Source organism: Saccoglossus kowalevskii, chromosome 1 (genome assembly GCF_978046115.1).
Source record: "Saccoglossus kowalevskii chromosome 1, keSacKowa6.1, whole genome shotgun sequence".
In the NCBI taxonomy this organism is placed as follows: domain Eukaryota; kingdom Metazoa; phylum Hemichordata; class Enteropneusta; family Harrimaniidae; genus Saccoglossus; species Saccoglossus kowalevskii.
The window spans coordinates 9,013,252-9,135,147 of NC_140641.1; the positions used below are offsets into that span (position 1 = coordinate 9,013,252).

Consider the following 121,896-nt stretch of genomic DNA (forward strand, 5'->3'; position numbering starts at 1 on the left):
ACAAAGTAATTGCAAATATGGTAGATGTATTTGTATATATCACCTATGTTGTTGCCATATAGAAAAGCCCAGTTGTAAAGTCGACAAATTTAAATAAAACCAGTTGAAAGCAGCCTATAGATGTTCACTTGAGCTGACAGAACTGATCGAAAACAACGTGCAAAGTTGCAAAAACGAAGGAAATATTGGCGGCGTTGATTGTATATTTAACCTAAGTGATTATCATGATAACCCCGCAGTCAAATTTCGGAAACATGAATTAATGTTCCGAGAATTCCTCATATATAAACAGATTATCACAACAGTCAACCGAAAAATCGAACACAAACTGCTTACAAAGTTGTGAAAAGCGATTGCAAAGTTGATAGTTTGATCCGGGATTGTTACCTGTGACATTATGTTAACAAGTCCCGCAGTTCAAAATTCGAAAATGTGAATAAATATTTCGTAAATTGCTGTTAAATTACCGTAATGTTACTCCAAGTATGTGGAGGTCATAGGTCAATCTAGAATGTACATGTGCAAGCGATATCAATTTTAAACATTCTAAAACATAAAATAGCCGTAAATACGTTTTTATTTCAAATAATCCATGCAGCTGTGTGGTTCGGTTCCCGATAAATGTTGAAAGTAAAGCGCAATCGGGCGTGGTTAGTTGTTGCATGGGAGATCCCCTGAGCAAATGACCTGTTAATTTTTTGTTTGTTACATCACACACATAGAAAAGATATAAGGCAACGATCCTGCATTTTTTCTTTCTGTGAAGTCAATCATTAATGGAGGAAAATCGTGGCATATTTGTAACATTTTTATTAATTAATGGAAAGTTTCAAATTCCTTCTTATTGTCGCGAACAAGTTGTTAATTCTGTCGGCACGTAGTGAGTTTTACGCTATTATCGCACAATGCAAAGTTATTCAAAGTGATTGCAAAGTTGTGCAAAGTAATTGCAAAGATGGTAGATGTATTTGTATATATGACCTAAGTTGTTGCCATATAGAAAAGCCCAGTTGTAAAGTCGACAAATTTAATAAAAGCCAGTTGAAAGAAGCCTATAGATGTTCATTTGAGCTGACGGAAATGATCGAAAACAACGTGCAAAGTTGCAAAAACGAAGGAAATATTGGCGGAGTTGATTGTATAATTAACCTACGTGATTATCATGACAACCTCGCAGTCAAATTTCGGAAACATTAAGTAATGTTCCGAGAATTCATAATATATAAACAGATTATCACAACAGTCAACCGAAAAATCGAACACAAACTGCTTACAAAGTTGTGAAAAGCGATTGCAAAGTTGATAGTTTGATCCGGGATTGTTACCTGTGACATTATGTTAACAAGTCCCGCAGTTCAAAATTCCAAAATGTGAATAAATATTTCGTAAATTGCTGTTAAATTACCGTAATGTTACTCTAAGTATGTGGAGGTCATAGGTCAATCTAGAATGTACTTGTGCAAGCGATATCAATTTCAAACATTCAAAAACATAAAATAGCCGTAAATTCGGTTTAATTTCAAATAATCCATGCTGCTGTGTGGTTAGGTTCCCGACAAATGTTTAAAGTAAAGCACAATCGGGCGTGGTTAGTAGTTGCATACGAGACTCCCTGAGCAATTGACCTGTTGAATTCTTTTGTTATATCACACACATAGAAAAGATATAAGGCAACGTTCCTGCATTTTTACTTTCTCTGAATTCAATCATTAATGGAGGAAAATCGTGGCATATTTGTAACATTTTTATTAATTAATGGAAAGTTTCAAATTCCTTCTTATTTTCGCGAACAAGTTGTTAATTCTGTCGGCACGTAGTGAGTTTTACGCTATTATCGCACAATGCAAATGTGTTCAAAGTGATTGCAAAGTTGCGCAAAGTAATTGCAAATATGGTAGATGTATTTGTATATATAACCTAAGTTGTTGGCATACAGAAAAGCCCAGTTGTAAAGTCGACAAATTTAATAAAAGCCAGTTGAAAGCAGCCTATAGATGTTCACTTGAGCTGAGAGAAATGATCGAAAACAACGTGCAAAGTTGGAAAAACGAAGGAAGTATTGGCGGAGTTGATTGTATATTTAACCTAAGTGATTATCAGGACAACCTCGCAGTCAAATTTCGGAAACATTAAGTAATGTTCCGAGAATTCATCATATATAAACAGATTATCACAACAGTCAACCGAAAATTCGAACACAAACTGCTTACAAAGTTGTGAAAAGCGATTGCAAAGTTGATAGTTTGATCCGGGATTGTTACCTATGACATTATGTTAACAAGTCCCGCAGTTTAAAATTCGAAAATGTGAATAAATATTTCGTAAATTGCTGTTAAATTACCGTAATGTTACTCCAAGTATGTGGAGGTCATAGGTCAGTCTAGAATGTACTTATGCAAGCGATATCAATTTCAAACATTCAAAATCATAAAATAGCCGTAAATTCGGTTTAATTTCAAATAATCCATGCTGCTGTGTGGTTAGGTTCCCGACAAATGTTGAAAGTTAGCACAATCGGGCGTGGTTAGTTGTTGCATGGGGGACCCCCTGATCAAATGTCCTGTTAATTTTTTTTTGTTTACATCACACACATAGAAAATATATAAGGCAACGTTCCTGCATTTGTTCTTTCTGTGAAGTCAATCATTAATAGAGTAAAATCGTGGCATATTTGTAACATTTTTATTAATTAATGGAAAGTTTCAAATTCCTTCTTATTTTCGCGAACAAGTTGTTAATTCTGTCGGCACGTAGTGAGTTTTACGCTATTATCGCAGAATGCAAAGTTGTTCAAAGTGATTACAAAGTTGTACAAAGTAATTGCAAATATGGTAGATGTATTTGTATATATGACCTAAGTTGTTGGCATATAGAAAAGCCCAGTTGTAAAGTCGACAAATTTAATAAATTCCAGTTGAGAGCAGCCTATAGATGTTCACTTGAGCTGACAGTAAAATGATCGAAAACAACGTGCAAAGTTGGAAAAACGAAGGAAATATTGGCGGAGTTGATTGTATATTTAACCTAAGTCATTATCATGACAACCCCACAGAGAATGCCTCATATATAAACAGATTATCACAACAGTCAACCGAAAAATCGAACACAAACTGCTTACAAAGTTGTGAAAAGCGATTGTAAAGTTGATAGTTTGATCCGGGATTGTTACCTGTGACATTATGTTAACAAGTCCCGCAGTTCGAAATTCGAAAATGTGAATAAATATTTCGTAAATTGCTCTTAAATTACCGTAATGTTACTCCAAGTATGTGGAGGTCATAGATCAATCTAGAATGTACTTGTGCAAGCGATATCAATTTCAACCATTCAAAAACATAATATAGCCGTAAATTCGATTTAATATCAAATAATCCATGCAGCTGTGTGGTTAGGTACCCGACAAATGTTGAAAGTAAAGCACAATCGGGCGTGGTTAGTTGTTGCATGGGAGTCCCCCTGAGCAAATGACCTGTGGAATTTTGTTTGTTACATCACACACATAGAAAAGATATAAGGCAACGATCCTGCATTTTTTTCTTTCTGTGAAGTCAATCATTAATGGAGGAAAATCGTGGCATATTTGTAACATTTTTATTAATTAATGGAAAGTTTCAAATTCCTTCTTATTGTCGCGAACAAGTTGTTAATTCTGTCGGCACGTAGTGAGTTTTACGCTATTATCGCACAAGGCAAAGTTGTTCAAAGTGATTGCAAAGTTGTGCAAAGTAATTGCAAATATGGTAGATGTATTTGTATATATCACCTATGTTGTTGCCATATAGAAAAGACCAGTTGTAAAGTCGACAAATTTAAATAAAACCAGTTGAAAGCAGCCTATAGATGTTCACTTGAGCTGACAGAAATGATCGAAAACAACGTGCAAAGTTGCAAAAACGAAGGAAATATTGGCGGCGTTGATTGTATATTTAACCTAAGTGATTATCATGATAACCCCGCAGTCAAATTTCGGAAACATGAATTAATGTTCCGAGAATTCATCATATATAAACAGATTATCACAACAGTCAACCGAAAAATCGAACACAAACTGCTTACAAAGTTGTGAAAAGCGATTGCAAAGTTGATAGTTTGATCCTGGATTGTTACCTGTGACATTATGTTAACAAGTCCCGCAGTTCAAAATTCGAAAATGTGAATAAATATTTCGTAAATTGCTGTTAAATTACCGTAATGTTACTCCAAGTATGTGGCGGTCATAGGTCAATCTAGAATGTCCATGTGCAAGCGATATCAATTTCAAACATTCAAAAACATAAAATAGCCGTAAATACAGTTTAATTTCAAATAATCCATGCAGCTGTGTGGTTCGGTTCCCGACAAATGTTGAAAGTAAAGCACAATCGGGCGTGGTTAGTTGTTGCATGGGAGATTACCTGAGCAAATGACCTGTTAATTTTCTGTTTGTTACATCACACACATAGAAAAGATATAAGGCAACGATCCTGCATTTTTTCTTTCTGTGAAGTCAATCATTAATGGAGGAAAATCGTGGCATATTTGTAACATTTTTATTAATTAATGGAAAGTTTCAAATTCCTTCTTATTGTCGCGAACAAGTTGTTAATTCTGTCGGCGCGTAGTGAGTTTTACGCTATTATCGCACAATGCAAAGTTGTTCAAAGTGATTGCAAAGTTGTGCAAAGTAATTGCAAAGATGGTAGATGTATTTGTATATATGACCTAAGTTGTTGCCATATAGAAAAGCCCAGTTGTAAAGTCGACAAATTTAATAAAAGCCAGTTGAAAGCAGCCTATAGATGTTCATTTGAACTGACGGAAATGATCGAAAACAACGTGCAAAGTTGCAAAAACGAAGGAAATATTGGCGGAGTTGATTGTATAATTAACCTACGTGATTATCATGACAACCTCGCAGTCAAATTTCGGAAACTTTAAGTAATGTTCCGAGAATTCATAATATATAAACAGATTATCACAACAGTCAACCGAAAAATCGAACACAAACTGCTTACAAAGTTGTGAAAAGCGATTGCAAAGTTGGTAGTTTGATCCGGGATTGTTACCTGTGACATTATGTTAACAAGTCCCGCTGTTGAAAATTCGAAAATGTGAATAAATATTTCGGAAATTGCTGTTAAATTACCGTAATGTTACTCCAAGTATGTGGAGGTCATAGGTCAATCTAGAATGTACTTGTGCAAGCGATATCAATTTCAAACATTCAAAAACATAAAATAGCTGTAAATTCGGTTTAATTTCAAATAATCCATGCTGCTGTGTGGTTAGGTTCCCGACAAATGTTTAAAGTAAAGCACAATCGGGCGTGGTTAGTAGTTGCATACGAGACTCCCTGAGCAAATGACCTGTTGAATTCTTTTGTTATATCACACACATAGAAAAGATATAAGGCAACGTTCCTGCATTTTTACTTTCTCTGAAGGCAATCATTAATGGAGGAAAATCGTGGCATATTTGTAACATTTTTATTAATTAATGGAAAGTTTCAAATTCCTTCTTATTTTCGCGAACAAGTTGTTAATTCTGTCGGCACGTAGTGAGTTTTACGCTATTATCGCACAATGCAAATGTGTTCAAAGTGATTGCAAAGTTGCGCAAAGTAATTGCAAATATGGTAGATGTATTTGTATATATAACCTAAGTTGTTGGCATACAGAAAAGCCCAGTTGTAAAGTCGACAAATTTAGTAAAAGCCAGTAGAAAGCAGCCTACAGATGTTCACTTGAGCTGAGAGAAATGATCGAAAACAACGTGCAAAGTTGGAAAAACGAAGGAAATATTGGCGGAGTTGATTGTATATTTAACCTAAGTGATTATCAGGACAACCTCGCAGTCAAATTTCGGAAACATTAAGTAATGTTCCGAGAATTCATCATATATTAACAGATTATCACAACAGTCAACCGAAAAATCGAACACAAACTGCTTACAAAGTTGTGAAAAGCGATTGCAAAGTTGATAGTTTGATCCGGGATTGTTACCTGTGACATTATGTTAACAAGTCCCGCTGTTGAAAATTCGAAAATGTGAATAAATATTTCGGAAATTGCTGTTAAATTACCGTAATGTTACTCCAAGTATGTGGAGGTCATAGGTCAATCTAGAATGTACTTGTGCAAGCGATATCAATTTCAAACATTCAAAAACATAAAATAGCTGTAAATTCGGTTTAATTTCAAATAATCCATGCTGCTGTGTGGTTAGGTTCCCGACAAATGTTTAAAGTAAAGCACAATCGGGCGTGGTTAGTAGTTGCATACGAGACTCCCTGAGCAAATGACCTGTTGAATTCTTTTGTTATATCACACACATAGAAAAGATATAAGGCAACGTTCCTGCATTTTTACTTTCTCTGAAGGCAATCATTAATGGAGGAAAATCGTGGCATATTTGTAACATTTTTATTAATTAATGGAAAGTTTCAAATTCCTTCTTATTTTCGCGAACAAGTTGTTAATTCTGTCGGCACGTAGTGAGTTTTACGCTATTATCGCACAATGCAAATGTGTTCAAAGTGATTGCAAAGTTGCGCAAAGTAATTGCAAATATGGTAGATGTATTTGTATATATAACCTAAGTTGTTGGCATACAGAAAAGCCCAGTTGTAAAGTCGACAAATTTAGTAAAAGCCAGTAGAAAGCAGCCTACAGATGTTCACTTGAGCTGAGAGAAATGATCGAAAACAACGTGCAAAGTTGGAAAAACGAAGGAAATATTGGCGGAGTTGATTGTATATTTAACCTAAGTGATTATCAGGACAACCTCGCAGTCAAATTTCGGAAACATTAAGTAATGTTCCGAGAATTCATCATATATTAACAGATTATCACAACAGTCAACCGAAAAATCGAACACAAACTGCTTACAAAGTTGTGAAAAGCGATTGCAAAGTTGATAGTTTGATCCGGGATTGTTACCTATGACATTATGTTAACAAGTCCCGCAGTTTAAAATTCGAAAATGTGAATAAATATTTCGTAAATTGCTGTTAAATTACCGTAATGTTACTCCAAGTATGTGGAGGTCATAGGTCAGTCTAGAATGTACTTATGCAAGCGATATCAATTTCAAACATTCAAAATCATAAAATAGCCGTAAATTCGGTTTAATTTCAAATAATCCATGCTGCTGTGTGGTTAGGTTCCCGACAAATGTTGAAAGTTAGCACAATCGGGCGTGGTTAGTTGTTGCATGGGGGACCCCCTGATCAAATGTCCTGTTAATTTTTTTTTTTTACATCACACACATAGAAAATATATAAGGCAACGTTCCTGCATTTGTTCTTTCTGTGAAGTCAATCATTAATAGAGTAAAATCGTGGCATATTTGTAACATTTTTATTAATTAATGGAAAGTTTCAAATTCCTTCTTATTTTCGCGAACAAGTTGTTAATTCTGTCGGCACGTAAGTGAGTTTTACGCTATTATCGCAGAATGCAAAGTTGTTCAAAGTGATTAAAAAGTTGTACAAAGTAATTGCAAATATGGTAGATGTATTTGTATATATGACCTAAGTTGTTGGCATATAGAAAAGCCCAGTTGTAAAGTCGACAAATTTAATAAATTCCAGTTGAGAGCAGCCTATAGATGTTCACTTGAGCTGACAGTAAAATGATCGAAAACAACGTGCAAAGTTGGAAAAACGAAGGAAATATTGGCGGAGTTGATTGTATATTTAACCTAAGTCATTATCATGACAACCCCACAGAGAATGCCTCATATATAAACAGTTTATCACAACAGTCAACCGAAAAATCGAACACAAACTGCTTACAAAGTTGTGAAAAGCGATTTCAAAGTTGATAGTCTGATCCGGGATTGTTACCTGTGACATTATGTTAACAAGTCCCGCAGTTCAAAATTCGAAAATGTAAATAAATATTTCGTTAATTGCTTTTAAATTACCGTAATGTTACTCCAAGTATGTGGAGGTCATAGGTCAATCTAGAATGTACTTGTGCAAGCGATATCAATTTCAAACATTCAAAAGCATAAAATAGCCGTCAATTCGGTTCAATTTCAAATAATCCATGCAGCTATGTGGTTAGGTTCCCGACAAATGTTTAAAGTAAAGCACAATCGGGCGTGGTTAGTAGTTGCATAGGAGGCTCCCTAAGCAAATGACCTGTTGAATTCTTTTGTTATATCACACACATAAAAAAGATATAAGGCAACGTTCCTGCATTTTTTCTTTCTGCGAAGTCAATCATTAATAGTGGAAAATAGTGGCATTTTATGTAACATTTTTATTGATTATTGGAAAGTTTCAAATTCCTTCTAATTTTCGCGAACAAATTGTTAATTCTGTCGGCACGTAGTGAGTCTCATGCTGTTATCGCACCGTGCAATGTTGTTCAAAGTGATTGCAAAGTGGTGCAAAGTATTTGCAAAGATGGTAGATGTATTTGTACATATGACCTAAGTTGTTGCCATATAGAAACGCTCAGTTATAAAGTCGACAAATTTGATAAAAGCCAGTTGAAAGCAACCTATAGATGTTCACTTGAGCTGACAGTAAATGATCGAAAACAACGTGCAAAGTTCGAAAAACGAAGGAAATATTGGCGGAGTTGATTGTATATTTAACCTAAGTCATTACCATGACAACCCCACAGAGAATGCCTCATATATAAACAGATTATCACAACAGTCAACCGAAAAATCGAACACAAACTGCTTACAAAGTTGTGAAAAGCGATTGCAAAGTTAATAGTTTGATCCGGGATTGTTACCTGTGACATTATGTTAACAAGTCCCGCAGTTGAAAATTCCAAAATGTGAATAAATATTTCGTAAATTGCTGTTAAATTTCCGTAATGTTACTCCAAGTATGTGGAGGTCATATGTCAATCTAGAATGTACTTGTGCAAGCGATATCAATTTCAAACATTCAAAAACATAAAATAGCCGTAGATTTGGTTAAATTTCAAATAATCCATGCAGCTATGTGGTTAGGTACCCGACCGATGTTGAAAGTAAAGCACAATCTGGTGTTGTTAGTAGTTGCATGGGAAACCCCCTGAGCAAATGACCTGTTGAATTTTATTTGTTACATCACACACATGGAAAAGATATAAGGCAACGTTTCTGCATTTTTTTTACTGTGAAGTCAATCATTAACAGTGAAAATTGGTGGCATTTTTGTATCATTTTTTTAATTAATGGAAAGTTTCCAATTCCTTCTAATTTTCGCGTACAAGTAGTTTATTCTGTTGGCACGTAGAGGGTTTTACGCTGTTATCGCACCGTGCAAAGTTGTTCAAAGTGATTGCAAAGTTGTGAAAAGTAATTGCAAAGATGGTAGATGTATTTGTATATATGACCTAATTTGTTGGCATATAGAAACGCTCAGTTGTAAAGTCGACAAATGTAGTAAAATTCAGTTGAAAGCAGTCTATAGATGTTCACTTGAGCTGACAGTAAAATGTTCGAAAACAACGTGCAAAGTTGGAAAAAACGAAGGAAATGTTGGCGGAGTTGATTGTATATTTAACCTAAGTCATTTTCATGACAACCCCGCAGTTAAATTTCGGAAACATTAAGTAATGTTCCGAGAATGCCTCATATATAAACAGATTATCACAACAGTCAACAAAAAAATCGAACACAAACTTTTTACAAAGTTGTGAAAAGCGATTGCAAAGTTGGTAGTTTTATTCGTCATTGTTACCTGTGATATTATGTTCGCAAGTCCCGCAGTTGAAAATTTGAAAATGTGAATAAATATTTCGTAAATTGCTGTTAAATTACCGTAATGTCTCATTGATTTAAGTTGTTTAACTGATCAATCACAAGACCTTTTCAGCACACCCGTGTCACAAAATAAAACCGCTGATGATATGGAGGAAAATCATTAAAAAAACAGCAAATCAAAACGGGTTAACTTCATCGCTGATTTTCAATCCGCTTTTTATTGTGGCAAACACAATAACATGCACAACATACAATGTCATGGTTGCCGGGACGCCTTCAAACGGTACAGCGTTTGCAATTATCTCAAGCGTGACCATCCCTGTAATATTTATATGTTACATGAAACACGCTCTCTTGTCTCCAATGAAAATATTTGGAAACATGTGTGGCATGGCCTTGGTATTTTGTCTATAGGCACCTTGCGGGTGTAATAGTTTTGTTCTCTCCAGCAGCAACTGTGAATATTTTATCACAATGTGAAATCATGTCTTGATACGTGGTGCACACTCATGTTCAAATTATTGAAAATCTTCTCCACAATATTAATGTCTATGCACCCATTAATGGCGCTGAGCGTGTGGAATGCTTTACTAAAATTGAACAATTCATCAGTTCTCTAAATAATGGCCCAGTAATCATGGGAGGCGATTTTAATTGTACTACTGAACCTGACATTGACCGTAATAGAGGGACTGAACCGAACATGCGCACTGCAAAGCTCCTCAAAACTGTCCTGAATCATCACAAACTGTTTGATGCATAGCGCCAATAACACGGGAACACATTAAACTTGGGGGCGTGGTGGTACGCTTGTGCGCCTTGATAGGTCGTATGTCAGCAAATGTATGCGTGGAAAAATTAAGCACATCAACATAAGCAATGGTGCATTAGCCTTTTCTGACCATTGACATTAGTGACAGTGTGGTGTATGAATACAGAAATTCTGCGCGATGAATGTATGTGGCTAGTTTAACTGAATTTTGGGCGAAGTGGCAAACACTTTGAAACAAGTATGTAAATATGGTGGGATATTGGCAAGAATAAAATAAAATTACTCATACAATAGTATTGCATACTCAAACAAGATAAATACAAAACCGAAAAACAAGCATTGGAAATAGAAATTATTAAAAACATCGAACGTTGCACTGCACACGATGCACCGCTCGTAAATAGCTACACTGAAAGAAAAAAAAACTTCTCGCACGCCTTGTTCAACGCGAACACAAAGACAGTGCTACGCGTGCGCGACATAAGTTTTTAAATGGAAGTGATGTTTGCAATTCCTTCTTTTTCCAGTTAGAGACAAGAAGGGCAAAAAAAGGCGATCTTTCAGCTGAGGCACCAGGATAACACTCTTACTGAAAATCAAACTAAAAGACGCAAAATCATACACACCTTTTACAATAACCTGTATACACCTGATAACATTGACATTGAAGCTCAAAATAGCCTCCTTGAAGGGCTACCGAAACTAAATGAAAGGGATCGTGATGACCTTGACAAACTAAACACGAACTGGGTGCCACTGTCAAGCTACTTCCCCATGGGCGTACTCACGGTATCGACGGAATACCAAACGGATTCTACCAAAAGTTTTGGCATATCATTGGAGGTGATCTGTGCAAACGAAAATGTGCTCCCCCTATCCTGCACAAGGGCTGTTGTAACCCTCTAAAAAAGGTGACGTTACCAACGTAAAACACTGGAGACCTGTGAGTCTGTTATGTAGCGATTACAAAATGTTCACTAAATCGCTTGCATTGCGTTTGCGCGGTGTTTTAGGCAGCATTATTCATCCAGACCAAACTTGCAGCATACCAAACAGGCATAGACAATATAAATCTACTTCGTGACAGTATTGACTATGCCAACTTAACTAACTCACCCCTGGCTATTGTTGCCATTGACCAGGGAAAAGATACATCACGGATACCTCTTTAATACGCTTCGTGCCTTTGGTTTTGTTGACCGTTTCCTTTTTTACATTCGCCTCATGTATACCAATGTCCAGTCCCTAGTCCGCGTTAATTGCGCCCTCACTACACCCATCACAATGACTCGGGCATTAGACAAGGATGTTCAATGTCCACTGGCCTCTACGTCATTGCCATTGAACCACTACTTCATAAAATCAGGAATGATGAAAACATTGAATGTTTGGCTATACCCCACAGCAAAAATCAACATTCTAAACTCACCGCTTACGCTGACGACGTGGAATTGTTCATAACTCGCAAGCAGGATTTCAACTCACTGAGTCGCTAGTTATGTCTATGAGCTTGCGTCAAACTCTAAAATCGATCTCCAAAAATCAGAAGGGTTATGGGTAAGTAGCTGGCGCAACATCACCTACTCCCCTCTCAATATTAAATGTAACAGCGAGGGGTTAAACCGTTTGGGTGTTTAATCTTGGGAATAATCTCATACGATTATACGATAATCTTATAATCTTATACTTATACGAATCAGAACTGGGCTGAACTTGTTGCAAAAGTAAATAATAAGATCAACTTCTGGAATCACTTTGTTCACAGCATGTCTTACAGAGCGCGCACTCTTATTATTAATAATCTGATTTCATCGCAGTTATTGTACCGCTTTAATAGCCTTGTGCCGCCATCGGACGTAGTTCTGAAGGTACAGAAAATGCTGCTCGATTTCTTTTGGCAAGGGCGACATTGGGTATCTGCCGCAACACTGCACCTCCCCTTGGAAAGGGGTGGACAAAATGTTACACATCTTCCAACACGCATAAGTACCATGCGACTTTCCTATATTCAAAGATATCTATATAATAATCATGACCACCCCTGTTTTAAGTTCACAGACTACTTTTTTATGCAAGCGAGCAATATGTCATATGCAAGTCAACTACGATGCACCACTGTCAAAGCACCTTTACATAGATTGCCATTATTTTATTGTGAACTCCTCCAGTGTTGGAAATCTGTAGATAAAGTGCGTAAGTTCAATGATAATAACGTAACTGATATTCTTAATGAGCCACTGTTTAACAACCCACTCATCATACATCCCATAAGAAATAAGCCTTTTGCGCTCAGATATTTTGTTGACGCGGGAATAACCAAAGTATGTGATTTGGTATCAGAAACGAATAAAACTTAGTTGGAGACCGCTGATATGTCGGATAAAATTAAAATCCATTCGGAGCGTATTCTCCATCTCAGTATCAAGGTCATTCACGATTCTATTCCTACCAAATGGAAAGATACTATCAACACTTACTTCAAAGGAAATGGGAAGTGTAATCAACCTTATTCACATCATAGCTTTCAACTGCACGTTTCTGATGAACTAAATTTGCCACTATATAAGTTTGACAAAGGCGCAATCTATAAATATCTAATACGTGTCCTGTCAATAACACAACACCCACACAAACTTGACACTGTTTGGCTGGACATCCTTAGTCTGCCTGAAAATGCTAAACCCAACTTCAAATATTGCTATAAAACACCAGTCATTAACAAATATGGGGATCTACAGTGGCGTATTGCCCATGGTGCCTTTCCAACGGGGAGATTTCTGTTCAAAGCTCGTTTGAACAATTCAGATAAATGTCATTTTTGTAATAAAGTTGACACACTTCAACACATTTTTTATGATTGTCCATCAAATAGCGCATTACTCCATTATTTTAATAACATCGCGTCGCGACTGCTTCAACCAGATTTTCGCATTCCGATTTGGTGGTTCACTATTTTACCACCCCATCGCTCAAAACACTTTATGTCGAGCAAGGCACAAGGTTTATTTTGTTTCTTAGCGTGCATGACTAAGGTTGCAATTCATGTCAGCCGTCGTAATAAAAGGCAAAACAAAGGATCGAGTGAGCCTCTGGACATTTTTATTCAAAGTATTAAGTCGAGGCTTGACACAGAATATGAATGTTCCCGGATCATGAACCAACTGCCTGAATTTGAGATTATGTGGACGGTAGAGGATGCACTATGTAAAATCGAGGATAACACACTTCGCATTCTACTGTAATTGTGGCAGGTATGATCTATTTAAAACAGGAAGTTGCTTTGTCTTGTTGTTAAACATCGATACAAACGAACATCATTGTATTAGCAAACTTAGCACACGCACAGGAGCCAAGAGTTTTGTCCTCTTGGTGGGCTATCATTGCACACACTTACAGCAGCGCATATCTGTTTTATGTTACTTGTTCTGTGTTTTAAATGTTTTGATTTTCCCTTGGAATTTGGCAGGGGGGTTGGTACCCCCTTAAGTGCGAACCGGTGTCACCGGCCTGCCTACGGGGTTCCAAGGTGTTTTTGTACTGTTACGTGATCGTCTTTTATTTTATTTTACCCGTGAACCAAAAAGCATAATATAATATAATATAATACAATCGGGTGAACGCGGTGCTTTTCAGCGCTCCCCGATTTTCTGCCTGTTTTGCGTTTTTGCGCTCGTTGTGCGCCCGTGTTTCTACACAGCTGTATATATAGTGTGTCTACCCTTTACGTGAGTAATTTATAGTTGTTGTTTTCGTTATTATTGTGGGTTTTGGAGTGTTTTTGCCTTTGCCTTGGCAAGGTGGTCGGCAAGCAAGATGGCTGCCGCTCACACAAGGCCACCGTCAACACCAACAGGTCACCTTACTAGAAACCATGCGGTACGGTGTGAAAACATTGATGGCATTCCTGTTGAAACTTATGTGGAGTCGGTTGCAGATTTAGTTGGGGCCAGTAATATTGTGGCTGCATCCCGTATGAACCGATCGGTTATTGTCTTTTTAAATAAGGTTACATGGGTCGACATGGTTTCTGCCGCTGGCCTTGACATTGGAGACCTCCATGTTTCTGTTGAACCTCTTGTCCGGCCCTCTACAAAAATTGTGCTATCAAATGTTCCCCCTTTTTTACCTGACAATTTTATTACAGATGCCTTAGCTAAATATGGGCGTGTCATGAGCGCGGTGCGAGCGATCCCACTCGGGTGCAAAAGACCAGCACTGACACATGTAAAGTCTTTTCGCCGCCAAGTTTATGTATATTTAAAATATCTCAATATCAACGGTTTATTACCTATTACTTTTCAAGGTCAGACATATAATATTTACGTTTCGTCTGACGAATTGACGTGCTTTTCATGTAACATGAAGGGACATACACGTAAAACTTGCCCAAACTCTCAAACAACGAATATGCAAATGATGAATGATGAAAACAATAGTGCCCAAAATAGCACTCAAACAGACTCTCAACAGGTGAATGTAATAACTAATTTAAATTCCCCTGACACATTGCACGACAAAGACGATGACATAACTGATATAATTAACACCCAAGCATCAGATACTGAGATAAACAATCATGAGACCGATGGTACAACAGATAACATTGAAATTGAAACTGAAATGAATACAGTCAGATTCATCCAAATATATGAGCAAAAAGCGCACGCGCTCTAGATCACCAGTTCATAGAGAAGAACAAAACAATGACCAGTTAAATGACGAAAATAAATGTGAACCAAGTTCTAAAAAGCGTAACGATGAAAATGCAATCGAAATTGTTGAACAAAATTGTCCGATTGATGAAGAGAGGGTACGAACCCCTCCTTCTCCTTCCATTGCACCACCATCGCCTCCCCCACCCCCTCCACCCCACAAACCCTTTCCCCACGTATATGCCAATGTAACAGTGTGCACTCCAAAGCCACAGCCCGAGCTTACGGAGTCGGCCCCATTTCCATCATCTCCCTCACTTGAGTTCACAGTTGAATCCCCGCGCGATTCGCCGCTATCCGAACTCCCCATTGATTTAAGTGGTTTAACTGATCAATCACAAGACCTTTTCAGCACACCTATGTCACAAAATAAAACCGCTGATGATATGGAGGAAACTGCCAGCGAATGTAGTGAGAATGAGGGGTCTATCATTTCAAATGTTTCAACATGTACTGATAACAGCGAATCAACAATATCAAACGCTAATATCAAAACCTTTTTAGTGTCTACACTTCACTCACGTAGATTTATAGACAAGTGTTTTGAATTTTGCCCCAATCTTAAAATATTGGTTCGACATCTGATAAACTACCGCAATACCACGCAGTTGAACACATCTGATAAATCTCGCATGCACAGACTCATTAACAAAATTAAACAGCAAATCAAAACGGGTAACTTTATCGCTGATTTTTAATTTCCCTTGTTATGATGGCAAACACAATTACATGCGCAACTTACAATGTCAATGGTTGCCGGGACGCCCTCAAACGGTACAGTGTTTTCAATTATCTCAAGCGTGACCATCCCTGTAATATTTATATGCTACAAGAAACACACTCTCTTGTCTCCGATGAAAATATTTGGAAACTTGTGTGGCGTGGCCTTGGTATTTTTTCTCATGGCACTGTTAATCGTGCGGGTGTGGCTACTTTGTTTTCGCCAGGAGCAACTGTGAATATTTTATCACAATCTGAGATCATGCCTGGGTACGTGTTGCACGCTCATGTTCAAATTAATGAAAATCTTGTTCACATAATTAATGTCTATGTACCTATTAATGGCGCTGAGCGTGTGGAATGCTTCACTAAAATTGAACAATTCATCAGTTCTCTAAATAATGACCCAGTAATCATGGGAGGCGATTTTAATTGTACTACTGAACCTGACATTGACCGTAATAGAGGGACTGAACCGAACATGCGCACTGCAAAGCTCCTCAAATCTGTCCTGAATCATCACAAACTGTTTGATGCATGGCGCCAATACCACGGAAACACATTAAACTTTACTTGGGGGCGTGGTGGTACGCTTGTGCGCCTTGATAGGTTTTATGTCAGCAAATGTATGCGTGGGAAAAGTAAGAATATTGACATAAGCAATGGCGCATTAGCTTTTTCTGACCATTCCCTTGTCTGCATCAACATCGCCATTGGTGACAGTAAAAACAAAAGTCCAGTGTGGTGTATGAATACAGAAATTCTGCGCGATGAAGTGTATGTGGCAATCTTAACTGATTTTTGAGCGAAGTGGCAAACACTTCGAAATAATTATGTAAATATACAGACATGGTGGGATATTGGCAAAAATAAAATAAAGTTACTCACACAACAGTATTGCACACTCAAACAAAATAAATACAAAACCGAAAAACAAGCATTGGAAATGGAAATTAAAACCATCGAACGTTGTACTGCACACGATGCACCGCTCTTAAACAGTTACACTGAAAAGAAAAAACTTCTCGCACGCCTTGCTCAACGTGAACACAAAGGCAGTGCTACGCGTGCGCGACATCAGTTTTTAAATGAAAGTGATGTTTGCAATTCCTTCTTTTTCCAGTTAGAGAAAAAGAAGGGAACCAAAAAGGCGATCTTTCAGTTGAGGCACCAGGATAATACTCTTACTGAAAATCAAACTGAAATACGGAAAATCATACACACCTTTTACAATAACCTGTATACACCTGATAACATTGACATTGAAGCTCAAAATAGCCTCCTTGAAGGGCTACCTCAACTAAATGAAACAGATCGTGATGACCTTGACAAACCAATCACGTTTGACGAACTGAGTGCCACGGTCAAACTACTTCCCCATGGGCGTACTCCCGGTATCGACGGAATATCAAACGAATTTTACCAAACTTTTTGGCATATCATTGGAAGTGATCTGTGCGATGTATTTACTGCTGCCACAAACGAAAATGTGCTCCCCCTATCCTGCACAAGGGCCGTGGTCACTCTTCTCCCTAAAGAAGGTGACGTTACCAACGTAAAACACTGGCGACCCGTGAGTCTGTTATGTAGCGATTACAAAATGTTCACTAAATCGCTTGCATTGCGTTTGCGCGGTGTTTTAGGCAGCATTATTCATCCAGAACAAACTTGCAGCATACCAAACAGGCATATTCACGACAATATAAATCTACTTCGTGACAGTATTGACTATGCCAACTTAACTAACTCGCCCCTGGCTATTGTTGCCATTGACCAGGAAAAGGCATTTGATAGGATACATCACGGATACCTCTTTAATACGCTTCGTGCCTTTGGTTTTGCTAACCGTTTCCTTTCTTACATTCGCCTCATGTATACCAATGCCCAGTCCCTGGTCCGCGTTAACTGCGCCCTTACTACACCCATCACAGTGGCCCGTGGCATTAGGCAAGGGTGTTCAATGTCCACTGCCCTCTACGTCATTGCCATTGAACCACTACTTCATAAAATTAGGAATGATGAAAACATTGAAGGGTTGGTTATACCTCACAGCAAAAACCAACGTTCTAAACTCACCGCTTACGCCGACGATGTGGAATTTTTCATAACTCGCAAGCAGGATTTCAACTTACTAAGTCACTGGTTACATGTCTACGAGCTTGCGTCAAACTCTAAAATCAATCTCGAAAAATCAGAAGGGTTATGGGTAGGTAGCTGGCGCAACATCACCTACTCCCCTCTCAATATAAAATGGAACAGCGAGGGGTTGAAACTGTTGGGTGTTTATCTTGGGAATAATCTAACTTATACGAATCAGAACTGGGCTGAACTTGTTGCAAAAGTAAATAATAAGATCAACTTCTGGAATCATTTTGTTTACAGCATGTCTTACAGAACGCGCGCTCTTATCATTAATAATCTGATTTCATCGCAGTTAATGTATCGCTTTAATAGCCTTGTGCCGCCATCGGACGTAGTTCTGAAGGTACAGAAAATGCTGCTCGACTTCTTTTAGCAAGGGCGACATTGGGTATCTGCTGCAACACTGTACCTCCCCTTAGAAAGAGGTGGACAAAATGTTACACATCTTCCAACACGCATAAGTACTATGCGACTTTCCTATATTCAAAGATATTTATATAATAACCATGACCACCCCTGTTTTAAGTTCACAGACTACTTTTTTATGCAAGCGAGCAATATGTCATATGCAAGTCAACTTCTATGCACCACTATCAAAGCACCTTTACAAAGATTGCCATTATTTTATTATGAGCTCCTCCAGTGTTGGAAATCTGTAGAGAAGGTGCGTAAGTTCAATGATAATAACGTAACTGATATTCTTAATGAGCCACTGTTTAACAACCCACTCATCATACATCCCATACGAAATGAGCCTTTTGCGCTCAGACATTTTGTTGACGCGGGAATAACCAAAGTATGTGATTTGGTATCAGAAACGAATAAAACTTGGTTGGAGACCGCTGATATGTCGGATAAAATTAAAATCCATTCCGAGCGTATTCTCCATCTCAGTATCAAGGTCATTCACGATTCTATTCCTACCAAATGGAAAGATACTATCAACACCTACTTTAAAGGGAATGGGAAGTGTAATCAACCTCTTTCACATCATAGCTTTGAACTGCACTTTTCTGATGAACTAAATTTGCCACTATATAAGTTTGAAAAAGGCGCAATCTATAAATATCTAATACGTGTCCAGTCAATAACACAACACTTACAAAAACTTGACACTGTTTGGCGGGACATCCTTAGTCTGCCTGAAAGTGCTAAACCCAACTTCAAGGATTGCTATGAAACACCAGTCATTAACAAATATGGGGATCTGCAGTGGCGTATTGTCCATGGTGCCTTTCCAACGGGGAGATTTCTGTTCAAAGCTCGTTTGAACAATTCAGATAAATGTCCCTTTTGTGATGAAGTTGACACACTTCAACACATTTTTTATGATTGTCCATCAAATAGCGCCTTACTCCATTATTTTAATAACATCGCGTCGCGACTGCTTCAACCAGATTTTCGCATTCCGATTTGGTGGTTCACTATTTTACCACCCCATCGCTCAAAACACTTTATGTCGAGCAAGGCACAAGGTTTATTTTGTTTCTTAGCGTGCATGGCTAAGGTTGCAATTCATGTCAGCCGTCGTAATAAAAGGCAAAACAAAGGATCGAGTGAGCCTCTGGATATTTTTATTCAAAGTATTAAGTCGAGGCTTGAAACAGAATATGAATGTTTCCGGATCATGAACCAACTGCCTGAATTTGAGATTATGTGGACGGTAGAGGATGCACTATGTAAAATCGAGGATAACACACTTCGCATTCTACTGTAAACATGGCAGGTACGATCTATTTAAAGCAGGAAGTTGCTTTGTCTTGTTGTTAAACATCGATACAAACGAACATCATTGTATTTACAAACTTAGCACACGCACAGGAGCCAAGAGTTTTGTCCTCTTGGTGGGCTATCATTGCACACACTTACAGCAGCGCATATATGTTTTATGTTACTTGTTCTGTGTTTTAAATGTTTTGATTTTCCCTTGGAATTTGGCAGGGGGGTTGGTACCCCCTTAAGTGCGAACCGGTGTCACCGGCCTGCCTACGGGGTTCCAAGGTGTTGTTGTACTGTTACGTGATCGTCTTTTATTTTATTTTACCCGTGAACCAAAAAGCATAATATAATATAATATAATATAATATAATATAATATAATATAATATAATATAATATAATATAATGGAAATAACAAACAGTTTGCCTTCTATAACAATATCGAAATATCGAATATGGCAATTCATGTCTCCATTACCTCAAATAAAGGAGTAGCATACGAAATATAGTAACAAAGGTTGTGATCTCGCGTAAGGCAAGTTATTTGGTATAACTACATAATTACATTACATTACATTATTATTTTCTCTCATTTTAATAAATACAAATATAATACTGTACGACTCATTGTTTAGTCGGTACCACTACCACGGCACAAGGCAATGGCTGGCGCTAGGATATAGCTGACCACGAAACACGGACAATTACAGTTCCCCCCCTCTCCATAGGACGTCGTTAGCAATGGCCCTCATGTTTGTAGTCAGCCACATCCCCGTGGCGACACCACGACAATGGCACCAAGAAAACAGTCTGATGCCACACAATAAAATATCAATATAATAAAATTAATTTTAGAATATACACAATGCAATTATATTCATATATTTTTTTTATAATATTTAGAACACAAATACTCCAAAATAACCACACCCATGTGTGCACTCTATTTTTACATTGTTACTCTTTTATATACATTTAATAATTTCTTTTAAAACTTGATATTTTTGAATATTCCTTTGTTTAATTATTCGTGCATTGTATATTGCAAAAGCAGCTACTTATATTATAAGATTAAATAGATCCCATGCCAACCTTTTTTTCAAATCCAAGAATAATATGTCTAAACTCTATGGTACATTTTACTTTAATTCTAAGATTGAATACGAAAAACGTTTTACTAAGTTACAATCAAAAATAAAATGTTTACAATTATCTGCTTCACCACAGTAAACGCATATTGCTGTACTAGAGATTTTTCACTTTCACAGGTTATGGGAATGTGGATTCTTGTTGTACAGCAACATGTAATTACAGTTTGCAATTTTTTTGCATGGCATCTATTTTACTTTTATATTCCAAGTTCTTGGCCAGTTTGTACTAAATATCCAATGTTTCACCCAGATTGCAGGAGCATTGGATTTCTCAGCGTATATGTTCACAAAACACCAATAAAAATCATTGTCAGCATTCTTTATTTTATGTTTTTGTCATGTTACCTCAAACCCTGCAAATAGAATTGAAACGGTGTGCAATGCTGTGTGATAACTGTCATAAAGGTGATTGACAGGTCATACACGTTTTCAACTCTGGAAGGATAGTTGGAATCCACCAGGTGTGCTTGTGATTTACATTACAAAGGGTGTTTACAACTTTGGAAGGGTGTTTGGAAGGGTGTTTACAACTTTGTTTAGGATCTACTGAGTTGCCTACGTGACACAGCTGCTAGTAAGATCAAATTCTGAGTGGCTCATGTGGGAACCCAGGTGGTGTCACTGAATCTGGGCCGTTTATGCCTATAAATTGCACAGAGTGAGGACAGGTGGGGTCCATCATTTCTACTGTGTATCCTGTGTGTAGCTACTGCAATATTGTGAGACAAGTGACACAGGCTTCAACCATCATTCTGCGAGACTAGTATAATCTGCTCTGCGATCTCCTGCTTTCAGTGGTGCCCTCCAGAATAACAGCGTTCCTCTGAGAGCAAGACTGCTGTATTCTTTCGTGGTTGTGCTGCAGAAGCCGTTGACTCTCATCCATTTCTACATCCTGGTACTGAAAGCTATTACCAATGCACACTTCCCTAAGCAATCCCCTATTTTAGTGAATTTATTCATTGTATTTTTCTGTGCTTTGTTTCGTGTAATTATTTTAAGAGGTATTAAAAGAGCTTTAACTTGATATTTGTTGTTTTGTCTACCCCATTCTAGCAGTGAAAGAACCCCCTGTCCACTGTGAGTTCTGTGGGTGGCCCTCTCAATTGCGATAAGCAGGCCTTACACTGTGACAATCATTAGTATTTAATTTGTGTTTTTTTGTTGTTGCTTGCCTTTTTATTTGCTTTCATAATGTCAGACCATCGCAATGGAATTTCACCTTTTAATTCCCTGTATTGTGTAATCCATTCCTTTTTATTTGCAATTTTATTTAATAGGGACACTTGTATAACGTCACCATATTGAAATACCTCATCAATACAAATTAGTCCAGAACTGATCCACACTTTATAAAATAACGATTTCCCCTTACTTTTTACCTATTTATTACCTGTACAGTATTTGTTTGCTGATCGTTTCAATGCTTTGTTTTAAATGTTCATTTTTCTCAGTTAATTCATACCAACTATTCAATATTTCCCGATAAAATTGTGGTAGAGTTCGTGTTATGTAATTCAGACCCGTCCTGTCTAAATCGTATTTGAAAACCAGATTAGAAATAGCAGTCAGCAATAGTAGTCCATGTTTCGTTTCTCCCTTAATTAAACCTATCTATCCAGGTGTAATGCACTGCCTTTATCGCTGCCACTGCCTGTTTTTATTTCTTCTTTTCCCACCTCACATGAATTCATAACATAAATGTTGAACTTTTCTGAAATGTGTTTGGGCGTAACTATGCATTGATGCAGTATATGTAATAAATGAAACTTTTTAGCACTGTAATTTTACCAAAGACTGTCAAAAAACGTTTTTTTTTCCAACAATTTCTTTTCTTTATTTTTTTCTAATTTTGATTACCAATTAATTTTTTCTGTTTGTCGCATACGACCTATTTACCACTTCCGTGCCACTGAGAATGTTCTAGAACCGTACTGTGTCTGGGTGGAATATTCTAGATTTTTTTTAGAAACTGGTTGAATAGGTAATAGAACACTGTAGGAGGCAATAGAAGGTAATGGAACATTCTAGAAATTTATAGTAAATTCCAGACTCATTATGTATGCTGATGTAATGGTCTATTTATAGACAGTGTGGATATATATAGGGGAGTTGTTCAGCACTGAGTTCAGATCGGAGATCTCGTTGAATTGTATTGGAGTTTAAGTATATAGTTATTGGAGTAGTGGAGTTTTACCGCGTTATTGTACTTGATGTTTGCAGAGTATAATAATACCAGTACCAGTTGAAACCTCATCTGTTGGCTCCGTGTTCGTATTTTATCATCGCCGCCAGGGAAGTCTTTCTGTTACTGTTGCCATTTTGGTATTTGAACCATCACACCTGTACTATACCAATTACGGTAATATTACGTTGCGTGTGACACTGTTTCTTTCTTGTCGTGTCCAAAGTAAATTCCCAGGGTTTTAATAGCTTTATTTTCCACCAACCCAGTTTTCAATTTTCTGTTTTTTCTTGTTGAGTCTAAGTCCCGAATATTTGCCATATTCATCAATTAAATTCAGTACTCGAGCTAAATCTTCAATATTACTTACGTATGTTTGGGTGTTATCTGCAAACTGACTAATCTTTATAGCACGCTCCTTCTTGCCAATTTAATTTTTAAACCTTTAAAAGGGGGATAGTTCTTATGATTTGTCAAAGGACCTCACCAGCAACTGAAAATAATAATGGTGAAAGTGGACAGCCTCGTCGAATTCCTCTTTTTATTTCAAAATGTGTTGAGACCCAACCTTTATTAATAATACTGCTCTTGCATTTATAATGCTTCCAGATACTATCAGTCTCGTTTCGTATCAGGAAACACAGCAAATTGAGCGAATATGCAGGAAACTGCTTGGAAGTAATTACTGTACATATTCCACAGTCTTCCACATAAAACCAGACCAGATATGCCCCACCCCATAGGTTACAGTATGATCATGGTAAACCCGAAAATATTTTACAGTTTTCAATTGATAATCATCATTCGGTCCACTACGTCACTTGCTGCTACAGTTAATAATTATGTCACATGACACTAGCTTAGCAAAATATGAATATGCGATGAAAGGGACAAGCTGGTCTAATGAGTGCACATTTTTTAATATACAATGTATTAATCTCTGCTCTCAGATCGATTAAAAAACATATATTTGCTTCCACTAGAACATGTGTATATACTATATTTATATGTCACTAGGCCAGTTATCTGTTAAACCATCCATAGTTACACTGGTATAGTTTTTACGATTTTGGATTCATAAAGATAAAAACATGAAAATGAAAAAAAAATAAAATAAACTACAATTGTTGGATTACCTGGTCGTTGAATACTAGAATCCTCGCTCTCCTCATTGCTAGATTTAACAATCATTCATTTTGTGCCTGTCGTTTATAATGTAACCTTATTGTAGTATATTCGATGATACTATTATTGACACGGTCATACACCTATCAATGTAATAAACATGCACATATTATCAATTCATGTTGGGTGCCGCTTGCTCCAAATATGTAAAAAAAATCACTACAATAATAAATATTTTACAGTTTAAATTATTAGTACCATTAATTAGGATAATATTCACATACGCATGCGTTGTAGTTGCTCTTCCTCGCACCAGCTCACGGAAGCATCTAGTTTCAAACTCGGAAACAGTTACTATGGAAACGTGCCCGCCGGTGAAACGAATGCCATAGACGTGTTTGACAAGGTAACGGGTAAATTAGACATTTCATAATTCATGTATACAACCGGGTACAGTTGGTGGATGGGATGAAGCATGCTGTCACATCGAACACTTGGATATATTGTATACACTGACAGTAATGTGGTAAGTATCCATTATATGTGTAGTTGCTGCTACTCACACTAAAAACCACTAAAATATTTATTCAATATATTTATAAATATATAGATATGTATTATCTGTGCATGGCGCTCCATCATTAGTCTCTTTCGGGATTTGCCGTCAAGTAAATACAGACAGTATGCTGGGCGCGTCATCATTTACTTCATTGCGTGTATACAGGCAAGTCTCATTACTAAAACGAACCCGAGATGAAGACGGTTGTCATAGTAACGAGCTGCCGAGTTTAAAGGAGATATCGTCGAGCGGATTTTCACTGTACGAAAATATCACCGTATTCTCTCTGTTGGCACAGGCAGTAGAGACGTGACAGTTGTCCTTGGTTGTTCATTACTTGTGATCGACATAGCAAATACTAATAACAAACTAATAGTGCGTTACATGGCTGTGACCTAGCTCTTACCAACAGTAGGTACCATTAACATCATGAATCATTTACAGTGTGTAGTATCCATTTTTTATCTAACTGCTTTTTGTCTTTTTCTTCAAGGCCGGATAATCAGCAGTAGACAATGAGACCTGATTTTTCATATCGGCGTTTTGATGAGTGCTATTGTCAAGGACACAATGGGTAACATCGACGTTATAATTGTAAAATAAAAGCTTCTCGACTGTGATTAGATTATTAAACCAGGATTTTCTAGAAATGATGTGTAATATGTTACAAGACAATCACATCGTATCGTCTCGTCGTCTTGGTATTCAGTGATCATAAAATCATGGGGTGTGGTTCCAGTAGCTCACAGAAAATACGCACAGCTAAAAGAACTTATCGTGAGCAAATTGAATTTGACACCTGTTCTTCGGAGATATCCAGGGAAAGAGGAGAACCTGACGGCAAGGAGAGACCTCCACCAGGTAAACTGTTTTGATAACACACAGCGGAACCCTTACTGCATACATGTTACAATATAACTATGACAGTTATTAACATTTAAATTAAAAGCTATATTGAATTTTCTCCGACTTCAAGTGTGCATAGATACAAAGACCGTGTCATCCCGTATGCCTTAGCAATGTGCGTATGTATTTGCATAGTATAAACCATACATATAGCCTGGGCAATAACATGGTATACGCCATACATATAGCCTGGGCAATAACATGGTATAAACCATACATATAGCCTAGGCAATAACATGGTATAAACCATACATATAGCCTAGGCAATAACATGGTATAAGCCATACATATAGCCTAGACAATAACATAGTATAAGCCATACATATAGCCTAGACAATAACATAGTATAAGCCATACATATAGCCTAGGCAATAACATAGTATAAGCCATACATATAGCCTAGACAATAACATAGTATAAGCCATACATATAGCCTAGGCAATAACATAGTATAAGCCATACATATAGCCCAGGCAATAACATAGTATAAGCCATACATATAGCCTAGACAATAACATAGTATAAGCCATACATAAAGCCTAGGCAATAACATAGTATAAGCCATACATATAGCCTAGGCAATAACATAGTATAAGCCATACATATAGCCTAGGCATTATAACAGAATGTTGCCTAGGTCGTAACTTATATCAGTTGCCACGTGTATAAAAACAGCATATATGCATTTCAAATAGTAAATAGCCTTACCAAACCTTCGCCTTAACATATAGCAAGTGTCTTAACATAGCTTAGACAGTGCAGTAATTTCCAATATCACGCCCTGTCCTGTATGACCATATTTGGAAAACGATATATTTAGAAATGAGGGTCGTCTTTTTCGCTTTGGTGCGCGTATATTGAGTGGGTGTATATTATTTTGTTTCTATCATAAAAACAGTTGCACTGAAATGAGCATGTGTTAATTAAATGGACAATAATACATGGAATTGTAATTTACAATTAATCATTACACTTATAAAGTTAACATAAATCCCAAGTCGCTTGATAGAGGGTTCACTGAATTAAATGTGAAATGCTAAATTAAACACATCCATTGTCGAATCAGAAACAGAAACAAACAATGTGAAATTAGAATGATGTATGGTCTATATTTAAAATACTTTATATTTTTCCTGAAACTCAATCTCTGAATCGTGTATAGGGTTCTTTGCCTTTTGTCTATTTCTCTTCCTGTTAAATATTTGATTTGGAGAGCGCATTTCAGGTTCACCTACAAATTCAACAGTAGCTTAATTAGGTCACCAAGATTACTAGTGTATCAAATGCTTTTTGTTCTAAGTTGAGTGTTGAAAGAGATGAGTGTCGAAAAAGAAACGACGTGAGTATTGAGGAAGGGGGGAGAGGTGAGTGTTGAGTGAGGGAAATTGTGAGGTACAAAGTCTTTCGCATGTATTTACGAATCTATGTAAATGCATAATTTCATGGAAAATAAAATCCCCAGAATCTTCCAATAATTTGTGTCATCTTATAATGATATAACATTTCTTTACTTTTTGTCATCAAACCGATAATTTTACATATTGGATAGGTAATTTCCCGATTTTATAGTTTTTTAGTAATTTTTTTTGCGAAAAGTAGTTCCGTAGTCATATGATTTTACGTGAGTTTTTGTGAACAACAACAAATAAAACCAGAATGTAAAATTCATGGATACTCGTTATAATACCCGCTAATGACATATCCTACAATTATTCGATGCCAAATAATTTCCCAATAAAAGTAATTGTACATAAAGACGTTGTTATGTGGCAAAAGACGTAGTGTGGTTTCAATCCTAGTATGTTACTCATTATATACAGTAAACGGGTATATATATATATACATACTGTTTAGTGTTGTTCTAAAGTCCTGGCTTTCTAATTATTAAGTTCAAAACCATTATATTGTCTAAAGACTATGTCGAGAAATCCTTACATATCGACCCAAATCTGGTATGTTGAGCAATCTATCTTATAGGTAGGCTGTAACATACGTGGAGGTCGTCAGGCGAAATAGAGTTATACATTGACTTCACCCCTCGAAATAAAGTTATACAATGAGTTCATCTCTCGAAGTAGAGTTATACATGGAGCTCACCTTTCGATATAGAGTGGTACATGGAGTTCATCCGTCAAGTTTATATCAATTACAGTTGTCAGATTGATTTTTCATTATCGGGTTGCCATGGCAACAAATGTACGGTGAAGGAAGACTGCCATTGTTTAATACCTTAATTTATTTATAATTCCTTTATCATACAACTATTATTGACAGCACAAGGTTTATTATTAATATATTAATTTAATTTGATTTCAACAACAAAACCCCTTTCTGAAGAGACAATATAATACGATGTATGAGTGATTATTTATAACTTACTCAACATAAAAAGGCCATTCTATAAATTTTAGTATGATGGTCATTTTGATTTTAAATCAAACATTTTCTGGAATGCAATGATCGGTTTATATTACCAAGGCGATTTTGCTCAAATTTTGTGTGGTGATAAAGAAATAGGTTATATATATTTAATTTTCTTTATTTTGATGATTAAAACAAATATGACTGACTGGTGGCCATTATTTTATTGCTTTCATACAGATTTTCCTAAATTTGTGTAGTCTTATAATATATTGAAAGATGTTGTCACGTGTTTTTAGTTCCAATTTACAATCGTTTTGGGGAAAGAGTTAACAATATATTCCGAGACTATGCCTCTTGTATTGCTTGTTAAATGTGTCAATCCCTGTTGGTTTGTGTTGTCCACAGAGATATGAATAAATATTATACCCGGCTGTCCTGATCATTATATCAAACATTACAGTCTGTTTAGAATGCATCAGCTCGTTTTATTTGTAAAGCCAGGAATTCATCTCACATCACACACCGTTGAAATCACAACATTCATGTTAAATCATATGCCAATACGAAGATATTCGGTAACCGGGCGTTCATTTATTACGACTCCTAATATTTAGAATGAGTTACTTTTTGACATCAACAATTCAAAGTGTTCACTAAGACGCATATTTTTAAACATCTATATTGCAGTTAATATTTAACTTATTAAATGATTGTGAATACTATTTTTCGTAATTTATCCTATTTTGTTGTTTACTCTGGTCATATTATACTTTTTACTATATCTGAGAATAGCTGCAATAGAGAAATAACACCAACAATATTATTAATAACCTTGAGAGTATTTTTTTGTCGAACGTCATTTAGATGTAAAAGTGGCTTTCCGTTATTTTACTGGTTCTTTAATTTTATTTACAGTGTGTACTAATCAGGACTACATCGTGAACATGGTCCCCAATTATGGAATGTCCTCTGGCTTTGAACTGGCAACCTATATAGTTAAATTCCTGATTCATATAATTTTAAAATCTATTTTTTCACAGTGCCTGGAGATGTTCAAATAAACTATGACCTTTATTTTTGGCAATGAATGATAGCTATGACCCGGAATTATTACTGCACCACCATTTAACATTTTAATAATACTTTCTGCTGTACACTTTTTCCATCTGTCTTACTGGTATAAAAATACTTGTCTGCTTGGTAAACTGAGTGCCTGTCTAACAAGCAAACCGATTGATGTGGTTTCTGACAGGTTGCGACGAATCCAACAATCGCTAAGTAAACTGCAATGAATCACATCATCGCATCCTAACAGGTGGAGAAACATCGGCCACAAATCGGCGAAAATATTAGCGAAACATCGCAGTTTACCAGTAGTGCTTGTAAAGATGCAATGGTACACTAGCACACTAACTCGAAGAAGCAATAGGGGGAAATTACAAATGCTCCATACAATTCAAAAATGTAGAAAGTCATTCCATTTATATGTTTTCAGGTTATATATGCAGACTAGTAATTCCATCATACGGTATTTGTCATACACACCAGCATACAATTCTTGCCATTTACACCAGCGTACGGTAGTTACCATACACTCCGGCGTACGGTATTTGCCATACACACCAGCACACGGTAGTTACCATACACTCCGGCATACGGTATTTGCCATACACACCAGCACACGGTAGTTACCATACACTCCGGCATACGGTATTTGCCATACACACCAGCACACGGTATTTGCCATACACACCAGCACACAATTCTTGCCATTTACACCAGCATACGGTAGTTACCATACACTCCGGCGTACAATTGTTGTCATACAACGGCCGGCATATGATAGTTGCCACACCCAATAGCACATGGTATTTGCCATACACACCAGCACACGATAGTCGCCATACGCAACATCATACGGTGTTTGCCATACACACCAGCACACGGTATTTGCCATACACACCAGCACACGATATAGTCGCCATACGCAACATCATACGGTGTTTGCCATACACACCAGCACACGGTATTTGCCATACACACCAGCACACGATAGTCGCCATACAACCCGGCATATGATAGTTGCATACGTACTTTCACGTAGGTTTCAATGCACATATTGTACTCACATAAACAATACATGTCTAATAAATGCTATTTCTCAATTTGTTACACAGATATCACTAGTGATTATTTAAATCGCACTTCTTTAGAGGTCCCATCACTGACAAGTGGTAGAAGGAGTAAAGTCAAGGATAAGAATGAGGCGGACAAACGAGTAAGCCTTGAGATAAATGACTTTGACAAGATACAGGACGAATCACTGCTTTCCGATAGCATTCTGGATGCAAGCGAGACTACTGAATAAGACTTATTAGTATATCTACATTTGAATTTAGACGTCGAGTGCGACATTTATGTGACAAGGTCGTAAGTGGCACTGTCAACTCCAGCGTAGATCATTCCTCGTTGATGATCAAGTCGGTATAAACGTACCGGAACAGTTACGCAACAAGCCGGACATCCCACTTTTATATACATGTTGATGACAACCTTTATATTTTTCACCTACACGGCATTAGACTATATATGAATGAAAGAAGCACTGACATACTCATCTATTAATTGAAATCAATAGTTGTATATGGTAGGGAGGACGTACAACGTAAATGTGATACTGTATAAAATAATGAACTGTTTCGAAGGGAAAAAGAATGTGTTTTCGGTCAAATAACTTTTCGACATGTAGAAACACTGAATGTTTGGGATTGCTTTGTCGAGAAGTAGTTCACAATGAATCGTGTTTTTATTTTCCGATTTTATTCAGTTACTGTTATTATGATCATCTATACGATACCATGATCCCTCCCTCGCAGTGGTAGTGGGTAAAAGGTAAAATGATTTAGGGACAGATTCAACCAGTATTCACGGTTACCACTGCTCGTGATAAAGTTTTGTCGGGATTGGTTTGAGCTCATATAAATTATAATTTTCTGTGTTTTATTTCTACAAGGCATTTTAGTATAAACTCACAATAATCAATGTTTATTCAGTAATTTGAATTTTAAGGGGTGAAATACGATGATACGTGATTTTAGCGTGTTTTACAGTGTCATAGAATAGAATACTTATTTAACACAAAATTAAATATGCGCATTACAGTAAAAGGCAAAAAGCCCTGATCGTTAAGCACTTTTTTATTATAAATATATATTTATTTTTAAATCAATTCATAAATGTTACGTGGTCGTTAATTCTTATTAATATTCATGAGATAGTTCCCATCAGTATGAGATAGTTTCCATTAGCAAGCGTCTCATTTTAATTGTGTGGGCGGTCGCAGTTGCTATGTCATATTTATTAGCAAATTCCTAGCTTTGTGCCCTACTGTATAACAACCAAGGCCAATTACATACAAAACAATGTAAACAGGGGCAATGTACAACATTTCATTCACTAATTTAACAAGACTATTTATAATGAAGCTAACATTAGAAATTATATTAGTTTGTTTGTTTCAAATTTAACATGTACTTGTTGTCTATGAATGTTATGATATTGTGCCAAATAAGTCAACATTGCATAGTTGTTTTAGCTACAAAGCTACTTGTACATTACCAACGTCAGTGTCGGGCTATAATTAATTGAATTTGTAAAATATTTGCAGAAGTTGTTGATTTACACTGAATTCAAAAAAGACATGTATGCTATGAATTATTTATAAATTCGTGTAGTGTCGGTTTTAGTCGGCCTGGTGCTCGAGCGCTTCGTAGAGTGAAGGGGTGCTTCTCTATCCAATCAAATCATTTCGATTTGATTGAAGCAGACAATATAAAATAATGATATCATTTGTAAACTGACAATATGTGTGGCGCGCACCGTGTTTTGTTTCATTTCGTCATGTTAATATGTTGCTACACAGTCACTCGAGTAGAAATAAACATAAAGTATAATTTACTTGAAAGTATATTCCACCTAAGTATCACATGTGCACGTGCACGTGCATGTGATTATATTTCTATTTCTATGATTAGAAAGAATAGTACGAGTCATGTAGTGTATGACATTTTTCGAAGCACTCACATTTAAGGTGTATGCTTTTTCTTAGGGTGAATTCTGAAGTTAAACGTTTAAAGAGCCTAGTCGCAAGTTTGCATAAATTAAAAGGTGATTTTATGCACCTTAACCCTCTGGTAATAACACTTTCTTGTAGTATTCACTTACACGTTGAGTAGAACACGTGAGCAGTTTGACCCTTAGTAACTACGCATTTAAGTGGGTGACGTGTGCAAACAATAGTATTGCACAGCATAGACAGAAATAAAAGCGTGTTTAATTTAGTCTACTCGGGTTCAAGACAGGTTTTGTATTATGTCCATTACACCTTGAATAAGTGCAAGCAATCACGTATAAACAAAACATCCGTACGATTTAACGTTAGGCGTATCTTGTTCCGATCGCTAATGGCATACTTCCCCTTTAGTGCTTCATCGAATTTGAATAATTTATAATATAAATGACTGAAGCCAGTAGTCATGACGACACATTATTCTTACAGTAATGATTCATTTGTGAGGACAACATTTCCGTTTAACATATTTTATATGGAAAAATTATATTTTTCTAATCAACGTCGACTTAATTAATACTAAAGGCAGCCTAATGCGAGCACTCAATGGGGTGTTCAATTTACTTATTTTTATGTGTATTTCACATGCACTACATTATTTATATTAAATGTAAATAAATACTGATATTACTATTGTGTTTTTGTCATCACTACACACTGTATATCACACACACTAAATGTACAGGTGAATAAATACTGATATTACTATTGTGTTTTTGTCATCACTACACACTGTATATCACATACACTAAATGTACAGGTGAATAAATACTCATATTACTATTGTGTATTTGTCATCACAACACACTATATATCACATACACTAAATGTACAGGTGAAGAAATACTGATATCACTATTGTGTTTTTGTCATCACTACACACTGTATATCACACACACTAAATGCACAGGTGAATAAATACTCATATTACTATTGTGTTTTTGTCATCACTACACACTGTATATCACACACAATAAATGTACAGGTGAATAAATACTGATATCACTATTGTGTTTTTGTCATCACTACACCCTGTATATCACATACACTAAATATACAGGTGAATAAATACTCATATTACTATTGTGTTTTTGTCATCACTATACACTGTATATCACACACACTAAATGTACAGGTGAATAAATACTGATATCACTATTGTGTTTTTGTCATCACTACACACTGTATATCACACACACTAAATGTACAGGTGAATAAATACTGATATTACTATTGTGTTTTTGTCATCACTACACACTGTATATCACATACATTAAATGTACAGGTGAATAAATACTGATATCACTATTGTGTTTTTGTCATCACTACACACTGTATATCACATACACTAAATATATAGGTGAATAAATACTGATATCACTATTGTGTTTTTGTCATCACTACACCCTGTATATCACATACACTAAATATACAGGTGAATAAATACCGGTACTCATATTACTATTGTGTTTTTGTCATCACTACACACTGTATATCACATACACTAAATGTACAGGTGAATAAATACTCATATTACTATTGTGTTTGTGTCATCACTATACACTGTATATCACACACACTAAATGTACAGGTGAATAAATACTGATAATACTATTGTGTTTTTGTCATCACTACACACTGTATATCACATACACTAAATGTACAGGTGAAGAAATACTCATATTACTATTGTGTTTTTGTCATCACTACACACTGTATATCACATACACTAAATGTACAGGTGAATACTCATATTACTATTGTGTTTTTGTCATCACTATACACTGTATATCACATACACTAAATGTACAGGTGAAGAAATACTGATATCACTATTGTGTTTTTGTCATCACTATACACTGTATATCACATACACTAAATGTACAGGTGAAGAAATACTGATATCACTATTGTGTTTTTGTCATCACTACACCCTGTATATCATATACACTAAATATACAGGTGAATAAATACTCATATTACTATTGTGTTTTTGTCATCACTATACACTGTATATCACATACACTAAATATACAGGTGAAGAAATACTGATATCACTATTGTGTTTTTGTTATCACTACACACTGTATATCACATACACTAAATATACAGGTGAATAAATACTCATCTTACTATTGTGTTTTTGTCATCACTACACACTGTATATCACATACACTAAATGTACAGGTGAATACTCATATTACTATTGTGTTTTTGTCATCACTACACACTGTATATCACATACACTAAATGTACAGGTGAATACTCATATTACTATTGTGTTTTTGTCATCACTACACACTGTATATCACACACACTAAATATACAGGTGAAGAAATACTGATATCACTATTGTGTTTTTGTCATCACTACACACTGTATATCACATACACTAAATATACAGGTGAATAAATACTGATATCACTATTGTGTTTTTGTCATCACTACACCCTGTATATCACATACACTAAATATACAGGTGAATAAATACTCATATTACTATTGTGTTTTTGTCATCACTATACACTGTATATCACACACACTAAATGTACAGGTGAATAAATACTGATATTACTATTGTGTTTTTGTCATCACTACACCCTGTATATCACATACACTAAATATACAGGTGAATAAATACTCATATTACTATTGTGTTTTTGTCATCACTACACCCTGTATATCACATACACTAAATATACAGGTGAATAAATACTCATATTACTATTGTGTTTTTGTCATCACTACACACTGTATATCACATACACTAAATATACAGGTGAATAAATACTCATATTACTATTGTGTTTTTGTCATCACTACACACTGTATATCACATACACTAAATGTACAGGTGAATACTCATATTACTATTGTGTTTTTGTCATCACTACACACTGTATATCACATACACTAAATGTACAGGTGAATAAATACTGATATCACTATTGTGTTTTTGTCATCACTACACACTGTATATCACATACACTAAATATACAGGTGAATAAATACTGATATCACTATTGTGTTTTTGTCATCACTACACCCTGTATATCACATACACTAAATATACAGGTGAATAAATACTCATATTACTATTGTGTTTTTGTCATCACTACACACTGTATATCACATACACTAAATATACAGGTGAATAAATACTCATATTACTATTGTGTTTTTGTCATCACTACACACTGTATATCACATACACTAAATATACAGGTGAATAAATACTCATATTACTATTGTGTTTTTGTCATCACTACACACTGTATATCACATACACTAAATATACAGGTGAATAAATACTGATATCACTATTGTGTTTTTGTCATCACTACACCCTGTATATCACATACACTAAATATACAGGTGAATAAATACTCATATTACTATTGTGTTTTTGTCATCACTACACACTGAATATCACATACACTAAATATACAGGTGAATACATACTCATATTACTATTGTGTTTTTGTCATCACTACACACTGTATATCACATACACTAAATATACAGGTGAATAAATACTCATATTACTATTGTGTTTTTGTCATCACTACACACTGTATATCACATACACTAAATATACAGGTGAATAAATACTCATATTACTATTGTGTTTTTGTCATCACTACACACTGTATATCACATACACTAAATATATAGGTGAATAAATACTGATATCACTATTGTGTTTTTGTCATCACTACACCCTGTATATCACATACACTAAATATACAGGTGAATAAATACTCATATTACTATTGTGTTTTTGTCATCACTATACACTGTATATCACATACACTAAATGTACAGGTGAAGAAATACTGATATCACTATTGTGTTTTTGTCATCACTACACACTGTATATCACATGCACTAAATATATAGGTGAATAAATACTGATATCACTATTGTGTTTTTGTCATCACTACACCCTGTATATCACATACACTAAATATACAAGTGAACAAATACTCATATTACTATTGTGTTTTTGTCATCACTACACACTGTATATCACATACACTAAATATACAGGTGAATAAATACTCATATTACTATTGTGTTTTTGTCATCACTACACACTGTATATCACATACACTAAATATATAGGTGAATAAATACTGATATCACTATTGTGTTTTTGTCATCACTACACACTGTATATCACATACACTAAATGTACAGGTGAATACTCATATTACTATTGTGTTTTTGTCATCACTATACACTGTATATCACATACACTAAATGTACAGGTGAAGAAATACTGATATCACTATTGTGTTTTTGTCATCACTATACACTGTATATCACATACACTAAATGTACAGGTGAAGAAATACTGATATCACTATTGTGTTTTTGTCATCACTACACCCTGTATATCATATACACTAAATATACAGGTGAATAAATACTCATATTACTATTGTGTTTTTGTCATCACTATACACTGTATATCACATACACTAAATATACAGGTGAAGAAATACTGATATCACTATTGTGTTTTTGTCATCACTACACACTGTATATCACATACACTAAATATACAGGTGAATAAATACTCATCTTACTATTGTGTTTTTGTCATCACTACACACTGTATATCACATACACTAAATGTACAGGTGAATACTCATATTACTATTGTGTTTTTGTCATCACTACACACTGTATATCACATACACTAAATGTACAGGTGAATACTCATATTACTATTGTGTTTTTGTCATCACTACACACTGTATATCACACACACTAAATATACAGGTGAAGAAATACTGATATCACTATTGTGTTTTTGTCATCACTACACACTGTATATCACATACACTAAATATACAGGTGAATAAATACTGATATCACTATTGTGTTTTTGTCATCACTACACCCTGTATATCACATACACTAAATATACAGGTGAATAAATACTCATATTACTATTGTGTTTTTGTCATCACTATACACTGTATATCACACACACTAAATGTACAGGTGAATAAATACTGATATTACTATTGTGTTTTTGTCATCACTACACCCTGTATATCACATACACTAAATATACAGGTGAATAAATACTCATATTACTATTGTGTTTTTGTCATCACTACACCCTGTATATCACATACACTAAATATACAGGTGAATAAATACTCATATTACTATTGTGTTTTTGTCATCACTACACACTGTATATCACATACACTAAATATACAGGTGAATAAATACTCATATTACTATTGTGTTTTTGTCATCACTACACACTGTATATCACATACACTAAATGTACAGGTGAATAAATACTGATATCACTATTGTGTTTTTGTCATCACTACACACTGTATATCACATACACTAAATATACAGGTGAATAAATACTGATATCACTATTGTGTTTTTGTCATCACTACACCCTGTATATCACATACACTAAATATACAGGTGAATAAATACTCATATTACTATTGTGTTTTTGTCATCACTACACACTGTATATCACATACACTAAATATACAGGTGAATAAATACTCATATTACTATTGTGTTTTTGTCATCACTACACACTGTATATCACATACACTAAATATACAGGTGAATAAATACTCATATTACTATTGTGTTTTTGTCATCACTACACACTGTATATCACATACACTAAATATACAGGTGAATAAATACTGATATCACTATTGTGTTTTTGTCATCACTACACCCTGTATATCACATACACTAAATATACAGGTGAATAAATACTCATATTACTATTGTGTTTTTGTCATCACTACACACTGAATATCACATACACTAAATATACAGGTGAATACATACTCATATTACTATTGTGTTTTTGTCATCACTACACACTGTATATCACATACACTAAATATACAGGTGAATAAATACTCATATTACTATTGTGTTTTTGTCATCACTACACACTGTATATCACATACACTAAATATACAGGTGAATAAATACTCATATTACTATTGTGTTTTTGTCATCACTACACACTGTATATCACATACACTAAATATATAGGTGAATAAATACTGATATCACTATTGTGTTTTTGTCATCACTACACCCTGTATATCACATACACTAAATATACAGGTGAATAAATACTCATATTACTATTGTGTTTTTGTCATCACTATACACTGTATATCACATACACTAAATGTACAGGTGAAGAAATACTGATATCACTATTGTGTTTTTGTCATCACTACACACTGTATATCACATGCACTAAATATATAGGTGAATAAATACTGATATCACTATTGTGTTTTTGTCATCACTACACCCTGTATATCACATACACTAAATATACAAGTGAACAAATACTCATATTACTATTGTGTTTTTGTCATCACTACACACTGTATATCACATACACTAAATGTACAGGTGAAGAAATACTGATATCACTATTGTGTTTTTGTCATCACTACACACTGTATATCACATACACTAAATGTACAGGTGAAGAAATACTGATATCACTATTGTGTTTTTGTCATCACTACACACTGTATATCACATACACTAAATGTACAGGTGAAGAAATACTGATATCACTATTGTGTTTTTGTCATCACTACACCCTGTATATCACATACACTAAATATACAAGTGAACAAATACTCATATTACTATTGTGTTTTTGTCATCACTACACACTGTATATCACATACACTTTGTAAAGACACACCGCACACAGAAGATATAAATTGAATTACATTTAATAAAAAAGCACATACAAAATCAACACATACAAACCAAAAAACTTACTAATTATGCAATAATAAAAAACAGTTAACTCTACAAAAAACAAAAAATCATATTTCTAATAAAACTATAAATTGGGCAAGGGGTCCCTTCAGTCTAACTTACCAGGCCAAGGGCATAAGTGAGATCAACGTCAAGGCCACGAAGTGACCTTGTAGCTGAAGGTCACTATGCTGCCCAGGGGATGAAGGTCACCGTGCCACCAAGGTCGTGCGTGACCGTGAAGGTGACCGATCAAGTGAGGGGTAGCCTGGAGAGTGGCTACTGAGAAACTGAATGGGGGGCAGGATGAAATCCCTGGCCCAGTAAGTCAGAATGAAGGGGCCAAAAGGCGGAAGATGGGGATGGTGGTGGGATTGACGATAATGCACTGTGCACTGTAGCGTGATAAAAAAAAAAAAAAACTGAATGAATGAGTGGTAACAAAGAGACAAAAGAAATTTAGGTGACGCTAAGTGTCGTGTGCAAGTGAGAACTGATTGGCTGCCAAATTAAATTAAGCGCTTAATTAAACAGGGTTGCAAAGACTATCTAAGGGGTGCTAAGCAAATCCTCCTAGCAGTGAGCTAAGTGTCCCTACAAAATATATCTGTGACAACACAGATCTCACTTTGTAAAGACACACCGCACACAGAAGATATAAATTGAATTACATTTAATAAAAAAGCACATACAAAATCAACACATACAAACCAAAAAACTTACTAATTATGCAATAATAAAAAACAGTTAACTCTACAAAAAACAAAAAATCATATTTCTAATAAAACTATAAATTGGGCAAGGGGTCCCTTCAGTCTAACTTACCAGGCCAAGGGCATAAGTGAGATCAACGTCAAGGCCACGAAGTGACCTTGTAGCTGAAGGTCACTATGCTGCCCAGGGGATGAAGGTCACCGTGCCACCAAGGTCGTGCGTGACCGTGAAGGTGACCGATCAAGTGAGGGGTAGCCTGGAGAGTGGCTACTGAGAAACTGAATGGGGGGCAGGATGAAATCCCTGGCCCAGACTGAGGGAATGGCAAGTATGTCATGACTGAAGTGACCCCCATGAAATAAGGATTGGGTAGAGGGTTGAGTTAGTTGATGGAAGGATGCTCTGGCCCAAGGGGCATATGAAATATGCGCGGCTTGGGGAGCAGGATCCTGGGTGACATGTGCGCATGTGCGACCCAGGTGGATATGGCAGGGTACTCCAGCCCAAGGGGCAAATGAAATATGCACGGCTTGGGGAGTAGGCACCAGGGTTCCATATGAGCGTGCATAACCCATATGGAAATTAGTATATGGCAGGATGCTCCAGCCCAAGGGGCATATGAAATATGCGCGGCTTGGGGAGCAGGATCCTGGGTGACGTGTGTGCATGTGCATGCCAGGTGTATATGGTAGGTTACTCCAGCCCAAGGGGCATATGAAATATGCACGGCTTGGGGAGTAAGCTTGAGGTTACATTGAACAAGTACGACCCAGGTGGTGATGAGTAATGCTAGGGTGCTCCAGCCCAAGGGGCATATGATATATGCACGGCTTGGGGAGCGGGGTCCTGGGTGACATGTGCGCATGAACGACCCAGGTGGATGTGGTTAGATGTAGGAATGACAAAAAGAAGCAATTACAAAAATAAGCGAACAGACTGGAAATTACAAATTGACTCCTCCGATACCCTGTAAATGTCGGATGCTGTACATGATGCAATAGTATAGTTCTGAAAACTGCAGATATTGGATGCGGTAACATGATGCAATAGGAAGGTTCCGACAGATGCTGAACAAGAGGAAATAGAAAAGTACTGAATACTGTAAATATTGGATGCTGTAAATGAAGAAATAGAAAAGTACTGAATACTGTAAATGTCGGATGCTGTACATGATTTAATAACAATGTTCTGAATACTGTGAATATTGGATGCAGTGAAAGTTCTTAATACTGTAAATGTCAGATGCTATTTACGATGTTGCCATTTTTTGAAAGGCATGTTGTAGAAGACTCTCTGGTGTTCTGATGTAGGTGCGATAACAGTTGCTGGACCATCTGCCTAATGTTTGGATGAGGTGATCAGGAACGTGAGCACTTGCTGCGGTGGTAGCTGCTCCGATGCGGAAGGAGTGTCCTGCAAACAAATGCGGTTGTAGTCCAATCCTTGCGAGCAATATACGAAGAGACTCTGTGAAGATACGACGATTAAGGGGTGTTCGTTCGGGAAGCAGAAACAGTGGTTCGGTTGCAAGGGGAAACATCTTATGCCGCACGGATAAAAATTGCTGCAGCATTGTAACTGGACAAAAAGGCGTGCCTGTTGGGAAAAGCCGCAAGTCGAAACCTTTCCGGAATTGATCTGTTTTGGATGCCTTGATATGAATAGTTATATGGGCTGCATGATCTGGTACACTGATATCAGCCAAGCATAAATTGTACTGCATATTGAAAGTTGAAGTGGGGCAAGTAAACTCGCTGCAGCGGAGGAAACCATAAAAGGCTAACAAAAATACTGATTCCAGCATGAGATCGAAATAGGGACCAAATACCCCCTGACGGAGTAGGTTGCACAAACGTTGTAGTATATCTACCGTTATGGGCAAACGTGGTCGGGTTTCATTTCCTTGGAGACGTAGAATTCCCCGGAGTACATAATTAAGGCGAAGAGGTGACTGACCTTGTAGAGTAAGCAGTGGATTAGGGTAGCCACCTAATATGTAGTAATTCCGTATGCCTGCCAGATATACCTTAATAGTGGTGTATTTAAGATGCAAGTTCGTAGCGCAATGCGTCACAAAATATATCAGGATGTCTTCTGAGATACGGGGATGCGAAGTTGACTGCCCTGGGATTTCTGACAAAGCTGTGAAACGTAACCATGCGCGTACTCCTGTTGAATATGATCCAATTGTACGTGCACTGAGAGCCGCTCTTTGGAAGGTGACCAGCGCTTGGTTCAGCTGAACATTACTTCGGAGGGAATCAGGCACGGGGATTTGTCTGCGAGTGGAGCCACTTCCCGAAAACGTTGTATCTGGAAACGAGACAAAGAATCAGCAATTGTGTTAAGCTTCCCAGGGATATGTTGAGCTTGAAACATGAAACTGTGGGATGCTGCCATGATTACTAGTCGTCGCATTAGCTTCATAATGACAGGTGACTTAGAGCGGCCTTTATTGATAATGTGAACGGTCGCCATGTTGTCACAATTGAACATAATTCGCCTGCGTCCCCAAAAATGACCCCATAACACTGATGCTACCACGATTGGGTACAGTTCTTGGAATGCGATGGACAGTGCTGGATCAGAGTCAAGGGTAAGTCCGTGCTGCCAGCGTTCGTTAAACCAATGACCGCGAAAATAGCCGCCATGCCCTATGCCGCTGGCATCTGTGAATAGCTGCATATCCGACGCTAGGGTTGTTTCGGCCTCCAGAAACATAGAAACACCATTCCAATTAGAGAGGAGTTGGTGCCACATCAGCAGGTCTTGTTTACTTTCTTGCGATAATGTCACATGGTAGTTTAAACTCTTCACTCCCTTGGAAATTTCAATTAAGCGTGAAATAAATGTCCGGCCTGGAGTGACCACCCTGCATGCGAAATTCAGGTGTCCCAGGAGGCTTAGTAATTCTCGCTTTGTGCAGGATTTACGGGCAAGGAATGAAGCAACCAAACTAAGCATCCTATTAAGTTTATTCTCTGGTAGGCGTGCCTCCATAGCAAGAGTATCAAGTTCAATCCCCAGATATTCTAAACATGTGGTTGGACCCACTGTTTTATGTGGTGCCAATAGGTGAAGAAATACTGATATCACTATTGTGTTTTTGTCATCACTACACACTGTATATCACATACACTAAATGTACAGGTGAAGAAATACTGATATCACTATTGTGTTTTTGTCATCACTACACACTGTATATCACATACACTAAATGTACAGGTGAATAAATACTCATATTACTATTGTGTTTTTGTCATCACTATACACTGTATATCACATACACTAAATATACAGGTGAATAAATACTCATATTACTATTGTGTTTTTGTCATCACTACACACTGTATATCACATACACTAAATGTACAGGTGAATACTCATATTACTATTGTGTTTTTGTCATCACTACACACTGTATATCACATACACTAAATATATAGGTGAAGAAATACTGATATCACTATTGTGTTTTTGTCATCACTACACACTGTATATCACATACACTAAATGTACAGGTGAAGAAATACTCATATTACTATTGTGTTTTTGTCATCACTACACACTGTATATCACATACACTAAATGTACAGGTGAATACTCATATTACTATTGTGTTTTTGTCATCACTATACACTGTATATCACATACACTAAATGTACAGGTGAAGAAATACTGATATCACTATTGTGTTTTTGTCATCACTACACACTGTATATCACATACACTAAATGTACAGGTGAAGAAATACTCATATTACTATTGTGTTTTTGTCATCACTACACACTGTATATCACATACACTAAATGTACAGGTGAATACTCATATTACTATTGTGTTTTTGTCATCACTATACACTGTATATCACATACACTAAATGTACAGGTGAAGAAATACTGATATCACTATTGTGTTTTTGTCATCACTATACACTGTATATCACATACACTAAATGTACAGGTGAAGAAATACTGATATCACTATTGTGTTTTTGTCATCACTACACACTGTATATCACATACACTAAATGTACAGGTGAATACTCATATTACTATTGTGTTTTTGTCATCACTACACACTGTATATCACATACACTAAATGTACAGGTGAATACTCATATTACTATTGTGTTTTTGTCATCACTACACACTGTATATCACACACACTAAATATACAGGTGAAGAAATACTGATATCACTATTGTGTTTTTGTCATCACTACACACTGTATATCACATACACTAAATATACAGGTGAATAAATACTGATATCACTATTGTGTTTTTGTCATCACTACACACTGTATATCACATACACTAAATGTACAGGTGAATACTCATATTACTATTGTGTTTTTGTCATCACTACACACTGTATATCACATACACTAAATGTACAGGTGAATACTCATATTACTATTGTGTTTTTGTCATCACTACACACTGTATATCACACACACTAAATATACAGGTGAAGAAATACTGATATCACTATTGTGTTTTTGTCATCACTACACACTGTATATCACATACACTAAATATACAGGTGAATAAATACTGATATCACTATTGTGTTTTTGTCATCACTACACCCTGTATATCACATACACTAAATATACAGGTGAATAAATACTCATATTACTATTGTGTTTTTGTCATCACTATACACTGTATATCACACACACTAAATGTACAGGTGAATAAATACTGATATTACTATTGTGTTTTTGTCATCACTACACCCTGTATATCACATACACTAAATATACAGGTGAATAAATACTCATATTACTATTGTGTTTTTGTCATCACTACACACTGTATATCACATACACTAAATGTACAGGTGAATAAATACTCATATTACTATTGTGTTTTTGTCATCACTACACCCTGTATATCACATACACTAAATATACAGGTGAATAAATACTCATATTACTATTGTGTTTTTGTCATCACTACACACTGTTTATCACATACACTAAATATATAGGTGAATAAATACTGATATCACTATTGTGTTTTTGTCATCACTACACCCTGTATATCACATACACTAAATATACAGGTGAATAAATACTCATATTACTATTGTGTTTTTGTCATCACTATACACTGTATATCACATACACTAAATGTACAGGTGAAGAAATACTGATATCACTATTGTGTTTTTGTCATCACTACACACTGTATATCACATGCACTAAATATATAGGTGAATAAATACTGATATCACTATTGTGTTTTTGTCATCACTACACCCTGTATATCACATACACTAAATATACAAGTGAACAAATACTCATATTACTATTGTGTTTTTGTCATCACTACACACTGTATATCACATACACTAAATGTACAGGTGAATAAATACTCATCTTACTATTGTGTTTTTGTCATCACTACACACTGTATATCACATACACTAAATGTACAGGTGAATACTCATATTACTACTGTGTTTTTGTCATCACTACACACTGTATATCACATACACTAAATGTACAGGTGAAGAAATACTGATATCACTATTGTGTTTTTGTCATCACTACACACTGTATATCACATACACTAAATGTACAGGTGAAGAAATACTGATATCACTATTGTGTTTTTGTCATCACTACACCCTGTATATCACATACACTAAATATACAAGTGAACAAATACTCATATTACTATTGTGTTTTTGTCATCACTACACACTGTATATCACATACACTAAATGTACAGGTGAAGAAATACTGATATCACTATTGTGTTTTTGTCATCACTACACACTGTATATCACATACACTAAATGTACAGGTGAAGAAATACTGATATCACTATTGTGTTTTTGTCATCACTACACACTGTATATCACATACACTAAATGTACAGGTGAATAAATACTCATATTACTATTGTGTTTTTGTCATCACTATACACTGTATATCACATACACTAAATATACAGGTGAATAAATACTCATATTACTATTGTGTTTTTGTCATCACTACACACTGTATATCACATACACTAAATGTACAGGTGAATACTCATATTACTATTGTGTTTTTGTCATCACTACACACTGTATATCACATACACTAAATATATAGGTGAAGAAATACTGATATCACTATTGTGTTTTTGTCATCACTACACACTGTATATCACATACACTAAATGTACAGGTGAAGAAATACTCATATTACTATTGTGTTTTTGTCATCACTACACACTGTATATCACATACACTAAATGTACAGGTGAATACTCATATTACTATTGTGTTTTTGTCATCACTATACACTGTATATCACATACACTAAATGTACAGGTGAAGAAATACTGATATCACTATTGTGTTTTTGTCATCACTACACACTGTATATCACATACACTAAATGTACAGGTGAAGAAATACTCATATTACTATTGTGTTTTTGTCATCACTACACACTGTATATCACATACACTAAATGTACAGGTGAATACTCATATTACTATTGTGTTTTTGTCATCACTATACACTGTATATCACATACACTAAATGTACAGGTAAAGAAATACTGATATCACTATTGTGTTTTTGTCATCACTATACACTGTATATCACATACACTAAATGTACAGGTGAAGAAATACTGATATCACTATTGTGTTTTTGTCATCACTACACACTGTATATCACATACACTAAATGTACAGGTGAATACTCATATTACTATTGTGTTTTTGTCATCACTACACACTGTATATCACATACACTAAATGTACAGGTGAATACTCATATTACTATTGTGTTTTTGTCATCACTACACACTGTATATCACACACACTAAATGTACAGGTGAATAAATACTGATATTACTATTGTGTTTTTGTCATCACTACACCCTGTATATCACATACACTAAATATACAGGTGAATAAATACTCATATTACTATTGTGTTTTTGTCATCACTACACACTGTATATCACATACACTAAATGTACAGGTGAATAAATACTCATATTACTATTGTGTTTTTGTCATCACTACACCCTGTATATCACATACACTAAATATACAGGTGAATAAATACTCATATTACTATTGTGTTTTTGTCATCACTACACACTGTATATCACACACACTAAATATACAGGTGAAGAAATACTGATATCACTATTGTGTTTTTGTCATCACTACACACTGTATATCACATACACTAAATATACAGGTGAATAAATACTCATCTTACTATTGTGTTTTTTGTCATCACTACACACTGTATATCACATACACTAAATGTACAGGTGAATACTCATATTACTATTGTGTTTTTGTCATCACTACACACTGTATATCACATACACTAAATGTACAGGTGAATACTCATATTACTATTGTGTTTTTGTCATCACTACACACTGTATATCACACACACTAAATATACAGGTGAAGAAATACTGATATCACTATTGTGTTTTTGTCATCACTACACACTGTATATCACATACACTAAATATACAGGTGAATAAATACTGATATCACTATTGTGTTTTTGTCATCACTACACCCTGTATATCACATACACTAAATATACAGGTGAATAAATACTCATATTACTATTGTGTTTTTGTCATCACTATACACTGTATATCACACACACTAAATGTACAGGTGAATAAATACTGATATTACTATTGTGTTTTTGTCATCACTACACCCTGTATATCACATACACTAAATATACAGGTGAATAAATACTCATATTACTATTGTGTTTTTGTCATCACTACACACTGTATATCACATACACTAAATATACAGGTGAATAAATACTCATCTTACTATTGTGTTTTTTGTCATCACTACACACTGTATATCACATACACTAAATGTACAGGTGAATACTCATATTACTATTGTGTTTTTGTCATCACTACACACTGTATATCACATACACTAAATGTACAGGTGAATACTCATATTACTATTGTGTTTTTGTCATCACTACACACTGTATATCACACACACTAAATATACAGGTGAAGAAATACTGATATCACTATTGTGTTTTTGTCATCACTACACACTGTATATCACATACACTAAATGTACAGGTGAATACTCATATTACTATTGTGTTTTTGTCATCACTACACACTGTATATCACATACACTAAATGTACAGGTGAATACTCATATTACTATTGTGTTTTTGTCATCACTACACACTGTATATCACACACACTAAATGTACAGGTGAATAAATACTGATATTACTATTGTGTTTTTGTCATCACTATACACTGTATATCACATACACTAAATGTACAGGTGAAGAAATACTGATATCACTATTGTGTTTTTGTCATCACTACACACTGTATATCACATACACTAAATGTACAGGTGAAGAAATACTGATATTACTATTGTGTTTTTGTCATCACTACACACTGTATATCACATACACTAAATGTACAGGTGAATACTCATATTACTATTGTGTTTTTGTCATCACTATACACTGTATATCACATACACTAAATGTACAGGTAAAGAAATACTGATATCACTATTGTGTTTTTGTCATCACTATACACTGTATATCACATACACTAAATGTACAGGTGAAGAAATACTGATATCACTATTGTGTTTTTGTCATCACTACACACTGTATATCACATACACTAAATGTACAGGTGAATACTCATATTACTATTGTGTTTTTGTCATCACTACACACTGTATATCACATACACTAAATGTACAGGTGAATACTCATATTACTATTGTGTTTTTGTCATCACTACACACTGTATATCACACACACTAAATGTACAGGTGAATAAATACTGATATTACTATTGTGTTTTTGTCATCACTACACCCTGTATATCACATACACTAAATATACAGGTGAATAAATACTCATATTACTATTGTGTTTTTGTCATCACTACACACTGTATATCACATACACTAAATGTACAGGTGAATAAATACTCATATTACTATTGTGTTTTTGTCATCACTACACCCTGTATATCACATACACTAAATATACAGGTGAATAAATACTCATATTACTATTGTGTTTTTGTCATCACTACACACTGTATATCACACACACTAAATATACAGGTGAAGAAATACTGATATCACTATTGTGTTTTTGTCATCACTACACACTGTATATCACATACACTAAATATACAGGTGAATAAATACTCATCTTACTATTGTGTTTTTTGTCATCACTACACACTGTATATCACATACACTAAATGTACAGGTGAATACTCATATTACTATTGTGTTTTTGTCATCACTACACACTGTATATCACATACACTAAATGTACAGGTGAATACTCATATTACTATTGTGTTTTTGTCATCACTACACACTGTATATCACACACACTAATTATACAGGTGAAGAAATACTGATATCACTATTGTGTTTTTGTCATCACTACACACTGTATATCACATACACTAAATATACAGGTGAATAAATACTGATATCACTATTGTGTTTTTGTCATCACTACACCCTGTATATCACATACACTAAATATACAGGTGAATAAATACTCATATTACTATTGTGTTTTTGTCATCACTATACACTGTATATCACACACACTAAATGTACAGGTGAATAAATACTGATATTACTATTGTGTTTTTGTCATCACTACACCCTGTATATCACATACACTAAATATACAGGTGAATAAATACTCATATTACTATTGTGTTTTTGTCATCACTACACACTGTATATCACATACACTAAATGTACAGGTGAATAAATACTCATATTACTATTGTGTTTTTGTCATCACTACACCCTGTATATCACATACACTAAATATACAGGTGAATAAATACTCATATTACTATTGTGTTTTTGTCATCACTATACACTGTATATCACACACACTAAATGTACAGGTGAATAAATACTGATATTACTATTGTGTTTTTGTCATCACTACACCCTGTATATCACATACACTAAATATACAGGTGAATAAATACTCATATTACTATTGTGTTTTTGTCATCACTACACACTGTATATCACATACACTAAATGTACAGGTGAATAAATACTCATATTACTATTGTGTTTTTGTCATCACTACACCCTGTATATCACATACACTAAATATACAGGTGAATAAATACTCATATTACTATTGTGTTTTTGTCATCACTACACACTGTATATCACACACACTAAATATACAGGTGAAGAAATACTGATATCACTATTGTGTTTTTGTCATCACTACACACTGTATATCACATACACTAAATATACAGGTGAATAAATACTCATCTTACTATTGTGTTTTTGTCATCACTACACACTGTATATCACATACACTAAATGTACAGGTGAATACTCATATTACTATTGTGTTTTTGTCATCACTACACACTGTATATCACATACACTAAATGTACAGGTGAATACTCATATTACTATTGTGTTTTTGTCATCACTACACACTGTATATCACACACACTAAATATACAGGTGAAGAAATACTGATATCACTATTGTGTTTTTGTCATCACTACACACTGTATATCACATACACTAAATATACAGGTGAATAAATACTGATATCACTATTGTGTTTTTGTCATCACTACACCCTGTATATCACATACACTAAATATACAGGTGAATAAATACTCATATTACTATTGTGTTGTTGTCATCACTATACACTGTATATCACACACACTAAATGTACAGGTGAATAAATACTGATATTACTATTGTGTTTTTGTCATCACTACACCCTGTATATCACATACACTAAATATACAGGTGAATAAATACTCATATTACTATTGTGTTTTTGTCATCACTACACACTGTATATCACATACACTAAATGTACAGGTGAATAAATACTCATATTACTATTGTGTTTTTGTCATCACTACACCCTGTATATCACATACACTAAATATACAGGTGAATAAATACTCATATTACTATTGTGTTTTTGTCATCACTACACACTGTATATCACATACACTAAATATATAGGTGAATAAATACTGATATCACTATTGTGTTTTTGTCATCACTACACCCTGTATATCACATACACTAAATATACAGGTGAATAAATACTCATATTACTATTGTGTTTTTGTCATCACTATACACTGTATATCACATACACTAAATGTACAGGTGAAGAAATACTGATATCACTATTGTGTTTTTGTCACCACTACATACTGTATATCACATGCACTAAATATATAGGTGAATAAATACTGATATCACTATTGTGTTTTTGTCATCACTACACCCTGTATATCACATACACTAAATATACAAGTGAACAAATACTCATATTACTATTGTGTTTTTGTCATCACTACACACTGTATATCACATACACTAAATGTACAGGTGAAGAAATACTGATATCACTATTGTGTTTTTGTCATCACTACACACTGTATATCACATACACTAAATGTACAGGTGAAGAAATACTGATATCACTATTGTGTTTTTGTCATCACTACACACTGTATATCACATACACTAAATGTACAGGTGAAGAAATACTGATATCACTATTGTGTTTTTGTCATCACTACACCCTGTATATCACATACACTAAATATACAAGTGAACAAATACTCATATTACTATTGTGTTTTTGTCATCACTACACACTGTATATCACATACACTAAATGTACAGGTGAAGAAATACTGATATCACTATTGTGTTTTTGTCATCACTACACACTGTATATCACATACACTAAATGTACAGGTGAAGAAATACTGATATCGCTATTGTGTTTTTGTCATCACTACACACTGTATATCACATACACTAAATGTACAGGTGAATAAATACTCATATTACTATTGTGTTTTTGTCATCACTATACACTGTATATCACATACACTAAATATACAGGTGAATAAATACTCATATTACTATTGTGTTTTTGTCATCACTACACACTGTATATCACATACACTAAATGTACAGGTGAATACTCATATTACTATTGTGTTTTTGTCATCACTACACACTGTATATCACATACACTAAATATATAGGTGAAGAAATACTGATATCACTATTGTGTTTTTGTCATCACTACACACTGTATATCACATACACTAAATGTACAGGTGAAGAAATACTCATATTACTATTGTGTTTTTGTCATCACTACACACTGTATATCACATACACTAAATGTACAGGTGAATACTCATATTACTATTGTGTTTTTGTCATCACTATACACTGTATATCACATACACTAAATGTACAGGTGAAGAAATACTGATATCACTATTGTGTTTTTGTCATCACTACACACTGTATATCACATACACTAAATGTACAGGTGAAGAAATACTCATATTACTATTGTGTTTTTGTCATCACTACACACTGTATATCACATACACTAAATGTACAGGTGAATACTCATATTAGTATTGTGTTTTTGTCATCACTATACACTGTATATCACATACACTAAATGTACAGGTGAAGAAATACTGATATCACTATTGTGTTTTTGTCATCACTATACACTGTATATCACATACACTAAATGTACAGGTGAAGAAATACTGATATCACTATTGTGTTTTTGTCATCACTACACACTGTATATCACATACACTAAATGTACAGGTGAATACTCATATTACTATTGTGTTTTTGTCATCACTACACACTGTATATCACATACACTAAATGTACAGGTGAATACTCATATTACTATTGTGTTTTTGTCATCACTACACACTGTATATCACACACACTAAATATACAGGTGAAGAAATACTGATATCACTATTGTGTTTTTGTCATCACTACACACTGTATATCACATACACTAAATATACAGGTGAATAAATACTGATATCACTATTGTGTTTTTGTCATCACTACACCCTGTATATCACATACACTAAATATACAGGTGAATAAATACTCATATTACTATTGTGTTTTTGTCATCACTATACACTGTATATCACACACACTAAATGTACAGGTGAATAAATACTGATATTACTATTGTGTTTTTGTCATCACTACACCCTGTATATCACATACACTAAATATACAGGTGAATAAATACTCATATTACTATTGTGTTTTTGTCATCACTACACACTGTATATCACATACACTAAATGTACAGGTGAATAAATACTCATATTACTATTGTGTTTTTGTCATCACTACACCCTGTATATCACATACACTAAATATACAGGTGAATAAATACTCATATTACTATTGTGTTTTTGTCATCACTATACACTGTATATCACACACACTAAATGTACAGGTGAATAAATACTGATATTACTATTGTGTTTTTGTCATCACTACACCCTGTATATCACATACACTAAATATACAGGTGAATAAATACTCATATTACTATTGTGTTTTTGTCATCACTACACACTGTATATCACATACACTAAATGTACAGGTGAATAAATACTCATATTACTATTGTGTTTTTGTCATCACTACACCCTGTATATCACATACACTAAATATACAGGTGAATAAATACTCATATTACTATTGTGTTTTTGTCATCACTACACACTGTATATCACACACACTAAATATACAGGTGAAGAAATACTGATATCACTATTGTGTTTTTGTCATCACTACACACTGTATATCACATACACTAAATATACAGGTGAATAAATACTCATCTTACTATTGTGTTTTTGTCATCACTACACACTGTATATCACATACACTAAATGTACAGGTGAATACTCATATTACTATTGTGTTTTTGTCATCACTACACACTGTATATCACATACACTAAATGTACAGGTGAATACTCATATTACTATTGTGTTTTTGTCATCACTACACACTGTATATCACACACACTAAATATACAGGTGAAGAAATACTGATATCACTATTGTGTTTTTGTCATCACTACACACTGTATATCACATACACTAAATATACAGGTGAATAAATACTCATATTACTATTGTGTTTTTGTCATCACTACACACTGTATATCACACACACTAAATATACAGGTGAAGAAATACTGATATCACTATTGTGTTTTTGTCATCACTACACACTGTATATCACATACACTAAATATACAGGTGAATAAATACTCATCTTACTATTGTGTTTTTGTCATCACTACACACTGTATATCACATACACTAAATGTACAGGTGAATACTCATATTACTATTGTGTTTTTGTCATCACTACACACTGTATATCACATACACTAAATGTACAGGTGAATACTCATATTACTATTGTGTTTTTGTCATCACTACACACTGTATATCACACACACTAAATATACAGGTGAAGAAATACTGATATCACTATTGTGTTTTTGTCATCACTACACACTGTATATCACATACACTAAATATACAGGTGAATAAATACTGATATCACTATTGTGTTTTTGTCATCACTACACCCTGTATATCACATACACTAAATATACAGGTGAATAAATACTCATATTACTATTGTGTTTTTGTCATCACTATACACTGTATATCACACACACTAAATGTACAGGTGAATAAATACTGATATTACTATTGTGTTTTTGTCATCACTACACCCTGTATATCACATACACTAAATATACAGGTGAATAAATACTCATATTACTATTGTGTTTTTGTCATCACTACACACTGTATATCACATACACTAAATGTACAGGTGAATAAATACTCATATTACTATTGTGTTTTTGTCATCACTACACCCTGTATATCACATACTCTAAATATACAGGTGAATAAATACTCATATTACTATTGTGTTTTTGTCATCACTACACACTGTATATCACATACACATACTCATATTACTATTGTGTTTTTGTCATCACTACACACTGTATATCACATACACTAAATGTACAGGTGAATAAATACTGATATCACTATTGTGTTTTTGTCATCACTAACACTGTATATCACATACACTAAATATACAGGTGAATAAATACTGATATCACTATTGTGTTTTTGTCATCACTACACCCTGTATATCACATACACTAAATGTACAGGTGAATAAATACTGATATTACTATTGTGTTTTTGTCATCACTATACACTGTATATCACATACACTAAATGTACAGGTGAAGAAATACTGATATCACTATTGTGTTTTTGTCACCACTACATACTGTATATCACATGCACTAAATATATAGGTGAATAAATACTGATATCACTATTGTGTTTTTGTCATCACTACACCCTGTATATCACATACACTAAATATACAAGTGAACAAATACTCATATTACTATTGTGTTTTTGTCATCACTACACACTGTATATCACATACACTAAATGTACAGGTGAAGAAATACTGATATCACTATTGTGTTTTTGTCATCACTACACACTGTATATCACATACACTAAATGTACAGGTGAAGAAATACTGATATCACTATTGTGTTTTTGTCATCACTACACACTGTATATCACATACACTAAATGTACAGGTGAAGAAATACTGATATCACTATTGTGTTTTTGTCATCACTACACCCTGTATATCACATACACTAAATATACAAGTGAACAAATACTCATATTACTATTGTGTTTTTGTCATCACTACACACTGTATATCACATACACTAAATGTACAGGTGAAGAAATACTGATATCACTATTGTGTTTTTGTCATCACTACACACTGTATATCACATACACTAAATGTACAGGTGAAGAAATACTGATATCGCTATTGTGTTTTTGTCATCACTACACACTGTATATCACATACACTAAATGTACAGGTGAATAAATACTCATATTACTATTGTGTTTTTGTCATCACTATACACTGTATATCACATACACTAAATATACAGGTGAATAAATACTCATATTACTATTGTGTTTTTGTCATCACTACACACTGTATATCACATACACTAAATGTACAGGTGAATACTCATATTACTATTGTGTTTTTGTCATCACTACACACTGTATATCACATACACTAAATATATAGGTGAAGAAATACTGATATCACTATTGTGTTTTTGTCATCACTACACACTGTATATCACATACACTAAATGTACAGGTGAAGAAATACTCATATTACTATTGTGTTTTTGTCATCACTACACACTGTATATCACATACACTAAATGTACAGGTGAATACTCATATTACTATTGTGTTTTTGTCATCACTATACACTGTATATCACATACACTAAATGTACAGGTGAAGAAATACTGATATCACTATTGTGTTTTTGTCATCACTACACACTGTATATCACATACACTAAATGTACAGGTGAAGAAATACTCATATTACTATTGTGTTTTTGTCATCACTACACACTGTATATCACATACACTAAATGTACAGGTGAATACTCATATTAGTATTGTGTTTTTGTCATCACTATACACTGTATATCACATACACTAAATGTACAGGTGAAGAAATACTGATATCACTATTGTGTTTTTGTCATCACTATACACTGTATATCACATACACTAAATGTACAGGTGAAGAAATACTGATATCACTATTGTGTTTTTGTCATCACTACACACTGTATATCACATACACTAAATGTACAGGTGAATACTCATATTACTATTGTGTTTTTGTCATCACTACACACTGTATATCACATACACTAAATGTACAGGTGAATACTCATATTACTATTGTGTTTTTGTCATCACTACACACTGTATATCACACACACTAAATATACAGGTGAAGAAATACTGATATCACTATTGTGTTTTTGTCATCACTACACACTGTATATCACATACACTAAATATACAGGTGAATAAATACTGATATCACTATTGTGTTTTTGTCATCACTACACCCTGTATATCACATACACTAAATATACAGGTGAATAAATACTCATATTACTATTGTGTTTTTGTCATCACTATACACTGTATATCACACACACTAAATGTACAGGTGAATAAATACTGATATTACTATTGTGTTTTTGTCATCACTACACCCTGTATATCACATACACTAAATATACAGGTGAATAAATACTCATATTACTATTGTGTTTTTGTCATCACTACACACTGTATATCACATACACTAAATGTACAGGTGAATAAATACTCATATTACTATTGTGTTTTTGTCATCACTACACCCTGTATATCACATACACTAAATATACAGGTGAATAAATACTCATATTACTATTGTGTTTTTGTCATCACTATACACTGTATATCACACACACTAAATGTACAGGTGAATAAATACTGATATTACTATTGTGTTTTTGTCATCACTACACCCTGTATATCACATACACTAAATATACAGGTGAATAAATACTCATATTACTATTGTGTTTTTGTCATCACTACACACTGTATATCACATACACTAAATGTACAGGTGAATAAATACTCATATTACTATTGTGTTTTTGTCATCACTACACCCTGTATATCACATACACTAAATATACAGGTGAATAAATACTCATATTACTATTGTGTTTTTGTCATCACTACACACTGTATATCACACACACTAAATATACAGGTGAAGAAATACTGATATCACTATTGTGTTTTTGTCATCACTACACACTGTATATCACATACACTAAATATACAGGTGAATAAATACTCATCTTACTATTGTGTTTTTGTCATCACTACACACTGTATATCACATACACTAAATGTACAGGTGAATACTCATATTACTATTGTGTTTTTGTCATCACTACACACTGTATATCACATACACTAAATGTACAGGTGAATACTCATATTACTATTGTGTTTTTGTCATCACTACACACTGTATATCACACACACTAAATATACAGGTGAAGAAATACTGATATCACTATTGTGTTTTTGTCATCACTACACACTGTATATCACATACACTAAATATACAGGTGAATAAATACTCATATTACTATTGTGTTTTTGTCATCACTACACACTGTATATCACACACACTAAATATACAGGTGAAGAAATACTGATATCACTATTGTGTTTTTGTCATCACTACACACTGTATATCACATACACTAAATATACAGGTGAATAAATACTCATCTTACTATTGTGTTTTTGTCATCACTACACACTGTATATCACATACACTAAATGTACAGGTGAATACTCATATTACTATTGTGTTTTTGTCATCACTACACACTGTATATCACATACACTAAATGTACAGGTGAATACTCATATTACTATTGTGTTTTTGTCATCACTACACACTGTATATCACACACACTAAATATACAGGTGAAGAAATACTGATATCACTATTGTGTTTTTGTCATCACTACACACTGTATATCACATACACTAAATATACAGGTGAATAAATACTGATATCACTATTGTGTTTTTGTCATCACTACACCCTGTATATCACATACACTAAATATACAGGTGAATAAATACTCATATTACTATTGTGTTTTTGTCATCACTATACACTGTATATCACACACACTAAATGTACAGGTGAATAAATACTGATATTACTATTGTGTTTTTGTCATCACTACACCCTGTATATCACATACACTAAATATACAGGTGAATAAATACTCATATTACTATTGTGTTTTTGTCATCACTACACACTGTATATCACATACACTAAATGTACAGGTGAATAAATACTCATATTACTATTGTGTTTTTGTCATCACTACACCCTGTATATCACATACACTAAATATACAGGTGAATAAATACTCATATTACTATTGTGTTTTTGTCATCACTACACACTGTATATCACATACACATACTCATATTACTATTGTGTTTTTGTCATCACTACACACTGTATATCACATACACTAAATGTACAGGTGAATAAATACTGATATCACTATTGTGTTTTTGTCATCACTAACACTGTATATCACATACACTAAATATACAGGTGAATAAATACTGATATCACTATTGTGTTTTTGTCATCACTACACCCTGTATATCACATACACTAAATGTACAGGTGAATAAATACTGATATTACTATTGTGTTTTTGTCATCACTACACCCTGTATATCACATACACTAAATATACAGGTGAATAAATACTCATATTACTATTGTGTTTTTGTCATCACTACACACTGTATATCACATACACTAAATGTACAGGTGAATAAATACTCATATTACTATTGTGTTTTTGTCATCACTACACCCTGTATATCACATACACTAAATATACAGGTGAATAAATACTCATATTACTATTGTGTTTTTGTCATCACTACACACTGTATATCACATACACTAAATATATAGGTGAATAAATACTGATATCACTATTGTGTTTTTGTCATCACTACACCCTGTATATCACATACACTAAATATACAGGTGAATAAATACTCATATTACTATTGTGTTTTTGTCATCACTATACACTGTATATCACATACACTAAATGTACAGGTGAAGAAATACTGATATCACTATTGTGTTTTTGTCATCACTACACACTGTATATCACATGCACTAAATATATAGGTGAATAAATACTGATATCACTATTGTGTTTTTGTCATCACTACACCCTGTATATCACATACACTAAATATACAAGTGAACAAATACTCATATTACTATTGTGTTTTTGTCATCACTACACACTGTATATCACATACACTAAATGTACAGGTGAAGAAATACTGATATCACTATTGTGTTTTTGTCATCACTACACACTGTATATCACATACACTAAATGTACAGGTGAAGAAATACTGATATCACTATTGTGTTTTTGTCATCACTACACACTGTATATCACATACACTAAATGTACAGGTGAAGAAATACTGATATCACTATTGTGTTTTTGTCATCACTACACCCTGTATATCACATACACTAAATATACAAGTGAACAAATACTCATATTACTATTGTGTTTTTGTCATCACTACACACTGTATATCACATACACTAAATGTACAGGTGAAGAAATACTGATATCACTATTGTGTTTTTGTCATCACTACACACTGTATATCACATACCCTAAATGTACAGGTGAAGAAATACTGATATCACTATTGTGTTTTTGTCATCACTACACACTGTATATCACATACACTAAATGTACAGGTGAATAAATACTCATATTACTATTGTGTTTTTGTCATCACTACACACTGTATATCACATACACTAAATGTACAGGTGAATACTCATATTACTATTGTGTTTTTGTCATCACTACACACTGTATATCACATACACTAAATATATAGGTGAAGAAATACTGATATCACTATTGTGTTTTTGTCATCACTACACACTGTATATCACATACACTAAATGTACAGGTGAAGAAATACTCATATTACTATTGTGTTTTTGTCATCACTACACACTGTATATCACATACACTAAATGTACAGGTGAATACTCATATTACTATTGTGTTTTTGTCATCACTATACACTGTATATCACATACACTAAATGTACAGGTGAAGAAATACTGATATCACTATTGTGTTTTTGTCATCACTACACACTGTATATCACATACACTAAATGTACAGGTGAAGAAATACTCATATTACTATTGTGTTTTTGTCATCACTACACACTGTATATCACATACACTAAATGTACAGGTGAATACTCATATTACTATTGTGTTTTTGTCATCACTATACACTGTATATCACATACACTAAATGTACAGGTGAAGAAATACTGATATCACTATTGTGTTTTTGTCATCACTATACACTGTATATCACATACACTAAATGTACAGGTGAAGAAATACTGATATCACTATTGTGTTTTTGTCATCACTACACACTGTATATCACATACACTAAATGTACAGGTGAATACTCATATTACTATTGTGTTTTTGTCATCACTACACACTGTATATCACACACACTAAATATACAGGTGAAGAAATACTGATATCACTATTGTGTTTTTGTCATCACTACACACTGTATATCACATACACTAAATATACAGGTGAATAAATACTGATATCACTATTGTGTTTTTGTCATCACTACACCCTGTATATCACATACACTAAATATACAGGTGAATAAATACTCATATTACTATTGTGTTTTTGTCATCACTATACACTGTATATCACACACACTAAATGTACAGGTGAATAAATACTGATATTACTATTGTGTTTTTGTCATCACTACACCCTGTATATCACATACACTAAATATACAGGTGAATAAATACTCATATTACTATTGTGTTTTTGTCATCACTACACACTGTATATCACATACACTAAATGTACAGGTGAATAAATACTCATATTACTATTGTGTTTTTGTCATCACTACACCCTGTATATCACATACACTAAATATACAGGTGAATAAATACTCATATTACTATTGTGTTTTTGTCATCACTACACACTGTATATCACACACACTAAATATACAGGTGAAGAAATACTGATATCACTATTGTGTTTTTGTCATCACTACACACTGTATATCACATACACTAAATATACAGGTGAATAAATACTCATCTTACTATTGTGTTTTTGTCATCACTACACACTGTATATCACATACACTAAATGTACAGGTGAATACTCATATTACTATTGTGTTTTTGTCATCACTACACACTGTATATCACATACACTAAATGTACAGGTGAATACTCATATTACTATTGTGTTTTTGTCATCACTACACACTGTATATCACACACACTAAATATACAGGTGAAGAAATACTGATATCACTATTGTGTTTTTGTCATCACTACACACTGTATATCACATACACTAAATATACAGGTGAATAAATACTGATATCACTATTGTGTTTTTGTCATCACTACACCCTGTATATCACATACACTAAATATACAGGTGAATAAATACTAATATTACTATTGTGTTTTTGTCATCACTATACACTGTATATCACACACATTAAATGTACAGGTGAATAAATACTGATATTACTATTGTGTTTTTGTCATCACTACACCCTGTATATCACATACACTAAATATACAGGTGAATAAATACTCATATTACTATTGTGTTTTTGTCATCACTACACACTGTATATCACATACACTAAATGTACAGGTGAATAAATACTCATATTACTATTGTGTTTTTGTCATCACTACACCCTGTATATCACATACACTAAATATACAGGTGAATAAATACTCATATTACTATTGTGTTTTTGTCATCACTACACACTGTATATCACATACACTAAATATACAGGTGAATAAATACTCATATTACTATTGTGTTTTTGTCATCACTACACACTGTATATCACATACACATACTCATATTACTATTGTGTTTTTGTCATCACTACACACTGTATATCACATACACTAAATGTACAGGTGAATAAATACTGATATCACTATTGTGTTTTTGTCATCACTACACACTGTATATCACATACACTAAATATACAGGTGAATAAATACTGATATCACTATTGTGTTTTTGTCATCACTACACCCTGTATATCACACACACTAAATATACAGGTGAAGAAATACTGATATCACTATTGTGTTTTTGTCATCACTACACACTGTATATCACATACACTAAATATACAGGTGAATAAATACTGATATCACTATTGTGTTTTTGTCATCACTACACCCTGTATATCACATACACTAAATATACAGGTGAATAAATACTCATATTACTATTGTGTTTTTGTCATCACTATACACTGTATATCACACACACTAAATGTACAGGTGAATAAATACTGATATTACTATTGTGTTTTTGTCATCACTACACCCTGTATATCACATACACTAAATATACAGGTGAATAAATACTCATATTACTATTGTGTTTTTGTCATCACTACACACTGTATATCACATACACTAAATGTACAGGTGAATAAATACTCATATTACTATTGTGTTTTTGTCATCACGACACCCTGTATATCACATACACTAAATATACAGGTGAATAAATACTCATATTACTATTGTGTTTTTGTCATCACTACACACTGTATATCACATACACATACTCATATTACTATTGTGTTTTTGTCATCACTACACACTGTATATCACATACACTAAATGTACAGGTGAATAAATACTGATATCACTATTGTGTTTTTGTCATCACTACACACTGTATATCACATACACTAAATATACAGGTGAATAAATACTGATATCACTATTGTGTTTTTGTCATCACTACACACTGTATATCACATACACATACTCATATTACTATTGTGTTTTTGTCATCACTACACACTGTATATCACATACACTAAATGTACAGGTGAAGAAATACTGATATCACTATTGTGTTTTTGTCATCACTACACACTGTATATCACATACACTAAATGTACAGGTGAATAAATACTCATATTACTATTGTGTTTTTGTCATCACTATACACTGTATATCACATACACTAAATATACAGGTGAATAAATACTCATATTACTATTGTGTTTTTGTCATCACTACACACTGTATATCACATACACTAAATGTACAGGTGAATACTCATATTACTATTGTGTTTTTGTCATCACTACACACTGTATATCACATACACTAAATATATAGGTGAATAAATACTGATATCACTATTGTGTTTTTGTCATCACTACACCCTGTATATCACATACACTAAATATACAGGTGAATAAATACTCATATTACTATTGTGTTTTTGTCATCACTATACACTGTATATCACATACACTAAATGTACAGGTGAAGAAATACTGATATCACTATTGTGTTTTTGTCATCACTACACACTGTATATCACATACACTAAATATACAGGTGAATAAATACTGATATCACTATTGTGTTTTTGTCATCACTACACCCTGTATATCACATACACTAAATATACAGGTGAGTAAATACTCATATTACTATTGTGTTTTTGTCATCACTACACACTGTATATCACATACACTAAATATACAGGTGAATAAATACTCATATTACTATTGTGTTTTTGTCATCACTACACACTGTATATCACATACACTAAATATACAGGTGAATAAATACTCATATTACTATTGTGTTTTTGTCATCACTACACACTGTATATCACATACACTAAATATACAGGTGAATAAATACTGATATCACTATTGTGTTTTTGTCATCACTACACCCTGTATATCACATACACTAAATATACAGGTGAATAAATACTCATATTACTATTGTGTTTTTGTCATCACTACACACTGTATATCACATACACTAAATATACAGGTGAATAAATACTCATATTACTATTGTGTTTTTGTCATCACTACACACTGTATATCACATACACTAAATATACAGGTGAATAAATACTCATATTACTATTGTGTTTTTGTCATCACTACACACTGTATATCACATACACTAAATGTACAGGTGAATAAATACTCATATTACTATTGTGTTTTTGTCATCACTATACACTGTATATCACATACACTAAATATACAGGTGAATAAATACTCATATTACTATTGTGTTTTTGTCATCACTACACACTGTATATCACATACACTAAATGTACAGGTGAATACTCATATTACTATTGTGTTTTTGTCATCACTACACACTGTATATCACATACACTAAATATATAGGTGAATAAATACTGATATCACTATTGTGTTTTTGTCATCACTACACCCTGTATATCACATACACTAAATATACAGGTGAATAAATACTCATATTACTATTGTGTTTTTGTCATCACTATACACTGTATATCACATACACTAAATGTACAGGTGAAGAAATACTGATATCACTATTGTGTTTTTGTCATCACTACACACTGTATATCACATACACTAAATATATAGGTGAATAAATACTGATATCACTATTGTGTTTTTGTCATCACTACACCCTGTATATCACATACACTAAATGTACAGGTGAATAAATACTCATATTACTATTGTGTTTTTGTCATCACTACACACTGTATATCACATACACTAAATGTACAGGTGAAGAAATACTGATATCACTATTGTGTTTTTGTCATCACTACACCCTGTATATCACATACACTAAATATACAAGTGAACAAATACTCATATTACTATTGTGTTTTTGTCATCACTACACACTGTATATCACATACACTAAATGTACAGGTGAAGAAATACTGATATCACTATTGTGTTTTTGTCATCACTACACACTGTATATCACATACACTAAATGTACAGGTGAAGAAATACTGATATCACTATTGTGTTTTTGTCATCACTACACACTGTATATCACATACACTAAATGTACAGGTGAATAAATACTCATATTACTATTGTGTTTTTGTCATCACTATACACTGTATATCACATACACTAAATATACAGGTGAATAAATACTCATATTACTATTGTGTTTTTGTCATCACTACACACTGTATATCACATACACTAAATGTACAGGTGAATACTCATATTACTATTGTGTTTTTGTCATCACTACACCCTGTATATCACATACACTAAATATACAGGTGAATAAATACTCATATTACTATTGTGTTTTTGTCATCACTATACACTGTATATCACATACACTAAATATACAGGTGAGTAAATACTCATATTACTATTGTGTTTTTGTCATCACTACACACTGTATATCACATACACTAAATATACAGGTGAGTAAATACTCATATTACTATTGTGTTTTTGTCATCACTACACACTGTATATCACATACACTAAATATACAGGTGAATAAATACTCATATTACTATTGTGTTTTTGTCATCACTACACACTGTATATCACATACACTAAATATACAGGTGAATAAATACTCATATTACTATTGTGTTTTTGTCATCACTACACACTGTATATCACATACACTAAATATACAGGTGAATAAATACTGATATCACTATTGTTTTTTGTCATCACTACACCCTGTATATCACATACACTAAATATACAGGTGAATAAATACTCATATTACTATTGTGTTTTTGTCATCACTACACACTGTATATCACATACACTAAATATACAGGTGAATAAATACTCATATTACTATTGTGTTTTTGTCATCACTACACACTGTATATCACATACACTAAATATACAGGTGAATAAATACTGATATCACTATTGTGTTTTTGTCATCACTACACCCTGTATATCACATACACTAAATATACAGGTGAATAAATACTCATATTACTATTGTGTTTTTGTCATCACTATACACTGTATATCACATACACTAAATGTACAGGTGAAGAAATACTGATATCACTATTGTGTTTTTGTCATCACTATACACTGTATATCACACACATTAAATGTACAGGTGAATAAATACTGATATTACTATTGTGTTTTTGTCATCACTACACCCTGTATATCACATACACTAAATATACAGGTGAATAAATACTCATATTACTATTGTGTTTTTGTCATCACTACACACTGTATATCACATACACTAAATGTACAGGTGAATAAATACTCATATTACTATTGTGTTTTTGTCATCACTACACCCTGTATATCACATACACTAAATATACAGGTGAATAAATACTCATATTACTATTGTGTTTTTGTCATCACTACACACTGTATATCACATACACTAAATATACAGGTGAATAAATACTCATATTACTATTGTGTTTTTGTCATCACTACACACTGTATATCACATACACATACTCATATTACTATTGTGTTTTTGTCATCACTACACACTGTATATCACATACACTAAATGTACAGGTGAATAAATACTGATATCACTATTGTGTTTTTGTCATCACTACACACTGTATATCACATACACTAAATATACAGGTGAATAAATACTGATATCACTATTGTGTTTTTGTCATCACTACACCCTGTATATCACACACACTAAATATACAGGTGAAGAAATACTGATATCACTATTGTGTTTTTGTCATCACTACACACTGTATATCACATACACTAAATATACAGGTGAATAAATACTGATATCACTATTGTGTTTTTGTCATCACTACACCCTGTATATCACATACACTAAATATACAGGTGAATAAATACTCATATTACTATTGTGTTTTTGTCATCACTATACACTGTATATCACACACACTAAATGTACAGGTGAATAAATACTGATATTACTATTGTGTTTTTGTCATCACTACACCCTGTATATCACATACACTAAATATACAGGTGAATAAATACTCATATTACTATTGTGTTTTTGTCATCACTACACACTGTATATCACATACACTAAATGTACAGGTGAATAAATACTCATATTACTATTGTGTTTTTGTCATCACGACACCCTGTATATCACATACACTAAATATACAGGTGAATAAATACTCATATTACTATTGTGTTTTTGTCATCACTACACACTGTATATCACATACACATACTCATATTACTATTGTGTTTTTGTCATCACTACACACTGTATATCACATACACTAAATGTACAGGTGAATAAATACTGATATCACTATTGTGTTTTTGTCATCACTACACACTGTATATCACATACACTAAATATACAGGTGAATAAATACTGATATCACTATTGTGTTTTTGTCATCACTACACACTGTATATCACATACACATACTCATATTACTATTGTGTTTTTGTCATCACTACACACTGTATATCACATACACTAAATGTACAGGTGAAGAAATACTGATATCACTATTGTGTTTTTGTCATCACTACACACTGTATATCACATACACTAAATGTACAGGTGAATAAATACTCATATTACTATTGTGTTTTTGTCATCACTATACACTGTATATCACATACACTAAATATACAGGTGAATAAATACTCATATTACTATTGTGTTTTTGTCATCACTACACACTGTATATCACATACACTAAATGTACAGGTGAATACTCATATTACTATTGTGTTTTTGTCATCACTACACACTGTATATCACATACACTAAATATATAGGTGAATAAATACTGATATCACTATTGTGTTTTTGTCATCACTACACCCTGTATATCACATACACTAAATATACAGGTGAATAAATACTCATATTACTATTGTGTTTTTGTCATCACTATACACTGTATATCACATACACTAAATGTACAGGTGAAGAAATACTGATATCACTATTGTGTTTTTGTCATCACTACACACTGTATATCACATACACTAAATATACAGGTGAATAAATACTGATATCACTATTGTGTTTTTGTCATCACTACACCCTGTATATCACATACACTAAATATACAGGTGAGTAAATACTCATATTACTATTGTGTTTTTGTCATCACTACACACTGTATATCACATACACTAAATATACAGGTGAATAAATACTCATATTACTATTGTGTTTTTGTCATCACTACACACTGTATATCACATACACTAAATATACAGGTGAATAAATACTCATATTACTATTGTGTTTTTGTCATCACTACACACTGTATATCACATACACTAAATATACAGGTGAATAAATACTGATATCACTATTGTGTTTTTGTCATCACTACACCCTGTATATCACATACACTAAATATACAGGTGAATAAATACTCATATTACTATTGTGTTTTTGTCATCACTACACACTGTATATCACATACACTAAATATACAGGTGAATAAATACTCATATTACTATTGTGTTTTTGTCATCACTACACACTGTATATCACATACACTAAATATACAGGTGAATAAATACTCATATTACTATTGTGTTTTTGTCATCACTACACACTGTATATCACATACACTAAATGTACAGGTGAATAAATACTCATATTACTATTGTGTTTTTGTCATCACTATACACTGTATATCACATACACTAAATATACAGGTGAATAAATACTCATATTACTATTGTGTTTTTGTCATCACTACACACTGTATATCACATACACTAAATGTACAGGTGAATACTCATATTACTATTGTGTTTTTGTCATCACTACACACTGTATATCACATACACTAAATATATAGGTGAATAAATACTGATATCACTATTGTGTTTTTGTCATCACTACACCCTGTATATCACATACACTAAATATACAGGTGAATAAATACTCATATTACTATTGTGTTTTTGTCATCACTATACACTGTATATCACATACACTAAATGTACAGGTGAAGAAATACTGATATCACTATTGTGTTTTTGTCATCACTACACACTGTATATCACATACACTAAATATATAGGTGAATAAATACTGATATCACTATTGTGTTTTTGTCATCACTACACCCTGTATATCACATACACTAAATGTACAGGTGAATAAATACTCATATTACTATTGTGTTTTTGTCATCACTACACACTGTATATCACATACACTAAATGTACAGGTGAAGAAATACTGATATCACTATTGTGTTTTTGTCATCACTACACCCTGTATATCACATACACTAAATATACAAGTGAACAAATACTCATATTACTATTGTGTTTTTGTCATCACTACACACTGTATATCACATACACTAAATGTACAGGTGAAGAAATACTGATATCACTATTGTGTTTTTGTCATCACTACACACTGTATATCACATACACTAAATGTACAGGTGAAGAAATACTGATATCACTATTGTGTTTTTGTCATCACTACACACTGTATATCACATACACTAAATGTACAGGTGAATAAATACTCATATTACTATTGTGTTTTTGTCATCACTATACACTGTATATCACATACACTAAATATACAGGTGAATAAATACTCATATTACTATTGTGTTTTTGTCATCACTACACACTGTATATCACATACACTAAATGTACAGGTGAATACTCATATTACTATTGTGTTTTTGTCATCACTACACACTGTATATCACATACACTAAATATATAGGTGAATAAATACTGATATCACTATTGTGTTTTTGTCATCACTACACCCTGTATATCACATACACTAAATATACAGGTGAATAAATACTCATATTACTATTGTGTTTTTGTCATCACTATACACTGTATATCACATACACTAAATATACAGGTGAATAAATACTGATATCACTATTGTGTTTTTGTCATCACTACACCCTGTATATCACATACACTAAATATACAGGTGAGTAAATACTCATATTACTATTGTGTTTTTGTCATCACTACACACTGTATATCACATACACTAAATATACAGGTGAGTAAATACTCATATTACTATTGTGTTTTTGTCATCACTACACACTGTATATCACATACACTAAATATACAGGTGAATAAATACTCATATTACTATTGTGTTTTTGTCATCACTACACACTGTATATCACATACACTAAATATACAGGTGAATAAATACTCATATTACTATTGTGTTTTTGTCATCACTACACACTGTATATCACATACACTAAATATACAGGTGAATAAATACTGATATCACTATTGTGTTTTTGTCATCACTACACCCTGTATATCACATACACTAAATATACAGGTGAATAAATACTCATATTACTATTGTGTTTTTGTCATCACTACACACTGTATATCACATACACTAAATATACAGGTGAATAAATACTCATATTACTATTGTGTTTTTGTCATCACTACACACTGTATATCACATACACTAAATATACAGGTGAATAAATACTGATATCACTATTGTGTTTTTGTCATCACTACACCCTGTATATCACATACACTAAATATACAGGTGAGTAAATACTCATATTACTATTGTGTTTTTGTCATCACTACACACTGTATATCACATACACTAAATATACAGGTGAGTAAATACTCATATTACTATTGTGTTTTTGTCATCACTACACACTGTATATCACATACACTAAATATACAGGTGAATAAATACTCATATTACTATTGTGTTTTTGTCATCACTACACACTGTATATCACATACACTAAATATACAGGTGAATAAATACTCATATTACTATTGTGTTTTTGTCATCACTACACACTGTATATCACATACACTAAATATACAGGTGAATAAATACTGATATCACTATTGTGTTTTTGTCATCACTACACCCTGTATATCACATACACTAAATATACAGGTGAATAAATACTCATATTACTATTGTGTTTTTGTCATCACTACACACTGTATATCACATACACTAAATATACAGGTGAATAAATACTCATATTACTATTGTGTTTTTGTCATCACTACACACTGTATATCACATACACTAAATATACAGGTGAATAAATACTCATATTACTATTGTGTTTTTGTCATCACTACACACTGTATATCACATACACTAAATGTACAGGTGAATAAATACTCATATTACTATTGTGTTTTTGTCATCACTATACACTGTATATCACATACACTAAATATACAGGTGAATAAATACTCATATTACTATTGTGTTTTTGTCATCACTACACACTGTATATCACATACACTAAATGTACAGGTGAATACTCATATTACTATTGTGTTTTTGTCATCACTACACACTGTATATCACATACACTAAATATATAGGTGAATAAATACTGATATCACTATTGTGTTTTTGTCATCACTACACCCTGTATATCACATACACTAAATATACAGGTGAATAAATACTCATATTACTATTGTGTTTTTGTCATCACTATACACTGTATATCACATACACTAAATGTACAGGTGAAGAAATACTGATATCACTATTGTGTTTTTGTCATCACTACACACTGTATATCACATACACTAAATATATAGGTGAATAAATACTGATATCACTATTGTGTTTTTGTCATCACTACACCCTGTATATCACATACACTAAATATACAAGTGAACAAATACTCATATTACTATTGTGTTTTTGTCATCACTACACACTGTATATCACATACACTAAATGTACAGGTGAAGAAATACTGATATCACTATTGTGTTTTTGTCATCACTACACACTGTATATCACATACACTAAATGTACAGGTGAAGAAATACTGATATCACTATTGTGTTTTTGTCATCACTACTCACTGTATATCACATACACTAAATGTACAGGTGAAGAAATACTGATATCACTATTGTGTTTTTGTCATCACTACACACTGTATATCACATACACTAAATATACAAGTGAACAAATACTCATATTACTATTGTGTTTTTGTCATCACTACACACTGTATATCACATACACTAAATGTACAGGTGAAGAAATACTGATTTCACTATTGTGTTTTTGTCATCACTACACACTGTATATCACATACACTAAATGTACAGGTGAAGAAATACTGATATCACTATTGTGTTTTTGTCATCACTACACACTGTATATCACATACACTAAATATACAGGTGAATAAATACTCATATTACTATTGTGTTTTTGTCATCACTACACACTGTATATCACATACACTAAATATACAGGTGAATAAATACTCATATTACTATTGTGTTTTTGTCATCACTACACACTGTATATCACATACACTAAATATACAGGTGAATACTCATATTACTATTGTGTTTTTGTCATCACTACACACTGTATATCACATACACTAAATATACAGGTGAATACTCATATTACTATTGTGTTTTTGTCATCACTACACACTGTATATCATATACACTAAATATACAGTTGAATAAATACTCATATTACTATTGTGTTTTTGTCATCACTATACACTGTATATCACATACACTAAATGTACAGGTGAAGAAATACTGATATCACTATTGTGTTTTTGTCATCACTACACACTGTATATCATATACACTAAATATACAGTTGAATAAATACTCATATTACTATTGTGTTTTTGTCATCACTACACACTGTATATCACATACACTAAATATACAGGTGAATAAATACTCATATTACTATTGTGTTTTTGTCATCACTACACACTGTATATCACATACACTAAATGTACAGGTGAATAAATACTCATATTACTATTGTGTTTTTGTCATCACTACACACTGTATATCACATACACTAAATATACAGGTGAATAAATACTCATATTACTATTGTGTTTTTGTCATCACTACACACTGTATATCACATACACTAAATATACAGGTGAATAAATACTCATATTACTATTGTGTTTTTGTCATCACAACACGTATATCAAATAGGCACTAAATATTTCACGAAAATGAATATTCTAAATTTCATTCTTCGGTAAAAGAATATAGGCTACTTCTAAATTTATAAAAATAATAATAAATTATATATACGTTCCCATTTGAGACTTGTTCTCTACTGAGTCCAAGCCTGAATTATTATAAAATAACTATTCAATGTTTTAGAGTAACAACGTATACAGGATATCGACCCAATAGGCCATCACGATTGCCAGACATGCTCTGCTGAATTTACATTCAAAATCTTATATTCGTTTCGTTATTCCCATTTCGGTGAACAAAACGTATCAAAATGCCGCTACTTGATATCAAATCATATATGCCAACATTCCACAATGATCAGCCTACTGGATTAGACAATATATTGCCATCATCACGGATACCACGTTATGTGTGCTGGTAAACGTATGTCCACATAATACCGAAATGTTTGGGAGGCTACGCACTAGATATGCGGGAGAGATGCTCATCCACACGGGAAATTGCGACTAATGTCAACAGCATCTCTCATCATCATACCAAGTTGTTCATTCCATTGACAAAGTGGGAATGACCATGCAAAAACAAGTCTTTAACAAGTAGCAGTAAAGTACTTTAGTGTCTTTGGGAGTAATACAATACAACCCCTCTGATAGTACCTAGTCGTTAGTTAGCAATTAGTGGATGACACAGTAATGGAAAAAATGTACCTAAAGTCAATAAACTAATGAGGATGAATCGCTAGCTACAAAGACGTCGAGTGTTTGACTAAGACGCGCAGATGGACAGCCCCAGTTCATGTCCGCATGCAATTTTACCACCTGTTCTGGGTGTGATGTTTAAGGGCTATTCAACATTTGAGCGAGATCAAATGAATCTGTGTTTCGCAAACACTATGAGACACAAGTTTATTAAACACTGCTAACCCACTGCTACAATAATTTCAACAACCGAACATGAATCTACCTCAGATTCAGGAATTTTAGCTTTCCACCGGCAGGAGAAGGCTACACGACAGTTGAATAAGTATTCAGTACTTTCTGAGTGCCCGGGAATATAACCATGAGCGTACGAGCTAATCATACACTGGTAGGCATACACTATGCAGCCAAAAGCATGAAAAGGATCTATGCATTTTGTAAGAACTAATAAACGATAAACCAAGCTACAGGCCTCAGTTTCTAATATATATATATACGGTGATAGAGGAATTAATACACAACTACATGAATATTGAAACTCGACAGCACTGTACCTCACTCATCAGGAGCTTATGTTTAATAATTCACTGCACCAAAGAGCATACATTATAAGCTTCGCAAATTAACAAACTAGTTTGTAAAATCCGATATGTCAAACACGTAAGAGGTAAGCACAGTATGTACGTCAAATCACAGAGGAAACAATAGTTTGTGATTTACTATTTGCCATGATAGAGCCTAGCATGTGAATACATGTTTTGTGACTTCCAATAGTCTTCTGCTGGAATATGGAATCAATGACAGCTTCATCATATACTACTAAGTTTCATGCATAACATAGTTCATCGATGTGCTGATTGATGTGAGAGTATCAGTAGAAAGGAAGAGCAGCATTGGTGTTGATCTAACTGATTGACAGTGATACAGCTGGAACAGCTGAAGAACATGTGATATGCTGGAGTCCAATGACAGCATCTTTTATTTGGTGCAGTTCAAGATGGTGAGTGCATATCCGAAGTTCTTAAATAAAATCTCATACTGCATTTACCAAGTGAAGAATTTCCACAAGAGGGCTGAAACTTGGTGACCAGGTCACCTCTTCTGAAAGATGAGCTATGGTGATGGCATTGACACATCTATATAGTTACTTTCTCCCATAAATTTATGATTCAAAGTTCTGATCTAGTGCAAACTGGGCCATTTTCAGTTTGTTACAATTGAAGTCTTGTTCTCGTGTTTATGTGTTTATAGATCTATTATAACGGGCATCTCTGAGTCAAGGGATTCCCGCACTCATCTCGTACATGCAGCAGGAGTAGTAAGTTGCATTGTTCTGAGTTGCATGTATGCGACATCAGCCCCTACACAGAAAGGGTAACCCATTTGAAATCCTGGACAAGGGAGTGGCATTTTGGAAAAAAAAAATTGTGTGGCTTGAAATCAAAGAACAACAAGCATTGATAATGCATAGTCCCTGTTCAGTATTAGCTGTAGTTGATGTAAATGTTGAGTACAAGTGAATGTAGAAATTTGTTAACACTAACACAGATTATAGATCGAGTTACTTTCAGTATAGTACCTAAGTGGAAACTTTGAACTGCATTGAACTATATATCTTACAGAGGAAATAGCATGAAAGAACAAGCCATGCATGGCACAGTCCCCGTTAGTTATCAAATTTAAGATATATAGTTTTGTTTATAGTAATATAGCTGGGGAATATAACCATGACAGGAATATGATTTTTTAACATTAAAATGATTGACAGTTGTATCTGATCGTCAAACAAGTACATGTCCATATTGAGAGATATTGCTCTGGAACAGCATTCAAAATCAGCCATTTTGATTACATGTATATATATAACGTATAACGAATATATAAAATTTAAATATAATAAGTCAAAGCATTTAAGAGATATGGCTCTAGAAGCCCAATCATTAAAACAACATGGCCGCCAGTCAGGCATTTTGAATCCAATCTGAAAAATAAAATGACGAGCATCAGGAACCCGTAATGTCTAATGTATGTACCAAGTTTGAACAAAATCCACCGATAAATACTTGATATTTGATGATTTGTTAGCACAAAAATAACCACCATTCGGCCATTTTGAATAGGATAGTCAAACCAATATATCTGTTTATCTATGGACATGATGTATAATGAATATTTAAAATTTGAAAATATTATCAGTCAAAACAAGTCGGAGATATGGGTCTAGAAGCCCATTCATTAAAACAAAATGGCCACCAGTCAGTCATTTTGAATCCAATCTGAAAAATAAAATGACGTGCATCAGAAACCTGTAATGTCTAATATATGTACCAAGTTTGAACGAAATCCATCCATAAATGCCAGAAATGCTTGATATTTGATGATTGTTTAGCACAAAAAAAGCCACCATTTGGCTATTTTGAATAGGATCGTCAAACTAGTATATTTGTCTATCTATGACATGATGTATAATGAATATTTAAAATTTGAACATAATCAGTGAATGCAAGTCAGAGATATGGCACGAGAACCACATTCATTAATACAAAATGGCCGCCAGTCGGCCATTTTGAATCTTATCTAAAAAACAAAATTATTTGCATCAAGGTCCCATAATGTCTAATGTATATACCAAGTTTGAACAAAATCCATCTGTAAACAGCCGAGAAATGGTTGATTTTTAGGATTTTTAGCACAACAATGGCCGCCATTCGGCCATCTTGCATCAGATCGTAAAACAAAATGATGTGCATCAAGGTCCTATAATGTCTAACGTATATACCAAGTTTGAGCAAAATCCATCTGTAAACAGCCAAGAAATGCTTAATTTTGATGATTTTTAGCGCAAAAATGGCCGCCATTCGGCCATCTTGAATCAGATCGTGAAACAAATTGACGTGCATATGTATAATACCATGAATGATGTATGTGTGAAGTTTGATTGTGATTGATCCAGGCATTTCTAAGATACAGGTCCGGACGCACGCACAGACGCACGCACGCACGCACGCACGCACGCACGGACACACAGAGGTCAAAACATAAGTCCCCGTTTTCGGATTGCGTCCGAACGGGGACTAAAAACGCAGCCAGTCAGGTATTGTTGTTCAAGTATCTCCAAAAGAAATATGGCTTGCACTGTAAACCAATAGGTATGATAACATACAAAGTCTGATTGAAAATGCTCTATTCAACTTTGAATTGAATCAGGCCATATCACCCTGTTCAGCTCCAAGAAACAGTTCCGGACATGTTACAGACTCTGATTTTGAGATATTAAACAAAATGGCCGTCATTTCAACAAATTTGATAAAATCGCTTAACAAAACATGGTGTTGTGTTATCTTGAAGTGTAGTGCCTATGTACAAACTTTGAACTGAATCAGGCCTATTAAACTATTGCTTTATATGTTGGTAAGATTTACCCTTCCTAACAGCAATACTGTATTCAAAGTATTCAATGTGGGGTAATTTTTTCATCTTGTAGTGAATATATTTGTTTGCAACCAAGATGAGAGAATTGACAAGATGATGTATGGTTGCCAGGCAACACTTGATTTGCATTCAAGAGAACACCCAAGTGCAAGTTCTCAGAGAATACAAAACGTTACCCATTTTTTTTTTCTACAGTAACTTTGATTCTCGACAGGTTGAACAGAGACTACAGAAATTTGAATCAATTGTTTTAAAGTCTGAATAGGTTACTATTCATTATATGTATGCACGTGATATCTTGAACTGAAAACCTGTTTTGTGTCAATCATGATACAATATGGTAGAACAATGGCACTGTGAAATATTTAATATATAAGTGAAGTATGTTTTGGAATGAGATGCAATTAATTTATTCTCTGTCAGTGTTTTATACTGCTTTCTTCCCAGTGGCAGCAGCACCAAATGGGGGGGGGGGTCGTCGCCCCTCCCCCAAATCAAACATGGGTCAGTATGTTTTCCCTGGAGATGTCATTAAACTCAGCTATGTATGTTAGCAAAATATGCTCCTCAAAATGCAGGAAATAGCATTTCAGGGGTTCTAGTTTTCATTTTTTTTGAGGGAGCATGCATGCATCAGGCATTACGACAGATGATTTTCACTATCAGCATCCAGAAGCCCTTGTTGAGTCTGTTTCGTTGAAAATTCATTAGTTCCCATGGATTTAGTTTGTGGCTGAAAAAACTAATTGTCTAAATTCATTCATCCAAATGTGTGGTGATATTGGATGAATTGCTTGCTATAAACCCGGCTTCCCACTAATATATATTAAAGAACCAATTCACCCATCTAAATACAAAATATCCATTGCACCGGCTCTCTTGCTCCTCCAGAACATCTGGTTATATACTCCTCATTTAGTGGGGCAATATTTAAATTCCATCACTCATTCCAATATTACTCTGCTTAACCAGATTCACTTAGTTCCATAATATTATTCCATGCCAGGAGTTTTCACATCAGCATTTTTACTCTGATCAATCTTGTTCAGTGCATCAGTTCATTATTTACAAACTTGCTTTGTTATCAGCTGACATCAATGCATGTCCCATCCATTTTTTAATTTTCTGTGCAACTTTTTACCCTCCTTGATTGGTTATTTGTATTTCTGGCCATCCACACATTTACTCCGTAATTCTCCACTTTTTCTTCTCCACGGGTAAAAAATCCGCAAATGACACTTTTGGAACTTGATTTGCTCCCCTTGTTGGATTATATTTATTACTGATTTCTGTACCTACCTCTGTCTAGGAATGAACAGGAAGACCCAGGTTTTTGGACTCATCTATAGAGTGAATAGAGAAACTCAGTTTTCAGACTAATCCATACAGAATGAACAGAAAGACCCAGGTTTTCGAATTCATCCATGAAGAGTAAATGGCAAGACTCAGGTTTTGTGACTCATTCATAGAAAATGAACAGAAAGACCCAGGTTTTCGGACTCACCCATGAAGAGTGAATAGGAAAAACTCAGGTTTTCGAACTTGTCTATGGAGAGTGAATGGGAAGACCCAGGTTTTGAGACTTATTCATGGAGAGTGTGAATGGGAGGACTCAGGTTTTGAGACTCATCCATAGAAAATGAACAGGGAGATCCAGCTTTTCGAACTCATCCATGGAGAGTGAATCAAAGACCCAGGTTTTGAGACTTATTCATGGAGAGTGTGAATGGGAGGACTCAGGTTTTGAGACTCATCCATAGAAAATGAACAGGGAGATCCAGGTTTTCAGACTCATCCATGGAGAGTGAATCGGAAGACACATAATAGACTAATGACACATGTAAAATATTTGTTGTTAGTTCTATATTTAAATTGTATTATCATTTAAAACCTGGAAATATCTTACAAATGAATGTGCCAAGAGAATGACAAGAGTACAAAGTGTTTATATGTACACAATAAAAATAGTGCAATGACACATACACTGGGGTGACACCCTTACACTGGGGTGACACACCTTTACACTGGGTTGACACACTGTTACACATAGAGGTAATACACCCACACAAAAAGTGACACACCCATAGATGATGTATAAAAGGTAACACACCAATACAGAGTGATACATCTATATACAGGGTGATGCACATATACACTGAGGCTGACACACCCATATGAAGTGTGACACAGAATACACAGAGTGACACTCTGATACAAAAAGAGACAAACAAATACAGGGCAACACACCAATACATGGGTTGATGTTTAATCTGGATGGAATGTTTCAAAGTCAGCTGTTCTCAGGGCATCATCAAAGTAATGTCACTTTTACGAATAGATGAAATCATTTCAGCAATTTCTTTACAGAATAATCCTCAACAAACTTAGAACCATTACATGGATTAATACAGACCCTAAAATTGTGTCTATTGCAAAACAATTCAACCAGTTTGGTGCTACTAGTTTCTTGCAGGAGTGGGTTCAAGCATGATTTTCTTGTGTTCAAAATTGTCTCATTTCACACTATGATTTCTTGAAATGCATACTAATTAGGTAGTTTGCCACCGGTAAAAGTTATTGAAAAGATTATGCACAATTTTAAGCAATAGTACTAGAATGAAATATCAGCGTGCCTGTGCATACTCCATGAATTTTGTCACATGCTATGATCAATTTAAAGAAAAAACCTGTGTTTCTTTCAACAGTTTGCTAGACTATTATTTTTTCAGCTTGTAATGATAGAATCAGTCGATTTAGGACTAACATGAAATCATTTTGGCACAGTTTTATTGAAAAGACGATTTTTCCATTGCTTATGAAGATTGATTTGTGAATAAAACAATTTTTTTCAGGAAATCGAATCTTGCTAACCTCACCCATCCCCCATGCTGAAACATCTATATAAAGGGTGATACACCCATACACACACATACTGAATGACACACCAATCCACCCATACACACACACATACTGAATGACACACCAATCCACCCATACACACACACATACTGAATGACACACCAATCCACCCATACACACACACATACTGAATGACACACCAATCCACCCATACACACACACATACTGAATGACACACCAATCCACCCATACACACACATACTGAATGACACACCAATCCACCCATACACACACACATACTGAATGACACACCAATCCACCCATACACACACACATACTGAATGACACACCAATCCACCCATACACACACACATCTGAATGACACACCAATCCACCCATGGAGACACCCACATACTGAATAACTCACACAATTCATTACATAAGGTGATACTTCTATATATAGGGTGACACAGCCACACAGAAGGGTTACACACCTATAAACACAGATGGACACACCCAAACACCATGGTACCATGACACACCCAGATATATGGTGACACACACAAAGTGATACCCTCCCCCTACACAGCAAGGGGTCTGCCCACCCTGACTTTAGTGGTGATCACCAATTAATTTTCATGAAATAATTAATATTCATGATTGTCATTCAAGTGCAATTTAACTACTTTAGTTTCACTTTTATGTTGATCTTTTCACCACCAGTTTCTTATTTTTATCACAAATTCACAAAATAAACCTGTTTATAGTCTGCAAATTCCTTCCCAAGATTGGGACAAAAATAGCCAAATTGAGTAAAAACTGGAAATTTACTATTTTGTCAGAAATATTGAAGAATACAAGAAAAAAGTATAGAAAAATTTGGTCTGGTGTTGAAAAGGTTAAATATTCCCATGAAAAATTAATCTGTTTTGATCAAGTTCTGTTTGGTATTAAAGTTTCCTTTGTTTGGTAAAGACAATAGTGTGTATAATAAACAATAGAATAGTGATAGTCAGCAACTTTTTATTCTGGTTAGTGCTTGACTCTAGCTACCAGCAACAAGCGATGTGGACAGATCCCTCGCACAGGGGCGATGCATTGAATGACATACCAATACAAAAATGTACACACTCATGGACACGAGTAACACACTCATAGACACGAGTAACACACTCATGAACACGAGTAACACACTCATGAACACGAGTAACACACTCATGGACACGAGTAACACACTCATAGACACGAGTAACACACTCATGAACATGAGTAACACATTCATAGACACGAGTAACACACTCATGGACATGAGTAACACACTCATAGACACAAGTAACACACTCATGGGCATGAGTAACACACTCATGGGCATGAGTAACACACTTATAGACATGAGTAACACACTCACAGACATGAGTAACACACTCACAGACATGAGTAACACACTCGCAGACATGAGTAACACACTCATGAACATGAGTAACACACTCACAGACATGAGTAACACTCACAGACATGGTAACACACTCACAGACATGAGTAACACACTCACAGACATGAGTAGCACACTCACAGACATGAGTAACACACTAATGAACATGAGTAACACACTCACAGACATGAGTAACACACTCACAGACATGAGTAACACACTCATGGACATGAGTAACACACTCATGGACATGAGTAACGCACTCATGGACGTGAGTAACACACTCATGGACATGAGTAACACACTCATGGACATGAGTAACACACTCATGGACATGAGTAACACTCATGGACATGAGTAACACACTCACAGACATGAGTAACTCACTCATGAACATGAGTAACACACTCATGAACATGAGTAACATACTCATGAACATGAGTAACATACTCACAGACATGAGTAACACACTCATGAACATGAGTAACACACAGACATGAGTAACACACTCACAGACATGAGTAACACACTCACAGACATGAGTAGCACACTCATAGACATGAGTAACACACTCATGAACATGAGTAACACACTCACAGACATGAGTAACACACTCACAAACATGAGTAACACACTCATGAACATGAGTAACACAGACATGGGTAACACACTCACAGACAAGAGTAACACACTCATGGACGTGAGTAACACACTCATCGACATGAGTAACACACTCATGGACATGAGTAACACTCATGAACATGAGTAACACACTCAGACATGAGTAACTCACTCATGAACATGAGTAACATACTCACAGACATGAGTAACACACTCACAGACATGAGTAACACACTCACAAACATGAGTAACACACTCACAAACATGAGTAACACACTCATGAACATGAGTAACACAGACATGAGTAACACACAGACAAGAGTAACACACTCAGACATGAGTAACACTCATGAACATGAGTAACACACTCACAGACATGAGCAACACACAGACATGAGTAACACACTCATGGACATGAGTAACACACTCACAGACATGAGTAACACACTCACATACATGGGTAACACTCACAGACATGAGTAACACACTCACAGACATGAGTAACACACTCACAGACATGAGTAACACACTCACAGACACGAGTAACACACTCACAGACACGAATAACACTCACAGACATGGGTAACACACTCATAGACATGAGTAACACACTCACAGACATGAGTAACACACACATGGACATGAGTAACACACTCACAGACATGAGTAACACACTCACAGACATGGGTAACACACTTACAGACATGAGTAACACACTCACAGACATGAGTAACACACTCACACATGCTGACAATTATACATGGGGTGACATACACTATTACATTATGTGACAAAATATGCAAGTATGAAACATTTCATTCTTAGTCTTCCATCTCTACTTCTTCTATCGTAGAATCTAAACCTGATGTAATATCATCTTTGCTCTCATCTTTATTTGCTGATGTAATGTCAAACTTTCCAATCATGTCACTGTCATCTAAACCTATGATATAAAAATATATAAAATACACATATTATTTGCACACATCAGAACCTTGCTGTGTTATCATAAAATAATAACATCATAACATGGTAAGACCGAATCTATCTGAATATGAAATCTTGAATGTAAACTACACAGAAGGTGAATTCCATCCCCTAAAAATGAAACAAAAAACCAGTTTACACGTCAAGTAAAACCCTAAATCCATGTGAAAATCAATATATAACACAATGTAGCAAAAATGCTTTGTTATTATCTACCACCAAATACATTTGTATACTATTTTTTTCAAAAGGAGTTCTATTCTCAAGAGCAGATTTCTAGGCATTTCTATCGTAATCACATAAAGTGAAAACAAGACAAGATTACCCCTACATGGGCAACATGTATAAATTTAGTTGCTCAGGCCATCAATTCAAAGATGAATTTGTGCTGTTTTCACCGGCTCTTCAGCTGGCATTCCACAGCAGGTTGCGCAAACCCTATAAAAATACACACAACTGTGATAGAAAATTTTGTGACATAACTCCGGCCCAGAGAATACCAAATATTTTACCTTGACATGGTTCAATATCAGTCATATATAACTCTATAGTATCAGCCAGCATGGTTACTGAAATAGTATCATCTCTTTTTAATCCAAGTGCCTGAAATAAAAAACACAATTTGTGAAAACCAAACATGTGTATTGTACAATGTACAATTATAAAAAGCGGAAATTATCATCACATATGTCATATTTGTGAGTGTCACTACATGGTTTATCGGTTTACAGTATATTTCCTCTACTGCAAACATATGTAAATCAGATGTATGCTAATTTGAAAATGACATAATTCAATAGGTCAAATTTGCTGACAGTGTTCAACAGTACTGAGAACTTAAGAATATATAAGATGAGAACATGTTAGTTATATTAGCTACTTACTTTGTGGAAGTACTCCACAGCCTCTGCAAACTGAGCTTTTAGACTGTATGTGAATCCAATAGCAGCATAGGTTGATGGATTCTGTGGACACAGCACTAAAGCTTGTCTGTGATATGTTAATGCTATATCATATTTACTACAAACCAAAAGATAACACTGTGAAACGACCAATGAATTCCATATAATACTAATACAAACAAGCATGGCACAGTGCTTTTTAAATATCAAATCTAAGATACTGTAGAATACTTTATTTTCGCTTGGAATTTATTTTCGCTATTTTCGCTGGAGGGATGATTCCGTGAAAATAAAATCCAGCGAATATACTTTTTTTCCTATATTTCACATTAAACTCATCAAAAATCAGTGAAAATAAATTCCATACAAAACGCCCAAAAAGCCTTTTCAGCGAAAATTAATTCCAGCGAAAATAAAGTATTCCACAGTATATAGAGAGATGTGGATCCAGACGCTAGATACTTGATTATGATGATTTTTTTAACAATTAAATGATTGATCTGATTGTCAAATGAGTATATTGAGAGATATTGCTTTGGAACAGCATTTATTACAACAAAACGACCACTTGTCGGTCATTTTAAATCAAATCATCAAATAAATACATCTGTATATCTATGACATGATGTATAATAAATATATAAAATTTGAACATAATCAGTTAAAGCATGTCTAAGACATGTCTCTAGAACCGCATTCATTAAAACAAAATGGCCACCAGTCAGCCATTTTGAATCCAATCTGAAAAACAAAATGACATACATCAGGGACCCATAATGTCTAATGTATGTACCAAGTTTGAAAAAAATCCATTCATAAATAACCTGACCAAGACCCAGAATACCAAAAATGCTTGATTTTTGATGATTTTTAGCACAAAAATCGACACCATTCGGCCATTTTGAATTGAATCCTGCACATATGGACAGATACATACATACATGCACGTACATAGCTCAATCTACAAGTCCTAGTTTTCGGACAGTGGAAAGGGGACTAACAATAGACCATGTTATCTATCACTGGTCCACAACGGATAGTTACTGTTAAAAGCACACTGTTTCCTTTTAACAATAATTTTCACGATATTATTAGAATTTTTGAACTTTGTTTGACATTGGATGCCATGTTAGTTTAAGGAAAAATAGCATGATCATCTTACTTGATATGCCACCACCAGTGAAATGTCACCGTCTAAAAATTATTATTACATTCTCTTAGAATTTAAAAATATATAATTTGTTTCTTGAATATCATTTAGTACAACATTTTGGGCCTGAAAAAGAATGCCATAACGGTACATACGTATCACAATTATATCTACAGTTGGTATCACTGATTTGCCTTAGCAAACATTTTCAAGATGTTGTTTAACATAATACACTAAACCAGAATGAAATAATTTTAAAATTTTAGAACTTTCAATGACTTTTTTTTATATTTTTCCAAGCCTAAAATTTCAGTACAACTTTGGTCATTTTTTTTTTGTTGCCGTCCACATAAGATTTTATAGTGTAGAGAGATAGCTGGATTCTAATGCTAATCTTCAAAACAGTCCACTTTAAATAGTGACATAAATAGACCACTTTGTAACAGTACTGATTTTTATGCTGTTTGTTCATTTTCTAGAACTCAAAGACATTTTTTCAGGACATCTTTCAATTACATTCCAAATGTACTTACTCCATTTTCCTGTACACATGGCCTAGATTATTCCATAAAGGTTCCCACTTTTCAGCCATAATCTCTGCTCCATTATACTGCACTATCTGTAAGGCGTCAGTGAAGTACTTCTCAGCAGACCCCCAACTGTGAAAAAAAAAAACGAGTCAAGAATATGAGTCTTATATACTGATATGTTGAATTGATGAATAAAGTACTACAATATTGGAACTATGGGCAAACACATAAACATACTAAAATCAAAGACTCCAATGTGCTTACATGGCAGTACTATGTCTGTTGAATCCACCACACCAGAACAGCATTTTTTTTAAATACGTCAGGATGTTATGGTCAATGATACATGTAACATATAAACAGTAGTTGTGACTTACTCATGATTGTGATAAGCAACCACACCCATCTCATGTAATACAAATGGATCTTCTGGTGCTATAGTTAATGCTTGTCGAAAGAATCTTTCAGCAAGTCGTGGGTTGTTAGTCAATCCATATTCTAATCCGATATACAACATAGGTAAATGACAACTGTGAATACAAAATAAAATATAGTATTATACATCTGTCACCATAACGCTATAAGTTCCAACGTGCCATGATTTTGCGGTACTGCACTGGGTATTTAATTCCAAATATGGAATGATTACGTGCATAAGCATCCTCTAACAATAAAAACGAACATGGCTGCCCCCAAGGTTTGACTGGACACAAACAAGTTCGCTAAATCTGTTCAAAACGTTTTGGATTTCGGCATTCCCATGATGTGTCCCTGGGAGGAGACGACGTATAATAATAAGGTTATTACAAGAGTACCGTAAAGTGTGCATGAAGACAGTACTGTGAAAATATCGATCAATGCGCAGCAGAGGTCATCATTTTATGAGCACTAATTCACAACACAACAAAGTTAGCAGTCAGAAATATTAATTACCCTCTCATTATCTGGGATGCTGAGAAGTAGGCAGCTGTAGCTTGATCATGTTCACCCTCTGCAGCAAATGCATGTCCAAATGCCAGCCATGAAGGACCATAATTCCTATCTAATGTGGCAGATTTACTGCAAACAGAAAACGTACATTCCTTGTTGAAATTGACATATCAAGAAGTAAACACTGTACAGTGGTCAGTAGTCCGACTAGTGCCAAGCGGCTGAGTTTATCCATGTTTGTCACGTTGGAGTGAGAAGCAGATAACTGGCAATAAAGATATAGCAGTGATGTAGTGATACTACACATTACTTGGTGACAAAGTACAGTAAACTGTTTTAATTTCATGTGGGACAAATTTTAACAGATTTCATGAGTGACGTTCATGAAATTTCGACTTTCATGAATGCTTGAAATTGTGAAAATTTCTATCCGTGAAGATTACATGGTTTACAGTATTCTATTCTACATAGGCAAAAACTACTTATAATATACTGTTTACATACCTGAAGTATCTCCTTGCAAGTTCATACTTTTCAATTAATAGATAATAACAACCCACAGCATACCAGGCTACAGCTTGGTTAGGATACATGTCAACCAATTTATGGGACAAATAAAATAATGCTGGAAATAGATGAACACGATGGAAATGAATCATCCTAGTATCCAAGTAATCCAATTTGTGTAAACAAATTATTTTCAGTACTGAAACCATCACAAGAAAAACACTGCAAATATACTAACTCAAACTTTTATACTGATAAATAGTACATCACTGAAAGCTTGATAAACAATTTTTTAAGTTATTGAGACTACAATTACCATGGTAACACTTACCATTAGATTTATTCAGTTCTACTAATGTTGCAATATGTAATGGTAAACACTGACTGTGATACGGATCAGAATTCAGCACACTGAAACAAAATTATTTTGTAAATATAAAATTGTTTTTCACCGTTGCCCGGTCATTTCCCGCAGCTGACAATGTCATGTATTTTATATCAGCAATAATGTTTGTGTACTTACTCTGATGTGATCTTATAACATGTTTGGTAATCACAGTTATAATAATGTCTCTCTGCTTGCTCTGTTACTACATCTAAATTATTCTGTAACGATTCAACTTTTGGTTGACAACTCGGTGGACAGGGTTTGGTATACTATTAAAAAAATCATAAAGTCAGAGAAATAGTTGCTTAACAAGATGAGCCAAATATTCTAAAGGTGCCTAGAATTTTTCCAACAGTTGAGTATATTTGAATGAATTGTGAAAAAAATAAAGGGGCAAATAATGCCTTTATGTGTTGATATTATATCAGGTTAGAACCAAATTGCTTCATCCATATCTGAACACACAACCTGGTAGATCCATTCTATAACTTCCATCCACAAACGTCAATAATACAACTTTTAAAACGAAATTAGATTGTACTGTAGTATCTTTAAACGTGTGAAAAAATTAAAGCCCTTCTTCCTGTCTTCATTAATAAATTCACCCATTTGATTAAAATCAGATGTATGCATAATATTTTAATCAAATTATGAATGCTCTGAAATATATACAATATTGAGTCTAATGCTAAACTATTAAAAAGCAAAGTGATTTTATAACTGAGAAAAGAGTTTGGGTATGCTTCCATTCAAAATGTCATCTTGGCTATGTTGTATACGTAAAGTAATGTTTTTCTAGCTTCTGAAATCCAAACTAAAGAAGCCTAAAACATTATAAAGTTGGATATTATAGCAAAAAAAAGTTATATTTGGTAGCACATTCAAGCACAGATCTTTTGCCTGATGCTGTAACCATAATGGATGTACTGGGTAAAGACTAGCTGTGTGTCAACCATCTTAAATTCACTAAAACAAAATAGTCACCAGTAATCAATTATATGTATCAAGTTTGAACAAAATCTACACAACCAAGATCCAATATGGTGGAAATGCAATCCATTAGACTTTTTGATCAGTGGAAACTTTTACATCCTAATAATGGACCACAACCACTGTACATTCGCCATAGTTCAATAATCCAGCATCAATGTGTATCAGTACATATAGTATGGCTGGCATGTGATGTACTGCACATGCACTATGCAAACGACATCTCAAATTATCAATAATGATGATTTAAATCATCTATTAGTTTTAAGTTTTAACATCAAATTCAATAAATCTGAATAATGAAAATTAAAATTCATACCCATTCCAAATTATACAAAACACAGGACTGAATATATTAAAATCCAATATATCTATGGGTTTTTATTAATGAAACTGACATTGCCATTCAGACATGAATTTAACTTGTCAACTTTAACTTTACATGGGAACAGTTTCCAGGTTTAGCATTTTGCTAAAATATATCGTCAACTTTTATATAGTGGGTAATATTTCCATGATTTAAAGTGCAATTTCAACACTGTACTCAACTCAACCCGGGATTGAATAGGTTAATTAAAGTGCCTGTGAAATGGCTGCTATTTTCACGCCTAAAATTATCAATTGATACATAAATATTATTAATTTTTATGTTTCTAAGCATGAATTATTTTTTTTAAGTAAAAAAATGTGTTTTAAACTCAGTCTACAGCAACTTTATTTTTGTGTATTTTAACGAGGCTCCTCATTAGCTTCTCATTTGCATACAGAAATTCCCCTTGTGACGTCAGAAGGGGAAGTCGCATGGCAGTTTGCATTGCCGATACGTGTAAATAAGGCAAATTTCTTGTGCAGTTTTCTAGTCTTTGACTAAATTTTCACTTATGTACTTGTTCGTCGAGGAGGAGTGGACCATAATGAACACATAGTATAAATTTTTGTTGCATGGGGTTGAGTTAGATGCGAAATATGTCCGTTCTGGTGTAGCTGGTCACCGTGATCGTCACCGACACCGGCGCACGGTTGTACACTGTTGCTGGACAAAATAGAATTTGATGTCGGAATTATCTCGTTATTTAGCAGGTTACTAGGCACATCACTACACTGTTTTATTTCATCGATCGTCTGAGTAAAACTTTCAAAATTAAAATAAAAGGGAACACATTTTGACATTCTAAACTCTAGACTATAGTGATCACTATAAAATAATTAAAAAAAACGACAAATCACAGTTACTAAATAAATGACAGGTGCGTGGAAATAAATTGACATTTTGTTGAAATAGGTGAACGCATCGGGTCAGGGCGAGGGCAAGTGCGTTAAAAGCGGCGTTTAATTGGATAACAAAAATAATCGAGATCGACACACATACAGATAAATTCAGAGTGGATTCGAGTTAGCTTGATCCATGGCGTGATTGTTATAATTATAACATCGTATTAAAACTTTATTTGGTGGAAACATATTGACCAAGCCCGGATTCTTATTTCATAAATTATTACGCAGATCAAGCTGCAAGCATGGAGGTAAAAAAGAACAGAGGTGTGAATTTGACATTCAACACCAATCACCAAACAATTCAGAAACTTTTAGCCTTCGAAAATGAAAACAGTTAGCAGTGTGTAAGGGCTGTGTAATTTCCTGTTTGTCCGACGCTTCGTTTTCGTGTCACTGTCAAAATTGTTGCTACCTTTTACTTAACAGGGACTAAATGGTCTCTATAAAACGATAATCAGGATCGCAGAAAACGTCAACTGATTTGAAACATTTGCCGGACGTCTCTCTCTCTTCTGAAATCCGCCTCGCTGATCATGGGCTGGTCCGGAATCTATTTCTTTCTAAAGTGTTGCGCCAAGTTTACGTTGTCGGCGTTTCTCTTTAAATCTAGTCATTTTTTTATGGACAAGGACAGTTGAATGAATCTAAGGTTAAGTGATGTTGCACCTTCGGATCGATTAGAAACGTGTGAATACATACACTATGGCTATACGTTTCACTGCAACTGCCCACAACACAACATCTAAAACCTCTCTCTCAAAAAAAAACAACAAATAGACAAAAAAAAAAGAAAAAACGCCGACCGAAAAATGTATATCGTTTAAAAGTATACTGAACGACCAGAGTTATTACGGCTCAGGGGTATGACTTCCTCTCACATTTTGCCATTTGGTGGCGCACTTTCGGCGAGAGTCGGAAATCCGGAAACAGTTGACCATTTCACGATAGGTGGGCGTGGCTACAACACGAGAAATATCCCAAATTTACTTGGATACGAGTAATCATTTTCAGCAAAAAAATCAATAACTACCCTTTTCAGTGGGACACAGATGGGAAACGTGAGGGTGGGCATTGCACAGGAACTTTAAGAGTCGCTACAGCAATGCATAGCTTCACTCATAAACAGATGGCTATTCTGGCTTGCAGATATTTACATAATTTATATACATGTATTCTTGTCAGACCTTTACTAATCTTCAAACTATGTTATTCTCATTATCAACAGTTTGATAGACTATAGTTTGCAGTATTCAGTAGGAACTATTTTCTTCAAAACAATAACAAAACTGAAGAAATACCAACAGTTGCGGCTTCTGGGACTTCAACCCACCCACAGCAAAATTTCCTTTCTTGTTTGCATGCCATCAAAGGGTTCCAATTTTGAGGAATTTTTTTGCCATGTCAACTGACTTTAGCTTTCCTTTACTTACATAATATCCAATGTTTCCTGATTGTATCTAGTATATAACTATCAGACATGAACAGACATAGCAAACATGGGATGCCCTTGAACTTGAACTAATAAATCAGGTACATAATCAACAGAAAAAGGTCACTACAATTTTTGAAAATTTGTAAAACATGGCATGAAATTAAAATCTTTTGCCTCTGAACAGTTTCGCTAGCAATATATATTTGACATGATCAAAGTGCATACTGGATGCTTTTTTAAGTATTATAATAATACATGTTGCCATGTTGGAATATTTGTAAAATTGGGAATTACTAGTATGTGCCTGGAATGCATTAAAACTGTTTGATTCCATCTCTACCTATATACTATATTTTGTTGACAAACCACAGGCAAAGTAAAATGACACCAGCTGTTTAAATAAATATAATTGGTTTGAAATAAGAGTTTCACAAGAAAATCATAAATATTAACCCTATTTACGCATTTTTCTTAACATTGCACACTCAGATTTCTCTAATTTTTTTTTAAAATGAGCAATATGATCCCAATTAAATGAACTAACAGGATGCAGATCTAGTTTCTGATCACGCAAACAATGACATATAATAACTTGAAACTTGCACGTAATAAATTTATTTTTCATTTAGTGGGATTCTTGACTGTGGATATCAAGTTACAGAAAAGATGATATAAAGTGCCTCTCTATCTGTTGCCCAAATTATATAACTATAAATAGAATGATACTTTTAAAAGATGGATATGTTTGAGTTTCTGATTATGTGTAAATTGGCTGTAAATGGCTGAAGTACGTCATTCTATGGAAGGTACTAACGGAAGGAGCCACGATGCCTCTCAACTTGCCACTTAAGCCTCTTAACTGGCTTATTTCCTTTTGTTTCAACCCAAATTAATCCTGATAAGACTATAGCTACGTTCCCACACGTCTAAAAAACGCTGAATTGTCTGCTTGCATTCTCACTTAGTAAAAACACTGGTGTTTTGAGTCCACAACGAATCATATCACGGAAAGGTCAATAAAGAAATGGAAAGGTCAATCGACAACATTGCGTCCCCTCTGGTAAATGCATTTGCTTAGTTTCTGTTTTTCTGCTTGAGAAGAAGGTAATGATGATCGATTAATCAAGACTTCGAATAGCAAGAACTTATTAGGTCCATGGGTCGAACAAGACCGAGAAATGATCAAGTAATGTTCATGCTATTCGCGTGTATGAATAACGCAACAATAGACCCAGCAACCCAAGCGATTCGGACTCGACAACAAGAAAATAACTGGTGGGAAAAAATAGGATTCTCTCCAAACAGATATCAGTAATCTAGTTTCTTTGTCTGACCAGTTTGACATTCGACTTGTGACCACTGATGTTATGTCAAGCAAGTAATGTCAAAATAAGTCAGCGATAGAGGGCGTTTGGATGTCGTATTGCGTTCAAATGGCACATTGTGTGTGTACATTCCATTGTGCAAGAGCCGGTGTGACAACGGTGTTTAGGATCTGGTCCACCCCTTTTAGGACAGTGTCAAAAACGCCAGCGCCACAACGACGTATTTTGTTCACACACACATTTTAACAACGTTCTCAAATAAAAGGCGTTATTTCAGCTAGTGAGTACACCACTATTGTCTAGTTCATCTTTGATGTCGATAGTTTGCGATTGTTTACACAAGTAACGAGTTAGCGAAATATGATATACCCTCGCCGATTTTTAACTCCTAAAAATATTATCGCAGAGAAAGTGTCTAGATATGCCTTTCTATCGATACTATCTTTTCTGGTGGTGTTCGCCAATGCCCAGTGGTCGAAAATTTCAAACAGTTTCGAGCGTCAAACCCACGCACTGATGATGGTACCATTGAATAATGCAATCATTATTGTCACAGGCAACCCCCAAAGTCAGGTATACAACCTATTTTGTTGTACAAGCAGCTCCATGCACACTATCACTGTCAAGGATTGTGCAAAGTTTCGTTGTTTTCCCACCTTGGCGATGGTTTATTGCCTTAAATACAAGTGTGAAATAGTAGACATGCAAAATCAGCCAAAGTAGCCTTTACTGATGGTAGTGAAAGTCAATCACTGCACAGGTTAAGGCATGTCCAAGAAACTGTTGATGACATGTTGACATGTTTGAATTTTGTGATTTTATTCATTTTTGGGGAAAATGGCTGCCATTCGACTAAATTTTGGTGAAAACGAAAAACTAACTGAAAACAACATTTAACTTGTTATATCTTGCCTTTGTACAAAATTTAACCCAAATCTGTACAATCATCTCTGTAAAATGAGTAAAACACTCGTAAAAAACAAAAAGTCTGCCATTTTGAATCAAATCACACACAAAAAATGACGTGCATCAGTAACTTACCATGACCAATGTCAATGCTAAGTTGGAATGAAATCAGTCAAGGCATGTCTGAGAAATGGTTGATGACTTGTCCAAATGTGGATTTTTGGTGTTTTTTAAGATAAAAATGGTCGCCAGTCGGCCAAAGGTCAACCAAATCAAAAAAATAAATTGATGTGCACACGTCACCCATTATGACTTGTGCTTGTACCAGCTTGGAAGAAAATCTGTCCAAGCGTCTCTGAGAAATAACGACGGACGAACACACAGACGAAACCCAAAACATTAGTCTCCATTTCAGACTACATCCAACGGAGACTAAAACAATTAACACATTCTGCACTGTTTATGCAATTTGAAAAGTCGCTGTATAACATTTTGTTTAAAAATTATTTTATCGAAAGAAAAAAATAATTACTAATTATTTTGCATGAATTGAAAAAAAAATGTAACCCATAAATTCATTCAATTGGATATACACATTTTAATACTAAAGATAAAAGGAAGATGTGCATTTCGCTTTTAGTCCAAATATTGATAATGGCATTTTTTACAAAGCAATCATGTTTAAAAATAACTTCTTGTCACTGATTTTAACACACAACAATTGGCAGGATTTTTTTAAAAACTGGTGATTCGCAAATTGATCATGCTGAGTTGCAGTTTACCCATTCACAATAGACACTGTAAATTATTGAAAACAGTTAAACAATGTTCATTGATTTCATGATCTGATGGGTTAATTTGGATGTTTCAAGAACAAAAGTATGTGAATTGTCACCGGTGATTGGATGGCGCACTAACCTTTCAATTGCCATCAAAAACACTTTGCTACAACATAATTGATTGGCTGAAAGTCACCTGATCGAAGCACGACCTGGGTCACAGAACCATATATGTCTGTATCATCTACAGGATTTTGTGAGAGAACCACACCCACATTTTCAACCATTTTTAGCAACAAATTGCCAACAAATTTCGGAAAAAGGGTTTGATTAAAATAAAGCTAGCGACACTCTTCGAATTTTTTTTTTTTTTTTTTCATTTCATTTCAAGGTAAGAAATGAATAGTTGGAATTGACTGATTCACCCGACAACTAGTTATTTTATAGTTTGACGAAAAATAACAAATATATATTATAATAATAAAATTTGGTTAATTATTTGGATTTTCAGGCCTCAAATCACTAAACATAATTCCCATGAATTACGGCTTGATTGACAGACCTCGACACCGATGCATCCTAAACTCAGCATGAAGAAACCATTGACAATAGATATTCCAAACAAATTATTACCGGGACACGGTTGATAGGCATTTCAAACAATTGGAATTATTATCGAATTATATATTTACAAACTTACTATAATACCAAACATACAAAAATTAACAAATACACGAAAAGGTGTAATGTTATGTTAGGCTTAGGAATAATGTCTTTCACTCATCCATGCATAGAGCTCTTTATTTAATTCCATGACTTCTCCATGTTTTCTTCTTAAAGCAAGCGGCAATAATTATACAAACACATCATGAAGAGTCAGTGACGTGATCACTCAGTGTCCCCGAGGGGCTACTTCACAGCCTGTTTTATACTCAGTATTTAGGGCATTTCGCAGTACATACAAATTGTGTTCAGCGCCAGAATTAATTCATAGATCTCAAATTTCATGTACAGTGACAAAAACCAGACATCTGCTCCCCTTTAATTAAAGCAATAGGTGGCCATTTTGAATAAGATAATCAAAACAATACATCTTTATATCTATGACATGATGTATAATGAATATATAAAATTTGAACATAATGAATCAAAGCATGTCAGAGATATGGCACTAGAACTGCATTCATTAAAACAATTTGGTCGCATGTCGGCCTTTTTAAATCACATCTGAGGAAAATATGATGTGCATCAAGGTCCAATAATGTCCAATGTATGTACCAAGTTTCAACAAAATCCATCTGTAAACATCCAAGATTTGGCCCCAGAATGCCAGAAATGCTTCATTTCAATGATTTTTCGGCACAAAAATGGCCCCATTTGACCATTTTGAGTCAGATTGTCAAACCAATAAATCTGTATATCTATGACATGATGTATAATAAATATACAAAATTTGAATATAATCAGTGAAAGCATCTCAGAGATACATGTATGGCACAAGAACTACATTCACTAAAACAAAATGGCTGCCAGTCGTTTAAATGACAGTTTAAACAAAACAGCCGAGATCTGGTTCAGGAATGACAGAAATGCTTAATTTTGATGATTTTCAACACAAAAATGGCTGCCGATGTGCATATGTATAATGTATGTGTGAAGTAATCAGTCAGATACAGGTCCGGATGCACACACGCATGCACGCACAAACAGAGGTCAATCCATAAGTCCCACTTTTGGACTGCATTCGAACAGGGACTAATAATAATATACACATACAATAATATAAAAGATAAACTGATCACAACAAATATAATAATATAAACATGACCACACAAAGATAGAATTATTAATTTTGGCACCGATTTCACCCCACAGCCAAAATATGTTTGATAGTAAATATGGAAGCAATTTGACTTTTGAAAAAGAAGTTGAAAATGTAAAGAAAAAGGATAATCATTAGACAATTATTAATATAGCTCTGCATTGTCATTTTCATGTGATGGAGGATATGTCTTTAAAAACTAAATATGGCTGCCAGTCCACCATCTCTGATTTCCAAACAAGAATACATGTACTAGTATGTAGACCTTCATTTCATGATTCAGTTCAAGACATTGGTGACAGACTCTTACCTTGTTCAGCTTATTTTTATATAAAAACTTGATAAGATCAATATCTTCCTCACTGCATTGTTGCTCAAAAGGCAACGATTCCAAAAGTAATAGTTCTGAAAGAAACGAGACGAAGACATTTCTTTGTTTTTTTGGTGATGGGGAAAATTACTCCTATACTAGTATTATATGTTCAATTAATTTTGCAAAACGATGATACTGATATATTTAATAACATACATGCACAGTGTATAAAGTATACATAAAGTTAACACAAGGTACAATTATCATATAAGTATATCCAATGGGAAGCATGGTAATGTAACTACCGGTACTTGTACGCTGTCCTTAACACATGCATAGTTTTTTCTGTTAATCGGCAGTGTGTGAGTAAATATTTTAACTGCTACATGTAACACTTGTGCTGGCATTCCTTTGTTCTTTCCACGAGATGTGACTACACTATTAACACCATTGCTAGGCATTCCCTCATTCTAGCTCTATATACGGAACCATATCAACAAAATAGATATTTGTTGCCGATTCATGCAACCAACATCGTTAATTACTAAATATAATTACGGCATACTTGCAATGTACAGGCTAATAGTAAAGGAACATAAATACATGTATTTGCAATGTACAAGGTAGTACAGGAAGTAAAAAAATAATAAATATACCGTACTCGACCGCGTTAGCGCCCAGGGGCCTCAACTCAGAAAATCACGATTTTGTAGGGGTGGGCGCTTACCCGAGCACCCCCCTCGAAAAAGAGTGCAAATGAAAATTTTGATTCATCAAGTGACAGATTACGTCTTTGAGGGAAAATCAAATTACTAAATTAGTTGCGTCGTCATTGATTTTCACAATGAAGAAACAGAAATGATCACAAAAAATACGCACATTTTATTACAATATTAATTACGTACCACCATAATTTACGGAATTAAAAACATTTGAGTCTGTTGGAACACAGTCGAAGTCAAAATTGTCATATTATTTCCACTGACGAAGTTGTTGGATCGTACGCAAACTCTCGATGAAAATCACTTTTCGCCATGATGCAATTGCAGATTTGACCTACAGCAGCGTCCTTTGACCTAATGGGTCAAGTTAGTTATTACAATCGTTTTCACTAAACATTGGACAATCAGATTGTGGTAAATGTTGATACATCAGAGCAAGTACCTAATGAAATTGCCAGTGATTTTATCACTACTATTCAAAACATCATAACTGTAGCCTAAACATGTTTGATACAATGTATAACTGTCTGTACTCAACTCATTTACATAAAATGTTACGTTTGTGTGTGTCCCAGTAGTGTGTCCAGACACCCAGAGCATATAACGCGGGAAAGTCGGGAGTACATGTAATTTGGTGAAAAAATGCAGTCTCATAATTCGACACACAATTTAGTGTACGACAGAAAATTGTCAATTTGCACAACAAACTAGGGTGTCAAAAAGTACTGCGAATAATATATGCACTAAACTTATTACTAGCAGTGATGTTTCAGCTGGGAAGCACGGACGAAAACGTGGTAACAGAACATGCTTGACTGGCAATATTTTACAGCATATTGAATTTTATAAACGGCGACAGCCTAGTATTTATCGGCGTGAAATTCGGTCAAAGTTACGCCAAGATAATGTGTGCCACCACGGATCCCCCTAGCAGACGTGGTCCTTAGGCCCACGTCAACATACGCCTCGGACCTACGGCCCTCGATGGATGGCCAGACCAAATACTTGTATTTTTTGCTTCCTACGACCTTGTAATTGCTGCAAAGTCAACGACTGACATTAACGAACAACGAATGCTTGATTTTATCGATAACATTTCTGATTTTAGACCAGAACAGCTGCACTGGTTTGACGAGGCGTCTGTCATTCGTATATATTCTTAGTCTACTGGAAACCGGCGTTACGGGCATGCAGAAATTGGTACACCGGCGACAGAAATATAGCGGTTTGCGTCTAATATTAATTACACAATAAACCTGCTTACAAGTATATTTGGTGTCGAACAATCTGATATCATTGTTGGACCTTCCAATGCTATAGAAATGATGAACTTTTTCTTTGAAGCAGTCAATGTAGAAGACCATGTTGGAAATCGTTGTTTGGCACCGGGATATTGTGTAATCAAGGATAATTGTGGTTTTCATTCCGCCAGGATTGTCGAACCTAATTTGGTACATTTATTACAACAGCAAGGAGTGCACCTAATTTTTCAACCACCATACAGTCCCCAGTATAATCTGTGAACAATGTGTTCGGTCTATAAAATCGTATTTGGGGGGAAACCAGGAATTTTCTTATAGATTTACTGAGTTTGCTATAGCAGACGCCATTGGTCACATCACGCCCAGGGCATGTCAAATTTTTGATAGAGAAAGTGTGATTTGCTTTCCGCCAAAAACTGGTCAATACGAACTGAAATGGAAGTCAACTTGTACCAGTATTAAAACAATATATATTCACTTGTATTTCCTTGATGATTTGCAGACGAATAGCCTGCATTCGCCTTAAAAAAGCTATCTGTTCGCATGAATATTCAACAAAATGTTGATATGACATGCACATAAACTCGTCTTCTTTAACATAGGTGGGAACAATTCTGTCCTCCGTGTAATAAGTAAAATGTAGCTTGAAAAGATATTCAGCCATTGTCCAAAGATCATTGTAAATCAGCAATGCTGGTCAGAATTCACACTGTTCATGCTAAAAAAACGAAATGTCTTGCGCAAACAATAAAAGAGAGAATGGCGCCTTGGACTCAGACAGGTATACATTGTATCAAAAATGTTTAGGCTACAGTTATAATGTTTTGATTAGTGGTGATAAAATCAGTGGCAATTTCATTAGGTACTTGCTCTGATGTATCAACATTTACCACAATCTGATTGTCCAATGTTTAGTGAAAACGATTGTAACTAATCAGAATGCTGTGTTGTACTGATGCAATTCTTCGGAAATTCCCGAAGACTTTCCGGTAACGCAATGCGGAAGTGAATAATCGATGTCGAAGTACGATCTGTTGGAATTGATTTCAGCGAATAAACGATATGGTTTTTCCAAAAAACTAGTAACTAGCCATTTTTGAGAGGTAAACTGAATATTTATCGCATTTTACTTGTATTAACAGGTCATTGTCGAAGCGTAGTTTACGCACGGTTACCGTGATCTACGCATTCACAACATGTTCACAGCGATCGATATCCACGCTGTATCATATAAAAACGATTACCAAGATTCGTTACGCAAGACCAAGTTTTAAATTAGTTGCATTTTGAAGGGGTGGGCGCTTTGTCGAATGTGACCCCAAATATAAAAATTGCGCAAAAGTGGGGGGAGGGCGCTTGCCCGGGCATGGGCGCTAACGCGGTCGAGTACGGGTATAACTAACCACAAGAGCTCAATCAATAATATATACCGGTAATGTAGAATACTTTATTTTTGCTTGGAATTATTTTTCGCTATTTTTATTGAAAGAATGATTCAGTGAAAACAAGTCATTATTAATGACACAGTCCCCGTCCAAAATTTTGTGATCTGACATATCAATATGATGCTGATGAAGTCATTGAGATTAGATTGAACCATTAATAGGAAATGGATTTAGTGCTTTTACACGAGAATTGGACATTGGGCAGTCATATTGAATAATGTTCATGTTCATGTTAATGTATCTATTGGTATACTGTCTTTGTACAAAATTTAAACAGAAATGTTCATTGCATTCATGGGAAAGTAGGCATGGGTATCATGAAAAACAAAATGGCCACCAGTCAGCCATATTAGTTTGAATCACAGAAAAAATATGACATGCAACTATAACCCAATATGTATGATCATCATACCAACTTTGATCCAAATTGGCCTAGTCATCTCTGAGAAACAGCTTCGGACATGTAAAAATGACGATTTATAGTGCTTTTACATAAAAAGTGGGCATCAGCCAGCCATATTGAATCACAAAAATAATGTTGGTACAAATGTATCCCTTGGTATACTATCTTTGTACAAATTTTAAACAGAAAGTAACTTGATGCGCATAAGTAAGACATTATGTATTGTCTTCATGTAAAGTTTGAATGAAATCCGTCAATGGGTGTCAGAGATATAGCTCCGGACATACGTACATACATGCATATATACTTAAGTACATACGAAACAAACCAAACTTAATAGTCTTCGTTTTTGGACCTCGTCCGAACAAAGGACTAATCACAGTCACTCTACTAGGATGGTTAGGAAGCGCTATTGTTAAAGGGTGTGAACGAGCAGCTTCTGAGAACCTTTGCTGGTCTCAAAACTATGACGTATTTTTCTTCATTATTCATTGCGTTCGATGTTGCTCGAGACGACTGTGAATTTTTGAAATTGTGCTTTATTTTTAAATCAAATATATGATATTGTATTTTACAGATGAGCGTTCTTTTGCAATCTTGAAGATGCTTTACTCAAGAAAAACGGTTTCAGCATGTTCGCACTGCTTTTTGATTCAGTCGAGACAGGGGCGAGTTTACGTTTTGTGTGGGAATTTTTTGGGTGATATACTAATGTAGTATTCTATTAACTATTAATAATTTCAGAATGCCATACAAGACAGCAAGATTTTATTGGGGGAAAAACGTGTATATACAAAGCATGTTTATTTTCGTGTTTGAGACTGCTCTTCGGTGAAAGGGTAAAGTGCCATGTATTGCAATGCTTTGTGGGGAAAAATGACGCAACTCTCGCACTGTCTCATGATTTATCGTGTGTTTTCCGTCGCCGGTTTTATGCTAATGTCTTCTCAGCTCATTAACAACTCTTTTGTTTCAATGATTATGGAGACAAGGGTAGTTACAATAGAACGACGCGGCGCTTCCTAACCGTCCTAGTAGAGTGACTGTGGACTAATAAAAACCAATGAATATATCGTTGTTCCTATATTTTTACATTCAACTCATCAAAAATCAGTGAAAATAAATTCCATACAAAACACCTAAAAAGTCTATTCAGCAAAAATTAATTCCAGCTAAAATAAAGTATTTTACAGTAAGACATGTGTGTTGCAAAACGTTCTGTTCACAGACCCATGATAGAAACCATTGCGCTATACTGAGGTACCGGAACATGCACTGGCGTGTTTTGTCTGGCCTACACTTGGAGAGTCGAGCTTGTAAACTTCCAATATTTGCATACAGGAACAAAAATTAAATTGACCACATTTATAAAAAAAGCCATAGTGTAAGGGACGACATCAAAAGATCGATGACGGATAAAAAACTTATTTCCTTTAGTTTGGGGGTGGGGGGTTTTGACCTCAAAAAGTTTCCATCCTACAAAAACGATTTTATTTTTTAATGAAGTCAAAAAAATCTTGGAGTATTTGTAGTTCTATCCAATCATGGACAGAAATAACCGAAAAGGAGAAAAAAACAGAAAAATGGTTTGGTTCGAGTGTAAATCTGTGCGTCAAATGAGGTGCATTTGTAAACACCCACCCGACAATCAACTGCTATGCAATACTACTGTCCGATTATCAATTTGTATTTAATGGTGAATGTAGTCTGACGCCATGACCAATATTTATCAATTAAGTTTCAGTGGGGGGTAGGGGGGTTTGGAAAAAAACTAAAGGAATTAAGTTTTTTATCCGACATCGATCTTTTGACGTCGTCCCTAACTGAAGTTGTGTCATTATTTACCTTCTTTTACTGTTAACATATTATGCCTGACTAGCAGATCAAATGCTTCATAACAATAGATGTCTAACTGTAATGCTTCTCTGTAACTATCTGAAGCTAGACCTCTATTATTCATGGATTCATATACTTTGCCTTTAAGAAGATAAATAGAACTCTCCATCTGAAAAAAACCCAACAATGTTAATGCAGTATTCTTTTCAGATTGACACATTGCATTATTACACAGTCAACTATTGTTACTGACAATTAATTTCACTATTTTGATCAATTTCACTGGTTTTTAAGTTCACAAACTTGGCAGTGAAACAATGAGTTCTATTGTTATTCTATATGTACATGTGAATTTAATTCAGCAAATTTTACTTATCATTGAAAATGATGAGTTTAAAAAACAGCAAATCATTAATGCTCTTTACAATATTATTTGTTGATAGATACACGTAAAGTGGTATCTTAAAGGCACAATCACAATCTCTCAACAAGATTACAAAATTCAAAATTGGTGTACATTTTTAATTAAATCAGTGTGTGCATGTCTGAGAAATTGTCTTACAAAACATATACTGTAGAATACTTTATTTTCGCTTGGAATTTATTTTCGCTATTTTCGCTGAAGGGAAGATTCCGTGAAGATAAAATCCAGCGAATATACTTTTTTTCCTATATTCCACATTAAACTCATCAAAAATCAGTGAAAATAAATTCCATACAAAAGGCCCAAAAAGCCTTTTCAGCGAAAATTAATTCCAGCGAAAATAAAGTATTCCACAGTATGCAAGCATCAGTTTCTCTTCTTAGACTTTGATTGAATAAAACCAAAAAAAGACTCACCTTTCTGGTTGGAACTCTACAATCAAAATCTTTTGTATTATTTTTGGAGTCATCTCTTTTATGCTTATTTGGTGTTTTAGCTGTGAAGTCAATCATATCTAAAACATCTAAGGATTCTTGCCATTCTTTGCATTCATACTACATGTATGTATAATAAAAAAACACTGATTACCGGTAATGAATTAATCATTAGGATAAACTGAAATACTAGGTTTGATGTATAAGAAACCTACATCTGGAATTGGAAAGCTAAAAGAATAGAAGCTACCAACAGAAAACATGACATGGAAGAATGCAATACAAATTGATGAAGAACAGGGACATTACTTATAGTATAAAACAAATTTGTGAGAAGCAAGAATTTATACTAGTACATATATATATAAGTATAGACACACTGAAGATTTATGTATATATGCTACATGTATTATAATTAGGACCCAGACTCATCTCAAAATGAGAGTCTGGGAACTTGAAAGCAGAATTTGTGATTACCCGGTAACATAATCTCAAAGAATGTACCAGTTACTTACATGACATTTTGCAGCCAGGTAACGGCATGCTATATGTGTCTGTAAAAAAAAAAAGATATTAATCTATCTGGGCTGGTGAATTTCAGTTTTTTTACAGCAAAAGAAGAGAAATATGGGGCAATGTAAATAACATTAAACATAGCATATACAGTAAAACCAGTCAAAACCGACCTTGGGTGGGCCCATATTGTAGGGTCGGTTTTCAGAGGGAGTCGGTTTATCCAGGGTGGGTGTGTGCCTTTGAAAAAAATGGGGCATATCTATAAGTAAATATCATTGTATTTACGTTTATTATCAATAAAACGAAAGTTTACACATTATTTGATTACATGTAGTACATTTATGAATAAAGTTGTACATGTACAAAAAAAAGCAATAAAACTCACTAGAGACATGTTAATGAAGGCGCCCATTTTTAATGACGTCACTGATTCACGTTGAAAAAAGTCACTAAACTTAAGTTAAGTACGTACATAAATGTCATAAAAAACTATTCAAACATCTTTTCTGTACAATTTTCTGTTCAGGGTTGGTTTGCAGGGTTTATACTGCCGTCAGGTAACACAAGCCTTTGTTGATTGCGAAGTTCTTTATTTTTGTCAACATGTGCAGCACATCTTCATGTGTCATGTTGCTGCCCTCGTCACATTCACTGACGATTTGATTTTCACTGCTTTCGTATCGTCATCTGGACAGTTTTGGTTTTTCTTTGTATTTAATAAAATTCTCCAGAATCTGCTGTTCCCATTCGCTATCGTAAGTTTCCTCTGTCGGTATATTGTCATCGAAGTTAAGATATATTCGTCAACGATGCATTGAACGTCTGGCCCTGTGACTTCATTGATAAGATTTCTTATCTCTTCTGTGTTGTCTGCTTTTTCCACATCAGTGATTTCACTGTCCAGTTAATTGAAACCACCTTTGTGAAAACATTTTGTTATTGTCTCAGATTTCATGTCATCCCATGAACTGTTGATCCAGAGTACGGCGTCAAGTACATTTACGGATTTCGACACATCACTCGCACTCGATTGGTGTCAATCTTTGCAATAACAGAACGTGAGAGTCTCTTTCTGTGTCCAATTTTAATTGCTCTAATAATTCCCTGGTCTAGCGGTTGTAAAACAGATATGGTATTGGCAGGAAAGAATTTCAGAGTGACATGCGATAGCCTAATATTCGGGCAGTGTGAAGTGGCGTTGTCAAGAAAAAGCAAGATTTTTCGGCGTTTACGATGCATTTGATTGTTCAAATCACAGAGATATTCCTCAAATAGGGCACTTGTCATCCAGGCTTTCTTATTAGAATTCCAGTATACAGGCAAAGTTTTTGGATCAATATTTTTAAAACAGCATGGTTTCGCTGCCTTTCCGATAACGAACGGTTTTATTTCTTGCCAGTCATGTTGCATGTAAACAACACGATCAGTCTCTCCTTTGAAACTTTGTCGCCTTTACAATCGTCGGATGTTGTTGCCAGTGTTCTATCAGGCAAGGCTCTAAAATAAACACCCTATTCATCAGTATTAAAAATATATTCTGGCTTCTACCCTTCACACAGTTCACTAATGCGTTGTTTGAAATCTTCGACCACTTCCAAATCAACATCGGCACTCTCTCCATTGACTCCCTCATTTCTTCAAATTTTGATGAAGTTTTGATGCGCTGTCTGGATCTATCGATGTTATTTTTAAACTGTTTCTTGTAGACTGCGATATCGATAGTTGGAGAGCGTGGTGCTTGCAGTGATCGCTCTCAAAAACAGAGTGACTGGAAAACTGATCAAAAGATCTTCTTATGGGGAAAATTTTATTGTATTAATTACAGAAAACATGATAAAACATTATTTCACACCTGTCCTATAAACATAGTTGAACTCTGGTGACCTTGCCCTTTGTTATATAATATAATTCCCTTTATCATAGTTTGTTTCAATATAAATATGCATTGTCATAATTAATTTTGAATACAAACAAGTTTTGGGGTTGAACCAACAGTGGGGAATCAGTCTACCGAATGTCCTTAAAAGATGTAAATATCTAACAAAAACATGCCTTATTTGTTTAATTATTTTAAGGAACATAATTTCCAGCTTTATTCAAAGTAATTCAGATATTTTAAAATAAAAACAAATGTCTCGTTGCAAAAAAAAAGTGCTGCATTTAGATATGAATAGATTCATAAAACATGCAAGATAACAGAAAAATTTAGCTGGCTTTAGTCCAAGTATTTTGTACAGGTGTCTGTCAAAAATTAATGATTCACTGAAACAAATATGAACTGCCTCATTGTGTGACTACTGTATTATATGAAAAGTAAAAAAAAAACACCCTTTATGAATAGCTATCATGTTGCAAGCTCTGCTTTGTATGCAAATCAACTTAAATAGTTGGTGTCCAGTGGAGGGAGAAGTCAACAGTACTGTTGCCTCCTGAGAATCTACATCTTCAAACACTGCAATCTTTGAAGTGCGTTTTTAAACTAGTATTATAAAAACTCTATCATTCTGTTCTAATAGCTGAAACATATTCCTGTGAGTTTTCATTTGTCGAATGAACTGTTTGTCAAATACAGAATACATATATTTTAGAATAATTTTCTTTTTAAAATGTGGATGAAATGTTTTGCTTTTAATGTATTTTTTATGTATTGTTTTTGATTTGATAACTTTGAACTAAACAGATTTTCTATTAGCTTCAGATCTTAATCAAAGTTAGGCACCCAGTTCATAGGAGTGCTTATATTGATTTTCTGACATCTTGTTTTATGTAAAGATTTTATTGGTAGGTTTGCAAATGTGTATCAGACTGTGCAATCTCTCCATGAGTTGGTTTTGAAACCCAGTATGGGATTCTGAGATACATTACCAAGGATATTATTACAAGATAAATCATTTGCTTCATTGAACACATACAACAATGCATATTTCCACTGAGATCAGTGACCTTTGATGTGTATCACCAGTGATCAGTCAAGTAGAAACAGTCAAAATATTTTATCAGATTTTCTCAATTTTTGCATGATATTTTCATACAGGACATCTGTTGTTCAAACTCAGGGAAGACTTTATACTGATGAATAAGGTGACCAAGTTTGATAAAGTTTGGAATAGAATTAGTAAAGTTATTATGCACACAATAACAATTATTAACGACAACGACAACGACGACGACAACGCCGGACAAAATTTTTCCCTTAATATACCTTTCCCTTCCATCTTTGATGGTACGGGCAAGGTAAAAACAATCTTTGCTGCATTGTGTACATGTCTTTGTTTCTTTTATCGGCCATTAACACTTGGCTCTAGTGGGGAGCAGACATTTATGCAGACAGTTGCTGTTAAGTCAATGAATCAAATTACGATGTCAAAAATAAAATTGTCGAGTGTTGACTGCTTTAAAGAACATCCTTTTTCCATGATTTTGTTTTCCGATCTTGGATAGCTGTCAAGTAACCGGAGTCTTTGTTTATTGCTAAGTACTATAATCTCGTAAATATGTCTAGCACATCGCCATGCGTCAAGTCATTGCCATCGTGGAGGTCGATTAATTGACTGTCGTCGCAATTTATGTCATCGTTGTCTGTGGATTCATTGTTATCTTGGTCTGCAATAAAATTCTCAACAATCTGTTGCTTCGACTCGCCATCATAAGTTGCTTCAATTTGTATACGTTCATCAAAGTGGAGGTATTCATCAACGCAACACTGTGTTTGCGGGTCTGGTCAATGTATTCAGTGTGAATATTGGACTTGAGACTGATCAATGCGATCGTTGTTCAGAGTAGACAGTGGTCGGATTTCACAGGTTGTTTTAACATTGGCGTCTATGGAGAAATTTTCGGTCGGTTCTAACAGTAGGTCAGTTTATCCAGGGGTCATTTTGACAGGTTTTACTGTACAATCATGCAATATAGAATTCATTTCACTTATTATTCCATCACTTCCCACAATTTATTATTCATAGATGCTATACAAAAAAAAAACAGAACACCATCTGTATTTTTACAATGCCAACGTCTGATTATTACAGACAGGTTTTAATGCAAGATGAGACGGTACTACCTTGTCTAGTTTTTTACTTCTTATGGTCTGTGCTGCTCGATGATACTGCCCCGTTAAATACAAACACTGTGCTTTCCAATACAAATCTTCCACTTCACCTATTGAGAAACAAACCCTTTGCAACATGAACTGAATTCATTATAAACATTCAGTGTCTCATTCAGGATGTTAGATACAAACCAATTTCTGTAATATCAACGAATGACATACACATATAAATCAACGATGTATTAGAATGCTTACCATTTGACAAAGAAGCCACTTTATCTGCCCAGAACAAGGCAGTTTCATACTGATGCTGAAATAATAATGATAATATATTACAATGGTTATAAAAGGTGTTATCTTGAATTATCATGTCTCTCTATTTCGCATTGCATTGCTGGTATCCAACCCAAGTGTCAATGTGAATAGAGTGTGTCACCTTTCAGTATTTATTTTATAGTGACGAGTGGTCGCAAATGTTTATCTTATTTCATACAGTTGTATACATAATATACTGATATATGATTTGGCGATACACATATTTAAACTGTACACATACAAAAATGTATGTGTAGGCAGTCACTTTGCTAGAGGTTGTTTAGAGAGTTTGGGTCAACCATGGTAAAGTTCACTGTGAATTGAATCACAGCCAAAACTGTAATTTTAATGGTTTCTGCATTGACATGGTCAAAACAAGCTACCCTGGTTGTTAAATAACAAGCCATGCATGGCACAGTCCCCGTTAGTTATCAAATTTAAGATATATAGTTTTGTTTATAGTAATTGAGCTGGAATATAACCATGTCAGGAATATAATTTTTTAACATTAACATTTGTATCTGATCATCAAACAAGTACTTGTCCATATTGAGAGATATTGCTCTGGAACAGCATTCAAAATCAGCCATTTTGAATACATGCATATATATAACATGATGTATAACGAATATATAAAATTTGAATATAATCAGCCATTTTGAATCCAATCTGAAAAATAAAATGACGTGCATCAGAAACTCGTAATGTCTAATGTATGTACCAAGTTTGAACGAAATCCATCCATAAATGCCAGAAATGCTTGATATTTGATGATTTTTTAGCACAAAAATGACCACCATTTGGCCATTTTGAATAGGATCGTCAAACCAATATATCTGTCTATCTATGACATGATGTATAATGAATATTTAAAATTTGAACATAATCAGTGAAAGCAAGTCAGAGATATGGCACGAGAACCACATTCATTAAAACAAAATGGCCGCCAGTCGGCCATTTTGAATCTTATCTGAAAAACAAAATTATTTGCATCAAGGTCCCATAATGTCTAATGTATATACCAAGTTTGAACAAAATTCATCTGTAAACAGCTGAGAAATGGTTGGTTTTTAGGATTTTTTTAGCAGAATAATGGCCGCCATTCGGCCATCTTAAATCAGATCGTAAAACAAAATGATGTGCTTCAAGGTTCTATAATGTCTAATGTATATACCAAGTTTGAACAAAATCCATCTGTAAACAGCCAAGAAATGCTTGATTTTGATGATTTTTAGCAAAAAAATGGCCGCCATTCGGCCATCTTGAATCAGATCGTGAAACAAATTGACGTGCATATGTATAATATCATGTATGATGTATGTGTGAAGTTTGATTGTGATTGGTCCAGGCATTTCTAAGATACAGGTCCGGACGCACGCACGGAAGCACGCACGCACGGACACACACACACACGCACGCACGCACGAACGAACACACGGAGGTCAAAACATAAGTTCCTGTTTTCGGACTGCGTCAGAACGAGGACTAACAAGTCTTGGCATTGTGTCAACAGTCACAACCCGAGCAAGTGGTTGATGAGATGGCCCTTTAACTGTTATTTATTTGAACATATTATTATATGCCTGGTACATGTATGCACCTATTTTCATAGGTAGTAAATTATTTTGCTATTGTCATGTATTTATTTGACCATAAATAGCCGTGTGGTGTGGAACACACTTTGGAAACAAGGTATCGTGGTGTCAACAAAGCAGAACCCCTTGTTTTGGTTATGTAGCAACCAGTCGTCTAGGTACGAGTTGATGTGTACCAATGACTGATGCAGCACCAGCACCACCTGTTTCAACACTCTGGTGAACACATATGGAGCCATGCATAACCCGAAAGGTAATTTGAATACTTGGCCTAGATGGGCGAATCGAAGGAGTCAGTGACTCGCTGGGTGCATAGGTATGTGCAGGTAAGCATCGCTCAAGTCTAACAAGGCTAACCAATTGAACCGGTGCACTAAGAGTAAAACAGTGTTTGGTGTCTCCATGTGGAACCGATTGAGGAGCACATACTGATTTAGTTTGCTTAGATCCAGAACTAGACGTCGGCCACCTGCAGCTTTAGGAACTACAAACATGTGTGAGTATAGAAGCCTGGACTTGCCATCGGGTCTTCTACCCTGTGCATTGTGCCCTTTGTCGGATTGCCTCCACTTGATGGGATACCCCGGCAGCGTCCCCAAAAGGAGGCAGCGAGTGTCAACATGAGAGGCAGAGATACATGTAGCAGCAGAGTGTCAAGGGGACGGTTACCCGCTGCTTCCAAGTCAGAATACACCGGCTCAATCTAAGTGCTACAGGAATATGTGGCCACAGGTTTAGCGGTTCTACACTGGATGCAATCTCTTGTTCGCCAAGGCGAGACCCCTCGCGGTTTGTAAGAGTCAAAACGATACCATAAGGCTTGGACACACGGCCGTGATGCAGAACTTCCAAATCCAAAAAAAAACTAGAGTAGCAATAATTTGCCCATTGCACACAACTGCAACAATGTGACAAAACAAGTCATGGTGTACATGTACGTCGGGAAGATCTACCCTGACTTGCTGCACTCCGATTTTTATCTCTCAATCGCCGGTGACATTAATTACCCCAAAATTAACAAGCCATGCATGGGACAATCCCCATTAGTTATCGAATTTAAGATATATAGTTTTGTTTATAGTAATATAGCTGGAACATAAATATGTCAGGAATATGATTAAGATGATTGTTTAACATTAAAAAGATTGATAATTGTATCTGATCGTCAAACGAGTATTGAGAGATATTGCTCTGGAACAGCATTAATTAACAAAATCAGCCATTTTGAATACATGTATAATGAATATATAAAATTTGAACATAATCAGTCAAAGCATGTCAGAAATATGGCACTAGAGCTGCATTTATTAATACAAAATGGCCACCACTACGGCCATTTTAAAAATAAACTGACGTGCATCAGGAACCCATTTCTAATGTATGTACCAAGTTTGAACAAAATCCATCTTTAAATGCCAGAAATGCTTGATAATCGGCCATTTTGAATAGGATAGTCAAACCAATATATCTGTATATCTATGACATTACCCCAGACCATTCGTCCCGGTGTTATCGCTATCGCCACACGAGACTCCAGCTTGTCTCCTATACAATTTGACTGCGCACATCCAGAAAGTAGATGTAGCTGTGATTGGTGGAATACTAATGAGTTGAGTGTCAATCAAACGCCCACGCTATCTTTAGTAAACAAAGTCACGTGACACGCGCCATTTTAGTTTTGATTAGTTCATCGGATCGGAGTGTCGGTGCTCGCCATCCATAAATCAAATCAAAATGATTTCTAAGGAAATTGGCGCTAAGAACATTTGAACTGCGGTCATCATTGCAAATTGAATGTGAGAAAGTTATGGAACGTCGTTTTGAACTTGAACGTGGTCGGGCAGGCGATTTCAAGGCAGCACGCTTAACCCTTTCGTTCACAGGTTGGGAGATATTAGAATGACTGACAATTTTACGCCACTGTTTTACATTATTGGCGGATTTTTCTGCGCTATCAATCTTTCTCTTACAAACTAGACATAGATGAGACGACAGAGTCGCTCCTTTCACAACGTCGCACTGGATCAAATTGGAAAGACGATTTCCATAAGTTATCCCTCCTGCTTTTCCTGGCTTGAATAAATTCACACACGACTTTAACTGTCCACAAACTCGAAGACTACACGAACACAGTCTACAATAGTCGTCCGCAACAATATGTATGTATTTCTTCGGTGTACTGATGCACGAATGCACCGTGACACGGTGTTTCTCGGGTGTCGCCATCGCTGAGAATGCCGCCGGCGCAATTTTTCACCCAACTCGCGATTCTGTTTTGCAACATTTTATCAATATTCCCTTTGACAAAATCGCCGACAAAAGCACCGCTTTGCTGATCTTTTGTTCTATAATTCTTAATGCAAACACCGACCCTAGTAGTAATTAGTAACGTCGCCTAGTACATATGAACGGTCGTCATTGCAAATCGAACATCCTTTTGAAATTTGGACGTCGGGCAGGCGATTTCAAGGCACCGCACTTAAATATTAGCAACATATTTTTCTGAGCGGTTGTTTATTCTCTTTCAAACGAGACATAAATGTGACGACATAGTCGATCCCTTATCCACCGCTAAGAATGCCGCAATGTTTCGTTCGTTTTGCAACATGCCACAAATCGTCGAAAAAAACACCACTTCGACGGAAGCTTGCGTAATAAGGGGGTTAAAACAAGAAAACAAATGCCATGTTTAATACATATCGACCTGTTTTACTTGCGAAAGATAACGGAACATGAACTCGTTTCGTGCGACTTCGGAACCCGAAGGAACACACCAACAACGTTGAATTTACCCGCTATCTTCCAAATATGGTATATTAATTTATTCAGTTGTTTATTTAGAGTGACGTCCGCGGTCGAATGCAATTGGCTATCGATGTCAGTGCAAAGGTCATATGAATATTAAAATTAAGTGGGCGGAAGGAAAATTGTATAGGAGACAAGCTGGAGTCTCGTGTGGCGATAGCGATAACACCGGGACGAATGGTCTGGGGTACTATGACATGATCGATAATGAATATTTAAAATTTGAACGGGGACTAAAAAACAAGTGAAGTTAAGTCACATTGGAAAGAAAAGTGTAAATAATTCAACTGCTGATGAGACGGGTCAAGAAAAAACGAACCCTGACCTCTGAAAATACCTCATTCAGAGGGTGCCTTAATACCGAAGAACGCTGCCCTAAGGCATCATAATGCACGATGTGACATTGCGACCGATGCATGCTGGGTTACAGAGAGGTTCTGTTCAAGGTAACAAATATGGGGGCGCAGAGTGCATGTTTTTCTCGCGATGTTTAAAAACAACATCTCGTTGGCAATTTTGATGTGATGTTTAAGATAATCATCAATGAATCGTTTTAATTAACAAAACATTCTAAATTTGTGTATTTTGTACCAAAAAGTCAGATACCAATGACCGCAATAGCAGCGGTGAATACCCATTCATTGTTATGCCATCAGCTGACAATGTTACAGTGATAGTAGCGTTACTCACAAAGTATATTGCAATGAAAAATCGCTGACTTTAGTGTCGAAATGCCATTGTAGAATTTTTTTTCTCATTATTGATTTATTAATTTCAACATACTTTGATTACTTTATAAATTTACAAAAAAATGTTTTCCCTGACGTTATATGAACTGACAGTGATCAGTGACATGGGCACTAAAACTTGTACAATGTACACAAAATAATGTTACAGTTACATCCATAGATGACATTATATTTAGTGACTGGCTATAACAAGTCTTTCCATTTTTTTTCTTTCTTATGCTGTTACATTTCAAACTTTGTTTGACAAAAACATAAAATACAATGCAGTAAAATTTATCAGATATAAAAATATCTTGACTTCAATTAATTGTATTGCAACGTTTGTTGGGAAAACTGATGTAGATGTATTGTATTGTTTTTCAGTTTACCAAGGAAGTTCAAATCTAGATAGCTCTCACAATTCTTGTTTATTTCAGGTGAAACTTACACACAACATTTATTAGTTATTTATTAACAAATGGGTGCCCAGGCATATATATAGTATGTTTTGTTTTCATATTACAAAGTTGTCAAGCAGGATGTGTGCCATATATTCAATCCCAGTCAGCATTTCTCACATCGAAATCGGAATGTCATTGTCTGAGAATGCAAAGCTTTAAAAATAAGCCCATACGTCCTTTTGTTGGTAGACATGTCGTTAAAATAGTGTGAAAATTTCAAGACAAACTTACAAAAACTGTGGGAGCTAATTAATTTTAATTAATCTCTTCGACCAACCAGAAAACACGAACAGAGATAATACCCGTTTTATGAAAATTTTGCTACATAATGGCTATTCGCAGTTTTTAATACTCAATCGCTCAAACGCCGGTGAGAAAAAATCGAAATGGAAGGGAAACTAATGTAAATTGAACTACAGACGCGACGAGTTGATAAAAATTAAACAAACCCTATGACCTCTGCATTGCTATACAGATGCATGCTAGCTGACAAGGGGTTTCCGATTAAGGTAACCAAGATGGCATCGCAGAGTGCTTGATTTTTCCATGGTGTTTAAAAATAGCATCTGGTTGTCGATTTTTCTGTAGTTTCCAGGGTATTTTTTTTATTTTTTATTAATCAAGCATTTCATGATTACGTTAATCGATGACAGCACAGCAATAGTGTTTATTCATTGCAATGCTATTAAGCACAGTGATTGCTACAGCGAAACAAAAAATGTATACTTCAGTTTAAAAATGCCTTTGGAGAAAAAAATGCGTGAAAAAAAAAAATTATTTAACAGTATACTGTTGATATGTTGCAAGATAAGGGGGAAAAAGTTTACTTATCATTCCTCTTGTATGCTGGAAGGCTAGTTGATAGTGCTTGAGGTAAGCAAAAAGGGTCCAGGACAGGAAGTCACACATCACCGCATCGTAACTGAGGCCAGCAACTCATTTGCATATAATACAACAGTGACTTGTCAATCAAAGAGCAACGTAAACAAACTTTCAGGGCTTTTAATCACATCGCATGCCTCGGTTCCCTATATTTTGAAATCGATTTTTGAGTACTGTAGAATACTTTATTTTCGCTTGGAATTTATTTTCGCTATTTTCGCTGAAAGGATGATTCCGTGAAATAAAATCCAGCGAATATACTTTTTTTTCCTATATTTCACATTAAACTCATCAAAAACCAGTGAAAATTAATTCCAAGCAAAACGCCCAAAAAGCCTTTTCAGCGAAAATTAATTCCAGCGAAAATAAAGTATTCCACAGTAAGTTCCAGCATTGACAATGCTCTGCAATTTTAACATTATCTGTCTGGGTAAGAAAAAAAAAAAAAAAAAAAAAAAAAAAAATTTCACTCCGAGTGCCCACGAACCTGCATCTATACCTTAAAGTTTGAGTTACTGAATGTGGACGTTCAACAAAAACCAAAATGTATGTTGCCCATAACTCGAAGTTCTGTTAATTGAACATCAAGTTACAATTTGGGCCTGGTTTCTTAAAAGTAGGCGTGGTCATTTCTGTAACTCGATGTTTTCATAACACAATGTTCAATGTCCATAATTCAAACAATTCAGCATCCCACAAGATGTTTAGAACTCTTCATCTATTCTGCAAATAAGTATTGTAATTGACCTACCACCTTAAAAGTATTTTCACCATGGATGGTTTTGACAAATCAACCTGTAGGATGAATTACTTTGGGAAAAATAGATTTGAGGAAAAAAACTACCCTTACTCCAGCTACAACCTACTTTTGTACCAGGGCAAGTAACTCCCAAATTTTACCAGCCCTGCATTAAAGATCATTTAAAAATAATTTTGTTCTCATTTCAAGTAAGCAACACAAAAACTTCTGTTGACACACAACACAGGTTATTTAATTTGCTACTTTTTGTCTCACGATTTTTCTATCAGCCATCAGAGAAAAATGGCATTCATTTTTATCCAATAATACTGTTTAGCAAAATTTCATTTTCAAAATTGTTATTGAAGCAGAGCACGAACAAATTTAAACAGACCACCAAATATGTAAGTTTTAATTTTTATCAGCCTGACTGGGCCGTAATATCAAACAATGATTACGCTTTGTGTATTTACATTTTACAAAAGTATGGAAGTATTACATGTACAACTTTCATGTCAAATGCCTTTATTTACGAGTCGTCACACTTTTTATTTAAAATAAAGCTGAAATATATATAGTCCCATTTTTGAGACATGACCAGTGACCGGTCAGGTGACGTACACCCCGATGTCGGGAATATATGAATAAAATATTTGAAGAAATCCACCCACAACCCCCCCACCACCACCCCCCCACCCCACCCCCTATATTTTGAAAGTGTAAATCTGCAAGTCCCTTTAAAGAAGATTCAGAACACGAATCAACACGTGTAGTAAATGACTCGATTAAAAAATTAAATTTTGAAAATAAAAGTATAATTCTTAGTTATAACACAATGAGATTTACTAACCTGATCAATGAAATGACGAACAAGTGGCCTCCATTTAGATAAATCCACGGCAATATCTACCTTTGAATCATTTTCACCCGCCATTTTGAACACTACCTTTGACCTTTCATATGTGACCAATTACATTCGTTATTTTAAATAGCTGGTCTTGACTTAGCATGATGTTACCTGTCATATCATTGGTTGTTGAAAGATATTGGCGTTTGTGCTCGATACAAGTAATAACACATCAATTTTTTTTTGTTTAATTCACATGTAAAATTTTCTATTTCACACACACGCAAAATGACGAATGGATTGCTTCTTTATCTGTGAAAAGGCAAAGTGGATATTGGAGTAAAGAAACAGCAAACGTACTATTGTTGTCAACAGCAACGAATGAAAACATAATTTTGATAAAGAGTGACGACTTCCGTGTTGCATACGTTGTGATTGAAATTAATGGTAAGGTATCTGCTTCTAAAAATATCTACGATTTTCAAAAATGTTATTGCACAAATTTAAACAGTTTCGAAGGAGTCAAAAATTGTGTACTAGGACTAGTCGGGTATTTTTCTGTCTAGTACGCTTCTCAAAGGTAACAATGCTTGTCCGACTTCGATCGATTACGCCGTTGTATCATTGCGCTTTGTTTGGTTTATTTGACGTGCTAAGCAACCAAGGTATAGACACAGTCGGACAATGTTCCAAACCTTTTCAACGGGGATGAGGACTGAGACACTATCAACTAAACTGTTCGACCTCTCGCTTAGACAAGACATTGTTCCAACCTTGCAAACCATGTACACGCATCTCAACAAGACAAATAACATGGCTATGCACCATGGAACAGGTATAGTCTGACCGTTGTCGTCATTTCCATGTGTCGTACACTGCAACTGGTAGATAAGCTTCGCAATTCACCGTTGTCATCGGGTACTCATCTGCTTTCAGTGTATATCTGCAATCTTGCCTCATAATCGTTATTTTTTATGTTTATAGGTGAAAACAAAACGTTGAATATAAAATGGGTGATATGGAGGGTGACTTAGAACACCAGGCTCATGCACTGGTGGATAGAGTGATCAGTAATGCCAGGAGGCGTTTAATTACTGAGATGGGATTGAAACAGACTGGCAGTAGACCTGAATCGACTACTATAAGAGACTATGATAGTCTGCTTTATTCTGAATGGCCTGAGTATGACATTAAAAATATTCAGTGGATGAAATGTGAACAATTCACAGTGGAAAAAGGAATACAGAAAATTGAGGAATTCATAAAAGTAAGTAACAGAATTTAGAAACTCTATCGATTTGAACATATATGAACGTATATATATATATATACATGTATATTGTTTTTGATATTTAGGAAGATTTTATAAAAACACATTTTAATTTTTTTCCCTGATCTATTTTGCGTACTTCTATCTTTATTAGGTAGGGGTAGTAAGAGCTGCTTTATGCTAAAGATCTTTGCTATATTATTAATTCATAGTGTACTTCACAAATTTTCATCTAAAATAGTGAAATCTGTTGCATCCCACTATTTGATAACTTACCAAATTGAGCTGGTGTTTTTCTTGTTGCTTTCACCAGTCAGTTTTGTAAGTTACCAAATGGCTGGAACCAACCAACTATACAACAGAATTCAAATAAATAATAAACTAATTGCCTGGACAAAGAATAACAATAGTTTCTAGGACGCTGTGTTGCAAACATATACGTACATAAATAATGAAATGTTAACACAACTCAGATACATTCATTAAGTATTTCTCCTCTTTAATTTGTTATTACTATTTTTTTACTAAGTAGTTTTTCTTTTTCTTTTCTAAATCTTATACATAATTGGTCTTGCTTTATAGTTTCATTATAGCATAAAGATTTATGTTTGTAGCAACCTGTGTATGAGAACACCTGTTGACACTGGCTATCAATCTATTGTATGTTCTTTTATAGAACACAACCTGCTGTAAGAATAGAAATCATTACAAATTTAACAACTCATATAGTTTTTCAAAAATTTCTTTGACAAATGGCCTTGAGCATTTTCTGATCAATTCTGTATTCTCAACAAACTGCCAGGTCAGCATGACTTATGCAAATGTTTGTTTAGTGCTTTTATATCTATTGTTAAGAACAATGGCAATTTTATTTCTTTGTTTAATGTGTTTGTTACCATTTTTAACAATCTACCATTGTTCCAAAGGAATTCTCAAAGCACTCACTTCTTAACAGAAACATTTTTTTTTTTAAAAACACTACAGGTTTCAGATATGTATATTGTTTGATTAATACATGCAGACACAGTAATTCACAATATTTGCTTCACCGGCTCATACACATTAACCAACAAATTTCCAGGATTTCACAGTACATAATAGTTTTTCCCAGCCAAATTATGTTACCGGTAATATTTAACAAACACATATTTGAGATTTATTTTAATTATTATAAAACAACTCTAACTATACTGGAAGGAGGAAGATCATGTGGAAATGCCAGTGATTTACTTGTGATTTGTTGATACACTCAACCAAAATACACCATGGTTACTAGTGATTTGTTGATATGCTCAACCAAAATACACCATGGTTACTAGTGGTTTTTTGATATGCTCAACCAAAATACACCATGGTTACTAGTGATTTGTTGATATGCTCAACTAAAATACACCATGGTTACTAGTGATTTGTTGATATGCTCAACTAAAATACACCATGGTTACTAGTGATTTGTTGATATGCTCAACTGAAATACACCATGGGTACTAGTGATTTGTTGATATGCTCAACCAAAATACACCATGGTTACTAGTGATTTGTTGATATGCTCAACTGAAATACACCATGGGTACTAGTGATTTGTTGATATGCTCAACCAAAATACACCATGGTTACTAGTGATTTTTTGATATGCTCAACTAAAATACACCATGGTTACTAGTGATTTGTTGATATGCTCAACCAAAATACACCATGGTTACTAGTGATTTGTTGATACACTCAACCAAAATACACCATGGTTACTAGTGATTTTTTGATATGCTCAACCAAAATACACCATGGTTACTAGTGATTTGTTGATATGCTCAACTAAAATACACCATGGTTACTAGTGATTTGTTGATATGCTCAACTAAAATACACCATGGTTACTAGTGATTTGTTGATATGCTCAACTGAAATACACCATGGTTACTAGTGATTTGTTGATATGCTCAACCAAAATACACCATGGTTACTAGTGATTTGTTGATATGCTCAACTGAAATACACCATGGGTACTAGTGATTTGTTGATATGCTCAACCAAAATACACCATGGTTACTAGTGATTTTTTGATATGCTCAACTAAAATACACCATGGTTACTAGTGATTTGTTGATATGCTCAACCAAAATACACCATGGTTACTAGTGATTTGTTGATACACTCAACCAAAATACACCATGGTTACTAGTGATTTTTTGATATGCTCAACCAAAATACACCATGGTTACTAGTGATTTGTTGATATGCTCAACTAAAATACACCATGGTTACTAGTGATTTGTTGATATGTTCAACTAAAATACACCATGGTTACTAGTGATTTGTTGATATGCTCAACTGAAATACACCATGGGTACTAGTGATTTGTTGATACACTCAACCAAAATACACCATGGTTACTAGTGATTTGTTGATATGCTCAATTAAAATACACCATGGTTACTAGTGATTTGTTGATATGCTCAACCAAAATACACCATGGTTACTAGTGATTTGTTGATATGCTCAACCAAAATACACCACAGTTACTAACAATTTGTTGATATATACTCAACCAAAATAGACCATGGTTACTAAAATATCTTTGTTATTAACTATAATGACACAGACACTTGGAAATGATCTAATGCAGACACATATCAATTATATTCAATACTAGTATGTACAATATTATGATAAATTTATCTTGGTTTAGATGAACAAATAAATAATTGAGCATGGCATAACAATGAACACAATATGCATAGTTATGCAAATTAGTCATGGCTCTATGCTATTTTCATCAGGTGAACATTGTAATTATAGAATAGAAATTTGGCAACCAATAATAATTTTTTTTTAAATTTTATTTTATTATTTTTTGTTTTTGCATTTGATTTCTCTATATAAGTATTCCATTATATGTATATATTTTACTTGGCCTAATAGCTTGAGAAACTAAACATTGTTATTTATATGAATCTTATTCATATATTATTCAAGTTTCCTAAAAATAGCCTTTTAATTTATTGAGTTTTCAACAAGAGAATATTTTGACCATTATATTCATAATACATTACAATGGCAATTTTAGTTGATAGGATATTTGTCATAAGTTGTCAATTTCCTGTGCATTGTTTTTACTAATACATTACTCCTTCACACATTTAGCATCCAATAATTTAAAGCATTTACATTTAATTATAATATCAATAATCTTTTACTAGAATATACTTGAAGAAAACTGTATATTGAAATGGTTGATTAATGCTCTGATGTATTAAGTCATTGGTATATGTATTTTATACACAGCAAACATGGGAATATCAAGGTGCATGGTTATATTGTATAGATTTTCTTAGAGAAGAAGATGATAAATACAGTAAAATATATCGTTATCAAGTCAGGTGGAGTATTCCAACACGAAGGAAACCAATCCCAAGAGCTACAGCTTGTGTTTATTTCACAATAGAAGTTTCTAAAATTAAACCCGGTGTAAGTATTTGTTACAGAGAAGATGTACAGTATAATCTTTATTTTCAAAATGATAATTAATATTTCAGATTATGTTTAATTTAAATGAATACAATATACTGTATTCATTTAAATTTAACATTTTTTCCTCACATATTCATTATTCGCTTTATAATTTTATTCGCAATTCAATAAAATCGGCAACAAGAACTGGAGTAGATCATTTATCTGCTCTACTTTTTTGGGGGACATGCATTCCCTAAAACATTTTAAATGAGACAGACATTTATATATATTTCATTTATTTTATATTGAAAATGGCTGACTATATAGCAGCAGTATTGGTCATATGTGCATTTGTTTTTATTAATGATTGTCATTTTTTGGTATACTCAAAAATAATATTTACATGTAAATACCTATATATACCATTTTGTGATATTTCTTAGCTAATTACTGATTCAAATCCATTTATTTTATGTTTTTTCTCCATAGCATTTTCCGGTTGATGTTTATTATGTTTTTGAAGGCAATAGACTTGTACACAAACCAGGAAACTCCAGATTTCGAGAGAAATGGCTGAAGGATATTATTGACAGTAAAATCATTATGATGGAAGCAGTTACATTTTAATGTCATTGTGTATACTGTAATGTATATGTACTCTGAACTTTGCCAAGAGGCATTGTGTTTTACAGAAAAACAAATCCTACGGGGGGGGGGATACTCTATATACTCTTCTCAAGTATATGGGTCGTAAGTTAGGTCTGAAGAAAAACATTTTTTTTTAAAGTCCAGTGACAAAAGTAACTTTACTAAATTATTTTCTGAAAGAATAGTATGCATTAGGTCTACAAATTAATGTACCAGTTCAATGCATGCAATAAAGAATAGCATAACTCATTTAACCTCATAATGTACTGCATACCTTGTACTTATAAAATGAGATCATCTATAAGTTCATGTTCTGCACAAAGCAATCCTGCAATTTGTTTAGTTTGTTTATTAATAAAAGAAAAGATATATAATATATATATGACTTATCTCATCAGGTCCTTATCATCTTTCAAATATAGTCAGATTTATGTAACACTTTCAATACAGAGTTCCCTCTTAGGTTTTCCTCCTAGCAGATTTATTTAATACTCAATCAGATGATGCATGTATAAAAGGTGAGGTGACTAAACTAGTATGAACACATCCATTATATACTGGTGTTGCTGTAAATGAGAAAGCAAGTCAACCAACAATATTGCAATATAGCTTACTTAGTAGCAATATCGATATCAGCTTAGCATAACAAACTGTTACATATGAGTTAGCAAAACATTGAGCTATA

At 34.4% G+C, this 121,896-nt stretch overlaps 4 protein-coding genes and 1 non-coding gene across 6 annotated transcripts; 3 read left to right on the plus strand and 2 right to left on the minus strand.

Annotated features, from left to right (window-relative positions):
* Nucleotides 1–25,499: 25,499 nt before the first annotated feature.
* LOC144343556 (uncharacterized) lies at nucleotides 25,500–30,415 on the plus strand. The gene is made up of 2 exons (XM_078006069.1): nucleotides 25,500–25,638; nucleotides 30,225–30,415. Exons 1-2 carry the CDS (start codon nucleotides 25,500–25,502, stop codon nucleotides 30,413–30,415), a joined length of 330 nt encoding a protein of 109 aa, XP_077862195.1.
* An 8,518-nt stretch (nucleotides 30,416–38,933) lies between these two features.
* LOC144353526 (uncharacterized) lies at nucleotides 38,934–78,741 on the minus strand. Its single transcript, XM_085504400.1, has 3 exons — nucleotides 78,738–78,741; nucleotides 42,274–42,813; nucleotides 38,934–42,004 (listed from the first exon to the last, which is right to left on the minus strand). The coding sequence occupies exons 1-3, from the start codon at nucleotides 78,739–78,741 to the stop codon at nucleotides 40,941–40,943; spliced, it is 1,608 nt and encodes a 535-aa protein (XP_085360526.1). The 3' UTR covers nucleotides 38,934–40,940.
* Nucleotides 78,742–82,606: 3,865 nt separating this feature from the next.
* LOC100376782 (cell division cycle protein 16 homolog) lies at nucleotides 82,607–115,948 on the minus strand. The gene is made up of 16 exons (XM_085499752.1): nucleotides 115,847–115,948; nucleotides 107,727–107,781; nucleotides 107,484–107,581; nucleotides 103,423–103,461; nucleotides 102,890–103,027; nucleotides 102,059–102,218; nucleotides 96,379–96,473; nucleotides 87,675–87,808; nucleotides 87,483–87,562; nucleotides 87,149–87,269; nucleotides 86,648–86,773; nucleotides 86,092–86,244; nucleotides 85,718–85,843; nucleotides 84,017–84,152; nucleotides 83,645–83,735; nucleotides 82,607–83,088 (listed from the first exon to the last, which is right to left on the minus strand). The coding sequence occupies exons 1-16, from the start codon at nucleotides 115,928–115,930 to the stop codon at nucleotides 82,967–82,969; spliced, it is 1,758 nt and encodes a 585-aa protein (XP_085355878.1). The 5' UTR covers nucleotides 115,931–115,948; the 3' UTR covers nucleotides 82,607–82,966.
* A 216-nt stretch (nucleotides 115,949–116,164) lies between these two features.
* On the plus strand, nucleotides 116,165–121,323 carry LOC100374430 (A-kinase anchor protein 14-like). 2 transcript variants are annotated; one of them, XM_002737175.4, is made up of 4 exons: nucleotides 116,165–116,290; nucleotides 116,828–117,110; nucleotides 120,396–120,578; nucleotides 121,053–121,323. In XM_002737175.4, exons 2-4 carry the CDS (start codon nucleotides 116,853–116,855, stop codon nucleotides 121,188–121,190), a joined length of 579 nt encoding a protein of 192 aa, XP_002737221.1. In that variant the 5' UTR covers nucleotides 116,165–116,290; nucleotides 116,828–116,852; the 3' UTR covers nucleotides 121,191–121,323. The 2 variants fall into 2 exon arrangements, with proteins under 2 accessions (XP_002737221.1, XP_002737220.1); XM_002737174.4 differs by having other exon boundaries at nucleotides 116,278–116,678.
* Nucleotides 117,363–117,462, plus strand: Mir4824 (microRNA mir-4824). The gene has a single exon (NR_038781.1). It is a non-coding gene; the product is annotated as a microRNA mir-4824 (primary transcript).
* Nucleotides 121,324–121,896: the final 573 nt, after the last annotated feature.

Bases quoted from the DNA above. Each gene is read 5' to 3' on its own strand.
- LOC144343556 (XM_078006069.1), top strand. From the start codon at position 25,500: ATGGGGTGTGGTTCCAGTAGCTCACAGAAAATACGCACAGCTAAAAGA. The intron at 25,639-30,224 runs GTAAACTGTTTT...TTTGTTACACAG, and splicing joins CAAGGAGAGACCTCCACCAG to ATATCACTAGTGATTATTTA.
- LOC144353526 (XM_085504400.1), bottom strand. The intron at 42,005-42,273 runs CAGCACTGTCCA...TCTCGTTTCCAG, and splicing joins ACTTACCCTTGACTCTGATC to ATACAACGTTTTCGGGAAGT.
- LOC100376782 (XM_085499752.1), bottom strand. From the start codon at position 115,930: ATGGCGGGTGAAAATGATTCAAAGGTAGATATTGCCGTGGATTTATCT. The intron at 87,563-87,674 runs GTAAGTACACAA...ATTTTGTTTCAG, and splicing joins TGTTATAAGATCACATCAGA to TGTGCTGAATTCTGATCCGT. The intron at 86,245-86,647 runs GTAATTAATATT...TTGTATTCACAG, and splicing joins GCATCCCAGATAATGAGAGG to TTGTCATTTACCTATGTTGT.
- LOC100374430 (XM_002737175.4), top strand. From the start codon at position 116,853: ATGGGTGATATGGAGGGTGACTTAGAACACCAGGCTCATGCACTGGTG. The intron at 117,111-120,395 runs GTAAGTAACAGA...TTTTATACACAG, and splicing joins AAATTGAGGAATTCATAAAA to CAAACATGGGAATATCAAGG. The intron at 120,579-121,052 runs GTAAGTATTTGT...TTTTCTCCATAG, and splicing joins TTTCTAAAATTAAACCCGGT to CATTTTCCGGTTGATGTTTA.